Source organism: Ursus maritimus, unplaced genomic scaffold (genome assembly GCF_017311325.1).
Source record: "Ursus maritimus isolate PB19 unplaced genomic scaffold, ASM1731132v1 scaffold_3, whole genome shotgun sequence".
NCBI classification, from domain to species: domain Eukaryota; kingdom Metazoa; phylum Chordata; class Mammalia; order Carnivora; family Ursidae; genus Ursus; species Ursus maritimus.
The window spans coordinates 76568222-76712400 of NW_024425563.1; positions in this window are offsets into that span (position 1 = coordinate 76568222).

Here is a 144179-nt window from a genome sequence, read left to right on the forward strand (position 1 = left end):
TCATGGACCCAAGGATGCTGTTGAAGGTACCAGGATACTAAGACCATACTAATTAGCTGTTTCACTGTTTATTTAGTAGATTGCATACCCTCACATCACTATATATACAGATAAATAGTTTAGACATGACCATTTACACTGACATTCTTTTCACATGAGGTGAGGAAAATAAATGCAGATTTAACTCAGAATTTGAGCAAATAAATGGAAGTTAATTTCTGTCATTCATCTTTGCAGAATGTCTTCTGCAATACATAAATTTATTCATTTGAGGAATGTTGCTTAAGGAACCATGTCACTTCAAGAATATTTTAGGTCATTGCTGCTATTGAAACAGTGATATATAAAGGATGTATTTTGATTTATTATTTTCTTTTAAAAACATATGGCAGGTACTCTTCTATCATGCTTTTTACTTGCGAAGGAACAACTAGGAATAAGACAAGGTCGCCCCCCCCCCAATATGACTGTTACGTGCTGTTATAGAGACCAGGTAATGGAAAACTGATTAAAATGTTATCTGAATTATTTTAAAACAGAACTTGGCTAGGAACAATTAGTAATTGTAGCCATGTCTCCAAGTTGCAAGAGATGGTTATTTAATGATAACACGATTAAGAACAAATTAAACCATATTGCTATTGTACAAGTTAGTGTCTTATATTAGGTTCTTGAGGCATTTAAAGAGTTTGTACTACATAAAATTCTTTTCTAACTCTGTTTTTTCTATTTTTACTCTATCACTTTTCTTGGTTATTTACCAGTTTGAATGTTGATACATGAAAAACACAAGATTCGAATCACTTGATTTATTAAATACTTACATAGCAAAACAACATGCTCAGTAAAAGACAGTTTTTATATCTGTTTAGTATTTTTATCTTTTCACTTGGTCATCTGAACACCTAGCATATATTAGACATTCATGTTATTTATTGAATAAAATTATTTAGCTCATCAAATTAAGCTCTGTCAGTCTAATTTAATAAAACTGACTTCAGATTCCACTATTCTACTTCATTATTTTGCAGACCCCCACCTGGTTGTTGGTTCTATATTTGGATGGCAGGTTGCATATTATGTGGATTTCTTTCTTAAAGACTGTTCTTGAAATTCATTTCAATCTTATTTTATCTGTAAAAGAGTTAGGTCGGAGCGTCCACCCAACCCAGAAAAGTCAGCTCCAACATCTGTATGACTGCAGTTTCTCGCTTGATTTTTTTTTCAAACATTAAGTAGAAAGGAATTTAAGAAAATGGTATCTGTTTCATATATGTTTTTAAACCTTAACACAGCAAGTCAGCACACCACAACTACCCCAAAACCAACACAAGAAATAGCTAACCAGTCATCACATTCACACACACTGTCACACCAAATGAACAAACAAACACATAAGCAGACATAAGAAAACAAGCCAACTACAAAACCAGAGTCTGCCTCTCTAACATTCATCATTGCAAGGACATTTCAGGTTGGATGTGTATAGTAAAACACACTTTCACCAGGGAATGTGAGGGGGGCTGTTCCTGCCCCTCCCAGCCCCAGCCACAGCACTCCTGGGACCCAGCACTCTTGGGGGCGGGGGTGAGAACTCTGGCGCCTGTAGCCCATCTGAGGCCTTCTGGAAGAAAAATGATGTCACAGATGTTTCACTGTTTCTTCCTCATCATCTCTGTTTCCGTCTCTCTCTCTCTCTCTCTCTCTCTCTCTCTTTTTTTTTTTTACCTTTAAAGATTTTCTCCTCTCTCCAGTTTCTCTTCACTTTTTACAACTTCTGTCATCTGTCCAAAGCTCTCGTGTCCCTTAACTGGAGGTGCAATTTTTCTGACCAAATATGAACATTCATTCCCACTGACCTTTTGTATTTTCTCTCAATCTTTACTATGGATGGAGCTTCTTTTTTCTCAGGGTAGAAGTGAGGGTGTGAGGATCCTCGCCTGCATTTGCCCTCTCTGGGGATGTACTGAAGAATACTGGCTATTAATTAACGTTTTAGGATGTGCTTCATGCTCTTCAGAGGAAATACACTATCTAAATGCCAAAGAGTAATAGTATAGTTCTCCTCTCCTTTGCGTTCTGGATGCACCAGCTCTCACCCTCCTAAAGGCGGGGGAGAAAAGTCATATTCCTTATTACACCTACCGAAAGGATAAAAGGTCAGGAGTTAAAGCTTGTACAAGGAGGAATAGTTGTACTAATCTGAAAATGTTTCTCTGAAAAAAAAAGAGGGAACAATCCTCAGCATAACTATTGGATGAGAAAACCCACTCCTCTGGAATTCTATACAATATAAATAGGGAACAGAATTTCTCACCTGTGGTTCCTATGGTCCTTTCACTGGGGAACAACCTGCCATTTTGAGAGGCACAGGCATTGGGTTCACTTGTCTCAAAGACCACTTTCACCACACAGGAAGGTCCTGTTCTAGGTGAACTTCCTATGTGATGCTATTTTTGGCTTACACACAATTGCGTCTCTCATCCGTTTTTGTTGTTTTTTTTTTTTTTTCTTTTCATTTAAAATATGGGAAGACTGTTTCCTCTAGCAAGGAAATTTCAGGTTTGGTTCATTTATATTATCTTATGCTATTATTTTTAATATTAGAGTCAGAGAAATCAGAAAGAAACTGCCTTTTTTTCCCAAAGCCAAGAGATTGGAAAGTGAAAGAGTTAGGATTCTCCCACCTCTAGCCGTTAAGACAGAGCCCTCATTGTCACCGTGATGGAACATACACAGCCATGTAGAGTTTTGAATTCATCCAGATCTCTAAGATCTGGACCCGCGTGTGTCTCAGGTATCTGGGCTGTCCTGCACTAAAGGTATGGGAAATGAAACTATAATTCATTCTTGCCTCAGTGTAGTGTTATTAACTATATTTGTCTGTTTATTTTTTTCTTTTAATGTATAAGTTTCTACTTTGGACTGGTGTTTAAGATAATTCTTACAGTTTGGGAATTCTTATTTATGATTGGAAATTCTCTTCTCAGTTTCTGAACTGTCTGAATGATCAGGCATTTTTTTTTTTTTTTTATTCGACAGAGATAGAGACAGCCAGCGAGAGAGGGAACACAAGCAGGGGGAGTGGGAGAGGAAGAAGCAGGCTCATAGCGGAGGAGCCTGATGTGGGGCTCGATCCCATAACGCCGGGATCACGCCCTGAGCCGAAGGCAGATGCTTAACCGCTGTGCCACCCAGGCGCCCCTGATCAGGCATTTTTATTCAACCATTCTCATGGTAATTAAAACATGTATTATATTCAACTTAAATATGGAACACTAAGATGTATCCATGGATAGCATTTTAATCTTTCTCACTTCTTTTATTCTTATAATCATATTCATTTTTAAGTTAAAATTATAGAAGATAATAATGTGATTAAACACAAAGATTAATGTGAAAAACTTCAGAGGGAATAAGAGGAAGGAAACTAATATTTAATAAGTAATAAGGTATGGTGTATTTTGCCTAACTATGTATATCTGTGTGTGTGTGTGTGTGTGTGTGTGTGTGCATGTGCGTGCATGCGCATGTGGTTTCTTATTTTCCAATTAAACCCAAACATACCTCTATAAAGAAAGCATAAATGGTGGATCAAAGTGACCGAGTTGTTGAGGTTCATATCTGGAGTTGGAGAAGAGCTGTGATTCAGACGCAGAGCAGTCTAAAGCCAGTTTTGTAACACCAGGTACCCTTGTTACTGCCTCTCACCCTTATTGGAAATGTTACCAATGGCCATTATATTACTCTAATTAATTAACTCTGTTGTTAATTAATTATATCATTTGCCATTTTGCAGAGAGAGTATTATTTTCCTTCTTGAATGTCAGTATTTCATTATGTTTGAGATTTTCCTTTTTCCATTGTTAAAACCTATTCATATGACTTGATCTGTAGCCTTGGTTTAGTGGGTCTGTGTTCCTCTGAAATAATGTAGTGAAGTGTGTCATGGTGAAAGTTTAAGAGCAGAATAGTGATTTCTGCCTGAGTTTACCTCTTACTATATTATTTGATTTGTCTGGCATATGAATTTGTTTTTAAAAGATTTTATGTAGCTCTGAAATATTTAAAAGTATTTTATAATCTGAACCCCTGAATGTCTTACCTGGTATAAATGGGGTGGGGGGATGTTTTATCTGAAAAAGTCTAGAGAGTTTGATGGGGAAAAAAGGTATGGATTAAAAATTAGAATAAATATGAGAAGCTTCCTGACCAGTACAACTGCAAAGCACTAAGAAGTTTTAACATATTTCATGAATAATTAAGCTGTTGAGCCAGCTCTCCTAAGACCTAAATGTTTACTTTACCTCCTCTGTACCCCAAATCCATATTCCTTCAAAGTCCAAAGCCTTCTTCAACATTTCTGTAATTCCTGAAACATGTGTTGAAGTGGGGGAAATGGGACAAAGCAACTCATGTCTTTCTTGGTAGGCTGTGATTTTAAGCCAACTTTCCCTCAATTCTTGAAAAAGTTTTGCCATTTCTCTTTATTTTACTTGTATGGACATGTAAGCACACATATATATTCATATATGCTTTCCCTTCTATTACAGCCATATATATTAATATTTTATTAGACCGGGCACTCAATTTGAGGTTAAGTAATCCCCAGAGCTATCTACTACTGTTCATTGAGTTAGTCTCTTAAAACTCTATTAAATTTAGTTAGCAATCAGTGTCAAGTCAGTGCAGTTAATAATAATCCTGAGCATTCAACTAAGCTACTAAGGGAGAAAAATCTGAGTCAGGTGATTTGGAGGGCCACTATTCCTAGGTGTTGTTCACAATTATAAGCGGCAAATTTTTATTGAACTCTAAAAAAAGGATTTCCCAAGTCAGCCTTAGGTATAAAAGCATGTTTCCCTAGAAACCAGGGGGAAAAACATGCCTAGAAGTATGGATGGTTGAGACGGTCTTTTTGCGGCTGGGGGAATTGGGGCTTTTGTTGCACTCTGGCAATTCCAGGTCTAGATTTCATAACGCGTTCGTTCCTTCTCCCTCCCATGAGGATAGAAAGCCATTGGGATAGGTTGCTAACACAATTTCTATTTTTATCCCTCAAAAGACTGGAGTTATTGTCCTACAAATCTAAGCTTTGCTTTTTTAACATCACTGTGGATTTCAAGGTCTTTTGATTCTTCCTGCATATATTTCTTCCTTTGTGCCATGGAAAAATGAGATATGTTGACATTAAGCAACATTTCCAACCTTTTATTAAAAACGTGATACTGAAAAAAATACCTAAACTTCCTCCTTTAGGGATTTACTTGCATCTCTTTAAAGCTTTCTATATCTGTTTAATAAAGGAGATATAAATGCGATGAGTCTGAAAATTGTTAGCCTTTTAGAATGGTATTGTGTTGGGCAGTCACTCTGATCAGTAAAAAGAAATACTGTTGAGGGATAAAAAGCACAGTTTAATATCAGTTCCCCTACAAGGCCACTCATAAGCATTAATAGTTTATGGCTCAGGACAAAAAAAGAAACACCCTAAAAGAGAGGGAAAATGATTGAATCCTAGTGTTTATCTGGCTTAAAAAAACTGCTTCTTTCGTGTATATTGGTGGTTATGAACTTCAGAGTTTTTGCTGAAATACATGATTAAAATATCATAATTCCTCAGTTCAGTCCTCCTACTTGCTTGTTGGAAGGCCTTTTAAAGGAGGGCCATCTTTCTTCTTTTTATTTTTTCTTCCTCTCTCTGCTCTCAACACTTTCATCTTCACTGTTGGCTAGCCAGTAGAGAATCATAATCCATTTTTCCCTCTGACCCCGGTAATTTTATATGTAAAATCCAATTATGAGAAAAGGTGTCAAGTGCAGTCTTGAAGGAGAAAGAATTCAAACCTCAGGCAGCCAAATGGGTGAATGGGAACAATACTGAGCCTACTTTTATTCCTATGGTACTCTTTTTAGAGCTCACACTAAGGAATATTGCTAATCAGAAGTGTTAAAAAATTAAAAGATAATTGGAGAAGGAGTTCTGGGATTTCTGTGTATAAACTTGCTGTATAGCATCTATAAGTGAGTATTAGCTGTTACCTTATGTATAAGCCTCAGGTTTTTGGCATCAACTGACAGAGTCTTTGTCTCAAATACATCGTGCTTTGTCCTTAAGTTAAGTTGCAGGGTCTCAGCATGGTGAGACTCACCCATCAAGGCCCAGAATGTATTTTCCCATGCTCTCACCTTTCAGAGTATTTTTTAAAATTATTTTTAACAGTATCTCACAACTAAAAACAAATAATATTTCACAACTGTAACTGTCTTCCACTTCTCCACAGGATCATTTGTGTCTCCTCAAATGCTCTATCACACAGCCTACTTCTAATCTAAATAAAATGTATTTTTGAATAGGAACATACATTTAGCCAAATTAAAGAAAAATAACGAGGTTTTTTAAGGACATTATTTGCAAGGAGAACACTTTTCCCTATTTAATTTTGACCTTGAAACTTCTGATAATGGAAATAATAGAGGATTTATGAACTCTTTATGAAGTATAACAAGTATTTAAGGAAACTTATAATGATTTTTTTCTCTCTTTCCCATTCTTCATTAGGTTACCTAGTGGTAAATTTAATAATTGGTGAATGTTTATTTGCTGTGCTAAGCTCAGAAGTAATAAAAGCTTTCCTACTTTTAATTTTTGTTTATAATATTTAATATGTTTTTGTTTACTTTTACCCCTTTTATTTCATTAACAATTTTTAAAGAAACTAATAGCAGAGATAACCATTATTTCAGATTATGTTTAAGTTTGTATTTTTCTAAAGTCTATATTCTTCGTGAATAGAACGAACTATCAACATGGTTGGGAGACAAAATTAATTATTGTGATTAGGTGAAAGAACTCTTTACCTCTTGGTGGGAACAACAGATTTATCACTAAGGCACCTCATTTTATGTAAGTAATTAAACCATTTTATAGAAGGAATCAACTATATGTGAGAAGTTATACAAATCAACCCAAGTTATAGTCATATTTATTTGAAGAATGCTTTTACTTTTTTTCAAAAGCACTTTTCACATATACCCCATTTAGCACATATGGGCAATTATTTAGGTTAACAACAACAAAAAAAATCTTAATGATCATCAGTTACCATGTAAAAGCACAAAGACTTTCCTTATGTTTTGGGACACAAAAGAAGGAAGTAACACAACCTGCACTTTATTATTTTGTATCAGATGCAAAGCTTTTTCTAACTTTAAATCCAACTGAAAGCAGCTGCTGGAAAAATATCATTACACTGTACCTTAAGCTACAAAAACCAATTTAATGGTGACATTTTATTTTGTTCAGATGGTCTGCTCTTTTCTTCTGTTTAAACCAGTAAAGCCTATGGAAACTGTATCTGGATGAAATCACTCGAAGGTGAGGGCCCATGACCAAAAACATTCTTTGCAGATTACAGGGTTATAGTCAAACGGGATAGCAGCACTAACAAGATTGAAGGTCTCCCAAAGACAGGAAGTGATATTACATCATTCATATACATAACCACACTTTCCCTTTTTGAGAGAAGGATAGAAAGTTTATTATTCAAAAATATCAATACATAAAACACAGGCATTACTTTTAAAACACATGTGGTATGCCTTTCAGGTCAACCTATTTCTATTTTTTTTTTTTTTTTAAGATATAATCACTTCTGTGACATCACCAGGTCAAAAATTTTTCATAAAAATTCCTTGAATGTTGACCGTTTTATTTACTTTTCCTGCAATGAACTGTAAAAAAGGGAAAATTGCCCCTGCTTTTGTTACATACCAATATTATCATAAACAAAACCTGAAAAATATGCAAAACTTGACTAAGACTGACCTAGCTATTTCAAAGATAGGAGTATTTTACTGCAGAGAGATGGATTTAAAAAAAAAATAAAACAAAAACTACTCTTGATATGAATCCAATCCTCATAAATCTTTATTAGAAAAACCTTGGAACCAGATTGTTTAATCTAGCGCCAGACTCTGCCAAACACGAAGGTAAGAAATCTCTCTGCCTCCTTCACTAATTTTTACCTTTAAATTATTCTTAACCAATAACATGCTTTTGATCATTCATTCACTTATTTAAATAACGTATACCTTACCTCTGAGAAGGACTTAAAATAAAAGTTACAGATAGCAGAAAACCACTGACTTAAATTGTTGATTAAAAACAAAGAGAGGGAGCCATATAAGCTAACAGTATTACTGTGATATGAGCTTCATGGCATCTAAGAACCTAGCAAAGTGCCTTTGTACATGACCTTGAATGCTGTAAACTAAGCACCTGCTGTGGATTGTAGTTATAACCTTTACATAAGTGAGACAAGTCTTGCCACTTAGGAATGACTCCCAGGTGGTCCTGGCACAGCCTGGTCACATCTGCTAGGCCTTAGAAAGATGCAAGTGAAGGTTCTGCGTACTGGCGTTGTGCCACATGACCTTGCTGAAAGTTTTGTGCAAATAAGGACTGTAAAAACTCCTGAGACATGGAGAAAGAGAGTTTCAAATTAAAATATTGGGTACCTCCAATAAGTAACTTTCCCTCTGCTGCTCTAAATTACCTTGACTCTTAAATGAATTAATTGGACGAGATCATTTCCAAGGATTTACTCTTCTCTCCAGAATTCAAAACAACTATTTCACCTCACCAGTGGTAGCCTACATAGAGTCTATCATTTATTCATTCAGCAATTCAGCAGTTTCCCTTAGGTTTTGATGAACAGAACATAGTCTCTATCTGCCTTAGGCTCAGAGTTTTAGCAAGGGAGACAGGAATGTAAACAGATTGTTAGAATAAGAAATAAGAAAAAAATGCTATAAAGCACTGTTATTTCCAGGCACGTTGAAGGAAGTGCTTCAGCCTTCTGGTGCGGTCAAGAAAGTGTCTTGAATAAGAGTTTGGTAGATAATCACTGTCAAAGAAAGAGAAGGGGAGTCCTTTTCTGTTAGAGAAAATGGTCTGCAGGAAGGTAAAAGGTGAAAAAAGGTTGGTAAAGGAAAAGAAGGTCAGTGATGTTGGAATGCACGGAAAATGGAAAGGTGGCTTAAAAAGTAGATAGAGGCCAGAACATAGTAGTTCAGTGCCTAAGATCATGGACACTCCAGTGCCTGGAATTGATTTCTGACTTAGACATTTATGTAGTCTAAACTTTATTTAACACCTCTTAACCTCAGTGTCCACAAAGGCAATTAGATTCCTCCTTTATAGAATTATGCTAAGGAGTAAATTAAATAATGCAAACTATAATTGAAACTTCAACAAGACTCCAAAAAATGAAAAATGCAAAATTGCACATTGAGGTGCTGAATCACCATGTGCAGATTTTGAAGGAAATTTCTGAACACTGGTAGTCCTCTGAAACTGTTTACAGACTGAGAGTGAAGAGAGGGGAACAGGTTTATGAAGAAATTTTATTAAGAAGAGTAGTTGCCAACTGGTGGATATCCATTCTCACCGGAGAAAGAGGTAGAGTGGTGCCACCTCCATCACCTCAAGCCTAGAGCATTCCAGGGGTGAGGGTTCCAGCTGAGGACATCTGGATCACTCATCAAGGCACTCCAGTGAAAACAGGTTCTAGCATCTCCCAGGTTCAAAGTACCATCTAGCCCTCTAATCCAGGACTGACCTGAGCTGGCAGGTGGAAGATTTGTTGCTAAGTCTGGTTCATCTTAATTCTAAACTTTTGTGGCTTAAGTGATCAAAGAGCTATTTTTTATCTAAGAAAAGGCAGAAAATTCATAGAATGAGTTTTCTTCCATGGGTAAAGAAATGTAAACTCCTGAAAAATGTTTTTGAAAGATTCTGGGAGACAAAAATGAAGTTTTAGTTTGAATGTGTCACAGACTAACTTGCTCCACGTACTGGTTTAACATTAAAGCACCAAAAGGAGTGGTTGGTACATTGTGACTGATTAAGTTTTATAGTGTTAGAAGCTATGCCAGGCTATGAAGTATGTCCTGAATAAATTGAAAGCCATTATAAAGGGGAAAAAAATTGTCAGGTTTACATAGCAGAAGATAGTTTTGAGCTGAGGTTTGGACAAGTGTGTTGGAGAAGAGGAAGAAATTAGAGGAGGCTATTTAGGAAGCTACTTAATATCCTCCAAAAGAAAAGTCATGCTTGTCATGACATGACAAAAATGCTTGTCATGAAAGCAGTAGCCTAAGTAGGTGGGGTAGATTTGGTAGATATTTAGGGAGTAGAATGTAGGACCAAGCAACATGTACTGAGGTGAAAAATATAGGATGTCTTTCCTGGTGTTCTTGTTTGGGCAATAAGAACTAAATGAAGAAGAATCAAGTATTTTATCTGTACTATGTTGAATTTGGGATCTTTCTGAGCAGTCCAGTGAAACATGTACAGTTGGAAATAATTGTCCATGCTCAGGAGTCAAGGTTGTATTAGACATTTTTAAAAAATGAAAATCATATTTACTTATGTAACAATGACATGAAAAAGAACACCTATAAATAATACCTATGAAAAGGAGGGGAAAAATCAATAATAGATCTGCATAATATATCTGAAAGTGGCCTCATAAGTTAGCACGGTTTTCAATAATTTTTAGCTTAATTTAAATGAAATATTATGAATCGGACATATAAAACAGAAAAAAAAAATGGAACTGTTTAACTGGGGAGAGGGACATGAGGAGGTCCTTACCTGTATAGTCAACCTTCATCGATTTTGAAGATGCCTTCGTTCCTACAGAACACATAAGACTCCCAGGAAATATTTGAAAATTGCAGATCTTGGATTAATCTTCCCATATTTTATTTGTGTTTTACTGAAGCATAATTGATACACAAAAAATTGGACATAATTTGATTAGTTACAATTTGATTAGTTTGTAGGATGCATACACCCATGAAACTATCATTACAATCAAGGTAACAAGCATATTTATCATCTCCAAAAGCTTCCTCCTTTCTCCTTTTGTTTGTTGGTTTTGTGGTAAGAGCACTTAACATGAGATCTACCCTTTTAACAAATTGTTAAGTGTATGGTATTGAGTTGTTAATTATGGGCACTGTGTTTTACAGCAGATATCTAGAACTTATAAATCTTGCATAACTTAAACTTTATACCCTTTGAATGACAACCCTCCTCCATTTGCCATTCTCTCACCCCATAATCTTCCCATTTAATGTAAAAGGAAATGATATTAGGAAAATGTACATGATTTGTTTAAATGTACACCCAATCTAGATACATTTATTTATGATTATAGAAATCAACAGTGGTAGCATCAGAACTTATGGGTTACCCTTAAGCCTCTTTATCTCTCAGAGCCATACAGTAGCTTTTTTTTATATGAGACAACATCAGGTCTCTGTGCTTACTCCTTACATAATGCAGGTCCCTGGTAAGACTTAAGAAGAAAACTGTATAATCAGATAGACTTGAAACAACTTTTCCTGCTTCAGTCCTCTCTTTTTCTTTATTTTGTTAATAGGAATACATGCTCCTGCTTCAAAAATACAAAAGAGGTACGGGTTATATAGTAAAAGTCTTCCTCATACCTCTGTGCTCCAAAAGCAACTAAATGTGACTTTCTCATGTATTTTTTTTATTTAACATTCTCCATCTCTGATATCTGTTGTCTGTAGTCTAATCTCCATGCATCAATTACTTTATAAACTTTATAAAATGAAAAGCAGATCATGTCACTATTCCAGTTACAAACTTTTTATATATTCCTATGACAATTAGGGAAAAATGCAAATTTTTTACTGTAGATTTTAAGGTCCAAATGATGTATGCCTTGCCTATCTAAGTTATCTCTCTAATGTTATCACACTCCATGTAACCCTTGGTTCACTGCCTTTGTTCGTAAACCAACCAAACATGTCAAAGACTTCAGCCATTGCACTGGTTCTCCTTTCTTTCTAGAATGTTCTTTCCCTATCTTTTCATGGCAGGCTCTTCATCCTTCAGCAATGAGCTGAAACATCAACTCCTTAGAGGAGCCTTCTTTTCTGTCTTTCCTCCATTGTAACTTCAGTACACAACTTAGAAGAGAAAGATTTAAGTTCTCTTCTGTACTCTGCCCCTCACTTGCTGTGTAACTTCACGTCCATGACTTTTACAGACTTTTTTTTTTAAGTTGAAAAATAGGGATAGCATTTCTTTATTGTCAGGCTTGTTGTGAGAATTCAGTAAATAGAAACTGCTACGTGTGTTAATTTCTGCCTCTCCTTAGTACAAAAAAAAAAAGTTGAATTTCTCTTTTAGAGTTTAAAGATAAAAAAAAAAAAAAAGGAATGGAAAAAAAAAAAAAAAAACAAAGCTAGGAGTGCACCTGAATAGAAAAGTATATTGAAGGGAGATTAATGTTTCTAGATCACCAGCCATACCCAGGACTTACCATTAATTAATCCATTAACAATTTATTCATTAATGCTTACTATATATTGGGTACTGATCTTAGTCCCTGGCAGAATAATTGATAGAGGAAATAGGAGTATAATTATATTGTAATGCATGTTATTAATATAGTAAATGCAATGGGCAATGAGGCTATGCCCACCATATGGGCACTGTGTTTTACAGCAGTTCATGGGAACATGAAAGAAGAGAAGGCTTTATTTAGGTCAATTTGATTTGATTCTCAACTGAGCAGGTGTTTAACAAAGAATAAAGGAAAAGTCATCCTAAGCAGAAAATTATGGATGGAACTTCAACAAATTCTAACACTGAGGAGAATGTAAAGAGCAGGTTCAGAAGGTAAAGTTTTAAGGAACAAAGGTCAATGGAATCTAATGCTTCTGAAGCAAAATTGTTTAGAAATTTTTAAGTGGTTATAAGGATTTGAATATGAGCTGTCACTGGTAAGTTTTTCAAAAAGTATTGCCTTAAAGTGGTACAGACAGAATGTACTTTCAGTGTGTTGAGGAATGAATGGAGTTAGAACATGGAAAATAGAGTTAGACTACTGTTTCAAAAAGGTTGATGGCATTTAAAGGACAGATACTGAATGAAATTGTAAAAACTAGAATATTGAGGGAAAATTATTAAAATGGAGGAAACATCAATCTGTAAGAGGAGAGGAAAAGGTAGTATAGAGAGGACATTTGAAAATATGGGCAAGCAAAGTCAATAACCTAGGTGGAGGGGCTCTGAAACGCTTCTTTTCTGTCTGGAGAGAGATGAAGATGTCAGTTACAATTTGAGAGGTTGTGGGTTGAACATATGCTACACAGACTAGGAGGCAGACTCTTTCTCCACCAAGTTTTCACTACAGCCCACTTGTCCTTTTTACTTTGGGTCCATCCTGATTGTGAACTATAGGGTGGAGCAGGCATCCATATGTGGTAACGTGTTTCTGCTTTTAAGAGTCTTTATTATTACAGACCTACTCAAAGGCTCGAGGAACATGACTAATTAAAAATGCCAGACTGTAAGGAAGAATAAATGTGACTTAAAGGAAACCAGCCAGACAAAAGAACAGACCACAGCTATTCTAATTTCAAAAATAAGAGTCTCTAATGATCCTGTTGAGTTAATGTCAGTATCAGTGATCATGGAAAATTAGTTTCTCACATTCTTTCAGGGGTACTTTGGCTTCTTTACATAAAATTCCTTGGGAAGACTCCAGAAGTCACAGTTGCTATATGTAAAATTTTGTCATTTTTTTTCTTGCTTGATTAATATGAACCCCTGAATTATATGCTGCACTATAAAATATTACAGCAGCGGTATCCTAAAAATGTAATATAAACTGAAAATCAGGCCATACATCTTTTGTTAATTCCTCAGGCTGCTTTGGTAATAGGTATATTTTTGTGAGGGGGAAAAAACCCTTCAGTATGTAACATGTCAGTGCTTAATACCACATGAGAAAATGCTTTATAAATTGTAAGGTGCTAGTTATATATGAGGCATTATGTATTCATGGAGAGAGAGGAATGATTAAGATATATTAACTATCACCAATACTTGAAAAAAATAAAGTGACTTAAAAGATAACTCAGCATCAAAAGAAACATCCAAAAAACTGAATTTCGCAAAATATAAAAGAATTCCTGAGGCAGAATCTTCAGACCTCTAAATCCTGCTATTAAGACGATGGTCTTGCTGGCCAAGATGGTAAACTTAACAAATTGTGAGAGAATTGAACAACCCGGGATTAAACGAGAAAATAGAATCAAATAACAAAATGAATTGTAAATTTGTTATTTATAAACATGAGATGAATTCACTTCCTCTATGTGGTTTAATTTTCTTTCATTTGAACTGACTCTATCTTAATGGTATTCAAAGTAGCTAAACAGTAATAGTTATATATTCTAAAGTAGATTTAACCCTTCTCAGAAAGCCTCTGTTTATTTTGGTCAGAAAAGGCCTTAACATAATTTAAAGAAAGACAGAGAAGGCACATATCTCCATTATTTGTTCATGGCCTATGCTGATTATAATGCACAAAATATTATCTCTCCATGCATAAGTATCCTAAATTATGCATCTAAAGTTTGTCTTATTCAAAAGAAGTGAAGACAGCTGTAAAAAAGAGCTTTCCAAGTATTTGTACATCAAAAATACATATTCATGATGGAAAATTACCCACCAAAAATGTGCTCTTTGCACGGGGCAACATTATAATTTTGCAAAAGTTTAATCTTGTCGTCTTCTTACGCTGTTATTGTGTTACTCCTGGTGGGACACAGTGGGATGTTCAGTAGAGATCCTTGAAATTTTCTCTATTTGAATGTTTAAACATATTGAATGTAAGAATCACATTTTAAAGATATAAGTGACTGAAACATAAGGCAGCTCCAGACTGCTCACTAAGAACATTTATCAACATATTTAATCTGCAATTCATTTCACATCCCATGTATAGAGCACTGTGTGTATTAGATGGCATTTAGAATGAAGTACACTTGAAGCACATTATGCTTTCTCAAATAAGGAAAATGACATGTACTCTATGAATTTGGAGGTTATATTTAGGATGCTAAAATAATTTTATAAAAAAAACTATTTTAAAAGTGTAGGAATAAATAAACCTGCTTTCCAACTGTGTATCTTGGGGGTTCTCCTGACTGGAAGTTTAAGTCCATCTTTGTGTATGAGTGTAGACATTGCAATGAAGCTTATGTGATTCAGTTTTATATTTTGGTACACGGTGGTGTCAGTTGCAAGGAGTCACAAATAACACCTGAAACCAAGACGCTGAAGCCCTGGCTCTTCTATTTCCTACACAGACTTCCTTTTAGAGCCTTGACTTCCTTATTCTTGAATGAGGAAAAAAAATCCTGTCTGTCCTCAGAGCTTTGTGTGTCTTAACTTAAATAGCACACAATAAAGCTTCAGGTAAATTGTAAAATACTGATCAAATGGACAGCAGGTTATAATTCAAACTGCTGGTATCCAAGTCAACAAGTGTACTAGGAACATTGTAAAGTCTGTGAGACTTAAGTTATGAATAATTATTTACCTCAGTTTTACCGCATGATGAGATTTGAGAGGGTAAATGAGTTTATATTCTTTGCTTCATACCTAGATGGTAGAAAAACAGATACAGAATAGCCTGCAAATTGCATGACATTCTCCTCAAATTATTATTATTATTATTATTATTATTTCTCATTTTTATTTTTTCTCAGGATTGATTAGCAAATTATAACTCCCCATACTTCATAATATTTTTAGAAAAATTCCTGAAAACATAGTTTATGACACAAAGATAGTACCATATTACTAGTTCCTGAATCTGTCAAGTCAAAGAAGCAAAGCCAAACTTCTGTCCCAATTCTTTATTTGCCTTTCAATCTGCAGGATTAGAAAGTCTAGTGGAAGGGTACATCTGCGATTATAAGACGTGCCTTTAAATGAGCTTTAAAAATTCTCAGTCAAGAATTCTTAACATTTTGGAAATTAGAATTAGTATTGTTGAATCGAGTTGGTGAACTTTCTCTAATGCCTCTGAAAGCTTATGTGTTACAAATATTTACATTATATTAAGTAAATCATAATTAATTTGAAGAAAATTGCATTTCCCTAAGATTATTAAAGTGTTCTGAGGAAGTTGGAAAACTTGTATTGGATGCAAAAGTTGTTCAAAGTGTCAAGGAAATCTTCAAGAAATCCATAATCCAGACCAAGTATTTTTTTAAATTGATTTGCCTCACACCTTTCACTTGAATCATATCTACTTTCTTTCATCTCTACTAGAGTTGATGATATTTATTGTTCACCTGCTACAAAGGTTATTGAAGTTATTTTTTGTTTCTTTTTTTTTAAGCAACTTGAATTCTTTAGAGAGAACATTAAAACATTGCAGCTCATCATTACTATTTTTGTTATTCTAAAGAAATAAAGCATAAATAAAATATACTGGTAACCATCCTGTGGAGAATTTGCCCTGTATCAACAGATCCACTGTGAATCTTTCTTGTTTTTAATAGCTCGGTAGATAAACTTTTTCAGTACTTGAGACTGTTTAGAAATATGAATGTGTTTTTAACTGTAACTTAGTTCACATCTTGCATGACCTTTTCTTACTGATACCACAACAACTTTATGCAACATGACAATGAGTCACATGTTGGGATGTAATGAGTCCTTGGAGGATTTTTATACAGAGCAAGGACAAAATTATATATGTATATATAAAATTTAAAGTCAGGTACTGGGAGGGTGATGGTATAAGATATAAACTCAAAATAATTTAATAAAAGTGGGAGATCAGGTCACTATGTGAAATCTAGAGGATGAATGACCAGGTGGAGAGGTGGGAGCACTCCTGTAGCCACAAAGCTGACAGCCTAGAGGTTCTTTCTTCAAGGAAAGGCAAGGGAAAAGCAAGAATTCTAATCGTTCAGGTGGGCAATCACAGTATGTAATAATTGCTAAAATATTTTAGAAAAAGCAATCAAAATAAAAAAGTAAAATGTCATTATCATTTATTTGTTTCTATCATTTACATAGCAACAAAGGGCTTCCCTGACTAGTAACATTTTTCTTGGAATTAATGACATCAATAATGATAAATAATAAGTAAAGTTAAGTCAATTTTTTAAATATCCATTTCTTCTCTTTAAAGAAGAACACTAATAAAAGCTGCTGCACATGTTAAATGAGCAGTTAAGACATGTTCTTTTTACCAAAAGGCTACAGAAGGAAAATCATTCCCTTGGTATAAACATGAGGCATTTCTTTTCGTTTAACAAACTTAGAATCTTCCTGTGCTTATAACGCTTCTGTGTTGAGAAGATGAAAATTATTCATATAATTTACCATCTTTCAACATAGAATTTGACGTAACATCTACACAATTGAAAAAATAGGTAGTGAACACAAAGTGTTTCCTAAGGCTACACTACCAGTCATTGGAAGTACCAGGACAAAAGTCAACTACACTTAGCCACTGGTCTCATATCAAGATGGTACTCCTCATTTCGTTTACATACACTAGTGCCCCTTACCTGTGGTATCACTCTGCCTGGTTTCATTTACCCCAGACTCCTTGGTGTGAAAGCAGATGATCGTTTTTCTGATGAATTATCAGAAAGTCCTAGTAGCCTAACGCTTCATCTCGATGCTTATGACATTCACCTTACTTCATCCACTCATGTAGGCGCTTAGTCACTGTAAGAAAAAGGATGAGCATAGTACAATAAGGTAGTTTTTAAGAAAGAGAGATAACATTCACTTAACTTTTATTACACTATATTGTTACAATTGTTCTAGTTTATTATTATTGTTGTTAATCTCTTAATCATGCCTGTTATAAACTGGACTTTATCATAGGTGTATATGTATAGGAAAAGCATAGTGTATATAGGGTTCAGTACTGTCCACAGTTCTAGGCATCCATTGGGGGTTTTGGAACTTACCTCCCATGGATGGAGTGGGAGCTACTGTACATAAGTATGTATATATTTATCTATCTGATTGTTTCCTATAACAGTATAACATAAGTGGATTTTTTTTTTTTTGCCCAGTAATTGTGTTTTCCCCCAATGATTGCCTGGCTAATGTATTTGAGCAGAGGTTAAGAATTAGAAACATGTTTCCCCTTATTTAAAATCAGATATATTCGTATTCTCAGGTCAGAATACTTCAAATGGATATTGAGAGTTTTTTTAGCTTTCATTTAAAATGTATCTATTAGTTGATTAAATAGAAACACTTAAGATTGTGTCTTTAGCAGAAATGCCTCATTTAAACAAAAAATTTCAAACTCAGTTTTTAAGGATTTTATTACAAACATTTCAATTCAGATTTCCTATGTATTCAAATTATTTGAAACATTATGAAATGGGTACTATTTTTGTTTTTTCAGTTACTAAAAAAGAAAAAAGACAACTCTTCCTTCTCTAAGTATTATATCTCCCACTACTTTCTAATCCACTAACTAGTATCAGCAGCTTCCTTAGAGTTTGCTCTGCACTCAGATGTTGATTATCCATGATAGAGCAGAGGAGCTACATACTGAAATTTGACAAATAGTCATACATAGCTACGTAGAGATGTGGAATTCATTTGTATGTAATTAAACAAGAGTGTATTCTGTACTTGAGGAATAACTGACTCAGGAGATGCTGGAAATTTGCCACTTTTCTATTCTCCACCCTTCCTGACACTGCATTCTACACTAGAGATAGCATTATCATCACATTTGTTCAAGGTACTAGGTGTTCAGTGGCGAATCTCAGATTGAGGTTCATTTATCTTTGATACCAAAATTCATGTATATTTGGAAAAGACACACAAATAGTTATGTGTGGTATCTTGAGGTCTGGGTTTCACTGTCTTGGCTTTATCACTTACTAGTTGACATGAGTCAAGTCACTTTGGTTCCATTAACCTCAGATTTTTATCATCATAATGGGTATAAGATTTAAATTACAGAATTTTGTAATTGCTCAGGGATTAAATAAGTCTCTTTAATGTACAAATGGGGCTGTCTTTGTGCATCCCTACAAAGCACTGCAGTGATGTTATAGCTATTAAATGTAAATAGCGCCAAATACATTTTTATTATTTAAGTTGTATGAAAACAAAATTCAGACTTTTATTTTTAAATTGAAAATTTTATTTAATACAGTGATTTTTAAAAGGCTTTATTATACATAAGTATGCAGTTACATAAGTCAATATATCAGTGTTTATTCAACACCAGGTATTCATAAAATTTGAATCTTTTCACTAGGTTGATTAGATTAGATTCTTAGTTTACATGGTGGGGTTTTCATCGTTTGATATCTAGCCCATTCAGAGTTAAATGGTTACGAGATGATGGTACCTCCCTAGGCATTGGCTTCATCATACTATCTGACACATAAATGTTCAGAACTTTTGATGAATGACTCCTGTATTGATTTTGGACCCCAAGAGTTCTAAAACCTAGAGTTTTCTTTGGGCCTTTAAGTGGAATAATAGATTGTACCGTATTAAAGCTTCATTCATGTTCCAGCCCGCGAGTTGACTTGATTCAAAAAGCCTAGATGTCTGAGTATCTAATTTATTTTTATAGGCGTATCTTTATAAGCATGGGGATCAGATATAAGAAAGGGAGCTATTTTTTGCTTTTTAAATATTTTCTTTTCCCATAGGAGAATTAGTAAGTTGTGAAGTGCATAAAATAATTTTAGAATATCATCCAAAACATCCTTATATTTAGGCATCTTGTTCACAAGTGTTAAATCTACTTTAAGGCCTGAATTGTCAAGGATCACATAAATTGGGTAGCTGCCAAATTTCCATTTCAGTTTATGCTGTGTAGACAGAACATGTATCCATATGACCTGCATGAATCAGCCATTCAGCTGTCTCACAAGCTATTTTAGCTATTGCCTACTGCCAACTAGGTAAGAAAGAAAATTCATTATCATGAAAGTTAAGGTAATTTTTAGTTATTACATTGGTTAAATCTTTTTCTAGCTCTTCCTTCTTCCATATACAAAACAGAACAGATTTTTACTATTGAAATTTAGAAAAATACAGCTCCTAACTTTTAATAGTTGTTTATAGTGATTTATTTGAGGAAGTTCTTATAATTTAGTTCTAAACTTTACATAATAAACTTAAGGCTGATCTCTTCAATTATATGCAAATGACTGATGAAACATCACATTGTAAGGAGAAATTGCTCATATTGAAATTTCAGAGATTATCTCTCGGGGAGCGGGGCGGGGGAGGGGGGTTTGAAAGAACGGAGTTTGCTCACTGTTGCTGTCACTAACTCAAGATTGCTTGACTGAACTTAACATGTAATATATAACAGTATTTCTTATGCCTTGTAAGTTACTGTAGAGTTATAAAAATATTTTATTAATCAAGCATCTTTTGAACACTTAGCGGTATTTTTTGAACATTTAGCAGTATTAAATTATCATAATTCTCTCAAATATTTTTGTCCAGTGTATTTTGTTCAGTAAAATATTTTTGTAAAATATTTTAAAGAGTGATGCTATTAAAGCAAAGAAAATCATGCTATAACATAAATTTTGTACTCTCATTGAATAGAATGTATTCAAATTATTTAACTTATACAGAAAGGAAACAATTTTATATAAACTTTCTGTTTGAATTTTAAACATCTTCAGAAAGAAGTATTCATCACCACCCATCAAATTTATTTTAAAAATTAAGAATGAAAGTTTTGGTATTTCTAGCATACTCTTGCTGAAAAACTGCCTCCCATATTTTGATCAAATTCAACTTTCTGCTAAGAGGAATTAATATGGCACAACATTGTCCACTAAATTTATAATAAATATTCAGTGTGGTAAAATGAGAACTATTGACATACAAATGTGATACCAGATAAATTGTTAATTTTTATTTGAAGAGATCTTATTTTTAGAGCACTATAGTATCTATATTATAGTTTTAAAAATTATGCTAATCTTCAAGGTGCTACTTGTTAATATAATTAAAATAACTGGATTACACACGTAATAACCAGATTTATTAATTTCCACTACTGGGATCATATAAAATGAGGTACTTTGTTTGACAGTGGTAAAAAGATTTAAAATTAGAGTGCATTGTTTATATGGTTGAATATATATTTTCTGAGTTTTGATCTTGCCACCAGATGGCAGGAAAAATCAGAGTCAAGTAGTTCTGTTAAGCAGCATGAATAAGGATTTTTATTTTTTTCATTTTGGGTGTTTTTCTATTGTTGATGCTTTGCACAAAACCCAAGACATCATAAATATAATGTGGCTAAACAATACCTGCTAATTATTGGTAAAAATTTTCTTTTTTTTTTTCAGTATAATCATGCTATAAATAACTTCTAATATATTCATGCTCTCATTGATATCATGAAAAATTATAATTAAAGTTATTGTTTTAGGAACATTCAACTTGCTGTAATAATTAGAGCTGTCGATCCCTGAACTTCTCTGGGTAAAACAACTGGTCACTTTTCTTCTAATGTCATAGATCTTTACTTAAAAGAATGCCATGACAATGAACTGTATGGTCAGTGAATACTTAAACAAAAAACACTCACCTCAAAGTTAGTTCATTTCTGTTCAAGGCCAAGCAGGGACTTATCTGTGGCTGATTACTATGTTTTACTAATTCACAGTGTAAATATTTTAAAGTCTTAGTGTAATGCCACTTGACATCCTCTGTAAATAAAACCCCTCACTTAATTATAACACAGAATAAAGACAGAAAAATATTCCCCAAACAGCACTAAGATTCTACAGCCTTTGTATTTTATACATGTATGCTTTTTTCCTTTACTTTTTTCAGGAAAAGTTCAAAACCATTAACACTTTGAACATATGTAAAAGAATTGAGGCAAGCTTATAAAAATAAATCATATAATGGCTGCATGTATATTGTGGATGCATTTTTTTCATTGCTGTAATGTTTGCTTCAGTGCAGCTATTTTTTTTTTTTTGATACAGCAGTTTTCTTTTCCTTGATTTAAATTATACTACAATCTCAAGAACAGGCATTGTTTTCTTCCTCTTCTAAAAGAAAAAGTATAACTAGAATTAAATCATCTAATCAGGTCAAGTGTGATCATTGATGTGATCTTTTCACAACAACTTTCTTTGGCTTATTAGCAAATGTTCTTTCATGCAATTTTTTTTTTCAAAGAAAGGCAAACAGCTATTCTTGATTACAGATTACTCCTTACTGAGATCTTGTAAATACTGAAAGACTATTTAATACCAGGAGTGTTTCTTTCAGGTGGCTCCATTATATGCCATTTCCTGACTTGCACAGGAGAATGTAGCATTGCACTGTGTGAATTAGGACAAGGTCTACTTGTCATTCAAACTGTGAAATAAAGTCTTATCAACCATAATTTCCTCTGAAACTAGATTCAGAGGATCTCTTTCTGTGCTGCTTACTGTTTAATTTACAAAACAGCAGGTATTTGATGTGTATAAAGGTACAACTTTTATTTTCTCTCTAAATTCCTTTGTCTTTGCTAAAGATGAATCAAAAAATTGAGGAGTTATGGACTAGGTTAACATAAAAAAAAATTAGTCTATCACTGGTAAAATGCCTTGCCACAAATCCATGAGGATGTTACCCTGCGAACTTCCAATATTAACAAGAAGAGGAAAGACTCCGACAGTTTACAAAGATGTACTTCCGAAAAACAAACCCCTGTTTACTTGTACAAATGGTCACAGAGAGTGACAAGTGACCCAGAGCACCAAGTTCAGGCAGGTTGTGAAGGAAAAAGAAAAATGACACCGCTGGTCAGTGACAGATGAACTTTGCATCCATCATGCTGCTGCAGGGAAAACAGGTAGATGAATTGCTGCTGTCTGCCTGGGGCCTTTATCAGCAGCGCGCCAAGGAGAGATGCGGGTGGCAAAATACAGAGTTGTCAGTGAGTGTCCTACTACGTATTTTGGCTTTTAAAGACCTTTTAAATTTATTCTTAAACTTAACTAATTCTTCCTACTAAATAGTAGCATGACATCATATTTCATGCTGAGGGTCAATTACAAAGGGATCACTAGGTTTGGAAAAGAAGCAAAATAATGAGATAGAAAGCATCATGAAAATGACCTAGGCCACAAAAACACCAGATTTATATTATGACTTGTGCAACTACATATTATCTGAGTGTTTCAGGGAATAGTGTACAAATGCTTTCAAATGGCCACATCATACTAACAAAGTGTATGTTACCAATCTGGGTTGTTGGCATTATCAACACTTGAATTAATAAGATGCAATTCTCCATTATGGTTCCGTGACCTTATAGTGTTCATAAAACAAGTCTTACGGCAGATCATTCATCCAGAATAACATGGAAGTGGTCTCTGTCAGAAACTTAATTATTTTAGCTACTGTCTGTTTTCTTTGTATCTTGCCTTACAATAACAATCTTGAGTCTACATGGTAAGTGCTTGTTCTATCTTGCCAAATGTTGAACTTTTAAGCTTTATAGAATGAAAGAACAAAAGTATGATTCTTATATGAATCTTTTTATTTGTACTCAAGTCTGATTAGTAAAAAAAAAAAAGTTAAAGATAGATTTAAATAAGTAAAGAGAAAGATTAAAAAGACTTTTAAATAGAATTGAAAAATGACAGGTTAAATACTACTAAATTAAATTGATATTATGAGTATGAGAAGAGGAACAGAGATTACAAATTTCATTTATTTGGGGAAATTATCATGATATTAAATAAGGTTAAAAGGAAGACTTTCAATGTCTTCGTCAACCTAACTTGGGAGAAGGAAAATTAGAGGGATAATGCATTAAAAAATGAAAATATGTTCCTGTTTCCAGTAAGATGTTCATGAACATGAACTCAGGATACAACTGGGTCATCAGTGATTTTAAAGCAAGAGTTTTGCCAAGGCAAATTTACTGTGAAAAATTTGTTTTGAATTTTCAAATCATACGACTTCATAAAATAGTACTGGATTTCAGAGTTTGTTGAGACTCCCTGTACAAGATGATCTTAGCTCCTTCTGCATGAAATACCCACATATAAAGTAATTTCTGTCTATTGTCATGCTCTATAAAAATCACAACTCTCACCCTAAGAGTAATCTGAATCTTAGGTTAATGATTTAGTTTCACTTATTCAACAATAGTTTAGGGCTATAAACATCTGTAATAAATTTAAGAGTTATTTGTGATATCTGGGCAAATTTGTTCCAGAATGATTCAAAATTGACAACGGTAACTTTCATTACCCGTGGACCTGACTTGAAATATCACCCAAAGGGGGCATTTTGCTTCCCAAAAGGGAAGAAAAAGAAGTTTCTGCTTTGGTCTAAGAGAAATGTTATGTGTGTTGCAATTATATTTTTTTAACCCAGCAATTTTCCCTCTGAGGATTTATCTTAAGTATATACTCTAATCAATCAACAAAAAATATGTACCAGAGTATTCCTGAAAATATTGTTTGGAATATTGAAAAGCTACAAACAAAACAAATGCTTATCAAGAAAAAACTGTTAGAAAAAATTATAGTCTCATGTAATGGAATTCTAAGTTGAATTGTTAAAAAGGAATGTGATTGGATTTACAAAATAAAGCTCTCTAAGATAGGTTGTTATGTAAAAAAGAATCCATTTCTTAGCAGGCATGCAAATATGACCACATCACATATAAAGGAAAAAAGTTATACAAGAATCCCTTCAAAGTGCTCACTTCAGGGAAGTGAGAAAATATTTGCAGAAGAGACTGTTTTATACCCAGTTGTGTGTGTGTGTGTATTATATATATAAAATATATAATATTATTGTTAGAAATTATAAGCTGTATATATGTGTGTGTATATACATATTTACTATGAAGGTAAGCAAATATTAATTGCATTTTTATAACCGAACAATTATTCATATAACTAAATTATTCATATAACTAAATTATTCATATAACTAAAACTTATTACTAAAAAGTTTATTTGAGCATTATTTATTAATATGTTTATAAATAATTTATGTATAAACATGTAAAATTTTATAAATAATCACGCATAAATTATAATAAGATTATAATTACTATTTATAGAGTGGCTACGAAAGCTAAAAACCATGTGAGCTTTTCATGCAGCATCATTCTTTTTAAAGATTTATTTCGTTATTTTTGAGAGAGAGACAGAGACAGAGAGCACAAGTGGGAGGGGCAGAGGGAGAGGGAGAGAGAGAATCTCAAGCAGACCCTGTGCTGAGCATGCAGCCTGATGCTGGCCTCAATCTCATGATCCTGAGATCACAGACTGAGCCGAAACCAAGAGTTGGATACTTAACCAACTGCACCACCCACCCACCCCTTTACCGCATCATATTTAAATGGCATAAAACCTTAGGGTAAATTTTGTCATACCCATTTTGCAAAAGAGGAAATTGTAGCTTAGTTGAATAACTAGTCTGAGGTCTCCTGGCCATTAAATGGCTGAAAAGAGATTTGAACCCTTGTCTGACTCCAAAGCCTGAGTTTTGATTTATCATTATTCCTAATAACTCTTTAATGTGGTCATTAAAAGTGAATATTAAGATATTGTCTAAGAATGTAACATTAAAAATGTGAATAATTAGTTGAAAGGTATTCCATCTCTTCGGCCTCTCCATTAGAATGAAATAATTGTAATGTTAAAAATTATAAGCTAAATGATGATGAGCGAAGCACTTAAATCATTGTGAATAGGTGGACAGGTAGATACTCAGCTTTCTCACTTATAAAGTAGACATGATAATAGGTGTTCCATATGCTTCACAGTTCGTTGAAAAAAGATGAACTAGGGGTGCCTGTATAGCTCAGTCAGTTAAGTGTCCGACTTGATTTCTGCTCAGGTCATGATCTCACGGTTGTAAGATCAAGCCCTAAATTGGGCTCCATGCTCAGCGCAGAGTCTGCTTGTCCCTCTCCCTCTCCTCCTCCCCGTGCCTGCCGTTCTCTCTCTGTCTTTGAAATAAATAAATAAAATCTTTAAAAAAAAAAGATGAGCTAATATTTATGAAACTGTGTGGGAAAATGTCAAGTGCTATATAAAGTTTTACCTGATTCAGGAAATATAATATTAAGACTCATTTTTTTCCCCTGATGATTCTTAATATACATTTCACTGATTCAAAATATCTTAGTTGCATTTTTAGAATTGTTGAATAGGAAATAGCAACATAGACATTGTCTTTTAAATACAACGGAAGCCAGAATGGTTGAAAAAATTAATCACTGCTGTTTTCTCATGACATGTAAAATGAATCCCACAATGCATTAAAGGTTATGTTCCAGATTAAATTTCATGGTCAATCATTAAAATCCGTATCTTCTGTAAACTTTAGAATTCCTTGCCAGACTTTCACTTTTAAGTGCTTGGCACCTATAATTAAAACCAATTCTCCACCTACTGTATCCCTGAACCCGTAAGGCTGAACTGTCGAGAAAACCACACCCATGCTGACTGGTCTGTCTTTTAAATTGGTGGTCATGAACCTCAAGTAAATCCTTCATGCTGCCTACAAATCACATTAAGTTGCATGAGTCATTCACTTTCCTCCTCTCCTGGACACAGTTTTATCCCTTTTCTAAATTAAACTTTTGATAATTCCTCCCTCATCTTCACTGGCAGCTGATGACCTTGCATTTATTCACTGAGAAAACAGAAGCAAGGAAAGATGACTTCCAAAAGCTTTCACGCCCTATCTACCCACCCACCTGTGTTGTGTTACCTCTTCCAACTTCTTGGCTGTAACTAGAGATAAAATTGTCAGTTCTGCCAGCAAAGACCCAACTTTCCAGTTAGGTCTGATCACATCTACTCAAAGAAATCATTCCCTCCTCCCTCTACTCTTTCTTTCTTTTTTTTTTCTTTTTCTTTTTCTTCTTCTTCTTTTTTTTTTTTTTTTTTTTGTTGTTGTTGTTGTTGTTGTTTTTCTCTACTGGATTTTCTCTGTCAGAATATGGTGCACATTATACTGTTGTTTCTCTGTCTTTAAAGAGAAAGAAAAAAACAAAAGAAAACACTCATGACATACTTTCTTCCTGCAGCTACTGCTCTGTTTTTCTATTCCTGTATAGCAAAATTCTTTAAAGAGTGGTCAATGCTTGTTTTTCCATTTCCTTATCCTACTCTGTGTTTAACTTTATTATCACTACATACAGGTTTCCCTCCAGCCTGCACTGTGCTTTCATCCCAGCTCCCCTCCTGGGCAGGTGTGAGGGCCTGGCCATCCCTGCCACAGCTGCATGATGGCAGAAACCTCTTCCAGCCCAAGTTTTACTTGGTGTGCTAGATAATTTTGTTGTCAACTTGGTCAAGCTGGGCACTACATTACTCAGAATTCACTTCTCCATATAGTTTTGGTTAATGTACAGCCCTCCAAGTCTTTTTTTTTTTATTGTTTTATTCCAGTATGATTGACACAAATTATTACATTAGTTTCAGATGTACAATATAGTGATTCAGTTTCTCTGTACATTATGCTATGCTTGCCACAACGTAGCTACCATTTGTCACCTTACAGTGCTATTATAATATCATTAACTGTAGTCAGTTTCCTATGCTTTTATTCCCTGATTTATTCATTCCCTAACTGGAAGCCTCTCTCTCCCAGTCTCCTTCACCCAGTTTGCTCACCCCCCTCCCACTCCCACCTCTCTGGCAACTATCAGCTGTTCTCTGGATTTATAGATCAGATTCTGCTTTTTGTTTATTCATTTGTTTTGTTTTTTAGATTCCATGTATGAGTGAAGTCATGTGTAGTATTTGTCTTTCTCAGTCTGACTTATTTCACTTAGCATAATACCCTCTAGGTTCATCCATGTTGTCCCAAATGGCACAATCTCATCCTTTTTTGTGTTCTGCGGTGTGATATATGAGTATACTACATCTTCTTTATCCTTTCACCTACTGATGGAAACTTGGATTGCTTCTATATCTTGGCTGTTGTAAATAATGCTTCAATAAATATCGGAGTGCATGTATCTTTTCAAATTCATATTTTTGGTTTTTAAATACCCAGTGGTGGGATTACCAGATCATATGCTATTCTACTTTTAATTTTCTGAGGAACCCTTATACTGGTTTTCACAATATGTGGAGCCATTTACATTCCTACCAACAGAGCAGAAGGGTTCCTTTCTCTCCATGTCCTAAAATTTGTTATTTCTTGGGGTGCCTGGGTGGCTCAGTCGGTTAAGCGTCTGCCTTCAGCTCAGATCATGATATCAGGATCCTGGGATTGAATCCTGCATTGGGCTCCCTGCCGAGCAGGGAGCCTGCTTCTCCCTCTCCCTCTGCCCGCCCCCCCTTGTTTATGCTCTCTCTCTCTCTCTCAAATAAATAAATAAAATCTTTTTTAAAATACATTAAAATTTGTTATTTCTTGTTTTTTTAAATTTTAGCCATTCCCCCAAATTCTCCCATGCCTCTTTGTAGTCAAACCCTTTCTCCACTCTTAGTCCCTGGCAACCACTGATCTATTTTCTGTCCTAATGATTTCGTCTTTTCCAGAATATCCTAGAATCATAAAGGTTAATAGAATAATAATACAATAAATAGAATCATAAGGCATGTATGATTTTGATTCTAGTAACACATTTGAGATTCATTCATATTATTCTGTGTATCAATAATTTGTTCCTGTTGTGTTAAGTATTTTTTCCAATTTATGGGTATAGTTCTAGTTTTTCTTAATATATTTTCAAATTTTATTTAGGTACATATACACTTAAGACTGTTAAGTCTTCTTATTAGTTTTTATAATCATAAAATATTCCTCTCTGGTAATACTGCTTTTCTTGAAATTTCTGCCTGATATTGATCTATCGATTCCATCCCCTTTACGCTTAATGTTTGTGTGGTATGTATTTTCCAATCCTTTGCTTTAACCTGTCTTTTATATCAAAATATATAATTTAAAAACCCCAGACAGCACAGATATTAAGTATTCAGTTAGTGAATTTTGACAGTTTTGGCACTGGGGTATGCATGTGTAATAATTGTTCTTAAAAACATAGTAAACATTTCCATAGCCCTAGGAAATCCAGAAGTTCCACTCAGCCCTTTGTCCTGTTAATTTTCTCCACTTCATCACTCTGACAGAGGCATCTACTTTCTGACTTTTAATTACTATACAGTAGTTCTATCAGGTCTTGGGCCTTACATAAATGGAATCATACGATACATATTCTTTTATACCTGGTCTTTTCCTTTCATTGTGTTTTTGAGATTTTTACAGGCTGTATTTAGTCTGCGTTTATTTATTTATTTATTTATTCATTCATTTATTCAATTATGCAGTTCGTTCTTTATTTTTTGTTTAGCGACGTTCTATTTTATGAATACACTATAGTTACTTCTATTCATTCTCCTGTTGATAGTAATGGATTATTTCCAGTATAGGGCAATCATGAATAAGACTGCTGTGAACATTCTTACACAAACCTTTTGGAACACATATGCTTTCCTTACTCTTGCATAAATATCCAGGAATGAAATTGCTGAGTCATTGGGTAAATGGATGTTTATCTTCATAAGAAATGCCCAAACTCTTTTCTGAAGTGTATGTACCATTTTGCATCTTCATTAATATCGTGTTACTTTTGTTTGTTCCATGTCCTTACCACTATTTGATATGGTCAGCCTTTTAAATTATAGCCTTTTTTAGTGGATGTATAGCAGTATCTCATTATGGTTTTAATCTGCATTTCCCTGTGACTTACAATGTTAAATGCCACTTCAAATGTGCATTTCTTTTATGAACTGGTTCTTCACATCATTATCTTTAGTTAATCCCTTGGATTTTATATACATATAAAATATATAATATACAGTGTATATATAATAGATATATATGATAAGAATATATCATCTATGGTATAAATATGAGATAAGAATATTTTGTCAGATATTTGTATTTTAATATTTTCCTCCCATGGTGTGGCTTGCCTCTTCCCTTATTTTTATATGATATTCTTGATGAACAGAAATTTCTAATTTTCATCAAGTTCAGGTTATGAATTTTCTTTATTTTATGGTTGATGTATTTGTGTTCTATCTAAAAATATTTGTCTCAAATTTGCAACTATAGCTCGCTGTATTTTCATATTTTATGGTTGTAGCTTATATTTAGTTTTATGTTAGATCTTAAATTGATTGTTTTTTCTACTGGGCATTAAGGTCATGGTTCATTTTTTGTTTTTATTTTCATATAAATACCTACCTGTTCTAGCATGATTCATTAAGTAGACTTTCCCACTGAACTTTGCTAGTGCCTTGTTGACAATCAGTTGAATATACACATGTGAGCAGTATTCTAGGGCTCTCTTTTCTATTACATTGATACAGATGTAAATCCTAGTACCATTATCATACTGTCTTGATGAACACAAATTTAGGTAAGTCTTTAAATCAGATAGTTTAAGTACTTAAGTTCCTCTTTTTTTAGATTCTAGTTATCTCTGCTTTTCTATATAAATATTAAAATTAGCTTGTTGATTTCTTCAAAAAAATTTGCTGAAATTTTGATTGAGTTTGTGTTGAATCTGTAGCTCAATTTGATGAGAATGAATATTTTAACAATATTGATTCTCTCTGTTTATTTAGGTTTTCTTTAATCTTTTCAGTAGTAGTTGATATTTCAGTGAAGAAGCCTTGACAATTTTAGTTAATTGCTAAATATTTTTATGTCATTGATGTTATTGTGATATTTAAAGAAATTATTTTAAATAAAAACAATTTGAGTTGTTAGCTGTATAAAGAACTTGAATCTATAACTATGCTAACTTTATGTAGAAGTCTACTAGCTCCTTTTGGTAGCTTCCATAGAGTTTTCTACTTATACATCATGTTTTCTGTAAATGTTTTTATACTTCTTCTTTTCTATTTTTTATGCTTTTATTATTTCTTTTCTGCCATTTTCGTTAGCTAAAAGTTCAAGTATAATGTTGATGGTGAAAGATTGGTGATAATAATAGTTGATGATGATGATATTGAATAGATGTGGAATGGTTAGACATCTTTTTCTTGTTTTCCTAATTGTAGAGGATAAAGGTTTAATGCTTCACCACTATTTTGATATGAGTTATAGGATTCTCATAGAAGGTCTTTTTAAGATTAAGAAACATTGCTTCTCACCATAATATGTTCATAAAGTTTTCACCGATAGTGAGAATTGTATTTTATTAAGTTCTTCAGTCTCTATTAACACGATAATAAAATTTCCTTCTTTTATTCTATTAATGTGGGGAATCATGCTAATTTTTTTTTATGTTGAACAGTTTCGCATAGGACAGTTGGTCAGTTTGCATAGACCTTTTTTATATGTTGTTACATTAGAGTTGCTAATGGCTTTTTAAAGGATATTTTCTAGACTCACAAGATCTATCTAGAATCATTATTATTTCAGTCTGTCTTTGTGAGGTTTTATTATCAGGTATGCTGCTCTTCTGAAATGAATTTAACTATGGTCTGTCCTTTATTTTATGAAAGTATTTGTATAAGATAGCTATTATTTCTTCCTTCAATGTTTGAAAAATTCACTAGTATATCCATCTGGGTCTTAGGTTTTCTTTGTGGAAGGAATTTTATAATGGATTCAATTACTTTAGATAAGGCTATTGAGATTATTCCATTTCTTCTTTTGTCAGTTTTGATAAGTTATGCTTTATAAGAAATTCACCTATTTCATCTAAATTGTCAGATATGTTAGGATAATGATGTTCAGTAAATGACCTTATAATCTTTTTAATGTCTGAATGATTTATAACGATGCCTTTTCTTTCTGTCCTGTTATTCATAATATGTGTTTTTTCTCCCTTTTTCTTGACTAGTCTAGCTAGAGGTTTAACAGTTTCATTAACTTTATTAATTTATTAATTTTATTAACTTAAGACTTTGCTGATTTGTTATTTTTCACTTCACTGATTTTTCCTCTCATTTTTGTTATTTTCTCTCTTATAGTTAATTTGATTATAACTTATTCTTCTTTTTCTACATTCTTAAGCTTAGGAAAAGTGATTTCACCTTTCTTTATATCTATAAATATCATTTAAAGCTCTGCTTTAACTATATTCCACGTCTCTTGATATATCAATGTCTTGATTATCTGGATCAGGAGTTCAGAAAGTGTTTTGCTCAGCCATTCTGGGTCACGTTTTTCAAGTAGTCAGGTGATATCTGAAGTTAGCACAGTGGAATGCTGAAGCTACTGAAAAGTAGTCAGACCCTCCCCATTTCTTTTCTTTCTGTTCTCAGAGCCTCAGAAACCTTATGTGGTTTCTCCACCTGAGTTAGTTTAGAATTGCTTGTGGTATGATGACCTCAAGACAGTCTGCTTACTGGTAGCTCAGGACTCCAAAGGCAAGTGTCCCAAGAACACCAGGTTGAAGCTATACCACTCTTAATCACCTAGCCTTAAATGACATATGTTACTCCAGCATCCTCACGAGGCTGCCAAGATTCAAGGATGGGAGAATAGATGTGACCTTTGGATTACATGAGGGGTGGCAATTTTCATTTCTTCTTACATTTTAAGAAGAGAATGCCAGATGGGAGATACTGTAGCTATGTTGGAAAAATACAACCTGCTATATATCATCTTTGATCCATGGGTGTGTATTACTTTTTAACAAAATATATTTTTACTTATTTCTTTCCCTCCTCTGCTCCAAATGTAATTGTTAAGAATATTTGTTTACTTCTTTATTCCTTTACCAAGTAGGTTCTAGCACATGGTAGGTACTCATAAATATTTTAATATATAAGTAAATGCATTGATTCTGTCTCCTGTGTCATGAATTTACTAATTGCTTTTTCTAACCTGGAAATACTTATTTTTAAATTTTCAGTGTTTAAAGGTAAATACTCTTGTTTCAGTAATCCAGTATGAATTCCATTTGCTCTTTTTTTTTTTTTTTTGTATTTTATAATACTTAGAGCATTGTTAACATTGTCAGAAATCTTCACATGCACTGTCATCTTGACCCTGTTTTTTGGTGTTTATAGATTTAATTCCTTTTCTACTTTCCAACAGTTAGTAATTCCATGCAAGCTTTTTATAGCTTTAATCTAAATCTTCTTTGTGGGTGGCTAACCTTTGGCAGTCACTGTTTGAAAAGTCTCATCCGAAGTATCTATTTTCATGGCTCTGTTTGAATATCAGACATGATCCAGAAATTTTCATAGCACACATATTTGTTCTGTCAAAATAAAATAATTAGGACTGCTGCCTTGCTTATGCTCAGAAGAAACACTGTAAATAAAACCAGCACTGTAGTCAGTAATCTAAAATAACTAAATAGTTTTACTTCTTAAAATATACTCAAGAGTTAAGGCAGGCATGAGAGTAAGGTAAAATTTATTCAAGTGGGCACATGAGCTGTCACTTGCCGTAGGCCTTCTGTGCTCCCCTGCACTTTCTATATCCTTTTCACTGAGAATTGTCTGTGAGTTTAGAACAAAAGAGGGGGAAGGTAGAAGAAGAAGTTACATGTGCATTCTCCCTCTCTAATTTCTGATCTATGTTCCAAGGGCTACAGACAAGAAAGAGAAAAGTCATTTGTTATTGTCTTTCTTTTTAGTCTTTAAATCACAACAACCTGAGACAGGTACAGGTGGTTAACGTTCCTTATTCGAAGTTCATGCTCGATCCAGCAGAGAAGTCATTGAATGTAGAGATTATTTAACTCTCTGACTCTAATATAGTTTTATCACCTCTGTTAAAAATAAGCATTTTTCACCCTTTTTTCTAAAGCTTTTTAATAGGGACTACAGAAAGAAAATTACCAGTGAACCAGTGGGTTCGCTCATCCTGCCTTCTTTGTGTTCACCTTCTCATTGAAGCTCTTTTACACTGTCACCACTGTGTTATCCTGCTCAGGTCCCTCTTATACAACAGTTTCTGGGGAACACCCCCTTTTCCTTTAGTTTGTTCTATATAGTTGACACAATATTTATACTTTCATAATGTTGCTTTATTACATATTTAGAAAGAATAAACTATAGTAATAAAGAAACTCCAATAAAGACACTCCAATCTGTATTAAGCTGAAATAAAAAGGAAGCTTTAACAAAATCTTTTATTACAATATACAGAATATGGGTCTTCAAGGACTGAGAAACCTGAATTATTGGTCATTACCTTGCTGACATACTGTGATCTCTCAAACACTTGACTGTTTCTACGTGGTAGATGACATCTTATTACCTACTACACAAAAGCAGTATTCAGGGAATATATCCCCTGTCCTTATTCAGGTGGCAGGGGGGGAGTGGGAAATGTTCTTGCTATACAATTATCGGTTTGAAAAGCACATTTTTCCAGTGGTTTGCTGGCCATCTGTGTTGATATACATAATGAAGTAGCTCCCACTTCAAGTTAGTTCCGACATCTTGCTTAGAGAAAAGTTATTTGACCCATTACAGCTCCACGAACCAATGTAATTTTAACTATATGACAACCATAATTACTATGGCACACCCATTATAATTATAGGCCTCGTCTTCTATGGATGCCATCATAACACATTAGTATAATGCCTTGAAGTGTGGAAAAAGGCAATTGAATTGTTCAAACCTAACATACAGTGTTGCAGGGCTATCTTATTCTGACTATTTTTTATTTTGTTTTATACACACAGACACATACATAAAGTTACCTCTAGGGGCGCCTGGGTGGCACAGCGGTTAAGCGTCTGCCTTTGGCTCAGGGCGTGATCACGGCGTTATAGAATCGAGCCCCACATGAGGCTCCTCCACTATGAGCCTGCTTCTTCCTCTCCCACTCCCCCTGCTTGTGTTCCCTCTCTCGCTGGCTGTCTCTATCTCTGTCGAATAAATAAATAAAATCTTAAAAAAAAAATAAAGTTACCTCTAACACACTATAAACTTCTTGAGTACAGTGTTTATATCCACTTCACTTTGGTCTTCCTATTTTATGTCCACAGTAGACAGAAGTCAATACATATTTGTTTACTGCTGGAATAATAGCACTTAACCTCCTTTTGATTAACAAAGAATGCTCCATGGTCTATGGTCTTTGGAAGTCTCTGAAAATATATGATGCTTACATATTTTTTCCAGCCCTTTTCAGGATGGACTGCTTGATTCACAAAAACTTTCTTCCATTATTCATCTTTGTAGGCATCAACATTTATTTCCTTTAATTTCTTAAAATTAGCTTTATAAAAATCAGCTATGGTTAGTAGGGGAGCAGTTAATGCCCATTGGCCTGAGGAAACCCCAATAGTAGCCTGGAGTATAATTATAGAGAAATTAATTCTGAAAAGTAGCATCTGAGAACTCCTGATTATGGTAAATACTTTGGTAGATTCATATATTACAGTCCTTTGATATTCTATTTGCTTTTATTCTATCAATCTGATTACTTCACATTTCAAGATACTTTTGTATTGGCATTCCCTCTTTGAAAATACTATCTGGAATACTTTATTTTTGTGTATCATAATGTAACATCCAGTGTAAAGAAAAAAACTTTTCTTTAATGCTTTTCTTAAAGCAGCTTTCCTCTTTTATTAAGAAAAATCAGAGCTAGAAATAGAAAATTAATGCTATAAAAGCATCAGATTAATTTTGAAATTAAATTTATAAAATTTTTAAATGAAATATGTTCTACTAAAAAAAAGGAAAAATAGTATCCAATCTCAGGAGCATATTACATAAGTCTATCTTAATTACAATATCAGTTTAAGTAATAGACTGCAAACTTGAAAGAAACATGCAAAGGAGAATGGCCAAAGTAGGGAGTTACTTTGAATACTAGCAGTAAAATGTAATTACTAGCTCAAATGACACAAAATCCCACCTACCATTTCTGCTACTTGAGTTCATCCTATTACCCCTTTTTTATTGCAGCTGGTCTTCCAGGAAAGATACGCCACTAAAGCTTACTTTCCTTTGATTCACCATATATCACTCTTTGTTTGGTCCTTTGGGGAATCACCTCAACCGTCCAGAGAGCCTATTGTAAAACCTCTTGTGATCTTTTATTCTGAAGGATGGTAAATAAAAGCACATAGAACCGAGAAGCTGTTTTAGGTGACAGTCACAGGGATTCTGCTCTGTCTGTGTTTCTGTCATGGAATTGAATTACTGGTACTTAACCCAACATAAATGACAGTTTGAAACTGTTTGGGGAAGCCAGATGAAAAGACTTTTGGATAAATAAACAGTTTCTCTTTCCGAATAAGTAATTTTTCCATTGTTTCCACATACAAACAATTTAATATTTAGCCCCTCAAAGGAACATAGGATGAAGTGGATAAAGGAAACTATGGCTTAAGCTCAGTCACAGTATGAATGTATTAGTTTTTGCCCCATTTGCACAAGAGAAGCATTCTAAAACAATTTACACTCTGATTGATTACTAAAACACATATCTTGTCACTTCTGTGTTAAAACGTTGAATGGCTCCCTTCATTATTAAGCTTTGTCCAAACTTACTTACACATCATATAGGAATCTGGCTCCTTTGTCTACTTGGAAAGCTATTCACTGTTCAGTGTGCATTTACAACTATACCTCATCTTGTATAGTCTGCTCTGACTTCTGCAGGGAGAGGCCATCACTTTCTCCTCTGTGTCATTCTGCAAGTAGTTCTATCAGTTTACTTATTATGATGTATTACAAGTGTTTGCTTATGTGTATTTCTCTCCTCAACTGGAAGCCCTTTGAAGGCAGAGTACTCAGTCTTTGAATCTTTATATCAATGAATGCTGCTTAAATTGAATTTCACCACATTCCCTTCTGTTATTAATTATGGAAGCTGGTTCATCTATTATTCTATATTGTAGACTAAATTTTTAGGCTGGTTTTATTATCATTCTATCATCAAATTTAGGTAGCCTTGTCATTCAAGCTCTGCTTTTTAATTTTTTGTAACTTCTTTGGGACATACTCCATTTTCTTCTACCCATTAGCCTAAGTAAATAAGAAAAAAATGCTTTCTTCATTGAATTACATTCAAATTCAGTGTTTTCTGACTCTAAAATGAGCTTAAGCTTTATGAAAACTAGTTAGATTTTAAACTTGGCAAATATGACTTCTTAGTTCAAAGAAGAAAACCTTTAAAAGACAGGCTCGTAAGACTCCATGAACATCAAACAGGATATAAAACATCATTTGATGACTCAGGTGTCAGTGAATCATAATTATGGAAACTAGATTTCCTCTCAAGTGGTCATGGGCAGAAAAGGAAATTTTAAATACACTTAGTTTTCTTCCACACACAAACTTGAAATCATTAAAAAACATGTATTTTCCCAAAATGTCCTCTAATTAGGGCTGCCCTTCATGTAAAATATTTAGGGCAGCTAGATTGTTAAGAGAAATTATTTCTCTAAATAGCTCTGCCTTGTGCTATTAATGTTAAATTCCATTGTATCATTTGATTCTGGGATAATGATAGTGAATCGTATTTGAAATATTTAAGGCTTATATAGCTTTACACAGCATAGAGATCTTGAAAATATTATACAACTTAGTTGTTTGTTTCTTTGCCAAAACTAAATGTTGACTTTAACGCAGTAAAGCACACATGCATGCATGCACACACACGTACACACACACTCTCACCCTCTTCGGTGTATGTGTGGATATGGAAGAAAATATAAAAGTCTTTGAGACAAAGATTTGAACCTGCGTCATCCTCCAATACCCGGCCTTCCCAGCCAATCCGTTTCTCATGTATCCATCCCATGAACCCTATTTGTTTAATAAGTCATCAAATACAGGGCCAGATTACTTGTTACGTAGGAAAGGTTAGAATTCCTTATTTCTTACCTCAATCTGATTGAATAATTATGATCTACCTAATTTGAAAAACACATGCCTAAACTGATCACTTTTATATCTTTATAGGGACAAATGTAATTTGTAATCATTTAAAATTTTGTCCATTCTATAAAATTTTAGCTGTCTTTATTCTTAAACAATCACAGTTGTCTAGAAAAATTTACTGTCTGTTCTTTTAGCGTTTTATAGGAGTTTCATAGTCTTATACAAAATGTCTCCTTTTTTTTTTTCTTAAGATTTTATTTATTTATTTGACAGAGAGAGAGAGACAGCCAGAGAGAGAGGGAACACAGTCAGGGGGAGTGGGAGAGGAAGAAGCAGGCTTCGGGCGGAGGAGCCTGATGTGGGGCTCGATCCCAGGACTCTGGGATCACTCCCTGAGCCAAAGGCAGACGCTTTAGGACTGAGCCACCCAAGCGCCCCTACAAAATGTCTCCTTGTTTGAAAAGTATGTTATTTAGTCAACTATGTTGTTTGAATAATATATATGTCAGAATTTCCTTTTAATTATTTTAAAGTATAGAAGTATTCAGAAGTATTTATCTGAAAAGGTAGATTACTTCTAGAAGATATTAAGTTTAAATATCAAAAGCTAATACAATGAGTATAATGTTTTAAGCTTCTTTCTACTAATAGTCAAGAAGGAAGTAATGTTAGAGTTCATTAGGAGATATTTAGATTAATAAGAATCCTATGATTTCATAAGTTACATTTGGAGAGGAAACCCAGTAGAGTTGTGAAAATGTTCTTCTTTTAAATTGTACAAAGAACACACACACACACACACAAATGTGCTTTACAAAAAGGCAGGATAGCTGATTGAATGTTTAAGTGTGTCTTAATCTTATAACTACCTAATTAGTGCACTGTTAGGTTTATTTGCTCATTTCTTAGATGTAATAAAAATTCTATAATGTTGGTTGTGGTCCATTGACCAGATCAATCATAAAATACTTAGTGAAGGCCAATCATGAACCTGATACTTTTCTAGGAACTAAATATACAGTAGTAAACAAAACAAATCAAATGTTTCCTTGCAAAGAGCTTATATTTATTTGCGGAAACAAAGACATTGGACATAGATGGATGTAGATGGATGGATAGATAGACAGATAGACCTACAAATATTTAATCTGCTATGACAAAAAGTAAAGGTATAAGAAAGAAATTCAAGTAGGAAATCTCTGGGGAGGAATATAATTATTTTTTACAGTGTGGCTAAAGAACCATTCTTCAGCAAAGTGACCTCCATGAGGTAGGAGATGCAAGCTTACCTTCAGGGATTGTATTTATGCTGAAAGAATAGCAAATACAAAGGCCTCAAGCAGAAATGTGCTTGGAGTTTTCAAGAAACAGCCAAGAAATCAAGGTGGCTGTGGAAGAAGAGGGCTAAGAAGTGTGGTTGAGGACGTGTCAGAGTCCACACAGTGACAAATTCATCTCCAAGTCCAATACCTTTGAGTCTTTCCACAGTACTCATAGCACCGAGACCACAGACGTGGCTTCTTTCATGCTGGAGTTATTCGAAAGAGTTTTGTTTTTTACAAATATGTGTATTATGTTATAATGAATTGAAATGTTACAATGATTACTATAATCTGAAAGGCAGGTTTAATATTTTATTCGGCAGTATAATACCAGAATCTGTTAAAATAGTTTTCATTAGATGGTCAGTACACATCTTTTCTCAATGAATGAGTGAATAATTCAAATCCCTTCTTACGACGAGAGGTAGCATAAAATGGTTAAGAGCCCAGACTGGGATTTAGACTAACTGGGTTTGAATGCAATCTCTTTAGAGTTATATTTCTCTGCATACATAGAGATTACAATGAATATCCTAAGTTTATAACAGTATAGTTTTCATAGTTACCAAACTGGCATGCAAAACTGCTCCTGTACCGTTCTGCTCCTCCTTTTTATGTTGGTGGCATGAACTATAAATTTCTATATTGCATGGCCAATCATAGATTTATAATTGTTTTTATGCATTTGACTTTTAAATCATAGAAAAATAAAAAGTGGAGTTACAAATCAAAATTTCAGGGGTGCCTGGGTGGCTCAGTCGTTAAGCGTCTGCCTTTGACTCAGGGCGTGATCCCGGAGTCCTGGGATTGAGCCCCACATCAGACTCCTCCACTTGGAGCCTGCTTCTTCCTCTCCCACTCCGCCTGCTTGTGTTCCCTCTCTCGCTGGCTGTCTCTCTGTCAAATAAATAAATAAAATCTTTTAAAAAAAATCAAAATTTAAATAAACACTGCAATGTTTTTACCTATAAACTAATTTGAATTAAGTTATATTCCTCACGTCTAAGTTGATGCCTGGGAATAACTGATTGTTAATACCAGTATAGAGTGAAAAATTGAAAAACTATGCTATTTTTTAAATTAGTAACTTGTTTTTGTAAGCGACATTGTTTAAATGTAAGCAATAAAAATGTTTTCTAGGGTATTAAGTTAAATTACTATACACTTAAAATTTTTGAACAAATTTTTATGAGAATAAGTTTATAGTTGAAATAAAATGAAATTTGGTAGTGGAAACATAAACTAGTCATAGAATTTTTGATGGAAGGAAATAAATTTATAACCCATCTGTATCTCTTTATTTTTTTTAGGAACTTTCAAATGAATATTCCTGTCTTCTGTCATGTAAGTAAACATCTTATCCAATAATATTTATCAATTTAAAAATCCAAATGGTTTTCATCACCTTATGAATTCTAGACCAAACAGCATGATAGCTATCTATATTTACAATAAATTTATAGTTTGTAGTGAGTGTTACAATGAGTACAGAGCATCTGAAACAGGTCTGAACTGTTTATTTGCAATAAAGCAGAGCACTACTAAATCACAATGTAAGTAACATACTTTTTATTCATGGTGGGAGTGGAGTTTCTCTGAGCCAGAATTAAATATCTATATATAAAACAGCCAACTATAAAATAAATTTAGCACAGAGCCTAAATTTGAGAGTTCGTTAGCCAGTTACAGTAATCAAGCAAATTAGGGTTTTTCAAAGGATCGTGCCTTAAAAATTGCAGGTACCATGGGATCCTTAATGAAAAAGCCAGGAACTGAATTTTATTTCTCCTTGGAACAGAATCTTTCTTCTAATTAGTCTGTTATATTAGAGCTGTGGCTCAGTGTGGATTAAAAATAGGTGAACAGCCTCTGCATCATGTTCCCCTGTGAAAGTTTGTCTTTACTCTGAAGCCATTTTTCCAAATATTGTTTTAAATTATAGCTGTTCATTTTCAAAGAAAAGGAAAAAAACCTTGAGAACATTGCATTTTTCTGAATCTCAAGTTCCTATCATTTCTCCAATCTGGTATCTAACTGAAGGTTATTAGTCTAATTGAGATAGCTTCTGTCTTATTTTAAACCCAAAGTTCCATGTTTGACAGATTTTTTTTTTCAACTTCAAATCTTCACATTTACAGAGTAAATGCATGTGACTATAACTCCCTTTTGGAAATGCTGATTGGCAAAGGGTAATCACCAACAAAAAGAGCTCATAAATGTCCTGCCAATTAGAAAAGATACCAAAGATTTTTGTAACTCAGTACAAGCAAGTCTAGATTATATGGATGTACTTTTGAGGTCCTGTAGAATTAGGACCACATTATGCTTTAAAGAAATCCTGGGAGTTTAGTTAACCAAATGGAGACTACTGCTATAATTACTAAAGATTTGAGGTGTAAAATGTAGAATATGAAATTAAATTAGATAGCATTTATTGAGTATTAAATATGTGCTAGGTAATTTGGATGCTACATCCCTATCATAGAGGTGAGAAAAGTAAGCACAGTATATATTTACATTGTTTAATGATACCAAGCTTGTAAGTAGCAATTTTGATGTTTAAAAGCTACTAAAAAAAAAAAAAAAACCTCTCATTTGAGAACTTGAGAGACTATGCTTCAAATTATACTGCCTTCAATGACTAGAAAAGCCAGACACGTATACAAGCAAACTGGATCTCATCTTAAAATTTGAATAAGAAAATGACAAAAGAAGCCAAATATTTCATTCTTTATGTCTGCAAATATTTAGTTTTTAAAATTCCAACCTACAGAGAAGTTGGAAAATAATCAAAATTAGCACCTATATAGTATATCAAATAGATTTATCGGGTACTAACCATTTTGCCACATTAGCTTTCTGCCATTGCCGAGCAGCATTTTTCTCTGAATCATTTGAAAGTAATTGTAGACATTATGAAACATAGTCCTAATATATCTCAGCATGTATATTCTCAAAGGTAGGATATTTTCCTACTTAAATAGCAATTTTTTAAATCACACCCAAGAACTTTAATTTTTATTTCACAGTGTCAAAAAAAAATGTGAAACTTGTTAACAGACAAAAGAGATTACTGAGTTTCCTTTGGTATACTCAGTAGTACAAAATGGTAAATTTTCTATGGACTGATCTATTTTATGCCACCTATGCTTTATAAAATAGAATAGGTTAACTTACAGATTTTTGTCTGTACAGATGCATATGACTTCTGTCTACTGAAAAAGATAACCGTGACACCTATAGTTTATTGCCCTCATTTTTTATCTAATCCAGCAATGTGATCTTAATAATCTTTCATTAATTTGCCTCTAGAAACTTACCTCCTCATATAATCTGTGGTCTAAATTTAAGAGCTTACTGATTCCTTACTAATGGATGAGCTAGATAAAATCTTTGACATATATATTTATTTTATATTTGTGTCATGTTTTTAACTTCTTAAAAATTATACTTTAATAGTAATCTTATCTAACATAAGTCCTTACTCAAATTTCCCCCAAGTACTTTGAGAGTATTCTTTATAATTCTTTATTTGTTTGATTATTTTGATCCAGGGTTTGGTTAAGGATCCTGTATTATAATTATTTTACATGACCCTCTAGGTTCCTTTAATGTGAAAGAATAGTCCCTCCATTTCACCTTTTTCTTTTTTTTTATGATATTGAACTTTTTTTTCTTTTAAGTGTGGAGGATAATTATGTTCTAGAATGTTCCACCCAAAAGATTTGTCTGAATGTTTAGTCATGATTAAAATCAGGTTAAACAATTTTGACAAGAATACTGAGAATACTATAGGTGATACTGTGTATTTCCTATTATATGAGACTCACATAATGGCATTTGGCTTTTTTTTTTTTTTTGGAAGTTGCTAAGTTTAATCATGTGGTTAAAATGATTTCCAGGATTTCACTGGGTAGCCATGGTTGATGGTTAACTAGTAACTTGGTTAATGGGATTTCTCCATTGTAAAGTTACATTTTATCGCACATATTTATCAAGCTATCTGTGGGGTGTTATTTTGGAACTATGTAAAGATCCTATTCCCCAACAATACTTTAGCCAATGACTTAGCATGTTCTGATGATTCTTGCTTGGACCAGTTTTTACACTGGTATTTCCAGAACTGTTTTATTTTGAAACATCAGTGTGTATGGAGATAGAAATGGTTAAGGGAGCTCAGGATTGGAGTCAGTAGATAAGTGCCCAGATGTTCATATACATGTGCATATCTTTCAAGTTTCAAAGAATGGTGAACACTTGATTATAAGCCTATTTTTAAAAATATAAGTGGGTTAAAGTGCAGGGGCTAAGCCAAATATGATTATAAGGCTCAATAAAGTATCATTTGATAAAGCTATTGAGAGTTTATAATGAAGCAGTATGTGTGACCTTAAGCCTAATTTTCCCCATCTGCTATAATTGGAATAATAATAACCTACTTCATAAGACTGTTTTGAGAATTGAGATATTACGTGTAAAGCGTGGATCATATTTACTAGCATGTAACAATGATTTTTAAATGCTAGTTATTTTTACTGCATTACAGTGTCCTATCCATCACATGATGTCGTATGTTTAATTTTCTTAAATTACTAATATAAAAGAAAATAATCTTGGCTACTTTCAGATCTTTCTTCCCTACATACACTATTTCATTTGTTGGATTCATTTTCTACCATGTGTTCAGTTTCTTACCTTAAATCCTTTGTTCATTTTTTTTAAGTGGCTCACATAAAATCTTTAGAAAAGACTTTCATTCTTAAAAATTTCATTTAGAGACAATGTGGCAGTGGCAACATTACACATACAGTTATACATTCTGTGATGTCATAAATGTGGCAGGTATAAACAGTAAGTTCCTAAATGGAAGTCAGTAGTAGTGAGAAAGAAAAGAGTAGTGATTTCAGGGGCACCTGGGTGGCTCAGTTAGTTAAGCGTCCAACTCTTGCTTTCAGCTCAGGTCATGATGCCCATGCAGGTCTCCATGCTCAGCAGGGAATCTGCTTAAGATTCTCTCTCTTCTTCTCCTCCTACCCCCAACACACTCTCTCGCAAATAAATAAATCTTTAAAAAAAAAAAGTAGTGATTTCAGGAACATGTATAGAAAATTAAATAAAAGGGAATTATAAAAATATTTCATGTTAGTAAAACATGTTTTTCCTTTGGAGGTTAGAAAAGCAATTTTTTATTCTTTATATTTGTCTTAAAAACAGTGCTCGATAGTCAGAAATAGAAGTTTGCTTTGTGCACTGAAAATATAAGTGCAGTTGCATGTGTGTGCGCGCGCGTGTATGTGTGTGTGTTGGGAGAAAGCTGTATGACATCTTTATGCGGAACACTGTTTTTAAACTTAAACAAGCTTCCTTAAACTTTGAACCATTCCTATTTGGAGCACTATAGCCTGAGGAGGTGTCATTGCATAAAGTATCTCAACCATAGGGTTTGCTTCTGCTTATATTTTGAGTTAAAATGGAAGAAGTCATGGAAATAGTTTAGGAACTTTAAAAATCCTTCCTAGAGAAATAAAAAGGCTTGCTTTTAAAATAACTCATCCAGTCTAATCTTTACACCACTTACAGCACAACTACAAAGATTGCTCATCAGGAAAGGATGAAGGGAATATGCTGATGTTTCTTTGTAAATGATCTAGCTCTTGTTTTATTTGCCTCTTACTTTGAACCATTTCTATATCAAAGTCATGTCTAGTAATGAAAGAGCTTTGGGGGGATTTCTGACTGACAGGTACCATTACTAATAAATTGCCTCAGAATGTAAAAATGTGACCCCTCAGGTGGTTCAACCACATTGTTTGCAAACTGTGACTAAGTATCAAATTCCAGCTTTTCTGCTAAGCACTCACCATGGAACAATACAGTTGTACTCTTTAATGCTTTGGCCCTGATTGTGTAGGTCATAATTAGGGATTCAGCTGGGGATGAATGGAGAAGAATGTGGTTGTGCAATTGGCTGTAACCAATCTGACCCTGGTTGATCCTTACTCCTTGAAAACCTGTGACCTCCCATAGCCTCTTGCATGATCCATGCATGTGGTTAGCACTGCCTCCCCACCAACCTTTTTCATCAATAGGCTTTTCAAGCCATTACTTTGCTTTGTAGCCTTATCGAGGCATACGTTTTGAGTGATCATAAATAGCATCTAGGAGTTCAAAGTTTGCCCAGCACAGTAAGAAAAGTCACAATGGGTTTCTTAAGAAAGGCGGCGAGAAATGTTGTCGAACTTTATAGAAATCACGCATTTTAAAATAAGCACATATTTGAATTACGGAAGAACCGCAAGAGAATGCAGAAATGGGGAAAGAGATACAAGGTGCCTATTTTATAGAATCTATTGTATTACTAGGATTCAATTTCACAGATTTTACTGAATCCCTCAAGATCCCATTTACAGGTGGTCCATGACCTTTTGTTGAAAGAAAGAAGAAAACAAACCTGCGTCTAAAATGCTGTCTTAAGAAAGAAATCCAGCTCTTTCTTGTTTGCATAAGAGAAGAAAATTCAGAAAACTTCTCAACATCGATAGGAAAAAACTTATGATTTTTCAATGGAATTTTTACATATCCTTTAAAATGTAAAAAGTTTAATAAATTGGAGCCCATTCACTTTTCCCACCTGTTTTGTTGTTACAGTAGAATCAAGACTATATCATCATACACACATGTGAGTATTTTAAGAAATACTGTTAAAAAAAAAAAAAAGAAATACTGTTATGTTAGTAGTCTATTTTTTCAAATGAGTTTAATACAAAAGAACGACTTGGCTATACTTCGGAAGCACCATAATGGAAATAACAGAACAGAGTCAATTATTCATAGTAATTAGGGAGCAGAGGAGAACTAGCATTCTAGTATCCCTGAAAGATAAATTATTTGATAATAAGATATCTGATTATATCCCACTCAAGTAACAGTAACAGTGCTCCAGTAACAGTGCTTTCTGCTTTATCCCTTAAATATGTTTAGTTGTTAAAATAGAAGTGCATAAGCACAATCACCTTACACTATTATTTTAAAAATCCCAAGAAGGCTCCTACCATTGTTCCCCCTATTCCAGAGATCAAGTATCACATGGGGAAGAAGACTGTCTCTACACCTCTATTGATGTTTCTGAGATACAGTTAGCTTTTTCTCCTAAACACACTTACACACAGACACACAAATGCACATGCGTACAAACATTTGTTCATACGCTGACTTACTGCAAGTCCATAACCTTCTCTTAAATCTTAAGATTTGGGAGCTATGAAAAGTTATACCCCCTCAAGAAAAGCTAGGAGAAATTCCACCTAATAGTTGCCACTGTGTCAATATAAAGCTATTTTTTTAGGTGCAGATATCCTGGGAAAATGGTCAAATGGCTTTTAAGAGACCAAGTGTGAAGAAACAAATACTTTTGAATGCTTTAAAGCCATGGGGTTAAATGCTCCCCCAAGCAATTTGCCATTTCCGTGTTAATTCAGTTTGTAGAAACATATAATTAGAAACCCTAATACCTGCATTTTTCTTCCCTTTATGAGAAAAACATGTGCTAGTGTACAGAGCAATGGATACACTGGGAAGGGAACCTTTTGTAGGGTAGCTTTATATCTCCTGCTGAAAAGCCACAACTACTACATTTCCAGCAGAAAACGAAGCAAAATAACACTTTATTCCTTTATTGGAAACCAGCACCCCTCCTTAAAACTAAAATTGGTGCTTTCATGTAGCATTAGTTATTTTCTTCTTTACAGGTGTTGAACAAAGTAGCCTGGGGAGTATGCAATCTGGGCTGGGAATTAAATCCAGGTTGCTTGCTTAACAGTGTAATACATTACCATATAGGCACTGGTTGACATTAAAAGAATGCCTTTTATCTTGAAAATTATAAAAGAAAAATGCTCTCTGATGAATGACCACAATCACTGCTTATAAAGAAAAAATATGGTGTGTATAGTTATATGTATATACACAGACACACACATATATAATGTATAATATTCATGTATATTAGCGTATAAAAATATGACTCGTGTTTTCCTTTAAATAGCAAACAATTGATCATATGATATAAAAAAGATAACATTAGTTTTATTGTTGTTGATTCTTGTGAAAGGCTAAAGAAATATTTAACAGTTATAGTATTCATTTATTTTGGCTTTCCCAGTTGGGAAAATTGTCTTTAAAATCAATTTATTATATAATTAATGCTACTCCCTAATACGATCTGTATTATTCTTTCCAAACATAAAAAAAATGAAAAATTTTGAGAGAAAAGTATAATATTTATATTTCTTTAATAATATTAAAACTCCTGTATTTTACACCTCATAACCAAAGAAACTTGGGATCCAGTGCATGATTCTCTGAGAAATAAAATTCTTACATAATTATAGTAGTTTCTCTCTAAATTAATTTGTTTCAAAGATACCTGTTTCCACAAATTGTATTCCATTTTATAATTTTTCCCACCTAACTTATTTGGTCCAAGATGTCAGTGATTCAGAAAACATTTCCCTTCTTCTTCTCATTTGGAAACAGTTAAATCAAGCACACACACAAATAGATTTTTTTTCTTTTAATTCAAGAAAAATTTAAACAATAGGTGTTTTCTATCCATGGATAAGTAAATGAGCTTCAGGGAAGAGAACAATCTTCTGACCGTGAATTTCAAGTAAATGCTAAGTTGAATGTTAATAATGCCAAAATTACTATCCCCTCAAGTTTTGATTTAAAAATGTTTGGACCTACGGTGCTTGGGTGGCACAGTTGGTTACGTGTCCGACTCTTGGTTTCATCTCAGGTCGTGATCTCAGGATTGTGAGACCTAGCAGTTGTCAGGTTCTGGGCTCTGCAGGAAGTCTGCTTGAGATTCTCTCTCCCTCTCCCTCTGCCCCTCCCGCTCATGTGCTATCTCTCTGTCTTTCTCTAAAAATAAGTAAATAAATCTTGAATAAACATAAAAACATTTAGACAGTTGTAAAATGCCAAGGAAGTAACACGAAAAGGTCTGATGTGAAAGGAGGTATTGGGATTTGTGTAGTGTGGCGGGCCTAGTATGACAGAATGTAGAGGGATGCAGGAGTCAAACAGTTCATTGGACTGTCATGCAACTGTGATTTTAAAGTAAGGAACTGAGAAAGGAGGACAATGTGCTTGAAATGTGTGGTACCTCTGAAATTGAGAAAAAACACTTTTCTAAGAAGTGAGTAGTCAGAAATATCATATGCCACAGTGATATTAATCAGGACAAAAATGAGAAAAAGGTACCAGATTTATAAATGTTAAACGAAACAGCATAAAGCTCTTGTTATAGGTTCTGGGACATGGCAGGCACATAATGAATGGTAGCTATTATTACTTTCAGTAAGGAGGGATGGGATGAAAGCCATAAAAGACTGAATAGATAGGAAAGTGAGGAAGTAGCTGGATTAAACATGCTTAAGAGTTGAGAGACAGATTGAAAATAAATTTGCAGTCAACACGTCTTTTGGTTGTTTTGTTAGTTTGCTCCTTTTTACTTTCCAAAAAACTGACCTGGTCATTTGAAAAAGTAGATTGAATAAGACATGAGTCAGCTAGCACAGTGTCTGGCATACAGAAATGCAAAGAGGAAACAGTCGTTTTATTTACCACATGTCATGCCCAGTTTCGTAAGCTTTGCATGATTTATCTCACTTAATTATCACAAAACCTCATGGGCTAAGTGCCACTCTACCAGAGACGGCCTATCATTCCAGTATGGAGATTTACATATAAGGAAACGAAACTCCGTAAGGACTTTCTCAAAGTTACTCACGTAGAGGGTTTTGTCTGACTCCTCTCCACAATGCCACATTATGTGTCAGATGCACGCTATGCCCACAGTACCTATGAAGTAAAAAGGAAAGAAATTCGTGGAGAGTATGCTGGCAAAATTACAGAGTGATTTCAGAAAAATGCTAGAAGTTTTGATGCAAAAGAAACTCAATAAATGTTTATCGAGCAGCTGATACTTTTCACACACTTCATTTTTCTGTATATTATACATTTAATTGGAACTAGACAATTGAAATAACAAGATAAAAGTAGACTATCATTTGATGTTATAAGCATATAGGAATGCTGTGACTCTGTATCATTTTTAATTTCTGGCCTGGTGTTTTAGTATGCCTTTAAAAACTTTCATTACAAAGTGGAAATGTAAGTCAAGATTTTGAAATCTCAAACAATAGCCATCATATTTTTTGTGAGGTTTTCTTTTGCAAAAGACTATATATGTCATATTGTCATTTATGTAACAAACTGGACACAGAACATGAAATCCTACACCTTTTGTTACCTTATGTTGGACAATGATATAAAGGTGTCATCACAATCATCAACAAAGGCATGATTAAAAAATTAACACATGCTACTTATTTATTAACTACTAGTATCCTACTAAGAATTTTGACCTTATTTCTACCTGATGAAGTAAATAATGCCTTGAAAAGGAAACAGGATTAAAGTGTGGGTCCCAGATAACCTCTCTAAGGCAAGAAAATAAAATAAAGAATATACAGATAGAAAAGAGAGAAATAAAACTTTTATTGTTTTTTTATGATTTCTTCTTACCCATCAAACCTTCAACCAGGAATGCGTTCCAGCTACGTACACATCAGCCTTTGGAAGCTTGCTTAATGCAAGTCAGTTGTTGGTAGGTTAATTTCTTCATGTTTTGTTCTCCTGAAAACAATTTTTTTTCACCTGCTTCTTGAAGGAAAGTAGTTCTAGGTATAGAATTTTAAGTTAAACGGTTATTTTCTTTCAATACTGAAAATTGTTACAGTGCCTCCAACTTCCATTATTGCTGTTGAGATGCCAGTCTGCTGCCATTCCTATACAAGGGATACGTCTTTTCTCTCTTGCCATTTCTAGGTTTTGTTTTGTTTTGTTTTGTGGTCTTTGAGGTTCTATTACTATTTTATATGATTGTAATTACTAGTCTAGGACTATTATGCATTATATTGCTGTAGCTTGCTCATAATTTTTTCCATTAACCCTGTTTGTAATTTCTTACTCTCCCAGAATAAAAACTTGGATGTCTTTCATTTATAGATTTATATTTACAACTTCATAATTATATCTAAAAATTCATGATTATATTAATTTTTCTTTTCAAATATTGCCTTTTACCTATTTTTCTTTTTACTCTGGAATTTCAGTTAGACATACATCAGCCTTCTTCAGTTCATCTACTGTATCTCATACTAGGTTGCTGATATTTTAACTCCTCTCTGACTGCCTCATCAATATTTTCTTTAGCTTTATTTTCCAGTTCTCCCTTCCACTTGGATGTGCTGAATTTTTTCACTTTACTTTCTTCATCTCTAAAACTTTGATTACATTCTTTTTTAAATCTCCACAGACTTTATAAAGTCTCTGGATCCTCACTCAAATTTTCAAACTTACTTTTTTCCCCTGAAATGTATAAAATATGCTTGTTTAAATTTCTGTCTTTTACATCTAATACATGGTATCTCTGCAAGTATCCTTGTGCTAGTTTTCACTTGTGGTACATTTCTCCCCTTGGCTTTTATCCGTGTCTATGAGCTCTGAATTGAAGTTAAGATTCTTTAGTGTATGTTTTACATTTACCTCTGTCAGTTGCTTGGAGGATCCCCCCACTGAATAAATGGTGTAAAGTTGAGGAGAAAATCTACATGAAGACCAGATTATGGTGATAAATTCTCGAAGGAGATTTTTCCCCTTCACACAATACCAGGGATGTAAGGAAGTTTATTTGCTGTCCCTTTTGCTGTGGGTTTATTGCAGGTGCCATCTCTCAGGAACCTAGGTTTGTAGAGCAGTCTCCCACCACCTACTCTAAGCACACCCAAGGCTTTGTCTTACATCTTGTGTACCCTGAACAGCCCTCAAAATGGACATTCAAAATCCCCTGGATTTGGTGCATCATTGTAAGGTTAAAAAGTGGCTTTTAAGTGCACCTAGGTCCTAGGGTTCCACTTTTATTGTTTTTTGAGCCTCTATAGATTTTTATATTTATTTTACCATCAAAAGACATTTAAAAAAGATACTTGTTACATTTTATATAGCTTTCATTTGTTTTCATTGGGAGATCCATTTGCAGTTTTGTCTGCTAATTGCTGCCAATAAAAATTCTGTTTGTGCTATTTTCAAAACTCTGATTACATATGCCTTCTTTTATTATATGTGAATGTTGCTTTTCTATATATTAAAGGTGTAGGTTTTGTTTTTAAGTTTTTATTTGTTGTTTCAGTCACCTCTCAGCTTTCGTGTGATTCTGAGCCCTTTATTAGAACTGATGCAAAAAACAAATTGATGTTGATGTAACATATTCGTGAAGTCAGCTTCTAGAATTCTATAGAAAACTGGGATCCTATGAATTACACCACAGAAATAACATTCCAGTTTTACCTGAACTATTCGTTCAAGATTAGCAAATAATGCACAGAGTGCTGTGACCTGTCGATTCCATATGAAGATCTTTCTTAACATGAGAGTCTAGAAATTCCTAATTTCCCAAATTGCATGATGCATATAGGGGTAAGACTGAGTTAATCTCTCAGCACTTAATCAGTTAAAGATGTTTTAAACTGTAAGGAACAACAACAACAACAGCAAAAACCTGTAAGGAACGGAAAAAAAAAGGATCAATGCTGACTACACAATATAATGTCATTTGTTTATTTGAAAAAATGCCTAGAGGTAGATTTCATGTTTCATGGATCATCCAGCAAGTAAATAATACTATAAACAAAACTATTTTCTGATTCTTAGTATGTTGATTATTTGTCCTGATTATTCTTGTGTCTCAGCTACAGATGGTTTCCATAGTCCAAGGAATCCCATTTGCAAGGCAGAGACAAAGGGCAAGGAGTGATACCAGCCAGTTATTTTCTTCTGCCTATTTCTTTTCAGCAAATTGTCTTTCAAACAAGACCCCAGGAAAGTTATTTTTATGTTGCTTTATTCAGACATGGGACCCATGGCTATTTCTGGCTTCAAGAAAGACTAGAAGAATGAGAATCTTTTGGGAGTTGGCAAGGCGGAGGAAGTTGGGGATGGAAGGTGGGACACAAACTAATGGTATCTATCATAGTTCCATCAGTGACTGTTCAACATCCATACCCATTTTACACGGAAGATAATCACCTCCCTCACAAAGGAAACCACCCCAAAGACTCATCCCTTTATTGCATATGGCTCTTTTTCTACAATACCTAAGTGATAATGCATTACTCTCTGACAGGTTTGATGTGACTACTCATGATTTAGAGATTCTGAGTTAAAGCAGAAGGCATTTGCCTTTAACACACACAATAGACAATTGTGGAGAAGAAATGTGATAACTTAATTTTTTTTTCATTTTAAATGTGAACAATTGGGGTTGCCAGGCTGTCTCAGTCGGTAGAACATGGGACTCTTGACCTTCGGGTTGTGAGTTCGAGCCTGATGCTGGGCATAAGAGATTCCTTAAAAAAATTTATTAAATGTGAACAATTGGAAACACACATCAGTTGCTATTGAGATCATGTGTCTTACCCTGTTGTATAGTAAAGGCGAGAAATCCTATCCTGTCAGTGAAGTAAGCTTTCCGATTAGCCAATCACTCTGTCCTCATTTCTGTTCCAAAATCTTTAGATCTGTTACTGAGAGGGGAACTTTTCTTTTTGTTTTCCTTTCCATCCACATCTGAATTGAATGTTGAGGAAGATGTTTCTTCTGGTGCAGCCACTGTGTTAGTATCCTTCTTCCCCTTGATGATAGTTTGGTGGCCCAGAGATTTCCACAGATGTTTCCAAGCCAGATATATTATTTTATTAGTGGCATATTTCCCTCAAGTTTTAGTTCTAATCTATTTGCTTTTAATCAATTCCATGCTTCTGTAACTGTGGTCAGAATTAATTGTTTAAACTTAATCTTGAAACTACGAGTAGGCATAGCTTGCACTTGAGTTTCTACTAGAGGGTTTGTCCCCTTGAGGAAAGGTCCTGGGAAGAGTGTGAGGCACCTGCTTACTGTATCTCCCAGTAAGACCCATGTGCATGCATGCTGGCGCTTACAGGAGCTTCAAGTAGGCAAACAGATGTTGGCTTTTCTAACCCTGTCAAGCTCCAAATTACGAGGGTGAACTCTCAGGCCAGATTGCCAGCCACAGGCAGAGAGTCCCTGCCTTCGAAGAGTAAACACAGGCCAACATTCAGAATTTTAACTACTCAGTCCACCAGCAGCAGTTCAGCCTTTGCTAGCACGTTGTTTACATCCCAAAGTGGTTCAAGCAACAGTTTGAGAACAAGTTTCACCAAATCTTCACAAGAGTGTCCAGAAGTCAGGAGTATCTAAAAATCAGGTTGCTGGCTCTTCATCCTCTTACATAAAAAATACCACCTTTAGAGGCTCAGGCATCAACCCACTTTTATGGCTCTGTTTAAGATAAATATTGGCACTTACTGATGGTTAGAAACCTTAGATGATGCAATACCTCTGCATTAGAATGTCTTTCTACTTAACTGTTATCTTAACTGTGGAGTATGCTGAGTCAAGTAGCACCTCAGGGAGAAAAGGGAGAAAACAACAGAAAACTGGATAGCATTCTTACAGGCTGTGTTTGTGACTAGAAGGACCATTTTTTTATTTCTAGTAGTAAAGGGGTTAATACTCTAAACGTCACTGAAATTGACCCAGGAATTGGTTCCCAGCTGTTACGATGATAGCAATTCTTGAATACCACCAGCTTTTTTCAGTTAGGTCAATATATGAAAAGTATCAATAAAAAAAAAATCTTGTTCTCTCAGACGTGCAGGAGGATTCCTACCACAATGGCAAGTCTCAGTGTTACTTCAAGACAATCAGTGGCTGCACTTGCCTTATAAATGTAAAGTGTCTCAGCAACACTAATCTATTTAAGTGTTTTATTTATTTATAGTTTACTTTATGCAGGTAATGTTTGTGGCTGTTACTTTGGTACAAAATAATCGTGATAACCTGAGTTTAATATGTCTACATAGAGAATAGGATGAACAAAAGGGTTAAGAAATCACCTGTGTCTTTTTCATCTCACCTTGTATAGGCAGTGTCCAATTATATCAATTATTGAGTGCCCTTGAATGTATTTTAAGTATTTCCTTTCTTTCTTTCTCTTTCCATCTCTTTTGGTTTAAAAGGTTTTATATGCATACAATTATATCAGTTCTGTTTAAAGCATAAACATTCCTTCATCCTGATCCCATACAAGTTACTAATATTTTAAAAAAATATTGTTGTTGGCATCTGGCAACAGGAAAATAGGTGGAATACAGTTTCATTCAAGCGTGCCCAATTTTTTTTCTTTACCATGGTGACTACTTTCAAGTTTCAAAGCAGAAATACTTAGCTGAACAATACATCTTACGTTATACATAGGAAGGGTATCTCCAATCTGTATTCAGCAGGTACGTTTAGGAACTCTGTACAGTTTTATTAAATTTGACATATTAATGTTGCCAAGACTTTGGAGATTTGTGAATTGTTTTCTTACCAGCCTGGGCTAGACTACTCAGAGGCCAGGTGTGCACCGTTGAGTTACACAATTACATACTTGAAAATCAAAAGGGGGAAATGAAACCATAAAAGCTGCATAGACAGGAAAGCCAAATGCACTCTCAGGGCACATCATTACATACTTCAGACTAGCAAAATAGGCCTTCCTTCTGTAAACAGTGGATAGAGAAATCAGAGAGCACATCACATTGGCACGTGGGGAGAGACACAGAGAGATTAGATTCACTTCAGCAATTTTCTACCAGAGTGGAGCACTTCCAACATAACTGGAAAGTCAAAGCCAAAATAAGCTTTGATCCTATTTTATCTAATAAAGAAAACTTCTGCAGTGTGTTTTTTCTTCACTTGATTTGGTGTCTGACAGACGGAAAGTAGCTTTCTTTGCAGAGAACTTCACGACTGATCTTTCTAATCCCCACAATGTGAAACATAGAATCGGGGCCCTGAGTCTTACTTCTTTCTCCTCATTATATCTCCTTTTTGTAAAGTGTTCCTTGTAATTTGTTCCTTTGTAATTATAAAGGGTGATTTTGATTTTGGTACCTCAGATTGCTATCCGTGATCATAACAGTAAGAAGGTATTCCAGTTAACTTTCACACTTTTCTTTTCTTTTTTTTTTTTTTAATGATTTTTTATTATATTATGTTAGTCACCATACAGTACATCCCCGGTTTCCAATGTAAGGCTCGATGATTCATTAGTTGATATAACACCCAGTGCACCATGCAATACGTGCCCTCTTTACTACCCTTCACCGGTCTATCCCATTCCCGCACCCCCCTCCCCTCTGAAGTCCTCAGTTTGTTTCTCATAGTCCATAGTCTCTCATGTTTCATTCCCCCTTCTGATTACCCCCCCTTTCTTTATCCCTTTCTTCCCCTACTGATCATCCTAGTTCTTATGTTCCATAGATAAGAGAAATCATATGATAGTTGTCTTTCTCTGCTTGACTTATTTCACTTAGCATTATCTCCTCCAGTGCTGTCCATGTTGTAGCAAATGTTGAGAACTCGTTCTTTCTGATAGCTGAGTAATATTCCATTGTATATATGGACCACAACTTCTTAATCCAGTCATCTGTTGAAGGGCATCTCAGCTCCTTCCACAATTTAGCTATTGTGGACATTGCTGCTATGAACATTGGGGTGCATATGGCCCTTCTCTTCACTACGTCTGTATCTTTGGGGTAAACACCCAGTAGTGCAATGGCTGGATCATAGGGTAGCTCAATTTTTAACTTTTTAAGGGACCTCCACACTGTTTTCCAGAGTGGCTGTACCAACTTGCATTCCCACCAACAATGTAGGAGGGATCCCCTTTCTCCACATCCTCTCCAACAATTGTTGTTTCTTGCCTTGTCTATTTTTGCCATTCTAACTGGCGTAAGGTGGTATCTCAGTGTGGTTTTGATTTGAATTTCCTTGATGGCTAATGATTTTGAACATTTTTTCATGTGTCTGTTAGCCATTTGTATGTCTTCATTGGAAAAGTGTCTGTTCATATCTTCTGCCCATTTTTTGATTTGTTTATTTGTTTCTCGTGTATTGAGTTTGAGAAGTTCTTTGTAGATCTTGGATACCAGTCCTTTATCTGTAGTGTCATTTGCAAATATATTCTCCCATTCCGTGGGCTGCCTCTTAGTTTTTCTGACTGTTTCCTTGGCTGTGCAGAAACTTTTAATCTTGATGAAGTCCCATAAATTCATTTTATCTTTTGTTTCTCTTGCCTTTGGGGATGTGTCATGAAAAAGGTTGCTTTGGCCGATGTCGTAGAGGTTGCTGCCTATGTTCTCCTCTAGAATTTTGATGGATTCCTGTCTCACATCGAGGTCTTTCATCCATTTGGAGTTTATTTTTGTGTATGGTGTGAGAGAGTGGTCAAGTTTCATTCTTTTGCATGTAGCTGTCCAATTTTCCCAGCACCATTTATTGAAGAGACTGTCTTTTTCCCACCGGATGTTTTTTCCTGCTTTATCAAATATTAGTTGCCCAAAGAGCCGAGGGTCCATTTCTGGGCTCTCTATTCTGTTCCATTGGTCTATGTGTCTGTTTTTGTGCCAGTACCATGCTGTCTTTGTGATCACAGCTTTGTAGTACAGCTCGAAATCCGGCATTGTGATGCCCCCAGCTTTGTTTTTCCTTTTCAACAGTTCCTTGGAGATTCGGGGCCTTTTCTGTTTCCATACAAATTTAAGGACTATTTGTTCCAGTTCTTTGAAAAATGTCCTCGGTATTTTGATCGGGATAGCATTGAAAGTGTAGATTGCTCTGGGTAGCATGGACATTTTAACTATGTTAATTCTTCCAATCCATGAGCATGGAATATCTTTCCATCTTTTTATGTCTTCCTCAATGTCTTTCAAGAGTGATTTATAGTTTCTAGAATATAGGTCCTTTACGTCTCTGGTTAAGTTAATTCCAAGGTAACGTATGGTTTTTGGTGCTATTGTAAATGGGATGGATTCCCTAATTTCTCTTTCTTCGGTCTCGTTATTCGTGTATAGAAATGCAACTGATTTCTGAGCATTGATTTTGTATCCCGCCACGTTACTGAATTGCTCTATAACTTCTAATAGTTTGGGAGTGGCTTCTTTTGGGTTTTCCATATAGAGTATCATGTCATCTGCAAAGAGAGACATTTTGACTTCTTCTTTGCCAATTTGAATACCTTTGATCCCTTTTTGTCGTCTGATTGCTGTTGCAAGGACTTCTAGTACTATGTTGAATAATAGTGGCGAGAGTGGGCATCCTTGTCGAGTTCCTGATCTTAAGGGAAAGGCTTCCAGCTTTTCCCCATTGAGAATAATATTTGCAGTAGGCTTTTCATAGATGGCTTTTATGAGATTGAGAAATGTACCTTCTATTCCTACACTCTGAAGGGTTTTAATCAGGAAAGGATGCTGTATTTTGTCAAATGCTTTTTCGGCATCGATTGAGAGGATCATATGGTTCCTGAGTCTTTTCTTGTTGATATGATGTATCACGCTGATTGATTTGCGAATATTGAACCACGCTTGCATCCCAGGTATGAATCCCACTTGATCGTGATGGATAATCCTTTTAATGTACTGTTGGATTCTATTAGCAAGTATCTTGTTGAGGATTTTGGCGTCCATATTCATTAGGGAAATCGGTCTGTAATTCTCCTTTTTGAGGGGGTCTTTGCCTGGTTTGGGGATCAAGGTAATATTGGCCTCATAGAATGAGTTTGGTAGCTTTCCTTCTGTTTCTATTTTTTGAAATAGCTTTAGGAGAATAGGTATTATTTCTTCTTTGAATGTTTGGTAGAATTCCCCAGGAAAACCGTCCGGGCCTGGAGTTTTGTTATTTGGAAGGTTGTTTATCACTGACTCAATTTCTTCATAATTAATTGGCCTGTTTAAGGAATCAATTTCTTCCGGTTTCAATCTTGGTAGTTTATAGGTTTCCAGGAAGGATTCCATCTCTTCCAGATTGCTTAGTTTATTGGCATATAGCTGTTGATAAAAATTTCTAATAATCCTTCCAATTTCAATGGTGTTCGTCGTGACCTCTCCTTTTTCATTCATAATTTTAATAATCTGGGTCCTTTCTCTTTTCTTTTGGATAAGTCTTGCCAGTGGTCTGTCAATTTTATTGATTCTCTCAAAGAACCAGCTTCTAGTCCTGTTGATCTGCTCTACTGTACTTCTGGTTTCTGCTTGATTGATTTCAGCTCTAATTTTGGTCAACTGCTTCCTCGTGCGTGGATTAGGCCTGTCCCTCTGTTGCTGTTCCAGCTTCTTGAGGTGAGAATATAAAAACTGCATTTTAGATTTTTCTATTCTTTTGAGTGAGGCTTGGATGGCTATGTATTTCCCCCTTAGGACTGCCTTTGCAGTATCCCATAGGTTTTGGACTGTTGTATTTTCATTCTCATTGGTCTCCATAAATTGTTTAATTTGATTTTTGATTTCCTGGTTTATCGAGTCATTCCTGAGCAGGATGGTTCTTAGTCTCCAAGTGTTTGAGTTTCTTCCAAATTTTTCCTTGTGGTTGAGTTCCAATTTCAGAGCGTTGTGGTCTGAGAATATGCAGGGGATAATTTCAATCTTTTGGTATCGGTTGAGACCTGTTTTGTGTCCCAGAACATGGTCTATTCTTGAGAATGTTCCATGGGCATTAGAATAGAATGAGTATTCTTTGGTTCTGGGGTGTAGTGTTCTATATATATCTATGAGGTCCAACTCGTCGAGTATGGCATTCAAAGCCTTTGATTCTTTGCTTAGTTTTTGCCAGGGTGTTCTGTCTATTTCTGAGAGTGGAGTGTTGAGGTCCCCTACTATTAATGTATTTTTATTTATATGTCTCTTTATTCTGGTTAAGAGTTGGCTTGTGTATCTTGCTGCTCCCCTGTTGGGGGCATATATATTTATAATTGTCATATCCACTTGTTGAATACTTCCCTTAAGAATAATATAGTGCCCTTCTGCATCTCTAACTATAGTCTGTAGTTTAAAATCCAATTTATCTGATATGAGAATTGCTACCCCAGCTTTCTTTTGAGGTCCATTTGCGTGAAAGATGGTACTCCATCCCCTTACTCTCAGTCTGAATGCATCTTTGGGTTCGAAATGAGTCTCTTGTAGACAGCAAATGGATGGGTCATTTCTTTTTATCCAATCTGCAACCCTGTGGCGTTTTATGGGATGGTTCAAACCATTTACATTAAGACTGATTACTGAGAGATATGATTTTAATGTTGCCATGTTGCCAGTAAAGTCTTTGTTTGTATTGGCTGTGACTTTCTGTTCTGTATCACTCTTGGGGCCTTTTTACTTTTATAGAACCCCCCGTAATATCTCCTGTAGGGCTGGTTTCGTGGTTACAAAATTGGTTAGTGACTGGCGATTCTGAAATGTCTTTATTTCTCCATCAATTCTGAATGACAGCCTTGCTGGATAAAGGATCCTTGGCTGCATGTTTTTCTCTGAAAGAGCTTTAAATATGCTCCCCCAACCCTTTCTCTCATTCCAGGTCTGTGTAGACAGGTCTGACGTAATTCTGATGCTTTTGCCTTGGTACGTGAGAAATTTCTTTGCCCTGGCCGCTTTCAATACTGTATCCTTGCATCTAATATTTGCGAATTGCACTATGACGTGACGTGGCGTAGGTTTGTCGTGGTTGAGCTTGGGAGGGGTCCTCTCTGCCTCTTGGACACGAATGTTTGTTTCCCTTGCTAGATTAGGGAAGTTTTCAGCTACAATTTGTTCAAATATCTCTTCTAGACCTCTGTTTTTCTCCACCCCCTCGGGGATGCCGATGATTCTAACATTGGATCGTTTCATTGAGTCAGTAATCTCCCGTAACCTACATTCGTGGGCGTGGATTTTTTTAAGACCATCTTCTATTTTCATTTTTTCCTCTATTAACCCATCCTCCAATTCACTAACCCGTTCCTCTGCTTCTGCGACCCTGGCCGTCAGAGCCTCTAGTTTTGCCTGCATTTGGCTCATAGAATTTTTAATTTCTGTCAGATTCGCTCTCATTTCTGTCCTTAGGGATTCTATATTCTCAGTAACCTTTTCGTTAATAGTTTTTTCAATTCTACTCATCATTTTGACCATCGTTACTCTGAATTCCATTTCTGATAATTTGGTTACATCCATATCCATTATTTCTGTGGCAGAGGCCACAGAATCACTGTCTTTTCTTTGCTGGGGGGGGCTTCTCCTTCTTGTCATTCTGATGAAGAGAGGTTGCGGGGTTTCCAGAGCCCAAATTATTGACTGGGTCCCAGGCCGTGCCCCTTGTTTTATAGGGATCTTAGGGATGTGGGCTTCTTCTTTAAAGATTTTATTTATTTATTTATGTGGCAGCCAACCAGCGAGAGAGGGAACAGAAGCAGGGGAGTGGGAGAGGAAGAAGCAGGCTCCCAGCGGAGGAGCCCGATGAGGGACTCCTTTCCGGAACGCCGGGATCACGCCCTAAGCCGAAGGCAGGCGCTCAATGACTGCGCCACCCAGGCGCCCGGGTTGTGGGCTTCTTGATTTTTCAGCCTGCCTTCTGTGTTCTGGGGGAGGGGCCTGCCGCGCCGATACTCAGGCAACCCTGTTTGGGTAGAGTCTCCGTGTCCCCTGCGAGGGGGGATGGGGATGGGCACTCCCTGAGCCGGTATTTCCAGGCTTTTGTTCTCTGGCGGCTTTCCCTGGCGGTTTGCTGTGCCTCTTCTGAGAGTCAGAGCAGCAGCGGCCAAATTTCAGCCTCTGTCACGGAACAGAAGGATTGCGGCCCGTTCTCTACTAATGTTCTGGCCACTTTAACTCTGTTTCTGTTGGTGCTGCTCAACCCTGCAGCGTCCCGGGATGTGCGCCCCACACCCGGCGTCCCAGCCCTCACTTCCAGGGGCCGGCGGTCTCTGTCCTTTGTGTTTCTAATGCCGCCAGCCGCCAGCCGCCGCGCGCGCTCCCGGATCTCCCGGTCTCAGTCTGGATCCAGTGAGCGCACCAGGATTCCGGGGTTCCGCGAGATGCCTGGTGGCGCGCACACCCGGCTCACGGTCTCAGTCTGCTGTTTTGCGGGTGCCGTCCGCGAGCCCCGCCCGCTCTCCCGTGCAAGTGGCTACCGCTTCCCGGCACCCGAACGCGGCGGCTCCCTCCCCCTTCCGTTTATCTTCCGATATCTGTGCACAGTTTCATGGCTCCCCGCTTCGTACCTCAATACTCAGCGCTGGAGATGTTCATTTGTAGAGATCCAGATGCGTCTTCACACTTTTATTTTCTTAATCATAATAATGAAGCTTTGTCTCTATGTAAACCTTGAGAGAAGAGAACAAGTTGGGAAGTTTTCTTTGGATGATATAATGGCACTTCAGGGAAAGTCCTGGGCCTCTTATTGGAAGCTAAATATTCCTCAGATGCTGTATCCCTCTAGTAACCTCCTGGCTACTAGAAACTTCAGTATATTTCTCTTATTTGGGCCTCCATTCCTAGGGATTAGTATCGTTTCAGCCCACAGAGAAGAGATGAAAGAATATTCAGTTTTACTTCATATTTCCTATTGTTATAAAAAGTTGGATAAAGAATTGCTAAGAATTCTATGGTTTGGTCATCTGAAGATACAGGTCGGTGTATAAAACTAAAATATTGGAAATTAAACCAAAGAAATTGTCTAGAATCCATTCCATGATGACTTTAAGCATAATCGACAGTACACTCAAACAACCTTTGGCCTAAAAACATGAAAGAAAATGTGCTTAGAAACAGTACAGATTCAGGAGGAATTATCTTTTAATTCTTTTAGTCTTCAAAAGGCACACAACAATTTCCACCCCTTTTTAAAGAGAAGTATAGAAGCAGTAGGGTTATGGTTACTTAACTACCAACTTCCCTGAAAACATCTAAATCCAAGACAGCTTAAGAACCAGGTAAATGTTTTGGAAAAGCTCTTTAAGCTCAGGTTTCTTAGGTGAGCTAAGAACCCACCTGTCAACTAAGAGGCTTTTCCAGAGACATTGAAATTCAAATGTTTTGAGATCAGGAAAAGTCTGTTCATTGTTTTTTGTTGGTGATGGTGGTGGTGAGTTTTTGTTTTTTGGGTATTTTGTCCTGGTGTAGAGCAAAGGTATACCGTACCACAAGAAAATCCTTTGTTTTTAAGGTCATATTTCAACATAGGGAATAAATTGAGTTCTATCTTCTATCTGTATTTACCATGATTCATTTAATGAGGTTATTTCCATTGTGCACAGGTGGTATACTTATCTCACATGGTTTTTATGTAACAGCCTGAAATAGCGAGCCCTGAAGAGCAACATCTAATGGTATCATTAAAATGATTGTAAACATGCCTCTTATGGCAGATGTGAGCTCTTTTTCTGTGGATATACATTCAAATTGTTTGGTAAGATCAAACAAACAGAGTTTTAATATGTCAGATGTGTCTACATTCTAGCAGGTTCTGTTTTTAAAGAGCTCTGTTTCTTTAGAAGTCAAGACAGCTATAAAAGAGCCAGACTACAGATCAGATTCAAAGTCAAAACTCATTTTCTCTGATTAGAGCAGAATTCTCTGTATCTGTATCATTTGGTCAACAGTTTCCAATGTAAAGAGATTAAACAGAATAATATTGCAGGTACTAAAATAAAATGGTGGAGGCAAGTGTGTCTTTTAATTAACAGCAGTTAGGCTTTGGCTGAGACAAAATTAAATGTTTTCAGTCATTAAAAGTACTCTGTCCTTCTCCTAACCCTTTCACCTCTTCATGACCATCTTCTTCCTCCACTTTATTAGTTTACTCATGTGTTCTAATTTTCAGACCTTAAAATTAATTCCAGGAAAGCTGGTTAAGTTGGAAGTTCTCAAGCAAAAACTTAGCTTTTTTTTTTTCTAGCAGCAAAAGAATTAGATATCTCTGAGAAAGTTCCACTAATATGATTTTTTAATATTAGCAGAAACTTGTGGATTAAATATCTATATTTCGTATATACGGTATTTGTATGGAAGTGGAAAAATCACAAATAGACTGTGTTTCCCAATTAAAGCTAATAACCATCAAATACTTCATAGATGTATGAAGTACATCTGGTATTTTATACAAATTATCTCATTTAACCTCTCTAGGCCCAAAATCACAAGAGCTAATAAGTCAGGATTGTCTTAAAAAAAAAAAAAAAAAGAACCCACACTCTTAACCATTAGAATATACTGCCTGGTTTTTTTTCCCCCATTTGAGATGGTGTTAGCTACAGAAACTTCTATCTTATTATTTATTTATTTATTTACTTACTTACTTATTTGAGAGAGAGGCATGAGCAGGGGGAGGGGCTAAGGGAGAGGGAGAGAGAATCCCAAGCAGGTTCCACATCCAGCAGTGTGGAGCCCCATGTGGGGTTCGATCTCACAACCCTGAGATTATGACCTGAGCTGAAACCAAGAGTTAGATGCTTAACCCATTGAACCACCCAGACACCCCCAGAAAGTTCTATTTTAAGATAGGTAAATACAATGTTATTTTTCCACAATGGGATTGGGGTTGTCTCCTCTCTTGTGGCAGTGTGCAAAATTTCACTTTTTGTACAGAAAACATTCCATTTTCTCCCCTACATTTGCATGTACTCTTATACTTATTTTGAACCACAAGACTGGTTTGGAGAATAACATGTGAGAAGACATATCATGCAACTCATTTCTGAGCTAAAATTATGAAATTCTCAGGCATCACTCTTCAGCCTGTCTCTTCCTGTGTTGAGTACCTTGCAGTCATTGTATTGTGGACACAAAACATTGAAACCGTGTGGATTACTGTTTTGCTTCAAGGACAGCAGTACCCAAAGAATTGCTCAAATATGTATTGGATTCAGAATAAATCAGATATAAGCCTTTGCTTTATTGAACACAAATATAGGCATTGTTTGTTTCTATATAATCTAGTCTATGTATTTTGTCTGTCTTACCTAGCCGATGTTGATTATTGTAGAAATTGGTACCAAAAGTGAGATGATGTCTAAAAAAAGCCTAATTATCAGCCTAGTGATTCAGTGATGGATGAGCAGAGGGAGAACTAACAGAGTCTTTTGAAAGATGGAGATTCCTTTCGTATAATAGCAAAATATTGGAATAATGTGAGTAGCAGCTCATGTACCTAACAAACTTGTGACTTTGGTTTGAAAGCAGGATGTTAATAATGTATATGATTTGCTATTAACTCTATTTGCCAAGGCATAGTAAGAAATAAATGGACTCAGACTAGAATTGGCTACTTTGCAAGCAGAAGTAGAAGAGGTAGTGAGACTCTAATACAGAGCCTTTCAGTGCTGGTAAAACAATTACTTCATGATCCTAATAAGTGATGAGTGCAAAAGTCTTTATAGATACATGTCCGGTAACAAATGACCAACTGATTAAATTGCCTCAAAGCAAAAAACAAGTTAAGAATGTGTAACTCAATAATTTGGCAAAAAGACTCAAGACAAAGAACAGATTAAGAGTGTGGCTTTGCTCAGAAATTCAGACAGCTTCTGTGTAACCCTGTTACATACAGAGAATGAATAATGGAATGAAAGAGTAGAAATGTACAAGGGAGAGGGGCGCCTGGGTGGCTCAGTTGTTAAGCGTCTGCCTTCGGCTCAGGGCGTAATCCCGGAGTTCTGGGATCGAGCCCCACGTCAGGCTCTTCTGCTGGGAGCCTGCTTCTTCCTCTCCCACTCCCCCTGCTTGTGTTCACTTTCTCGCTGGCTGTCTCTCTCCCTGTCAAATAAATAAAATAAAATCTCAAAAAAAATGTACAAGGGAGAAAAGGGCAGGGTATACTCTAGGTACATGGAGAAGATTGGAATTAAAATCTACTGGGTATTTAGAAGTTCTACTGGTAAAGAAACTATGAGTTTAGACCCACCCCCCCAATAAAAAGACTTTTACTTGAAATGACTCAAAGTTCCCAAACTTTCTTTGAACAGGAAGCTGTCTGGGAAAGCTCCTCAGACTCCCAGTAGAGGATATTCCCCCCATTCCACTTCTGATGGGAATAAGTATAATGGGAAAGGCAAAACATCCTTAAAGATGAAATTAGGTGACACAGAAAACAGTGCACTCCCTGGAGGCTCCCAGAAAGAATCTAAACCTGGTGGAGGAACATTCTTCGTTCCCCAACCCCAGTTTAGGACCACTAACAATGCCTGCTCACAGGGGCCAAATATCTATGACTAGTGACTGCCGTGTGTCTTGTCCTTTCTAAATGCTTTCTATTTTGCTTCGATTCTGCCACTGTCATTATTATTATTATTATTATTATTATTATTCATTATCATTTATCATTGAATGTTCATGTATGTGTATGTACATTTGCAGAGAGGCTCCCTTAACTTGTCTTTTTAGTTTAAAGTTTCAAACAAAAGTAGTGATGTCTGAACCTGATAAAGAAAACTCTCACCTATCAGCCAGAGGTTTGGGTGTGCTGGAAGCAGAGACTGGATTGGACCTGTGAGTTATCTCTCTTGGAAAGCAGTTCCGTGTATTTCTTTCCAAATTAGTGGGAACAAATGATATGGTCTAACAGAGACAGTTCTTAAATAATACTCCCCACATATTCCATTATTCTTCTACATTTCCTTGCTCCAAGGTTAGGTGGAGCCAAGAACTAGTCTTCATCAGTGAAAGGTGAATAGAAGTGACACATGTATCTTTCAAGCTAGAATACTTTGGCTTTGATTTTCTAATCTCTTTCTTTCCCTAACTTGGCAAGAACAAAGACTTGTGTTGCGATAATAGTCACATGATTGAAGCAGCCTGGATCACTGTGTTGCTGCACAAAGTTACGAACCTAGAATTATTTTCTATGATTAGAATTCTGGAATACAGAGACCTAAAATAAAATTTAACACTTAATAACAAATCAAAAATAGTGTGAAACCTGCAGATGACAATTATCTTTCATTTCCCAATGTCACAGAAAAATGATCTCTGCCCTAACATCTTAGCAAAAATAAATGGAACAAGGAACCAGTGAGTTATTTAAAGGACTCATTAACTTTCATATGACCCTATTTGTAATTGAGACAGTTGTGTCCTATAAGTACCCTCCAAGAAATGATTAATGAAGTTTCCAAACATTCTAAATTGACTGACATAGAAGGGAATGAGCCTGTTCTTTAGCCAAACCTCTGTGAGGTCCAGGCAAAAAGGGGGACTTATTTTTTAAATAATTCATGATAATGTCTAATACTAAGATGTTTAAAATGCTACTGTTATTCCTAAAGTTTCAAGAGCTTGATAAACTAGGTCAATAAAGAGGTAAATTTACCAAAGTTTTCTCTCTAAATTGATCGAATTTAAAGCAGGTTTAGATATAAAATCTTTTAATCTCACTCATAGTAGTAACTGTTCAGGAATGCACTGATAAGCATGGGAAGAATTAACTTACAAGATATTTTCTCAGTGTTTTGTTCTATGTACTAGTTATAACCTTAACGATACCATAAAAGGTTAAATGGCTGTCTGTTGTGTTGATCACAGTGGAAGGCTCATTTGAATACATTATAATTAGGCCTCTTGTTAGGGTAAGTAATAGGTCCTAAGAACTAGAATTATCTGCATCAGTAATTAAATTCTCCCTTTCACTAGCATAGGTTTGCTGTAGCTGTAATGATAACGTAAAATGTTAAAAGGTAATTTAAAAAATATTAATATAGCAGTGTGTAATTGGAAGTGAACTATATTTTTCATATTTACTGTACTTGGAAGTTTTCTTCTAGGTAAAGATAACAATCCTTTCATTTTATCTTTATAACCAATAATCCCCTTTTGAATTTTCCATCTAGTAAAGTATAAAAATTGGTTATGCTGTGGGAATATTCAATTATATTTTATCTTACCTATTTAATATTTTCTAGCAGAGAAATACATTGACCTAACATGCTTGGATTGTTCATATTTTTTCAGTTTCTTAAGTATGTAACAACTTGAATTTTTTAAGTTCATTGTTCAAATTAATAATTTTCTATGTAGAACAAGGGTTTTTTTCAGTTTTACTGAGAAATAATTAACACACATCACTGTAAGGGTTTAAGGCATACAGAATGTTGGTTTGGTTTACATATATTGTAAAATGATTACCACAATCAGTTCAGCTAACATCCCTCTTCTCATATAGATATAAATTTAAATAAAAGCAAAAGGAAAGAAAAAGGAAAGGGAAAGGAATTTCTCCTTGTGATGAGAACTCTTAGGATTTCATCTGTTAACAAAACTTTCCTGTGTTAACTCTAGTCATCACGTTGCACATTATTCCCTAGTACTTATTTATCTTATAACTGGATGCTTGTACCTTTTGACCACTTTTCTCCAATTCCCTTTACTTCCAGTCTCCTCATCTGGTAACCATAAGTCTGTTCTCTTTCTGTGAATTTTTTTTTAATTCCATATATAAGCAAGATCGTACAGTATTTGTCTTCTCTCTTTGACTTATTTCACGTAGCATGATGCCTTCAGTGACCATCCATGTTGTTGCAAACGGTAGGATTTCCTCATATTTTATCACTGAATAATATTGTGTGTGTATACCACATCTTCTTCATCCATTTATTTAAAGTGATGTAATCTCGATTACTCAAGTACTATATAGACCTCATAAATGGCTTTTTATCTGCATCTGCCCAATTCTTATTTGTTTAGCAGGAACCTAAACAATTTTCCTAAAATATCAGTTAAATCTTGAACTTTCTTATATTGAGTTACCCCTAAGGCAAAATTCCCTGACCAACATTTAAGACCTTGCATAAATAACTTCAAAATATCCAATCAACTGTATTTGTAAATAAGATTCAAATTTTAACTTTTGCTTTTTAGAGATATCTTCTTACTCTTTTCTGTCAGAATTGGGCTTGAACAAGGAAAAGGGGGGCTATCGTACCCTGGACAGGGTCCATTTTGCAGCAGGGCAATGAGGCCTAAATGTAGGTTAGTAGAAGATCAAATACTGGAATTGTGTCAAGTAGGTGTGACCAGGAGAATAGGAGAGGATGGTAGACAGGAATTGAAAACTTTTAGTAATTTGTTGAACATGTAACTTTTTGTGTGTTTTGAGGTCTAAATGAATGTCAGAGGGAACTATCTGAATTAGACTGTTTAAAAGATATCCACACCCCTCCTTAAGGGGATCATGGTGACTAGAGGCAACACAAAAGCAGTCTACCTATTGCCCCCTATAAACAACCACTACCAAAGTCATTGTGTATTATTACCTGGATGAAGTAGGGGTTCCATGATGGAATATTCTTATGAAAATGGGCTTAAGTTCTGTACGTTAACATCATGACTGGCTTGAAGAAAATCAGAAAATGATTAAAATTGAGATTTTTTTTTCTCTCCATCCTGACCATATGACCAACTTCAACACTTAAATTAGAATCATCCTCTGTTTATTGAGAAGAGCTTAGCCCAATGTAAAGTTTAAGGAACAACATTTTGAAGTTAGAGAACTTTAGGGCACCTGGGTGGCTCAATTAAATGCCTTTGGCTCAGGTCATGATCCCAAGATCCTGGGATCAAGCCGCATGCCAGACTCTGCTCAGTGGGGAGCCTACTTCTCCCTCTCCCTCTGCCTGCTTCTCTGGCTGCATGTGCTCTCTCTCTGTCAAATAAATACATAAAATTAAAAAAAAAAAAGTTAGAAAACTTTACAAAATGAAATGAGAGCAATTATCCCATTTTATGCCCAGAATGTGATAGGAAAATAATGGCTCCCCAAAATGTCTGCATCCTAATCCTCAGAACCTGTGAATATGTTACCTTACTTGGCAAAAGAAATTTTGCTGATTTTATTAAGGTTAGAGGTCTTAAAATGGGAAGATCATCCTGGATCTAAGCCAGTCTAATTACCTGACTTCTTAAAAGCAGGGGACCTTTCCCGTAGTCAGAGAGAGATGGCCACAGGTGAAGGATTCATTTCCCTGTGACTCATTCTGAAATGTAGGGCTCTTTATACAAGAACCAGAGAGAGGCCTTTAGACACAGGAAAAGTCAAGGTAACAGATTCCCCCTAGGGCATCCAATAAGGAACTCAGCCCTGCTGACCCAAGGTATCAGGCTTCTGACCTATAGAACTGTAAGATAATAAATTTGTATTGTTTTCAGCTACTAAATTTTTGTTAATTCTTCATGGCAGCAGTAGAAAACTAATACCCGTGCCAAATCCATTCCATTCTCCTGAATTTGTTCATAATCTCCATCAGAGTGGTCTCACCCTTCTACTGCCCATCCAGGGCGCAATCATAAATTCAGAGCTTGGGTAAACCTTCCCCTTCTCTGAACAGCCCTCTCCTGTTACTCTAACTTCCACTCCTGAACCACAGTACCTGTAGCCTGCACCCCACAATGAAACCCGGCATCACTGTCTGAAGATTTTGTCCCTTTGACTTTTGCCGCCAGTCTAGGTTGTAAACATACCACACATATGATTTACCTTTTTGTGTGTCTACCAGAGCACCTGGAACAATGTTCATTTTGATTGCTGAAAAATCAGGTGGTACAAGAAAATAATTTTTTTCCAATCCTTTTGTTTAAATTTACTCTGTCGTTTTTATGATATTTTGTGATAAAGCAAATAATTGAAATACATTAGAAGATCAGTTCCATTTCTTTGGGAATATATGTTGGACTCAGTATTCTGAATTCACAAAAACTGGCCATGGAATTCCTCATATTGCCTTGTAGTTCATTAAAACAATTTTTCCAAAGGGTAATATGCTAAACTCACTCTCACTCTGAAACCCTCAATTTCATTTACATTCTTTAACATTTGAATCAAAATAACCACAAATTAGTTGCCAAACAAATCTAATTTATGATTTTAGCAATTGTGTGTGAGTCATAGGGCCAGTGTTTTTGCCCTACTTGTTACAAATTGTTTCTAATTGGAAAGTACTGTCAGCAGTAAAATATGAAGAGAAAAGCCACCAGTACTTTGAAGTTTATTGGATACAAATATTAGATGGGTTTTCCCATATTAATTTTGATGAGCATGGAGCTTAGTTGTTTTCTTTTCTTTTCTTTTTTTTTTTTCCCTGCTTCAGTTTTGTCACCTCATTCTAGTTATGAAATAAGCTGGTGATTTGGGGGATATTTTTCAAAACCAGACCACTTCCTCAAGTAGAAGCTTTGTTCTTGTAAATAGATACAATTGTATTCATATGTTTGGTAGATGAATCCAGTGGTGTGCGTGTTGAACAGAATCTCTCATAAGTAGTTTCCTCAATTCTGTGGAATTTCACTCTTGAATTTGATCAATGGTGACAATTCAGTCTGAAAAATAATTTTTCATGATGACAGTATTTTTTCCCATAAACACACTTCATCTTGCATGCATGTACTTAATTGTGTTAGACAAGTTTTGGAGATGTTCACCATAGAATTATAAATTAACTCCATGAGTTATAACAAAACTCTTAACTATTATAAAATTTAGAACTTAGCACAAATGCATGAAAACATGGTCATGGATTTTAATTGTCAGAATTCAGAAGAATGAAGAAATTAAACAAATATAGGTCTTTCCAATTTACATTTTAAGGGATTTTTTTGTTTCTAAGATTTTATTTGAGAGAGAGAGAGAGAGAGCTGGGGGAGGGGCAGTGGGAAAAGGAGAGAATCTCAAGCAGACTACATGCTGAACCCAGAGCAGGATGGGAGACTCGATCCCATGACCCTGATATCATGACCTGAGCCGAAACCAAGAGTCGGACGGATGCTCAACTGACTGAGCCATCCAGGTGCCCTTACATTTTGAGTTTTTAAGTAAGTATACTGTAAGTCAGATAAAAATGTATTTATGTCTAAATTAGCTGCATATGGATTTTTTAGTTTCTTTGTAAAATGAAACTTAAGATTGCTTTTTTTTTTTTTTTAAAGATTTTATTTATTTATTCGACAGAGATAGAGATAGCCAGCGAGAGAGGGAGCACAAGTAGGGGGAGTGGGAGAGGAAGAAGCAGGCTCATAGCGGAGGAGCCTGATGTGGGGCTTGATCCCATAACGCCGGGATCACGCCCTGAGCTGAAGGCAGACGCTTAACCACTGTGCCACCCAGGCGCCCCTAAGATTGCTTTTGAATATCAATAAAATTGGATTGTAATTATTATAAACAACTCCATTTACCCAGAAATATTAGAAAATTAGATTTTATTTGGCATTGTCTGTGATGAAGTATATCATCTGCTCTCATTGCTGTGTCAGACTGAAATTACCATCATTGGGAAGTTCTCAAAGAGAGAAATCCTCCTTTGACTGTGGAGGAGGGCTTTGGGGTGGGTGGTCAGATGAGCCTGAGGGGACTTGTATAAATTGTATTCCCTAAGGAATCATTACCTATTACTGGTAACACTCAGGTAAATGCCTTTTGATCAGGAGTAGCTGGAGGAGATTGGTCACTAAGAACACAAGGCTCCTACCAATGGGACAAGAGCATTTGTCAAGTCACAGCTGAAGTTGAATTAGTTCCCCACGTTGGATGGAAACTTTTCCTGCTGCCCTGAGATGTCTTCACATGTCAAAAAGTTCTGTCTGTAAGGATGAATAGCAGAGACCAGGGCTAAAAATACCACGCTGGGTTGGGAGGTGGATTAAGTGAAGGAGTGCCCCAAAGTGCTCTGTACAGCTCAGATAATGAGGAAGTTTTCATAAATGGAAGCTGTCATTGCATATGGTTAGTGGAAGGATGAGCACATTATCATCGTGAACAATAGAATGATTGTCATACTTAATGTCCTTAATAATGTTACTTTTCTCCTGAAATTGCCCATTTTAAAGTACCAGTCCACGTTCCAAACATTTACATCTCTCCCCAGGATTGCAGACAATGAGCCATAGTGCATATGGCTCCGTCGTGTGCAAATGCTGTGACAGAATGGTCAGTCCAGCTACATCTACCTCACAAACACAAGGAAAGCTCTCTGATTCCCCACATGCTGGCAGTCATGCACTCTAAAAACAATGGATCCCACCAAATATACATAGTATCACATGGCTACAGAAATACCTGTTACCAATTCTAGGTCAATGATGTTATTGGGAGCTTCCTTTTTTCAATTTTTACATGTAAGTCTAACACTCCTATATATATTTGAAATAGTTAATTGTGATTTTTTTCTGATAATGACAATTCTAAGATTATTTTAGCCTAATTATAAAGAAAAGCAGATAAACATAAAATAATAAAAATAAGCTAAATAAATGCCTATAAATCAGAGGCAATTTTAAACATTTTCTTCTATGTGTGTATTCACATGTACACACACACACACACACACACACGCACCATGTCCCATAGTCAGAACCATATTAAATGTTATTTTGTAATTTTCCTTTAACAACATATTAAGGGAAATACACATGTTGGCATTATACTATACACACACATATATATACTATGTATATATATATATAGAAACATACTACATGTACACACAACATTCATAATATATATGCATTAAATATGTATGTGGTTAATAGCTATGCATGTTAATAGATGCATAGTGTTCATATTGTTTTCCTTTTTCTTTTTTTGAGAGAGGAAGAAAGCATGTGTGTGTGGTGGGGGAGGGGCAGAAGGAGAAGGAGAGAGAGAATCTTAAGCAGGTTCCATGCCCATTGCAGAGCCTCACATGCGACTCGATCGCACATCCCTGAGATCATGACCTGAGCCAAAATCATGAGTTGGATGCTTAACCAACTGAGCCACCTAGGTGCCCCTATAGTATACATATTCTATAATTTACTTAAATATTCCTTTTTTGATAAATGTGTACTTTCCATTTCCATGGTTATTAGCAGTGCAGCAATGCACTTCCTTGTGTAAACATCTTTGTACACATTTTTATTCTGTATGTACACTACAATATGTGTACACATATAGTACACATTGCTATTTTTGGAAGAATTCCTTGAAATGGAGTGGTTGGGCAAAGACGGTGCACTTTAAGTTTTTGGGTACGTAATGCCTTTCACAAATCTGTTATTTATTTTTGTCACCAGTGACAATGTAGAGTCTTATAGTTTGTATGAGTTTCACTCTCTATTCCCACTTTTTCCTTCCTTCTGGCTACTGCTCATGAGATTCTCCTGAGATCCATTACTTTCCTGGCGAGTCACACCAGGCGTCTTGAGCATGCTTTCTTAATAACTCTTAGCTGACTCTTTCATCAACTTTGGGGACTCTCTTGCTGAACTACTTCATTCCTTAAGCCGATCTCATCTCATGCATATTTATGAAAATTACTTTTTAAAAGATAGTATGGAAAATAAAGATAAACACCACAACGTTAATGAATGTAATTTAAACTTTCTTTGCAAATAATAATGCTCATTTTTATTTGCTACATCGTAGGCTAAGTGCTGTATATGCATTACATGAACGATTAAATACTATTGTTAATATTTTTCTTTACAATAAAAAAAAGTGAAGCTCAGAAAATTTTAATTACTTTCCAAGGATCAATAGCCAATGAGTAGCATGTTTGGGCTTATATCCACAATTGTATGATTATAATTCTTCTCTCTTTCTCTCTGTCTTGTTTTTATTGTGATAAGAGCACTTGGTATCTATCCTCTTAACAAATTTTAAGTGTATAATAAGTTATTGTTGACTATATATGCAATGTTGTAAAGCAGATCTATAGGGCTTATTTATCTTACTTAATGGAAACTGTATGCCTATTGATTAATAACTCCCCATTTCCCCCTCCCATCAACCCCTGGTAACCATCATTCCAACGTTTGATTTTATGAGCAATTCTGTTCTCTTAACCACCATGATATACTGTCTGCATTTGGAGATTCAGAAACAAATTTAGGTCCTTGCCAGCCCTTCAAAGGCATGATTCTGAAAATTAATTTTACTGATAAATTACTTTGTAATGAAATATAAATTTAGATCAGAGTAAGTCTAAGTTGATCTTATATTATTTTTGAGCAAATAATCTGTTACTGAATTCCGTAATAAAAGGTTCTTGTTCATATTTTCTCCTTATAAAGATTGCAGACATTCTGTGAAAGATACCTAGTTTAGGATAATATTCACATAATTATGGTGAAGTCAGAATTTAGGCAAGCTTGTAAGAAACTCATTTCTGTACTTTTGTGACAGACTATTCTCTTTAGTGTGCATTGAATAACTGTTATGGCATAAGAAAGCACTGCAGATTCAGTGTCTTGAAACAGCCATCAACTTGGTAAGCTCAGGTTTATCTAAAGTCAGCTTTTCTAGCTTTTGCAGGTTGTCTGGGTGTATAAAACGTGATCTGGGCTCAGTTGGGGCAGCTTATCCAGGGCACTTCTGTTCCACCTATTTCTGTTATCCTTCTGAGACTAGTGGGTTAGCCCAGGCATGACCTTCTTATGGCAATGTCAGGAGCACCAGAGAGAAAATAAGAACACATAACATTTCCTACCCTTGCAATTGATGCATTGTTAACTCTGCCTCATTCTGTTGGCCAAAATACATCTCGTGACCTAACTCATAGCCGGAGGAAGAAAATAAATCAGTCCGCTTTTTGGGGTGAACTGCAAGTTACATGGAAAAAAAGCATGAGGATAAGAAGGGAGGAAGTATGGGGGGCACTAGATATAAACTGCCACCAAAACAATTGCATTTAATTTGAAAATGTATTCTAGTTCCAAACTGAAATATTAATCTATATTCGATCATGGGATAGAATGGCTTTCTGATTTCCTGAGGGAGGGAGGGAGGGAGGAGATGCTGCAGACTTTGGTTTTGGTCAGGTGTTTTCTTCCCATAAAATGATATTGCTCATGTTCTTCAAGAACCTCTTGTGTGTCTCTCTGGGTTCAGTTTTCAGCACTGAAACCTCTCTGTGAGTGACTCATTAAACTAGTCACCACTGTATCCACCCACTCAACCTCATGCCACAGCCTCCAAATCTGTGGCTGCTGTGTCACGTAAGCATGAAAACGGTAGAATCCAGAATTCTCAATAAAATCTTCATGTTTAAGAAGAACATTTGAGAGTAATTGTCTGTAAGAAAAATAACTTGATTGCTGGGGAACCCGATCCGAAGGTGACTATTACTCACTCAGAGTGAGTTAAGCGGAAATTGGAGGAGGGAATCATAGCCCAGGAGTATGACTGAAGATAGAAAGCCGGAAATGTCTAAAGCAGCTGAGGAGGTGAACATAGTTTGTCTAAAAAGATAAGGCAGCTGAACAGAGTGAGAAGACATGAGCCAAATTTACACACACAAATAGTGGAAATAATCTCTGAGTATCCAGTTTGGGAAGAAGTGAGGGAGTTAATAGTGCTGTGAGTGGCTTGTGATGAGAGAACAAAGTGATTCCTGAGAGAGATCTGTAATGCTTCCAAGGTGTCAAAGAAGAGTTCCCTGGCCTTAGGAGAGAGGTATTTTTTTGTTTTTTTTAAATACCAGTTTGCCAAGAATGTTCTGGTTTTGGTAAAGGTTCAAACATAAAAAATTTTTGTTTGCTTGCTTGCTTTGCTTTGAAGACTATTTTTAAAAATATTTTGGGGCAGGGGCGCCTGGGTGGCTGTGTCAGTTAAGCATCTGACTCTTGATTTCGGCTCAGGTCATGATCTCAGGGTCCTGGGATCAAGCCCTGCATCAGACTCTGTGCTCAGCATAGAGTCTGCTTGTACCTCTCTCTCTGCTCCTCTTCCCCACCTCTCTCTCTCAAATAAATAAATACAGTCTTTAAAACGTAACTGGGGCACCTGGCTGGCTTAGCAGGTGGAACGTGCAGCTTTTGATCTTGGGTTCATGAGTTCAAGCCCCTCATTGGGCATAGAGATTACTTAAAAAAAATGAATTAATAAAAAATAAAAACAACATAAGTGTAAAAATAAGTAAACAAAGCATAGTCAAAGGGACAATAATTGAAGTATTAAAGGGAAATGTGAAGTATTCCCAGAAAAGAGGCCCTTTGGCATGTAAATGGGAGGAAACAGTTTCTAATGGCATATAACTCTTTGCTTTGTGTTTCAGTCTGAGTAGAACCTGAAACAGTTTTAAGGAAATTATTAATATCTTTACATTCTTATAGCCAAAGTGTTCAAAATAATAAATATCTAAAGGCAAAGTGAAAAATCCAATCAACTGTCCACTCATGTTTCCAAATTCAAATATATGGAATGTTGTTTCTTAATTTCTGTGAGAAATACAGCTTGTTTTGATACAAATAATTCAATATCTATAATTAATGTTTGTATGTTTTAATATTTTATTTTCTTAAATGTTATAATTTTACACAATGATCTCAATAATTAAGACCTCAATAGCTCATCCAATTTGACATGAAAATGTAAACTTTTGATTCGTAGAAACACTTGGCACAGTTGTTAAGCGTCTGCCTTCGGCTCAGGGCATGATCCCAGCGTTCTGGGATCAAGCCCCACATCAGGCTTCTCCGCTAGGAGCCTGCTTCTTCCTCTCCCACTCCCCCTGCTTGTGTTCCCTCTCTCACTGGCTGTCTCTCTGTCAAATAAATAAATAAAATCTTTAAAAAAAAAATCAAAGTATTCTGCATCAGGGTAGAAACTAAAGATAATTACAAATTCTGGATATTATTAATGTAACTTTAAATTCCACTTGTTCTAAATGTCTCATCTGTCTGCCTCTCCCCTATTGCCTACTATAGATAAAAGTCTGAGACATGTTACATCTCGTCCAGTAGTAACCATTAACATGCTATCACATGGGTATATCTGATAATGTAACAAGTTGCTGAAGGAATAAGACAATGGAAGTAATACTGGAAAGAGGTTTTGTCAGCATTTATTATACAATCTGATGTATGTTTCTCCTGTGAAAATGGCAAAAGTGGAATCCTTAAGATAGATGTTTCTGGGCACATGTGAATGTCTGCATACATGCGTCTGTGTGCATATGTATGTGCATATATGCACATGTGTGTATAATGACATAAGTACATATAGCCTGTATACACATATATGTATATATGTTAAGTAAGTTACATATATGTTATCTATCCACACATCATTTATGCATGTATGTATATATGTATTATGTATCTGTCATCTGTACCCCTTTTCTATTTGGGTAGGTAGTGCCATCCATTGCTTTTGTTGTCATGGGAAGCCCTGGGGCCCTGGGAAGTTCTGCCTCTATCTAGGAGCATTCTGTATTAACTTGCGGTTTATGTAATCATCTTTTATCCCCCCTCATCTTTTGTTACTAAAGAAATGTCATATCTTACAACTTCATCTCTGTGAATTTCAGTTTCCCCCCCCATAGAATGGAAATAAAAATATATATTGTAAAAGTAAATTTGAAATGTAAATAAAATAATGTATATTAAAATGGGCCACTGTTCACAATTACAAAAGTGAAATGGGAGAATTGAGAAAATGAAGGAACTAGGTTGACCATGGCTGAAATAGGAGTTCAACAGAGCAACCAAGGTGGTTGGTATGTTTTACATTTTTTTAATTGTCTTTAAAGTCTAGCTATTTGAAGTTTGCTAGAAATTATAATTCATCTATAATTTCCATAGATGTTCCATATTTTATTTAAGGAGGTATCTGTTAAACTGTGCAATTATGGAGGGAAACCTGTGTACTAATAATATAAGGTATTGGCCTACGTGTATGCACATCCCTAAATCTCTAACGACGCTCTGGAGCTCCGGAGCACGTATACCACAGTGCGGAGATGAGGTATATGAATCGTAGTTTGCGTATGTTACTGCACTCATTTCTCAGACATTCTTACACACAACTTTCACCATTTCAGGCTCATACTCAAAACTTGCCAGATCTTTCTTTGCCTGCAGGGTAAATTACTTACTAGTTTCTTAGATTGTCATTGCGGGTTCTCAAGAGTCTGGCCACAACCCACCTTTCTGATGTTATCTCCCACTTCTGTCCAGTAAGATTCTGTGCTTCAGTCCAGCTGGCCTAGTCATGCCACCCACGATTCCACAGTCAGCATCTCACCTTTATTTTTGCAGGTTTTTTTCTTCCTACCTGGGATGACTTCCCAGCTTGTCCAAAGATTATACATCCCAATCCTTTAAATAACATGTCTACCCTCTATATGATGGTGTTTCAGAATCATCCTAGCCCATGATTATCCAGCTGTCATCTGAAAAACTAATACCTATATTACTAATTTTTGCTAGTAGAAAATTATTAATTTACTAATTAGTAATAAAATTTGATATTGCTTTCTGTTAGTAAAGGTATACTTACTTGACTAATATAATGATTGTTATAAAGAAGACTATTAGGTTGGTAAGCTATAAATTTTTATAAAGTAATATAATATTTGCTGAGTTATATTGTTACTCTCTTACCACACATGTATGTATTCACAACTTATAAAGAATGAAAAACAATGTTAGTTGACTAGTAAAACATCATATTATTACTTGAGGACTGTACTATTATGACTTCTTATAACCACAGTGCTACATTGTATCCTCTGAATAACAGGAACTCAGGAAAAAAAGCTTTTGCTTTTGAATGACTTACAGTTGGTACTGACCTATACCTGTAGAGCTTTTCTATACAAGTGTAACGTACCCTTTTTCAGTACTCCTACCTCTTATTCTTCCGTCTGGTTGCCATCATCTCTTACCTCCACTGAACTTACTGCTTTCACTTTTGCCTTTATACTGTAGTCCCCCACAGCAGCCAGAACAAGTATTTTAAATATCAATATGATAATTTAATTTCATTGCCAAACACTTCAGTGGCACTCTTGCATAGCTTAAAATAAAATTTTGACTTTGTACTTACGACCTTCATGTTGCCTCAGACTATCTCTGACCTCTCCTCCTGCTATTGATTCCACCTGAACGAAGCCGGCTTCCTCACTGCTCCTGGAACATGACAAGGAATGTTCCATGACAGATATCAGCATTTGTCTTCCCTCCCCCCCATCTCACATCCCCACATCCTTAGAGAAGCCTTCCCTGACCAGCCTAAAGGAAATAATCCCCATCCTTCAGTATCTACTCACACTGCTTTATTTGTCATTATGACAGTTACGACTACCTAACACTGTATTTCTTTGGTCATTTGTTTATTATCTGTTGCCACTTAAAAGAATGACATATTTTTGAGTGTAGAGTCTTTATTTTATTCACCTTTTTACTCACAGGATCTGGATTGCCATCTAGCATATACTATATGTTCAATTCATCTATTTTAAACAAATCAATTCACATTTTCAAATACCTAGGTTAGAAACACACACATGTCCTTTCTAGTTTGCAGAATGAGGGTGTTAAATATGGTATTTATATAAGACTGCCTGCTCTAAGCATCCAGAGATGAGGCTTTTCTTTTGTCCCAGGTCTGCAGCTTCTTTGTAAAGGCTCATGAACACTGTGCATCTCAGTGTCTCTTCATGAAACAGTGACAAATATTACTTGCCTTTGTTCTTATCACTTGGTGTCATGAAGCTGACGAACAAAGTACTTTAAATATCAAAAGTCATTTTCAACAGTACATTATTAATTTCTGGGCCTGACTAAAAATGATTCTTCTACTTGATTCCAAAGAAAGATAATAATATACATTTGGTAAAAATCCCCTAAAAATAAGTCTATATGGAACACAGGATATTAAAATGCATTCTTCCTAAAAAAAAGTTCCCAGACATACTAAACTTGTAAAATGTCTGGCTCTGAGCTGGTTTGAGGTTTTGCTTGGACTCCAAATATAGGTTTCTGTATTTTATGTGTCCATCTCTATAATTATTGATTTCCATTGGGATGTAGTCTTGGCCAAGTGAGTTTATTGTTTTCAGTGAGAACAACAATACTGTAATTCTAAATGTGATAAATTAACATTGTATTCTGATGATAACTTCAGTTTCAGGGCTGGATACATACTTGAAGGAAAAAATCTAAAGATACATCATTGAGATAAAATACAGTAACTATGTAGACACAAATACAGAGAGAAAAAGAAAATACACAAAAATACACACACACACACACACACACACACAGGCTATATAATAACTGAGGTAAGATCAATATAAAACAACAATAGCAAGAAAGTAAACAAAAATGAACATGTTACCTAAATTCTTAACAACTTCTAAAAAATACATAATTAACACATATTCTTAGTATCAAGTGCTTCTTTTATAATCATTTGGCCACATCTCTGAGAAAACATGGAAGTCAGTGTCTTGAGAAATAAAAAAATCTCCCAATATAAAATCCATGGATTTTTATTTAATAACAAGATTGTGAAAGTATTATGTAACTTCAGATGCTGCCAAAAACAAACAAACCAAAAAAGCCCATACAATTAATAAATCCAAATCCAAATTCTGACCTGCTGACGTGATATTTCAGTGTTCCAGAAAATAACTGCCTTGGTTGTAAAATGATTTTTGTCTTCCTAATCCTCCTCACAAAGAAAAATAAACATGCTTTGAATCACAATTCATCAACAAAAGACAATGGTTTAATTCCATAAGTAAGTTTAACATATAAGTCACCTTCTATTGGGTTGCAAAAAAAAAAAAAAAGTATTACATATAATGGAAAAATACTGGGTTCTAGTCAGAAACTCACTGTTTTGGTGAGCGAGATTCACTAAAAATACAATAAATGAACTTCCATTGTGTTCTTGAAGTTGTAAAGAAAAATGGACTTTTTGAGGTTTACACTATATTTAAAAAATATTTTGGATTGTTAGCTATACATAAGCTTAAATATTTTGTCATGTGTTTCATTTTTCATACCACCTATAGCATTACATTGTGCTCCCTTACTTACTGGAGTAAACCATAATGTCCGAGAGAGCATTAATTCTGCCTCAGTGATGTTTTTTATTTTCAGTACTTTCCATAGAGTATTTGTAAAATTACTACACACTTATTGAACATATTGCTACGAAGGTCCAACACTTTACAAACCCAAGATTTCTTAGAGATCCCTTTAAACAAACATGATTGTAGATTTGACTGAGGGAAATTGAATGGCTCCCAAAGAAGTAAGACCAATCTCTTTAGCCTAATCTCTTCTTTCATACTTGGATTTCAACCTACATTTGCAACCTGACTTCTCTCTTTGTAGGTAGGTCTACTCATTATTCCAGGTGTATCTCTTGCTTTCCCACCTATATGTTTCAGTTCCACTTCCGTCTGGAATGTTGTTTCTCTTCCACAGGCCCTATCAAAAAGCTTAGACTCTTGTGAAACCTTAATTCAAATCTAGTTTTCTCTCTCCGAAATAACTGGACTAGCTGGAGATAGCTAGACTAGATCACCATCTTTTTTGAACATCTGTAACAAATCTGTCTTTTGAATGTCCACAGAAATTTTTAGCAGAACTATTGTTTCACAGTTATATTATAAGAAGGTATGTTTGATTTATGCACATTACTCTTTAGATACATTTTAGAATTCTCAGAGACATAAACACACATTGTATAGATTGTTTTGGAGAGTTTACAGGTTTAGTTTAAGAAGACTTCTGTTTAAAAACAATTGTACATCACCGAAAATAAAACAACTAGCATTTACTGGCCTGTTTCTTTAGTTGGAAAATTTAATAATTAGACTAAATTATGGAGATAACCCCATAACTGATCATTTCACACATAACCTATACATTGATATATTACTAGAAAATGTCTTTTACTTACAGTCCACCCCTAGTTCCTAAAAGGATTTTCCTGCCAATTGCTTTATATATCCTGTGTTGACAGGGTCTGAACAGGGAGAAATGGAGAGCAGGGTTAGTAGATTAATGGACGTATTTCATAGTTATTGTCAAGACCTTGGACATACTGCTTAAGCTCTCAGGATCTCAATTTGCTCAAAAACAAAACTTGGAATGAGATGAGCCTACTTTATAAGTTTTGTGGGGGTTTTGTTGGGTTTTTTTGAATAGTAAATGATTTACATGTAAATTATTTAGAGTATCAGCCTGCTTAAGAACTGTAAGTTTCTGCCATCATTAAATGAGTGCACAATGAAAAATCCTACATAACCAAATAAATGATTTTTTATCATATTTATGGTTAGTTTTGGTTAACAGTTTACCTGTTGGTATGCCTGTTATCTTAAAATACCTAGAAAATGACATGTGGATATGCACTGAACAGAAAGGCCTTTTCTCAGTTGTTGTTTATGGATGAACTGAGTGAGTCTCTTGAGAGAGCCAAAGTAATTCTGCCTTGGAGTGCTCAGCTATTGAGGCAGAAAGAATATGTGCTCCCTGTTCTTGCTTGCTTGGGCTTGAAGCATGGTTGTACCCTCCAGAGTCGTACTGGGTGAAGTGAGAATTGGACATCAAGGATGCATTTTCCACTATGCTACTTTTTTTCAGAAGCTTAATTGATTAATAAAGAGGAGAAATCTACTGTATTAGTAAATATTGATCATGTCATCATAATTTACTTTATTAATATCACACTTTTGTACCACTTACTACTCTTGTAATTGTTTGTTTAGCATCTGTTTCTCCACTAGACTGTCAGATTAATAAGAGGGATGATATATTTTTGCTTTACTTAAAACTAGGTTCCATGGGCCTGCTTTAGGTCTGTGCATCTCTGAGGGTCTTAATAATTATATAATGAAGCCAATTTTCATTATTGGAGCACTGCAATGTACTACTCTGGCTATTTGTTAAATCTGATCATAGGGTACAGTGAAATCAATAACTAAGGGATATGTAGGTCTTTGATACATAATAAGAGCAAGAATCTTTTAATATTTTAAAATAAAAATTTGTCTGTGATGGCTTCAATGCAAGCTTTCAAAAGGCAGTGGAAAAGCCTTCATTTTTTTTTCCCACTAGTAACTATAATATTCAAATAAAGTAATTGAACAGTGGTATCCCTAATAGCTAGTTTAAATTAAATAACCATGTTTTATAACCGTGTTATAATTATTCAAATGTAAATTATCATATAATTTAAATATTGTAATTTTATCTTAACCAAGATAAAATATTTCAAATATGAGCTAAATTAATGATACCAATCACAGGTTCGTTATCTCTTCACAATTTCTCAGAATTACTTATCATACCCTTACAGAAGTATTATTTTATGATGCTTATATGGATCTCACTAACAGAGAAGTGTCTGGTTCTGGTTATTTAAAAAAAAATATGTGAAATATGTCATTCATTTACGAAAAACTTCAATGAAGTTGTTCCCAAAGGAAAAAATATGCAAAATGTGAATATGATCAATAACAAGGGGTAACTTGAAGTCACCTTTGAAGTGTAGTCCCCAGTATGGATAAGCCTATCAGTGATCAAATAACAGAGTAGGGGGCATAGTCAGCTGTAGTTTGAAAAGAAGAGTCTTTCCAAAAGTGAGGGACTGCTTTAGGGAATACTTTCTGGAGATTAAGAGATAAAAGTCTGAAGCCCAGATTCACCACTTAAGTTCTGGGACTTGGACCAAGTTACTTAAATTCTTTCCATCTCTTTTTCAAGTAGAAAACTGGCATAATTGGAATAAGTGCAGAGAGCACAAACCCAGAGTCCTCAAACTTGGACTATTCTGAACCATAAAGGCACCAAAAGAATAAATCTTTTTTCTGGTTCCAAACTCTAAATATGTATGGGATTCCCTTCCAAGCATGAGTGTTTCAAGAAACTGGGTAAAATAATCATCTCTAGCTCCTGGGCTGAAGGAGACTCTGGTATGTAGTACTCTTCCTTGGCATGTCATTCACTTTCCTGTGGTGTAGATTCCACCGAAGCACTCCTCAGTTCTCACTGCAGGGTTGAACTCACTCTTTCACCTCTACCTCTACTCCCAATTGTATTTATATAACTGTATTTTTTTTTATTTCCCTTTGTAGTGTCATAACCAGGAGGTAATGGTAACGCAGGATCCCATTGCCGGCTAGTAGGAGTAGAGTTAGTACATATCACAGCTGGGATGGAGAATGGTCACTCTGCTCGTTCCAAGGCATTTGTGTTAACTTTTTAACTGCCCTCATTCTTGTGGTCTAAAGAATGCAAACAATTCCACAATTCCACCTCATTTTTCCCCCCTTGTTCTGTGTTTTTTTTTTTTCCCCTCCCTCCTCAATGTCTCCCTGTGTCCTCAGGGCCTGCCTGACCTGAACCTTTTATTCAGAACTTACCTCTTTCAGTTCCAGAAGTTACTCTCGATTCTTTTTTCCTTCTCTTCTATATTAAATTTTGCCTCTCATCCATAACTATTACTCAAAAACAAAACAAAAAACAACAGCGTAGTAATGTTAATAGAAAATTGATTTTTGCTATTTGGAAAGATAATAAATATTTAGGGTCTTATGTCACATAATAAAATATATCTTGGGTGACAAAATGCTTCGTTTTTTAATGCCGTAAGAAATATACTTTTAAAATTTGGTGGCTAACATAATTAAATGTAAAAAAAGTCAAGTGATTAAAATACTAGAAATAAAGAATAATAAATGTATCTTAAATCCAAAATGGTGATGAATGGCTAAGTTTAAATGACAAGAAAATACTGTAAAGAAAGAATTAATGCTTGATAACACAAAATTAAAAGTTTGTATTTGAAAAAATTGTTTTAAGTATTTATCTGTTTAGCCAATGTTGTATGCAAACTATAAATTAAGAAAGTGTTTTCAGGGGAATATGACAAAGGAGTATGTTAACATATAAAATTTCCTAACTTAGAAACTTATACTTTTTAAAAATTATTGAGGACACTAAAAGGTTTTGTTTATATCTGTCAATATGTACCGTAATAGAAATTAAAACACATTGAAAAATATGTATCCATTACTTTATCTAAAATTGCAATAAACTAATCACATGTTAATACAAATACATACTATAATGAAAAAAAATTTCTAAAACAAATGAGTGAGAATGTAGCAGTGTTTTGTATTTTTGAACATTTCCTTAATATCTGGCTTTGTAGCTGGATTTTCATATCTGCATCTTTATTCAATCTGTGGTGATAGCACCCATCTGTAGCGTCTGGAAGACAACACTGTATGCTCATCAGAAAATGAGAGTAAAAGAGGCAGATTATATCTTCATGTTATTTTGAAAGTAGTTTTGACCTTGCAGAGCCCCTTAAAAGTTCCTGAGGGTCACATTCTGTAGATCTGTACAGTCTGTAGATCGCACTCTGAGAACCATTGTCCTCAACCAGTCAGGGCCTTACCAGGAGTTGGGATTAATATTCAGTGTCACAAAAGCGGCATGGTTGCTGTATAATTAAGCAGGACTAGACTGGGTATGAAAGTAACAGTCACAAAGTTCTCCAAACTATAAAGTTTAGTGATATAGCCATCCAAATTAGGTTAATTACATTAGTTAAATGGAAACATGCTTACATTATAAAATAGAATATAAAAAGATACAAAATTGTATGTTTTAATATCCATTAAAATATCTGCAGACACGTTTTAAAAATTACTGGAGCAGGAATAAATAATGCTGTTAAAACTTTTTTTTAAAAAAAGCATTGGGGAACTGGAAGAAATGCTCCTCAGAATTACCAGTGATTGCCTTTGGGACATGGATGTGTGTTTCCAAATGTCCAACAGTGCAAAGAGTGAGAATCCAGTCTCCATCTCCTGGGCTATTATGGAATTTTAGGCCCCTGAACTGTTTTCTCTCAGGGTTCCTGTTTCTCTCACTTAATGAATCAATTCTTTGTTGGTTAGAATTAGGTCCAGAGTAGTCATTTCCCAAATAATTCATTTCCTTTATCTTTGATGGATGGAATTTTCAATAAGGTGTGTCAGGAACTTGTCAGATGATGTGACTTTGCTGAAAGAGAATTTCAGCAGATGTCTATAACTGACTCTCCCATTGCTACTTTGTTTGGCTTCTGAGGCAGCTCGGTGATCTGTGTCAGGTCACATCATCCATTTCCTTCCTCCGGCTGTTGCTCAGTGGTATACTCCCACACTGCTGTTTAGTTTGTAACGTTCCCATTTTTTCGTCATCTATTTGATGTACAGCATGTTTCCCTACCTAGATTAATGAATGAGCATTTCTTTTGGGCAGGTGCCCTGCAGGGCTCTCTCTGCCTGCTCAGTCCCTCGGGGAGCCCACGCTCTGGGACTGGGTTTTCAGAGTGTGTCTCTGACACTTGGTAGGTTTCCATAGCAGGGTCTGCGGACACACTGATTGCTTCTGAAGAAACCCACATGAAGCAGATGGGTGCACATATATAAAGTTTGAATCAAGGAATTCATTTGATTTTTGACAGAAGTCTCATGAAGTTCTTAATTGTCATATTCTTAAAATGTGTTCAAGTACTACTGAGTTGGTTTGCTTGTCTCAGCCAACATTCTTTTATGCTATAATTTGTTTCAGTTAACCCATTTTCTTGTACTTGGACAATTTACGTTTGCTGTTTGAACTGCATTTTTATCTTTCTGGTCTCACATTTTTATGTGCATCCCTAGTATCCAAAAAATGTGTAAGTATATCACGATGAAAATGTAAAATTACCTATGAAAATAGTGTAGTTCCATGTAAGTATATAAATACTAATCATTTACAGAATTTTTTATAAATATAAAAAGGCATTCCGTATGCACTGGGCACATGAAACTTCAAGGGTGTGAATTTTTCTGAGAAGCTGTACCCGAAAGTGAGATTAGGAAGTATGATGAGGATGATCTCACAGCAATATATTTGCTCTTGGTCACCATCAAATTTGTTGTTATGCAATTCTGTCAAATAGCATCCTTTCTGATGTTTTTATAACAAATGCTCAAATAGGCCTACCAGTATTGTTGGTGGACCTATAAAAGCCTGGAATAATGATGAGAAAGTTAAGATTTGTTAAGCACTTATTACGTGGTTGGCATTGAGAATTATCTAATTCTTTCAACACCACTGTGACATAGGCACTATTATTATTATTATTATTATTATTATTATTATTATTACCCTTTCATGAATATGATAACAGAGTCTTGGAGGAATTAAATAACTTATTCAAGGCCATCCAGATCTTTAGTGGTGAAGGAAGGACATTTCTCTCAGAGATTCTCTTCAGACAGCCCATTCCTAATCATTAAATATATCATATAAAGCTACAGAAATATTACTATAAAACAAGAGAACAAACAAAGCAAAAAAGAAGAAGAAGAAGAAGAAGAAGAAGAAGAAGAAGAAGAAGAAGAAGAAGAAGAAGGGAAAGCCTAGAGCCAAGCTCACCTTCTTATACTCTCCTGTGAAGTTTTTGCATAGGAAGAGTGAAGTACACACACAGCCGCCTCCCCCAAGTCCTTCAGTCAATGTCTCAGGCCTAACCCTGAAGATGCATTTTTGACTCTGTCATTTGTATTCACATGAGTTAGCAATAGGAATTTTTCTTGGGATTCTCCTTGCTCAGTGCACTTTTCCAGAAGGCTTAGCCTCCTACTCTATGTCATGAGATTCATCATTATCAGGGCATTGTTAGTTAATGATTCTCCTATTTTATATGAATTCTTCTTCCTAATGATGCCTATTTATTCTTTTTCTTTGAATATAAACTATTGCTTCATATTTAAAAGACCTAATCCCTATGCTTAGTAAAAATAGGTGTATTTATTTACATACATGCCTAGCTCCTTTGCTCCAGTGGTAGAATTTCCCCTCACTGTGCCATAGCTGTTCATATTTTAAAATTTTTTCTGTTTTGTTATTTTTATTTGTCCCTGCCTATCATTTAGGAATGTTATAATCACTGGTTTCTACTTTACATCATGTCTCCCAATGCATAAGATATTCTTTCTTCCAAGTTGTGAAAGTTTGTTGAATCCGTTGACCTACACTCCTGCGAGACAAACTCTCTCAGCACTTCATGAGAGCATGCTCCTAATTAGCCATCCCTCCCCTGGATCATAATCTCCAATAGAACTCACAGCTCCTGGAGTTCTCCTTGGTGGCTACTTCAGAAATTGTGAAAAACAGCTTTTTTTTTTTTTCCCCAAGATCTAGTTCTTCTAAACTCTAAAGGCCCCTGCTTATATTTTAGGGTTTTTCTTTTCTTTTCTTTTCTTTTCTTTTCTTTTCTTTTCTTTTCTTTTCTTACTAGTTTCTGATATCCACAGGAACCAATTAACACTAATTAACACTAGCCTTTGAAAGTCAATCAGTTTTACACCACCCAAAAATTGGAGCACAAGATCTCTAAGAATTATACAAAATTAATTAAGCCCATCTTCTATGGAAAAAATAAATTGGCCAAATCTAGGAAGTTTTTTGTAGGAGATCTGAGGTCTTATATTTTCTTCCTGCCTCTGTGGCTTGACCGCCCCTGCCAAGAAAGGAAATTACGTTGTTTTTCTCTTTATAAAACTAACCCATTGCTCTCTGTGATGATTAAATACATTTCTTTCTAATTAACTTCCTGGTTAATTTCTTACACTGATTGTGAAAATTTTTCCTAAAGTTACATGTCTTTACCATCTTTGTTTCTGGTTATTAGCATATGCACTGAAATAGTATCACAAAAATCTCTTTTGCCTTTCCTGACATTATTACGTACAGTGATACCTCTTTTGTATCATTTTTTTCCTTCAGTCCTTTGATAGTGGCGTATTTGTTTACCTGGTGTCCTCATGTCTCAAAATTTACTGTCAATTACATTTGATGTGGGAAAGAATGAAGACAACCCAGTTCTAATTTTGTTTTGAACAATTTAATTTCTTTCCACTACTGCTGAATATATGACAACCAAACTAGAATATGCTGTTTTGCCTCATTCCTATTGTTTGCTTTCTGCCTTATCATAGTTTTAGAGCAAAAGCTAAGTATACTTGTATAGCTTAAAAGGACTGTTGAAAACTCTCTCTCACGGTAAAATTTGTACAAAGCATATGAAGTTGCAGAGCATTTCAAGTATTCAGGCTAAAAGACAAAATATAGAAAAAACATATATTAAACTTCTAATTCCTGATAACAAAAGTTTTAAAAAGATATTTATAGCTGTACATTTTTAGAATTCAGCGTTAGTTTTAGTCCGTGATCTCTGAAACTTTAAAGGGTTATTTAAACTTGTAGACTATTTTTAAAAAGATTTATTCATTTTTAGAGAGAGAGCACATGGATGGGGAGGGAGGCAGAGGGAGACAAGCAGGCTTCCCACTGAGCAGGAAGCCCACTGAGGGGCTTGATCCTAGGATCCCAAGATCTTGTCCTGAGCTGAAATAAAGAGTCCGATGCTTAACCTACCAAGCCATCCAGGTGCCCCTGAATAGTGACTTTTTTTTTTTAACTTTTAGAATAACATGCATACCTGGAATTTCAGAATGTATCCCTTTTCCAACATCATAAAAAACTTACATATTATTGTGCAGGCTTATCAAAAATAAATGTTTTATCATTTTAAAACTGTGTTTCATAATAAAATAATTCTATTATTTGTATATACTTAAATTGAGGATATTTCAAAAATCAAAATAAATAAAACAATTAGACTAAATGACTCAAATGAAATCCTCTTATAGCCATACTTTTAGCAGGTGCAAAACTTATATGAAAAACAAACAAAAAAAAAGCAGACTTTGAAAACTGCATATTTTTTTCATTAAAATGCATGTTCTAAAGGTCTTGATTTCACAATGATTTAGTTTTACTTTATGGAATTCAATTTACATTCGCTTAATAGGCTTCTACTAAATCACCAGTTATAATTAAAAAGCACATTTCAGAAACTTTGATGTTTAAAGATATATTTATGACTACCTTGTAGGGTCCAGGCCATTTTCTTGTAATACAGACTAGGTTAAAAATTAGGGCCCTGTTTATACTCTTGGAATTAGGGTAAACTCAAACAAAGAAGGTCTGCTTTTGAAATCAATTATAACATATATATTGGAAGAAGTAAAATTAGTTAGCATTGAGGTACAATAAATAAATAGCTATCTTACTGCTAAATTGTCTTTTTAAATGGCAAGTTAAACTCATTATATTGCATAGATTATAACATCAATACGAGCCAAGTTTTAAAACAAGTTTTAAAACACTGAAATAAATTTCAAAAGAAAAACATGATTTTAATATTTAAAAACCTATGTCATTTATTGTGCACAATGGGTAAAGAAGATCTGTAAAACATAATGCATGGATGGGAAAGGTTGCAAAGATTTGTATAGCATTGCTATTTCTTGTTAAAGCCATTTCTGGAGGCCTTAGCTATTTCCTTTCATTCTAGGATATTTCCATTTATTTCCTTTTATAGTACTCATTACACAGGCCATGAGTACTTCAGACCAACCAGGTTTTTCATTCACATTTTATTGACCAGGGAATATATAGTAAGAAATTACATTCTCAAGCACTTACAAATTGGTCTTTTATTCCTGGTCTTTTTGTTTAAAACATTTTAACTTGGACTTATATATTTTTTAGCTTTCTTCAATTTCCTTAGTTTCATCTAGACTTAGCAGACAGAAAATGTTCCAAGTGGAAACAATATAATGTGAAACCTTGATCAGATTTTTAAAAATACAGAAAACACCAAAAAAAAAAAAAAAAGAAAGAAAATGACATGATGAGACTGAGAAATTGTGGTGAGAATAATTTAAAAGGTAGTCATTGACTTGATAAATTAAGGCTTCTAGAAAGAAAAAAAAACATTTATGTAGTCTGGCTATCTAAATATTATAGAATCAATCTATATAAATATGGTATATATCTATACCTGACTATAGGTTAAATTTCTAGTTGATCAAATGAATGAAATCATCTTATCCTACAAAATGGGTGAGAAATTGAGCAGAGCCAAGGACTTCAAAAGCAGCTTTGTTTTTGTTATTCTGAAGTTGTGAAACACTGGAGACTTGTTTTCTGGTTAAAGCAGTTGTTTCTACTCTCATATTATAGACCTTCTAATTTAGGGAATTCCATTCTGTGTACTTAATTTCCCTGAGAATCTTAACTGGAAATAATCTGTGTTGTCCTAAGCCAGTCATGAAAGTCTGGTATGCAGATGCTATGTTTTATTCTAATGAAGTTACAGTGGTAGATAAATTGATTTCATGACTTGGTGGGAAGGATAAAATTTGCTATGATAAAAAGAACAATAAAACCATACTTCCATATCATTTTTGGTGAAATGACATGATTTTAGTGATTCTAAGTTATTGTTATCCCCTCCATTTCTCTAGCAGTATCAACTATGCATATTTGTTTCTTGTGGTGGCGCATACATAACATATTGACTCAGAAAATATGACATTTGTAAAGAATCATATCTAAAAGGGCCAGCATCAAATTCTTTCTTGGACAAAACTGGAAAAAAAAAAAATGATCTAACTGAAAGAGTAGTTTTCCCCCTCCTGCCCCAAAGGCAGAAAAATCCCAGCGGTATTGTTTTGTCTCTATCCATGTTTGGCAGTATAAAACCTATTGTGCAGATGATTTAACATTCATTTACTGTCTCTTAACTGTATGTTTTGTTGTTCTTGTTTTAGAAAAATCTGCTAAAAGACAGTGTATCAAAAATACTGGCAATTTAATGCAGATTTAGGAAAGGAATAGAAAAGGGAGGAAAGTGGAAATTGAATGGGTGGGATAATGGTACAGAGATACACACCTTCTTATAGTTAATAGTGAAACCTATTTTAAAATGCTATATCTCTCATATAAAAAAGGAAATAAAAAATGGTTTGTTTAATAAGAGAGTAAGTTCAGAGCCATCTTAACGCTTAAGGAACTACCATTAGCTGAGTTGAACACAAATCTTTGCTCTAAGTTTTCTTAGCTGTGTAGATCAAGAAAAGAGTAAGTAATGACTTCATACAGAGGGAAATACATTGCCATTGCTCTTTAGTATTTCCTTTTATGTCCAAGAACTCTCTGGATTTATTACGTCATTGTAAGTTTTGCTTTAAATTTTAAATGTTTATAATATCATTTTGATGAAATTTTATTTTCAGCTAGAACATGGTGACATTTTTATTTCTCTATTTTTTCAGAGCATTAAGCTTATAGCATATGACTTGAGAGTAAGCATTAGTGTGTTGAGATAACATATGTTCTCAATAGGTAACTGACACATAAAAGAAGAAAAATGTGATTTAATGAAGCAATTTCAGAATTTGTAACTTAACATATGGTTTGAGAAGAGGATAAAATCAATAAACAATGTGGACCTGCAAGCTCACAGACAGAACTACTTCTTAGGTTAGATTCCATATTTTATGACATTTTAATGTTGTGATCATTGAAGCTTTCTTATTCTCTCCCAAAAATATGCTATGGAAAAAAGCAGCATTTCAGAACTTGATGTCCATTCTATAAATAGCATATCAGGTCAGTTTCTCTTCTAATAGGACAAAGAAAATGAAACACTTTTCCCCCATATTTTATATTAATTCACTCATCTATGTTGAACTATGCTTTACCCATCTGAATTTTTATACCCACTATATAATATATGTTATGTAGGATCACAGAAATATATTAGGTATCTGGAAAATATATGAAGAAATAATTTATCTCATAGAGAAGAGGCTCTTATGTTAAAACTTGTTTCTAGATCATTTTCCTTTTTTATTTCAGGATTTTCTGAGAACTGGTACAATTGATGACCAAACCCCTAAAACACTTCTATTATATTACAAAAGAAAGAAGGATGTTATATGTGTATGTGTGTGTGTGTATGTGTAGTACACACATATTTGTTACAGATTAATTTGATACTTGTCCTTACCAATCCAAACTTTCTTACCCATTAGATTCCCATAAGTGACATATCAGTCTCCCTTACTTGATCTCAATAAATATTTGTGGATATAATGAATATAAATGAGTAATGTAGCCGTCTGATGCCAGCTTTTATTTTCTGATAGTCTCAGATGTTTTTCAGGATGCAATAGCATAGTGTTACAGAAACATATTATCCTCCCCATCCCCCGCCAAAACTATAGTCATGTTAAGTAACCATGTCCTTGAGACATCCACATTCATGTGGTCTTGGCCCTTAGAATGCTTCTAGCAGCTTCTAGCCTTATTATAGAAAGAGGTTTACTTTAAGTATGTAGTTGAATTTTTGAGTTCTATTTATAACTTCTAGAATAGGGAGGCAAAAGATATCCTGCTGGGTCATATTAAAGATCAGACACTCTCAATTTCTGATGTAGTATTTGAAAAAGGAACTGAAAATTTGGGGAGCAGTTTTTCAGAGGCCTTTCCAAGATGTGGTATTACTAGAGGAAGCCAAACAAGGCTCTTGGTCTGTGTAACGGGGAAGTGGGCATTATGTGTGGGAAGGATGGGAGAGTGTTTTGAAGGCCATCTAAATAATTAGGAATGTTGACTTGTCTTTATATAAGTGCTATGAATAAATGTTCACCTTATACATGCTTCTAATTCTGACTATCTAAAAAAATACTTTCTAATATGTTACTTTAAGGTATATATGTGTGTTTGTGAGAGAAAGTGGGGGGGGAGAGACAGAGAGGGAGATGGTGTGCACACATATGTTTGCACACATGCTTTCCTGAGTTCGTGTAACTTTGTCTTTACGCTCCTGATCTTCTGTCTTGAAAATAATCTGGCTTCCAAGGAGGATCCAACATATACACAACCCATCTGCACTCTCTTTTCAATCACTAACAATTCTTCAAGGACTCCAAGTGTCATGCTTGAGAAGTTGACTGCATTTCAAAGGTTCTTAAATTTTTTTGAAAACAATAAATGAGAGATAAAGACAACTGAGTAATGCAAGTTATAAAAATAAAATAACAACCATGGTAATTAAGGATTTAGGTGCTTGATGGCAGTTTTGCTCTGAATCATTCTTCGGTTACTAAGCAGCATTATTAACGATACTTTCTAAGAATTCCAAATTTAGACTTTAACATGGTAGAGCAGACACTGTATTTTTAAAAAAGATAAATGAAAAATAAAGGTGAATATATTAATTGTTATATGTTTAATATGGGAGAAATACGGAATGCAAAGACTCCAGTAACAATGTCTGGGCAAGTGTAACGGAGGTCATTAGCTTATGATTTTCATGGTGTACATGTCCAATCACAAAGAATATATTTTTTGCAGTTTTTAAAAAATGAAGTTACCAAACACATAAAACTTCCGTAGGATTAAATGTATATTTTAGATGTAGTGATTGCTTTCAGTGGAAAGTTACTGCTTTATGTATTTTTAAAAGGATCCTACTATCTCAGTCTCCACTCCCTGCAAAGTGCTTGTTCCGGCCCTATTATATATCAGGCACTATAAGAAGTTCTTGGAGAGTACATTTGGGCATAGTGAAGGAGATGATGCAGTATGAACAAGGACTGTGTGAATGAAAAGGGGAAATATGGGTTGTATGAGGAACGTTTTAGTGATCAATGCAGTAGGGATTGACATAGATCAACAGAAAGGTCAGGGAAATATATGGATGTGGAACATGAATAACAAAAATATGTCAAGGTTAATGTCTACGTTTCTGGCTTGTGCAACAAAACAGATGTAACGGTGAAATAGGGAACACTAGAGTTGGTCAGTTGGGGCAGATTCAGGGCAATAAGAATGTTATTTCCTATTAGGATATATTGATACACCCTGGAGATATCAGAACGGCAGACAGAGATACAAATGTGGAGCTCAAAGGAGCTGTCTGGACTGGAGATAGCATGTTAAGAAACCTCTGAACAGTTATTTATTCAAGTCATAGATACACATGAGAATGCCTGGAGATTGCAGTGAAAATAGAAAAGAGGACCTGGTACACATTCTATGAGAAAATATCAATAAAGTCCAATGCTCTTATGATCCTAGGTAAGGTCAGGTGTAGAAATACATTGTCAGGATTATTAATATGGGAACCATGGGTAAACAAAAAAATATTGCTCTTGTAGAGCCGGAAGAGGGACAGAGGGACGATTTCCTCTAGCTATAGTGTCCTTCCAGGTGACGTACGCTCTGCAGCCAATGTCTTCCTCCCTCTTTATCTCCTCTGTTCACTTACTCAGGAAAACCTTTTCTGACCTTACTGCCTGCTTCAACTCTGCACGTTATACGTATATAGAGCAATTTATCATTCTTCAATTTATTTGAGTGGGTTTTTTTTAAACTAATATAGGTTGCCTTTCTTAGAATTTAATCTTCATGAAAGCAGGAGCATGCATAGTTGTACAGTTCACTTGAATCCCTAGCACCCAACATATTTTGGGATATTGTAAGGGTTTAAGTATATTTGTTGAGAAAAAGAGGGGAGATAGGAAGGAAAGATGAAAATGGTAGAGGGAGGAAAAAAGGAAGAGTGGAAGCTATAAGGGAATAAATGAAGAAGAGGCCAGGGGAATGAATAGCCTTCCAGAAAAATATTAAGTAGATCATATAAGTCTGATATGGGAAAAAATTACCTCAAAATTTAAGTACAGAACACATGGATTAATTGAACAACTCTTAACTCTATAACTTGATGAATTATATAACATGATACACACACACACACACACACACACAGGGAACCACCACTTAGATTAATAGAGGGTTCCCTCATGCCATTTTCCAGACAATAGTCTCCCAGGTAAAACCACCATTCTTTATCACTATAGAAACTTTTTCCTTTTTTTTGAAATTCGTATAAAATGGAAACATACAACATGTACCTTTGGAGTCTGGCTTTTAACTCAGCATTATAACCATGAGATTCATTCTGATGTTTTTATGATTTGATGAAAGTAATCAAAATATACCTACAGAAATTTTAAATTATCATTTTTAAAGAAATGATTTCCTTAGCCAAGGAGGGAGACAGAAATCCCAGCTAATGCTGAATGAATTTGCATTTTGTAATCTATGTGGAAAAACGAATCTTAACTTGAAATACATGTCAACAAATATTTAGTATTTTCTCTCATGTATAATAGTCCCACAAAACTACCCCTCTTAAGTAAAAATTCTGTAAATTTTATTTACTTCTTTCATAATACTAAAATGTTAAGACTTTTTAGCAAAGCCATGTTAATGTGTTTTGTGGTGAAATTCAACTTGATCAGTATTTTTTGTTGACTTTTCAAAAAATAGATTTTATTTAGAGCTATCTTGGGTTCACAGAAAAATTAAGTGGGAAGTACAGAGTTCCCATATTTGTCCTGCTCTACAAACACTCAGTGTCTCCTACTGTCAGCAGCCATATGAGTTTTTCAATTACCATTATTGAGGTCTAATGTAAGTGTAAGTATAAATTTGATGAGTTTTTTTTAAAGTCAAGTCTAAGCCCAATGTGGGGCTCCAACTCAAAACCCTGAGATCAAGAGTTACATGCTCTACCAGCTGAGCCAGCCAAGCACCTCTAAATTTGATGAGTTTTGGCAGACATACCCAGTCATCACCCTACCACCACAATCATGCTTTGGAACATTTCCGTCATTCTCAAAGTTCCCTTATACCCCTTGGCAGTCAGTTTCCTCATTTCACCTCTGGCCACTGGCAAACCACTTATCTGCTTTAGGAATCTAAAGCTTTGCATTTTCTAGGATTTCCTAAGAATGATACCATAAAGAATCTGTTCTATTGTGGATGGCTTCTTTTACTTAGAAAATGCTTTTAAGAATCATTCTTGGTGTTGCAGGTCTGTCGTCTTTTCCTTTCTATTACTAACTAGTTTTCCATTGCATGGATATACTAAAATTTATTGATCTAATTGCCTGTTGATGGAAATTGGTTTTGTTTTTTACTTTTTGCCTATTAAGAATAAATCTACTAGGAGTTTTGAATACACAGCTTCGGGTAGTTGTATGTTTTCATTTCTTTTTGAATAAATTCCTAGCACTTAGACTATTAGGTTGTGTGGTAAAGTGATGTTTTAACTTTATGAGAAACTACTAACCTGTTTTCTAAAGTAGCTATATAATTTTGCATTCTTACAAATAAGTCATGAGAATTCTACATCCTCATTCATAGTTGGTGTTATCAGTATTTTTAATGGTGGCCACTAAGTAGAGTATGTAGTGGTATCTCATAGTATCACGGTTATCTATATATCTATGTCTGTGTCTGTATCTGTATATACATAATATGCTTTTCTGTAATGACTAATAATGCTGTGAGCTTCTTTTCTTGTGCTTATTTGCCATTTGTTTATAACTTGGTAAAATCTCTATGCACATATTGCCCATATTGCTTAGAGTTGTTTATCTTATTATTGAGTTGTGGTTCTTTATGTATTCTGGATACAAGTTCTTTTTCAGTTACACGTTTCGAAAATATTCCTCCCCAGTGTGTTCTTTGCCTTTTAGTTTTCTTAACAGTGTCCTTCAAAGAGCAGAGGTTTTTATTTTTCAGGTAGTCTAAATTAGCTACGGACATTTTTCTGCCTATTTATTAGTTTTTAATCGGTTCTTTCTCCTTCCTATGGTAGTCTACTTTCACACATGAGTAGATCAGCAGTCAGCCAAAAACTTGGAGACTCCTTTGCAGATATAACGAGGTCTGTCTCTTCCTCTGTGTAGATTTCCCGTCTCCAGGCCTCCGACCAGAAAAATCTAACTGCCTTGGCCTTTCAAAACTTGGTTCTCTTTATCAACTGAGTAAGAGTCTCGTTCTATGCCTGGGTCTTCTCCCTGTCTCCACACTGGAGTCTGTATACTGTTCCTAAGCAATACGTTGATGTAATTGCAGGGCTTACTTTGATAATTTCTTTTGTCTGAAAGACCACAGTCCTGCACTACCTGTTGTCCGGTGTCTTCAAACCATGATTCTATTTATTTTGTGTGTGTGTATGTGTTTCCTAATTGTTTAAGGCAGAAGGGTAAATCTGTCTCCTGTTATTCCACATTTTCTAGAAACATTAATCTTTAACTTCCATAATATTGGAAGTATTGTTAAAAAAAAATCCATATTGAGTGGATTGACAGATATTTCCATTTGAGAAAATGCAATGCCAAGAATATCCATATTCTAAAATATTCTAAGGAGCCTTTTGCTATTAATGAGTTCATAGATTGCTTCCTTCTTTAAATAATTTCAATGGGAAGATCCTTAATTTTCTATTTATATCCTGAGTGACTCCTCCTCTCATGATTCACGTTGTTAATTTTTTTAATGACATCTCCACTTGGATGTTCCCATAAGCACATCAGCTCCCTCCTCACCAGACAAGTGTTTCCTTAGAGAATCACTATTTGGCAGAGGATGAAGTAGTATTCAATAATCACTCTAGAGTATTTAGTTTGAGTAAGGCTGAATTAAATTACTTTTAAGTATTCTAGTGACCTACCTCACTTAAAGGCAATTTTATTCAGTCATAGGCAATTTAATCGATCTAACTTCATTAAATTTCCATATTGTCTGCCATAGAAGTCTTTCTAAAAATGAGAGTGGTTCTTATAATCCCCCTGCTTACAGACCTTCCAGTGTTTTTCATTACCTGGAGGAAGCCGAAAGTCTTACACATGGTATCCAATACCCATCATGATGTAACTAAAGTTTATAATTCCAGTTTTGTCTCACTCTACTTCTATTCCTCAAGAGTAGTATAATCTGGTGGTTAAGGTTATAGGCTCTAGAAGTCAGACGTTTTAATTTTTTAGCTATACATTCATGCAAAATTTACTAAAATACCCTAATCCTCAGTTTGTGTACTTACATAAATGAATTTAGGTAGTTACATCACATCTTTATGACAATTAAGTGAGAACGTACATTTCAAGGCATATAATACATGATGTCTGGCACTTGGTAAGTGCTCATTAAGTACTTGTTGTTTTTATTATCTATTAACAATTAGCTACTTAGAGTTTCAAAAAAACTTACTAAGCACAATCACGAGGCAATAATTTTGCTCATATAATTCCCACTGTGCATAGAGTTTTTGTTATTCTTGTTTCTTCTAAAATTCTTGGCATCATTCAAGGTCTGATTCAAAACCAAAAATTCTCTGTAATTTCTTGCTCGCTTTTGACAGGCAGAATTACTATTTTCTTCCTTTGCACGCTCATTACTGAATGCTCATTCCCTAGTTGTAAGAATTATATTAGTAACTAATTATTTATTACCATATTTACCAACTTACTAGATTGTGTGTTCATTTAGGAGATGCAGAAAATTTGCAATTGAGATAAGTCTATTGAGAATTATTAAATTGTGTGTATCTACACACATAATATATACATATATGTGTCCGAGAGTTTCTTTATGCCTATAATTGAATATATCTTATTTTCCCTGAAATATTTATGTAGTTGAAAAATAAAATTTGAAGGCCTATGCTCTTTCTGAGTTTCTAAAATTTTCATAATTTTCCATTCAATTTATTCAAACAGACAAGGTCCTTGTGCTCATGGCATTCACAATATAGATTTTAAATAACTTACATATTCCAAAGAAAAGAAAAAAGTTTCTGTAGTAGCAAAGAATAAATGACTCTGATTTGAGAGTTTGGGAAAGGCTTCCTTGAGGTGGTAAATCATAAGATGACATGTGAAGAAGAGTAGAAATTAATTTGTTTGGGAGTAAAAGGCAGGAGATGTGTCGTGAACAAAGATTCTAAGGTGTGAGGGACATAAAATTCTGGAGTTATATTTCTATGTTTAAATCCGTAAAGGGGAGATGAGCTGGAGTGTGTAGATAACATGATCAGAATTGTAATTTTAAAAATCACTTTAGTGGCAAGCATTGTGCAGACCACATTGAAGGGCAGCTAGAGTTAACAGGAGAAGAAGGATGATATTCCAGCCATCCAAGTTTGAGATGCTAATCAGAATGCATTACCTGCAGGACCTGCTGATGTAATGAATGTGGGATTAGGAAGAGGGAAGAATGACTCCTAGGTTTAAAGGAGCTAGATTCGAGAAATAGTGTAAGAGTTATTAGAATGTTGGCAACCTGATTTATACTTTTTGAGTCAGAAGAAATGATCTCTAAAGACTTGAAATTTAAGTGGTATTTTCTAAGAAAGCAAGAGGCCTAATTTTGCCTTGAAGTAGTTTTTGAAGATTGATAAAACAAAGGTATTGAAAGCAATATTGAAATCTCTGATATTGCATACTTAGGAATTGCTTAATAAATGGGCGCTGGATGAATATATTACAGTTAGAGACACGGTCTTGTTAACCACAGGGAGCATGGAGTATATGTGCTTCTCATATGGTTGATATTGCAGCAATTCATGTCTACGTGAAGTGAAATAGAGACTTGACCTATGAGATTATTCCAAAATAAGTTCCAAGGCCTGTTTTTTCAAGATCCTTTTATTCTTTTGAAACTGCTTCACTTCTCTGTTTTAATTTACATATGGAGATATAACCATTGCAAAGGTTAAGAAATTTTGACTCTCATAAGAATTCTAATTTCCCTTTTACATTACAAAATATTGTATAAAAGATGTCTTAAAAACAAATGTGACTAGTTTTTATGCATCATTCAACTGTCAGTAAAAAATTGAAATCTTTACTCCAAATATGTATATGTGTGTGTATATACATATGTATTATGTGTGTGTGTGTATATATAATATACTCCATATGTATGAATGATTGTGATACATTTTCATCAGAAATCCTGAAACAATTATAAATTTATTAATATTCTAGTTGACCTGACACAAATCTTCCTAATATATGTTCTGTGTATCCTTCTAAATCCATCTAGATAAATCCATGTTGAATTTAATGTAATTCTTTGGTTTGCAAACTGAATGTTCCAGTTAGCATATATCCTTGCTAGAGTTAATAAATGTCAATCACAAATGTTATTCTCAGTCAAGGAATGAAGATCTCACTGGAGTATTAATACATTTTAACATATTTTTAAGTATTTAGAAAAATGTCACTTTCTCAAATTTTTAAATTATACTCATATAAATGTTCAATTAAATAGTCACTTAAATGATTTACTTTAAAAATCTCATGTCTAGGAATTATAGATATATCAAATTATTTCTTTTTCTTTGTAAGATTTAAATAATCTGAAAATAAATATCATTATCTCATCATGGTAATTTTTGAAAATATGTTTCCTGGACAGAATTTAAATCTGTTGAACTTTCTTTCTAAAGTGATTTTTGAAGGGGGTGCCTGGCTGGCTCAGTTGGTGGAGCATGCAACTTTTGATTTTGGGTGCAGAGATTACTTAAAAATAAAATCTAAAATAAATAAAGAGATAGATAAAATGATTTTTTTTAGTCCTCCCTGCTTTTTATTTCTCTCACAGAAATGACTTCAAATATCCTAAGCGACTATTTGAGTCCTAGAATTATTTCTTTCCCCAATATAAGGCATGTGGTAAAGTGATTCTTCTATGGAAGTTGAAACTTTTTTCAGGAATACTAGCATTAATAAGCTCTTTAAAGATGCTGTCAGTGAAAATGGTCATGTTAAGGTTTTTAAACTGCTGTATAAATTGAGAAAATAAAACACTCTTCACACCTACTTCACAACATTCTTCTCTTTGTTGTACGTATCAAAGAAAGACCAAAACTTAAGCAAAGTCTCAGAATGTTTTGCCATGTTAGCTGTAAGAGTGGACCCAAATGCTCCAATCAAAATAACCACCCTTATAATCTTCAATTCCATACCTCATGTGCTCAGAGCCACAACTATGGGGAAAAGTTTTTCAAACATTCTTTAAGTCGCCATACCCTTTCCACAGTTCTTGCCAGAGTTCTACACAGTAGGAACTATGAAAACGCATGCCAAACCCTCACGTTCCTCATATAGCCTCTAACAGCTGCAGACCCTTAAGCTTCAAGTGCAGCTGCCTTAAGTAGAACTATTGAAAGGACCCACAAAGGCAGATACACAGATTACATATGTTCAATAACTTAGAGCAATAATAAGAATATGTGGTTATATTAAGGCCATTAGACAGGAGGGAAATTGCACCAGTGCTCTCTAATTGACCTTGCAGGGAGAGTGAGCTCCCTGATTGTCCCTCCATCAGTAGCCAAATCATCTACTTTTGTTAGGATTATATATTCTTTCAACACACAAACCCACACCAAATAAGAGTGCAATGACATTGGTTCAGTTTGTTCCTGCCCTCTGATTTGTAATTTTCCAAGGGAGTACCATGTGAACAGTTAATTCCTGAAAAGTCTAAAGCAATCCCTGGTGCCAGATTGCTGCTAGGGACCCAATATATGTGCTATATATGCCAACATGGAAAATGGAACCTACCACAGACATCTGAGTCATACCATATAAAAACAAAGAGCAAATTCATCTGATAAAAGTAACTTAAAACATATTTTTCTTTTAATTTTTAAAAACTAGCTTCGACCCTGCAGTTTTCTTTTTCTTAAATATTAAAATAAATTCAGTTAATACTTTACCTTTTTTTTCCTTTTCTTTTTAAGAATGTTAGAAAACTGGACATTTTTTCATTGCTTTTACATGTTTTCAGCTTCTAACTAACTTTATTTAGTTGAATAACCACTGTCAGGAAGGTCCATGTGACTATAGAAACTGGCACTTAAAGATCTTTTATTGTGGATTTAGGCAAGTGAATTCCCATCTCTGCCATTTAGTGCTGTTACATTCATTTATGCCCAATCTCTGTGCTGAAACTTCCCATTTCTTCAAACATCCATCATTAGAGGCAAAGGAATAATTCTGGAGTTAGAAATAAGTGAAGTCTAAGAGTAACTTAAATGTGAGGTGAGGCTAAAATGTGTTTAAACTGTTGGGTATCATAGTTTCCATGTATAAGATATAAAGAATATTAGCATTTTAACGATCAGTTCTTATTACCTGTTCTAATGCAAAAGAGGCACAATGTTAAAGTTTGGGCAGAGAACATAATTCTAAATAATTATTTATAGTTTAACTTTCTCATCCACCTAAATTATAGTTAAAATGAACAGATTCGTGTCACTATAGCTTTCTTAATGGATGTCTTTTACTCTGTCTTTACTTAATCACTTACCCACCATTGGGATACGTAGAGCATTTTCCACTGTTTCCATATGTATGTCAAACATTGTGATGAACATCTTTGTAAATAAAGCATTTGTTAGCTCTTTGGTGAGATTCAGTATTCCTCAATAGTAGGTTCATCATTTGACTTCTGTTTGAAATGTTCTCTCAGAGATCTCACTCCTTCCCGAAATTCCTTGACGGGAAACATCACTTGCTAGGCAGTTTTGTGTGCTTTTTTGTTGTTGTTTCTCCCTTGGAAGTGCTTTGGGGCTACATGTAGATCAGGGTGAACATGTGCCAACCCTCCTTTCCCACACTAAATGTAGTGAGAAGCATGACCTCAACCGCTCAACCCCCAGCTGCACAGGTATTTAAGGATCTAGGGAGATTCTTTATCAAGGGGATTCCAAGGATCAAGAATGTCAGCTTGCTTCATCTAGATCTCAACATGATGATCCCTCCCTCCAAAGCCTTTTTATATTTTTTAAAAGATTTTATTTATTTATTTGTCAGAGAGGGAGAAAGAGAGCATAATCCTGGGACCCTGGGATCATGACCTAAACCAAAGGCAGATGCTTAACTGACTGAGCCACCCAGGCGTACGGCCTTTTTATATTAAATTGAATTTGAATCCATTCCTCAGTGAACTTTAATCTTGAGTTAATTATGACTCTGTGTTCCTCAGCCTCACTCATCTGTGACCTAGGTTATGGTTTTGAAACACTGCCAGCTGAGTGTGGCTTGGTAGGGCACACAATGGAGTACTGCCCAACTAGCATTTGGGGAGATAAGATGAAAGCTACCTGTCTTCTTTGAGTATGATTTCTTTGTTTTCTCTTGAAATGCCTGTTTTAAGGGAAAATATAGATGTGGGCATGGGTCTGTGTATTTTTTGTGTTTGTGCACACGTGTCAACAAAAATGTGCTAGGTAAAATAAAGCATAGTTTCAGTATTTTTCTTAATAGCCGTGTCGGGATTTAATCACATTTGGTATAAAAATAATGCATTGAATTAGTTATCAATGCTAACTATGTGCCAGTCACCTTCAATTTCTTTAGGTTAACCCACATATCAGTGCTGGAAAGTGGCATGATTTTATCCTCTTTTGTAAGTGGGTTTAACTGACTTCAGAAGTGTTAAGTTACTTGTCCTAAGTCACCTGGTGAGCCAGAATTAAAACTCAGGAAGTCTGCATAGCCTTCCTGGTTTCTAACCACAACACTGATCCAACTCTGTAGCAAAGATAGCTTTATGTCTAGAGAAATATTGGCATAACATAGGTAACAAATGTGCTACTTTTGGAAAAACTGTATTTCGGTTAGGCTTTCCTAACCTAAGCTAGATTTAGAAGGTAAAGAAGAAAACTGTGATGGTAAATAATTTTTTTTTTATTTTAATGTGGGCAGACTATTTTACAAGACTGCAAGACACACTACTTAGTACGTGTGTGTGTGTACACATATATAAACGTAACATTTATCATCCTTTCATAGGCCTACTTGGGGATGTTTCTGTCTAATGCATTCTCCTAGTAGAACCCCTAGTTTGTGTGCCTGTATAGATGACAAGGCCTTCTTGGCATTCTGGTTCCTCCTCCTTAGGCACATTTCTCCCACAGGCTCATAGAACACTGTCCTACTGTATGTAGATAAAATGGTGGTTGTGAAATGCAGTTCATGTTTTCATTCTTGCTTTGACTGAACATCTGCTCACCCAAGACCAGCTTTTTTTAGTTCCATCTACTCATTACTATGGTTACCATGGTATATACTCTATTTTAGGCCTGTATCTATTGGCGTGTGGCCATTCTCTTTGGGAAGAGAAAAGAAAAAGTTTTCCAGAGCCAAACTGGCCTTCTATTCAGTAAATATGGTAATTTCTGCCTATGCTAAGTTTCCTTCCCTCCCCTTTCCTTTTATGTTTGGTGTTCTTCTGTTTGGGAAGGATCTTTCCATCCAACTTTTTTGTGTGGATTTAACTACACATTTTCTACTTAATTACTCCCTCTGTTTTGAAAAGTTTCCCCTTAATTGCACTCATATAGGGTTTGTTTCTATAGTTATTGTGATATTTAAATGTGACAGTTGCTTGCTTATATTCTTCTAAATATGGTATCTAAGAAGAAAAAGCTCTGATATTTCTTGAAGAAGATCATGTTGTTAGTAGATTTTATCCAGATCATAGATGTGTATTGTCCAATAGTATAGATAGCCAATAGCCTTATGTGTCGATTGAGTTATTGAATTGTATACTCTGAGTTGAGGTTTGCAGATTTTGAAGACATAGTAGAAAAAAGAATATAAAATATCTTAATAATTTTTATTGATTACATGAAATAATATTTTGTTATAATAAGTAAAATGAAATCTATTATTAAATTAATTTCACTTTTTTATAACTTTTTAAAAATGTGACTGCTAGGAAATTTAAATTAAGTACATGGTTCACCTTGTATTTTAAATAGATATTGCTGCTTCAGAGCACTTCTGAAAGTTGAGATGTCAGTAAGCAAAAAATAATAATTAGTATATTCATTATGTGGGGTCATATTTGCATTCTTCATGTCGGCCATAATAATTTCTTTGCTTAAATGTATGTCTCCATGGTTCATGAATGCCTGTCATTTAAAGGTAATGTATTTGAATTACCTAAGAAATGTGAATCACATAATCTTTACCTTCCAGCAAAGACTAAACAGTGTGTGTGTGTGTGTGTGTATGTGTGTGTTGAGAGAGAGATTATATATAATATATACAAATAACCTGTTTTGTATATATTATATGTATATATGCATATATATATGTACTTTTTCAGTTGAGCTCTTAAATTGTTATCCTTCACAACCTTAACCTGTATTTGCCAATGTAAAAACTTTTTTTTAGCAGGGAGTAAACCTTCATAGTCAAAATATACAAGCAAGAGATCTAAGAAATAAAGGCATAAAACTCATGCAATCTTTTTATGAGAGGGGAGTGGCACATCATCATATTAAAGCAATTAAAATTATGTATAAATGTACATATATCTATTTTATAAGCCTATTACCCTAGATTCTATATGCACTCAATATTAGTAACAAGTTTATAGTGCAGGAAAGAAAGAATTACTAGGGAATCCTAGGAATTTAGAGAATGTCTTCTCCACATCTTACATAAGTATGGAATAGACCTAAAATATTCCAAATAATTGATGGTTCTAAGGGTGGGTAACACATTTTTAAAAAAATAATGACCAAAAAAAATTCAAAGTATCATAAACTTTGTTATTTTAAACGATTTATTTATTTATTTATTTTTTTTTTTTTGAAAGAGAGAGAGATAGAAAAAGTGAGGGAGGGGCAGAGGGAGAGGAAGAAGCAGGCTTTCTTCCTGGGGCCTGATCCCAGGACCCTGAGATCATGACCTGAGCCAAAGGCAGATACTTAACCAACTGAGCCACCTAGGTGTACCCTTAAACCATTTATTCTAATTTAACTCTTTATCTAATTTAATTTTAATTGTATTATTTTATTATAAACTATAGTTATATATTTTAGTTTTTTGGAAAATTTTCTTACCCATAAAACATCATTTCAGGTGAAAAATATATTAAATTTTCTCTTTTAAAATACTTCCAGAACTAGAACAAACAGTCCTAAAATTCCTGTGGAACCACAAAAGACCTCAAATAGCCAAAGCAATCTTGAAAAAGAAAAACAAAACCGGGGGCATCGCAATTCCAGATTTCAAGTTAAATTATAAAGCTGTAGTAATTAAAACAGTATGGTACTGGCGTAAAAATAGACACATAGATCAATAGAATAGGACAGAAAACCCAGAAATAAACTGATAATTATATGGTCAATTAATCTTTGACAAAGGAGGAATGAACATACAATGGGGAAAAGACAGTCTCTTTAACAAATGATGTTGGGAAAACTGGACAGCCACATGCAAAAGAATGAAACTTGTTCACTTTCTTTCACCATACACAAAAATAAACTCAAAATGGGTTAAAGACCTAAGTGTGAGGCCTGAAACCATATAAATCCTTGAAGAGGACAGAGGCAGTAATCTTTCTGACATTGGCTATAGCAGCATTTTTCTAAATATGTCTCCTGAGGCAAGGGAAATAAAAGCAAAAATAAGCTATTGGTATTATATTAAAATAAAAAGTTTCTGTACGGTGAAGGAGGCAACCAACAAAACTAAAAGGCAATCTACTGAATAGGAGACTATATTTGCAAATGACATATCTGTGAAAAGGCTAGTATCCAAAATATATAAAGAGCAAATCAACTCAATACCCAAAAAACAAATAATCCAATTAAAAATGGGCAGAGTACATGAATAGACATTTCTCCAAAAAAGACATACAGATGATCAACAGACACATGAAAAGATGCTCAACATGACTCATCATCAGGGAATGCAAATCAAAACCACAATGTGGTGTCACCTCATACCTGTTAAAATGACTAAAATCGAAAACACAAGAAACAGCAAATGTTGGTGAGAATATGGGGAGAAAGGAACCCTCTTGCACTGTTGATGAGAATGCAAATTGGTGCAGCCATTGTGAAAAACAGTATGGGGGGGGATGTATGCACCCTAAGTTTATTGCAGCATTAGTTACAATAGCCAAACTATGGAGGCAACCCAAGTGGCCATTGATAGGTGAGTGGATACAGGAGTTATGGTATATATACATATACAATGGAATATTATTCAGCCACAAAAAAGAATGCAGTCTTGCCATTTGCAACAACATGGGTGGAGCTAGAGAGTATAATGCTGAGCAAAATAAATCATTCAGAAACACAAATACCATATGAGTTCACTCATGTATGGAATTTAAGAAACAAAGCTAACAAGCAAAGGAAAAAGAAGAGAGAGACAAACCAAGAAAGACCCTTAACTATCGAGAACAAACTGATGGTTACCAGAGAGGAGGTGGGTGGAAAGTTGGGGGGGAATAGGGGTAGAAATTAAAGAGTGACTTATCATGATGAAAAAAAAAGAATACATTTATGAAATAAAATTTAGAGAATGATAAATGTATAAATAGCAAACAAATTTGCATTTCCAAAATGTTATTCTTCAAGAAAAATTTAGCCAGGCATTTGGAATCATTTAGAGAAGAATTAAAGTAGCAGTGATTTAAGTTTAGTCGTTGATTGCTGCCTTTTAGTTAATTAACTTTCAAGAAACTATTGCTTTTGGCATTAGTCAAATAAGACAGGCATGGATATTTACTGGGTTTTTTTTTTTTTTCAGTACACTTGGTGGACTTTAGGTTTAGACCCAAATCTGTTAAATAGAGGAGATGATGCAGTCCAGAATCTGAAAATTACATCTTTTCAGTACATTAAGTTTAAATTTCTGGAAATGGAACACAATGTAATATGGGAAATTTGAAAGTTATTTCACTTTAAGGTTTAAAAATAACTTCCTTGATGCCCCAAGGCTTTGAGTTCACTTAAATTATAACAGATACTTAGTCTCTGTATATGTAAGCATATGTTTTAGATAAAAGTCACAAACTGAAAACAAAAGAGAAAAGCGTCAGTGCTCCTAGGCATTAGACTTTGAAAATTTCCTCTGCCTAAAGCATTTCAAATTAGCACACTGACCAAACTATTTTCTAACTTTTTGGCGTGGAGCTATGATTTCTTCATCTCGATTTTTCTTTGGAAGGTGATTATATCATGGCAAGCAGGAAGAGTTTGAAATTTTGAAATAGTAATGAGCATTCTTTTGTAACTTTCTATTAATTAGAGGCAACTGACTTCATTGTTTTATTTAGTTTTAAAAATTTATTCTGTGGGGGCACCTGGGTGGCACAGCGGTTAAGCATCTGCCTTCGGCTCAGGGCGTGATCCTGGCGTTGTGGGATCGAGCCCCACATCAGGCTCCTCCACTATGAGCCTGCTTCTTCCTCTCCCACTCCCCCTGCTTGTGTTCCCTCTCTCGCTGGCTGTCTCTCTGTCACATAAATAAATAAAATCTTTTAAAAAAAATTTATTCTGTGAGTGCTGAGAATTTTGGTAAAGAGGCAAAAGAGGAGTATAGGGAGTATGGAGTCAGTGTTGTGGAAAATGTGAAACAGCATCATTTTAAAGTTGTTGAATATTGGCCAGTAGAAAGTTGTGTCCTTATGTTGCGTTTTTACAATCTGATGCAGGTGTGAACACCAGATTAGTGATAATCAAGGAAGGTTGTAAACTTGTTTGTGATGAAGATCTTGATAGTAGCTTCCACTGAAAATTTTGGAGGATTGTAATTTTATAAGGTATTTCTTAAATTGGCACTCACATGGAATAAGTAGGAACTGTTGTTGTCTTTCTGATTTTATATAAGAAATGCTAAGAAATGCTCCATCAAAGCTAAATTTTTGTCTCAAAAATAGCATTACTGACAGTAACCAAAGGACCCATGAATTGATTCTCTAATCAAGGCCTGAATCAGTGTTCAAAACAGCAGTCTTAGATTGAACCATGATTTTTTTAAAAAGTGAGATTGTATTATTTCTTTATTATCTTAAATAATAAAGTGATTGATAACTATATTATGTTAAGTCATTGCATTGATAACATGCCTGCAGTGAGTAGAAACATTTAAAAGTAAACTATTTGGGTGTATCAAACTTAATAAAGTTACTCAATCTTTAAATATACTCAAGAAATGTAAATATTTATTCTGGAGTAAGAGCTAATATGTAGTAATCGTTTTATGTATTTTTTCTTTTACGGTTTCTTTTTATGAAACATGGATCTCTTTATCGGTATCTCACAGTACATCTACACCTGTTTCATTAATAGAGCATATCAAAATAGACATATATTTCAACTTATCAGTGCCTTAGATTGTCACAGTCATGTGTTAAGGTTATGTTCTTTTAATTATACTGAATTGCTGCTGAGAAACCAAGGATTAGTTTCTTTTTATTGACAATTTTAGTTGATCTCTTTCTAATTTTAGCTTTTAGTTTGAATGGTGGCTCCCAGTTTGGCCCAGGATCTAATGTGCTTAGTTTAGGTAGCAATAAGACTTGAACTTGTCTTGGGATGCCTGGGTGGCTCAGTTGGTTGGGCGGCTGCCTTCATCTCAGGTCATGATCTCAGGGTCCTGGGATTGAGTCCAGCATCGGGCTCCTTGCTGTGCATTGAGCCTGCTTCTCCCTCTGCCCGCTGCTCCCCCTGCTTGTGCTCTCTCTCTCTTCTTCTGACAAATAAATAAATAAAATATTTTTTTAAAAAAAGAAAAAAGGCTTGAACTTGTCTAGACATTTATGTAACTACAGACTACTGTCTAGGACAACCTAGCCTAGAATGAAGTGCATCCCTTGATCTAATATGGTTATTATGAAAAAGCAAAAGGAGGTCGATTACATTGCCCTGAATAAGAATTCACAATTATTTAGAATCACAGTGATCACATTCTAATGTGCAGCAAATATAATGTCATTTTTTTCCCGGAAATGTGTCATGAAGACTTAGAATTTGGGGTTTATTTGTAATATCCTGATAAAACATCTGCTGTGAGCCACTAGTAAGCCTCATAAGGTCACACCAAGACTCATAGTAGCATATTGCACAATTCAATGACCTATGTAGTGTTTGGATCCTTTGTGGGAACTCTTTCTGATGGAGTAAAGGAGTAATGAGTAATGGTAAAAACAAGTTGCTCAATGAAAAAAGAACACAACTAAATCCTGCATATGATAATTTTGTGACTAAACTGAAAAGATAATGCTAGAAGTCAGAATTTTCATTTATTTATTTTTTTTGCTTTTCTAAGTTCATTCATGCAGATGATATTGTTCCCAATGTGCCAGAACATTTCGTTAATAACAAGGAAATACCTTGTTGCCAGTGGAGTTGAACAGGCTCTCGTCCACATTCCTATTTTATTTCAGCAGATTGAACTTCCCTTCCTTCCATTTCTCCTTTTTCTGCCACTAAAGGAGCATGCATGCACGCACACAGACTTCATTCTCTCTTATTACTTGCCAGCTGTAAGGCTAAAATGCCAAGCTCTAAGATGTGTGTGTGTGTGTGTGTGTGTGTGTTTTCAAACAGCAGCAGCAGCAACATCTGGTTCTATGCAACTTTAATCTTGGCTGGTTTCCTTCTTTCCTTCTTGGCCTTCCAGGCACCTGTGGACGTCCTGCACATACACAATGACATCAAACTGTAGTTGGAAATCTGATTCTCTTGGTATAATGAACAATGATTAGTTAGAAGCATATAAAACCACAAACTGTGAGTAATAAAGAACAAGTTCCATGCGTTGTAGATATGGGGCAATGAAAACCTAACTTAAAAATTAAGTGAATTTAAAACAGTTAATGAAAAATAGAGTCACCTGAATCTTTTATTTTCAAACTTTATTATAAAATTGTGGGCTGGATTAAAAGCAGAAATGCCCCTTTTGTCTAAAGGGGAAGGCTCTTGTCATAAAATATTAAGCCTTGATTTTAAGCTAAAAGAACGTTGGAGGAAAGCCAAAAAGCTCTTCCAAATACCCCTGGCAAATTTCTTAATCATTTTAGATACTTCTGGGTTTTTCTGATACCTCAAGGTTCCTGATGTCTTTTTGAACTCCTAATGGAATGACTGCAAAGTGGGATTTGAAGATTACTCAGAAAAGTAATCAACAGTTACAGAAAGAAAACCATGTCTGTCACAGGTATTGACTGCTTGAAACTCCATTCTACATAGGTCACGGCATTCAAATATAAAACCTGAGATAGAGTCTTTGATCTGCAAAACCTAACAGTGTATGATTCTGGTCTTTCTTTTCATGGCATGGACGCATCAATTTATGTTTTAAATGCCTTGGTTAACTACCTTCAGATATGAGTATCAAAGAGATAGGTATAGGACAAAATCCATCCCCATACTTTTGACTCTCTTTGATTTAATAAAATCCAAACCATTCTTATGTCAGAGTATAAAGGAGGGAACTTTATAGTTGTTAACATGAGTTCACGGAAGATTTGGGTAGAAAACTGTGTCTAATATAACCAGTCATTTAAGTGTGCAAAAAATAAATCTAATGCCCTATGTATCATAGGGGGAAAGTGGTAGGAAATAAGTAGTATGATCAGTGACAGATGACTATTTTGGGTGGTAAAGGAAAAATAAATTCGGTAATATCCTTTCAGTGATAAAACACATGATAGGGTACGTAGCTCTTTCCATTCACCTGCTCACAAACTCTGTCACTGTCTTCAGAATGTGCGCTTACGATGTTCACCTAAACTGATTGTCTTCATTGGAAACCAGATTAGTAGATCTTATTACTTTAATGCATACAATGTTTTGTTGTATATTGTCTTCATTAGTTTTTTAAATTGCTTCAAAGTTTTGGTATTAGTTTCCCTAATTGTTCAGTAGTTTAGTTCAGTTTAAAAATCATTTATCTCACCCATACTCTTGATTTTTTGACATATTTTAGAGATTACTGTCATTCTCTTTATGAATTATGCTGTAAACATATTTAAGAATATGACTTAATTCACATTATTATAATATATTTTTGAGACTCATGTTGAATTCCCAATTAAGTGTATTTTTAATAGACCAACCACAAAAGTGAGCAGTAGAATGTATATTAAGGGCAGAAAATATTTATTTCTGCTCAGTATTAACCAGTGACATCATAAAATAAATTGAGTATAACTGGCTTTGTGTTACTTTTAATTGAATTACTTCTTACAAGAACTTGTGTTTTCTGTATCAAACCTTTATTCTTATCCATTAGGTAAGTATGTGGGGCATCTGCTATTAGTCATTATGTTTGGCCCCAGATCCCTATAATTGAATAAATCATATATTGGGGTCCATCAATTAAACCAGCAAGTACAAGCCTTAAATTTACCAGAAATATAATATCATAAAATTCTTGTAGGTTAAGATGGAATTAATTTAAAGGCCACAAAGGTCCCATGTAAAGGCACAAAGAGAAGTATAAACATGTACTATAAAATAACACCAGTTTCGGAATTCTTCACTGTATTCTCTCTTCTTTTTCACTAAAGCATGTTATATACTGTTGATTTTAATAATTGTTGTTTAGAGAAATATAGGGAAACAGTTTATTTTATAGGGGTTTGGTAGAAAAACCACAGCCCTCATCTTATTTCAGATCCTCCTTGTTTTTCACTGGGATTATTACAGTAGTCACCTGCTCTGATTTCGGTCCGTCTTCCAGGTTTCTGGGAATGTGTTCTTTCTAAAATCCCGCAATGTTCATGTTTCTCCTCTGATTAAAATCTTCCTAAAATCTTTTGCCACGACAACCTCTCAAACCTCATCTTTTGCCTACTTGTTTCATTAAAACGTATGTTTAGAAACACACAACTGCACCTAATTCTTTGAGCATTCAGTGTTTTACTGTCTCCATGACTTGACTATACTGTCAGTTCTGTGTGGAATGTCCTTATTGTTTTATCTAACCTCGCTTTGCTACATCCCCACATGCCTGGCACAATCCAATAAAAAATCCCAGGTTAAAATGATTTCCTTCAGGAAATCTGTGAATCTCAGTTAGTTATTCACCCCATATTACCTCTGTATCTTCAGTTTAGTTACATTTTTGCACATTTTTGCACTTCTTTCCATAATGAATTTACATTTGTCCCTCATTTGAGATTTTGTGATGCTTCAGAGCTGGAACCACATGTTATTTACACACGCATTTCCTGTGTCTAGCAGAGTGCGTAGGCGCTTAGCAAATATTTATTGAATGAACAAAGGAAAGAAATGAGTGAGTCAAAATGAATAGAAGTCAGTACAATAAAGAATATATTTCTTCTCTATAAACTTGCCAACGGTTGTTGAAATAGATCAGGTATAGTCAATTCATGTGCATGAGGGTCTATCTCATCAGAAGAGAAACCTTCAGATACTATGTGGTAGTGAGCAATGTCGTGTTTATCACATGTAAAAGCTTCGTATCCTGAAACTTACCATCGATTTCCTCTCTCGCCCTCTTGCCCCCCTTTGCTTTCTCTTTTCTCCCTTTCTTCTAAGAACTAAGCATTTATTATATGCCAGAAACTTCTCTAGGACATGGTGTTAAAGGGGTCATTAATGTTTATTTATGGTTACCAAACTCTCTTGCGACAGTGCAAATGAGTTTTTGAAGTGTAAAGATGGGGACACTAAAATATTTTTTTTCCCACATAGACTGCCATAAAAAATAACTGGCCTCTATTATTTCCAAAGCTTGTTCGCTTGACGCATTTCTGGTTCTCTGAGTAATGTTCCTAAAGATTATACTGGTTCTTTTATTTCTTTATAATTTACAAAAATACTTATTTGTGAAAAGGGAATTAGATGAAATCTAATAAAAACAGACTACAGAAAAGAATGGAGTCACCCACACATTGAAGATTTAATTCATAAAACTCAAAACTGTAATCTATCAACCATCATCCCAACAAATTAGAAAGTGCTATAAATTATCTTTACGTTATGTTTATTTTGTTGTAAATGTAAGCAAATATTATGTTGTTTCCATTAATCCAGTTTTGTGAATTTTATCACAAGCTAGAAGACCTTGCAAAAAGGAAATCAACCTTGAGGGTTATCCATTCATCAAACGGACCCCGTACCAAGCTGCTTTTCTATATTGAAGTTTGCTCCATTTGCATGCTTTTAGGCTTGAAATCTGTGATTAACTGCTACATCTTTACATTAGCTAGTGATGGTGAAAGTGATGGAACTGGGTCTAGTTCAAAACCAATGCTGCTTTGAAAAGATAAACTCATATTCATAAAATGGCAGTTATATAAATGGTGATTTTACATATTTTAAAAAGATCTCTTACATAGAATTATTCTAATAGATCTTACAGGATTCAAGAATATTTTTACTTACCCTCACATTTTCTCTGTTAGCAATTATGCATGCTCTTTGATACTACCTTGACTATCTGTGAAGGAGTCTAGTATAATTCTTGGCATACACTGAGGGCTCAGTACTGCCCCACTTCCTTTGCTTTTCTTTCTCCCTCAATCCTTTTCTCTTTCCTTCCCTCCCTCTGTGCATCAGGACTGCTACCTTTAAGTGATGTCTTGCCTGCTTATTCCAGCCAAAACTGACCACTTGCTTCCTAACTGCCATTGAGCACACCTAATGGCTTAGAATTAAGTTATATTATGAATTTTATTTTGAAAAATAGTGTGGAATTCTCTCATATATAAATGTGCACCTACCTGGAAATAACGTATATGTGTCGAGGGCAGAGATCAACTCCTAAGCAGATTTTACACATTTCAGACTGGCTCTCACCTTTAAAATGGGTCTATAATACTGTGCCTGTAGCAGCTCTAAAACTTTTTTTAAAACAAAGATTAAGATCTTATATACATTTTTTTTTCAAAATGGAATAACAAAGAATCAAATAATACACATGAAAATATTTCATAGACACATATCATTCATATACCCCATTTTCACAAGGAAGTTTTACGAAATAGAAATGGATTACTCTCTATTTTTCTACTAACAAACAAAAACTAACAAGTCTTTGCTATTTATCTATTAGCCAGAAACCATAGAGTGACTATGGTTTGCCTATGGGTTTTACTTATATATCCCAAGCTGAAATAAGTCAAAAGGAAATAATTCAAGAATATATGTGTGGTTCATAAAACACTTAAATTTAGTTTATAATATTTTCCCTTAATTATAGAAGTGGACAATTTAGAATTTGGCTGAAAACCTTTATTTGACCATTACCGCTATGAACGGTCTTGCAAAGGCATCCACCACCTTTCCTCTGAATGACTGAAAGCTGTCTGAATAAACCCCTTGCTTGCACAGCCGCTTTCCACAGTCCCTGTTCTGTCAAGTCAGTGTCCTTTTAGAATACTCTCAACCGTATCACTCCTCCGTTCCACACTTTCCAGTTACTTACAAGGCTCCCCGTGGCCTGTTGAGTCCTTGGAAGCTCGAAAGGCTCTTTGTGCTGTTTCTCTCCTACCTCTGATTTCATCCCTCACCACGCCCCTCCTTCAGGCTGCTGGACCCTGCTGTTCCTGAAATACTTCCACCTGTATACTTGGCGTCTCTGCTGCCCCAGACTCTCCTCACACATATTTCGTGGCTAGCTTTTTCCCTTAATTCAGAACTCGGCAAACGTATCCTTATTAGAGAGGTTCTCCATGGCCTTCCATTCTAAAACAGCGCCTCTTGCCACTTTCTGTCCTTTGCCCCACTTTGATAATTTGTGTTTTTTCATATCATATTATAATTTACTACTTCCTTTATTTATTGTCTATCGCCTCTCCCTAGAATATAAGCTTCATAAGGGCAAGAACTTTGTGAGGTGCCTGGGTGGCTTCCAGTGGGCAGTCTGCTGGAGATTCTCTCACCCCTTCCCTCAGCCCCTCCCCCTGCTCAAACACTCTTTCTCTAAAATAAATAAATAAATCTTTAAAAAAGAAAAAAAAAGGGACTTTGCTTGTCCATGATCTCAACTCCAAAGTTTAGAACTGACATATATATACTAATATATATTAATGTATATACACATTCTCCTTAGTTATAGTCTATAGGCCATTTATAAAAAAAAGATAAATATAAATTGCATATGAAGCATTTATTATATTAACTGTGCTATTCCTTTTCATACTCTTTATTATGTAGTGAATGTCTTTTTTTCTTTCCATTCAAATATAAGCTCTTTGAAGGAAGGGGTTGATTACATCTGCTTAATTTTAGTCATTGCTACAATACTGAGTACATGCCTTATATATTTTATCAAGCAATAAATGTGTATTGAATGTAAAAAGAACCTTATTTTTGACATTACCTTTGCCATTGATAATTATAATGTAGTCAGGGATATTGTGAATATTTTTACCATTTTCATTGATATTGCAGTCTATTTAGCCAGCCATATTTGATATGTACTCTATTTTTCATAAGAATAGATAATGATTTTAAGACCATACACTTTATGATAAATTTCACTCTTTGAAAGTTTGTGAGTTCGAGCCCCACACTGGGTGTAGAGAGTACTTAAAAATAAAATCTTTTAAAAAATGAAGAAGAAGAAGAAGAAGTAAAAAAGCTCAGGAATAATTTTTCAAATTTCCCATTAGATATTTTTTAAAATGACATATTTTGTTATCTGGAATTCCAATTTGGTAAAATATGATTACCAATATATAAATAATCATCATTTTGCTATTTATCTATTAGCCAAAAACAACATTTGCTTTGTTTCAACCATATGTTCTTTTCTTTTTGCTTTATGACAATCTTGTTTTTGTTCATTCATTGGACCTGGCAGATAACTCTAAGGGTTTGAATTCCGAAGCCAATTCAGCATTAACTTTATATCCATGACCAATGTCAAATCTGAACTCTATCTAAGAACTGTTGAGTAATCCCACGTTAATCTTCTCTCTGTACCAGCTCCGGCTAGCACTAATGAACAAAGTTTGATTGGAAACCCCAGAGAGTACTATCGTCCTATAGAGTTTGCTTTTGTAAGAAACCACCCTATGGATTTATCCCACCCACCTAAGTCAGGCTGCTGTGGCTCAACAATATTTGAAAAGTCTTCATATACCCTATAATTAAAGAAATCCTTGACTCATGGTGCCAGGAATGTAAGTGGGTTCCACGGTTATGCTGGTAAATACTAGTTCTCCAAATCATTTTTATTTCTTTACATGTTTTGACATTGTGTTGATTTATCATTTTTCAAAATAGTTAGGAAAGGTAATACATAATTAAAAACTTTTTAAAAATATTTTTTAAATCTCACTTAAAAGCCGAAATGCACTACTCTCTTGAAGAGAATAAACAGACATGCATTATTTTAAAGTCATATTTAAAATAAAAATATTTTTATTGTGCAGATGTTGTGCTATAACAAAGAAAAATTCGTAGGATATTACTTTTTGTCTGTTATAATACCAAAGAAATTAAATGTTGAATTAAAAAGTAAAATCCTTAGTCTGTGTTGTATAAACTCTGAATGATGGTAATCAACCATGATGCGTGACTAAGGCACACATCTGTCCATATGATTTATGACAGAATATAATCAGAGAATAAGCTCTCCATTTTTTAAAGAACTATAGTTCATTGTAAGAAGCAGTCATGTTTACATAGAAGCATGGAAATATATTTCATTTATACTATTTCTGTGGGGCTCTTTCCACTTTTCTCTCCAAATTTACTCTTTTTTACACATTGCATGCTACAAGTACCCCCTTGTGAACTTCCACTCAGGAAATGACATGATTTCTTCTCATCAGAGAAATGTTTTCTTTTTAAGAAGTGAATAGTACTTATATTCTGTTTTAGCTGAAGGTGGCCTGTGATACTTCGCATGCTTGGTTATGTAATGATTAATACCAAAAAAACACGTAGATTAAAAGCCTTGCTAAAATGAATATTAGTAAACTTTAGCTTCCATACCACAGTAAATTGTATCTTCAGAGGAGGGACCCGAGCTCTCTTGAGCATTTGATATCTTTGATTGGCATAAACATTACAGTATAAAGAAAAAGCCACAATTAGTTTAGTGTCAATCTATTGGTAACTAGTCTTCAGAGATCATTTAAAAAAGAATCTTATCTTCGTTGTTACTTGTTAAGCACTTGTTATGCATTTAATTACATTCAGTAATTGATGACATTCACTTAAAGATTTGTTTAATCTTTACTACAGACTGACAAGCAGTATATTATTATTATTATTATTATTATTATTATTATTATTATTATATTATTATTATTTCCTTCACATTACAAGTTAGGGGACAGACAAGTGAAATGGTGAAGTCAAGTTTCCAGTCTAGGCGGTGCGACTCTGTCGTGCTTATAATTGCTGTGCTCCTTGCCTGTTAGGAATGGAGCCTCTCTGCTCAAATGTAGTCTCCTTCAGAAAGCCCCTAGTGAGTTTAAAGGTGACCAGTGTGATTTCTCATTGCTTTAAGTCTTCAAAGACTTTGTTTTGTACCTTTCTTAAATTATGCATATTTTCCTTGAATACAATCAAAATGATGATGATGTGAAATAATAATCTTTTATCGAGGGTTTACTTTTGAGAAGTATTTGTTCTGCAAGTCTTGACTCACTTCTTGTCACACCACAATGAAGAAGGAACTATTACTATGCACATTCTACATATGATTAAACCAAAATCGCACTACTAATTATTTACAGTGATGATCTAAACCCAGTCTGATCCCAGATAATGTGTCTTAAAAGTTATTGTCTTATCATTATTGCTGGATTGTACAGTGGAGAAAGATGGTGCTTTACTTAGGCTCTAAAGCACTTTTATGAAGTAGTATCCCAACATTTTAATTGTACTGATAATTATCTCCCATCCTGTGTCAGAAAACGTGTAAATATAACTTAGAGGAAAAAACTTAGAAAAAACATATAACAAAGAGTACTTTGATTCATTAATAAATATTTGTAAAATTAAATATGTAACCCTAATATAACCAAAATATGAAAGTAAAGTGGAGCTGAGATTGGAATGATCAAATTACAGCTGGCCTTATAAACTATCTGTTCTCTTCCTTAGATTGCATCCAAACCTCTTGGTTGTATTTAAGCAGACTAAAATTTAGGAAAATGTAATTGTAATCAAATTGTTATTATCAAATAAAACCCTCGTTCCTAAAGTCAACAATGAAGAATAAAATTCAGCTAAATACATATTTGACTAATATTAGGTAATTCACCATGATTAATGGCCGTTGTGTATTTAGTATACTTGTGGTACAGACCTTTCCATATGTCTTATCATTTAATCTTCACAATAATCCCAAATGGCAATCGTAATCATACTCTTTTTGCAGGAGAAGAAAGGGAGGCACAGAGAGATTAAGTAACCTGCACTGGGGAGCACAGAACATAAATTGTAAAAGTCCATGTGATTTCAAATCTCTACTTTCTTACTAAATTACAATACTTCACCCTTCATAACACAATTAAATAACTGTACATAGTTTATCTTTTTACTGTGAACTATAAATGCTCTATGCCCAGGTCTTAATTTATACAAGTAACTGGGTGACCAAAGTGGAGGTCAGTGCCATTAAATGAAAAAATTAATATTATAGTTCCCCTAGAATGAGAGGCATAGCACACCATGCAGTGCCATGTAAGGAGCACCAGGTTTTGGTCAGGAAGTAGAAGCAGGAGCAAGGCGAGAATCTTAGGACAGAGCCTATAATGGGGTTTCTTCAGGAAAAGCAGTGTCAGGCAGAGAGGCAGTTTAGGATTGGCTAGTTTGTAAAACCCAGCAGGCTTTGTGCTATAGGGGTAGTCCCAAGTGGTCTGGTACCTGGCCCTGGTTTCATTTAGAGCAAGGAAAATATTGGCTTTATCTGTGAGTTAGAAGGTAAGTGGAAGCACAGCCTTGGATCTACAGTTATTGCATGTGAAAAATGTATTCCAGATAAATTCTATGCTATAAGGCCCCCAAGAGACGTCAAACCATTATAAGATACAGAAAATTAAATATATACATTTAATATAAATATATATGTATATTATATATAAGTAAATATATAATAAACATATAATATATATTATGTAAGTGTATATGTTACATATATTATATAGAAATAAATATATAATACAGTAACTATGACCATAACTAATGTACTTCTAAATTGTGTAATAGCCTTCCCTTTCATGAAGAAAATTATTTAATAAAGATTCCTATACTGTTCATTTTTGCAAATAGAACTGTATTTCCCTTTTAATTTTTATAAATAATTCTATATGACCAAGCACATACATTTAACAAATATAAGTAGTTGATGGTAGCAATATGAAATTTACAATTTTGCTAGCAATAAGAAACAATTTCTTTCATTTGTTTAATATACTTTTAGAAATTCTCATGGGGCACAGTTGGTTAAGTGTCTGCGTTTGGCTCAGGTCATTATTCCAGGGTCCTAGGATAGAGCCACATGTGGGGCTCCCTGGTCAGCTGGGAGCCTACTTCTCTCTCTCTCTCTGCCCCACCCCTGCTTGTGCTCTCTCTCTTGCACGCTCTCTCTGTCTCTCAAATAAATAAATAAAATCTTTAAAAGAAAGAAAGAAAGAAAGGAAAGGAAAGGAAGGAAGGAAGGAAGGAAGGAAGGAAGGAAGGAAGGAAGGGAGAAATTCTGCTTAGGTTGGGACACCTGGGTGGCACAGTTGGTTAGGCATCTGACTCTTGGTTTTGGCTCAGGTAGTGATCTCAGGGTCGTGAGATCCAGATCCCCAGAGGGCTCCATGCTCAGTGCGGAGTCTGCTTGTCTTTCTCCCTCCTTTTCCCTCTGCCCACCCCCACACACTCTCTCTCTCTAAAATAAATAAATCTTAAAAAAAAAAAAAAAGGAAAGAAAAGAAAAATTATGCTTAGGAGGAATTCCTGCTAAAACTTAGCAACTTTTTTAGTGTACTAGAAGAAACATACCATTTTTACTGTATACAGAGAGAGTAAGCACAAAATCTATAGATAGGGGACAAAAATGGTAATACATCATAACACCCAAAGACAACAAATCATTTTCTTATGGGAGCAAGAAAATTTAAATGTAAATCCCCTATTAAGTATCATTAGGATTAAAGGTAAAATACTCATTATCAAGTGCTCTTGACATGTGATCTGGGTATAGGTGATTCCAGAATCATAATAGTGCAGGCTCAGGAAACAAGAAAGAGAACAGAGGTGGGTATGACATCACACATGGCAACAGGGAAGTGGTTGAACTGAAGTCCTTGCTGCTAACGGGGCTCTTGATTTCGGTTGACCTACTAGAGAGCTTTACTACCTTCATGTCTTATAAACATGCCTTCATGCAGTATAAACAGCATTCTAAGATTTCTCAAAGAAACATATCATGATATGAACATATCTGATTTCTTTTGTGATACAGTTATAGGTATTGCTATTACCACTGTGGTTTGTTACATTCAGTTGAAAGTTAGTAAAATACTTTTTTTCTAATCCATGTCCATTGATCACCTGAATTTTACACCATATTCTTGGTGTTCTGTGAAGACTGGGTATGAAGCTTTGGGATTCTTAGGATTTTCTTTTCATGAAGTTAAGGAAATGTTTACATCAGTGTCTGTCTTTGACATCATCTGCTTCTTTACTTGCTGCCCCCTTTCAGCTCGTTGCTCTTTTAATTACTGTACCTCAGAAAAAACAATTACATTTGTATTTTTTTTACAAAAATTGTCAAGCAATATGGTCTGGTACCTGGCCCTGGTTTCATCAGGGCTTGGCATGAGTAAGCTAAGCATTCTGTGGCCTATCTACCTTTCCAGCTTTCCTTCTCTCACTAAATGTAACTGGTTAAAAAATTGGTGCTAAAAGGCCACCGGAGCCTAAGAACTATGTCTTAGTATCAGGATCAATAATCTTTTCAAATCAGTTGTGTCACTGAATATCCATGTTCATGGAGTTTTCTCTTCCTCGACTTTCTTACCTATAAAGTGAATTAAAAATACCTAACTCCCTGAAATGTTGTCAGAATTAACATTGTATAAAGTGCTTAAATAGGCTTTGAATTATAATAAGTGCCCAATAATAGCAGTTACTGCTATCTTGGACTCTGGGATTTGGTGGCTGATGCATGGTAAATTGCTATACTAATCAGCATCTTTGTGGTAGATAAGGAAACTCAAAATCCCTTCTAATGAGGGTTAATGTTTTATTCAGCTTTGCTTATTTGCATTATCTGGCAAGTATATAAGATTCGTGATGATCTTTTATGTAAGTATAGTTAAGCGATACATTCCCAAGACAATACTACATGTACAGTGATGATCTCTAAGTGGTTAGAACTCAAGCAAGTTGGTTTAGTTAATATCTGGGTGGTGGTATAGTATCCTAACATGCAATTCACATACAGGTGTGATACAGGTGGCTATATAAAAAATGTTATTGAGCAATGCAGTGGTACGTGAAAGTCATTTTATGCCACTGACCCATTTGTTCTATTCTACATATGTTATTGGGCATAAAAATAACTCATTTATTTACACAATAAATTATAAAGATAGAGCTTTTAATGATTTCTTTATTTAAACTAAGTTTCTAAATTGTGATGACATCATTTTTTTTAACAGTTGGTGACTATTAATTTGGTGTTAACATTTAATAGCTAAAGAAAGCATGGGACTAAGTGTGGAAAAGCCATGTTTCTATTTTTTAAATGCTACCAATATGTAAAAACATACCAATTTCATACTAAGTGCCTAAGAATTATGTATCATTCATTTAATGGATGAGGAAAAGGAGACTCAGATCTGATCCAAAACCATTTGATGAACAATTAATTTTGCTTATTTCATCATTCATACTTTGTTTCTTTTACTGTGTAAAGATGTAGCTGATATCTCTAGACCAGTTGTTAGATAACGAATATATATTTTCAAATGATATTTATTTCAAAACTTATTTAGAAAAGGTATTTTAAAGACAATATTGCAGTTTCAGGACTTCCTGAAGTAGTTACATTTTCATGGAGTTTGTCCTAAGAAATGCTGTCCACGAGAGAACAGTTATTTCAGTTAAATAATTTATTGGCAACTCAGCGACCATAGTAACTGATGAAATATGTTGAGACAAGGAGTAGTCAAGTATAGTGAATGTGAAATGTACTGCGAATTTTAGAATAGGTAGAGCATATGCCAGGAAAAATGAAGAGTAATGCCTATAAAATAATGATTATATTTGTTATTAATATTTTTAAGCTTTAAAAATAGTGATATTTAGAGAAAGAGCAGTTGTGTCAAAATAGGTATTAAAAGTAAAAGACCGACACTATGCTGTGACAAATTTCTATGCCAAAAAAAAAAAAAAATACATCAGCCTATTACCTTTAACACCTAGAAAGGATGAGATGTCACTGAATACATAATTTCGTGGGTAACTATCATATAGCCCATATTTAATTTTCTATACACAGCACACTTATCTCTAGAAAATCAGAGTAAATCTTTGGAAGTTAAATGAAATGGAAGAAGTAAAAGTGCATGCTTAGCTTTACTGTTCTCACAGTAACCATCAGTGACCCAGTTTTGTTTTGTCTTTTTCCCCTCCAAGGAAAGAATCTATACATTATTTCCACAAGTTTTGTATAAAAGTCCCTCAAGGCTACATGCAACTAATGCTTCTTTGGGACAAATGTAGCCTGAGGGATGGAAAGAGTTTTTTAGGGTCCAAAAGCTGAATCTCACATTAATATGGAGAAGTGTCCTATTAGGATAATGGGTACCCGCGAATAGGAGAACTTCCTAATGTGTGATTTTTTTTTTTTCTGGTATCATGAGCTTTGTGCTGGGCGTACTGGTTTACTTGGAGCCCGCTACTTGTGAAAGCTTCACCTTTTCCATTTTTAGAAAATGTGAGGCAGCAAAAAGGTTTTTGACAAACTGCAGATCCTGCAAAGTTTAATCAGCTTGATTGTGGGCACCCCACCGCTCTCCTTGTCTCTTATTTTATTTGACCACTAGCAGTTTTGGAAAAAAATTTCTTCTATTAGATTATCATTTTAAAAGAAAGTAAAGGAATGTGATTTGGGAAGATTAAAAATCTGCTTTATAAAAAATCATCAGCAAGTCCTAGGAAAGAAGACTCACGGGAGCTCTGAAATGGTAATTCATGCTCTCTCTCTGTTTCTCAATGTTTTCAAGTAGCGTACTTTTAATATAGAGACGTGGAACACCGCTTTTATCTTTAATAACAGATGTGAGACAGCAGCAGTGTACTCTCTAGGATGCAAAAGCAAAGGGGTTTTTGGTATGTGAGTGAGTAGATTTTTAGTTTGTGCACCTGCATTCTGTATGTTGTGAAGTAGGTCCTTTTCTCAGCCCCAGGATTTTAAATTATTGTTATTGGAGAATATTGGCTAATTTGCTTCCAAATAGTTCTTCATATCAGTGCTTATTTTGCTTTTAATGTGGTTACAATGATACTGAAATTTAAAAATGGTACGTACAACTTAAGGCGGTGGTCCTTCTAACTAAAACAGTTCTATCTCAATTTCTCTCAAACGAAAATGAAAGACAAGTATGAGAAAATGGTAAAAAGCATGGTTAGTTTGAAAAAGGGAACACTTTTTAAAATAAATAACAAAAGACAAAAGAAAATGAAGTTAGAGGAAAAGGACCCAAACTTTAAAAAGTGAAAAGGAAAAAAAAAAGTAGTACTACAAAAATACTAAGAGGAAGTAATCTCTACAGTTTTAACCAATGCATATATTAATTTTAATGCATATATATTTAAGTTGGGTAAATTTATAATGAAAAGTAATAGCATCAAAACATCTTATATCAAGATTTAGTATCAGAGTAAAGTATTTGAATGTAATTCAAAAAATAAGTTTTTGTATAAAATTTTTGAAGGAATTCTTAACCATAAACCTGAAACACTTGCTAAATTTAGATATTTATAACAAAAATATGTAATTGATTTATTTTATCAGTATCGCATGGCTGTTTTTTGTATTATTGTATCACATTAAGAACAAAATGGAGAGAAACGTTAGCTAGAGATTGCTTACATAATTGTTTAGGAAGGCAATGAACTACTACAAGACAGGTTGTAACTGAAAATTTAGATAATTTCTCATTATTTGTTTATATCCTATGATTTTATTACTTAATAACTATAGCTGATATTTCAAAAAACAGAGTTCAACCTTGTATTATTCTTGTGCCAATCACCAAAGAATAGAGAGTGCACAGACTTTCATATCTTGGGGTCTTTTCTCCGTGGCACTTGTGTCTGTAGTGGTAATGTCATCAATAAAACCAAGATCTTCAAAAGTGAAAAATAGTTGAAGGAGAATAGTTCGTGTTCTCTCCTGCCTGAAGGTTTATATTTGCATATTCTACCTGTGCAGTGAGCTGACAAATTTACCAATTACATTTATATATCTTTAAATTTCAACTTGATATGATGCTTTGGAATCTTTTGCAATATTATTCTGATAAGGTTTCCATTTGGAAATGAATGGCTTACTGACCCAATCCTCCTAGCTAGAACAGTTAGTAGAAAATTATTTACCACAGAGAACTTCTCCAGATAATAATCTTTTCAGTAAGTTATTTACTTATGCCTCATGTTTCTACGGTACTGTGAAAGACTTATTATGAGATTGAAACAAATCAAACTACTTTCCATTAGTGTTGCATTGTTCTTTTTATATCCAGAGAAAACCAGATTTTAGTCAGGAAAATGGCTTTCTGACTAAATCTCGCGTGCCATTTCCCTGGAATTCCTCCCGCTATACTAAGACAGACAGGGCATAAAATTAGTCCTTTCTACAGCAGTCATTGCTTGGCTGAGCAAAAGTGACTATCGTCTCTGACATGCTGTTTTCTCTGCACCTCTGGCTTTGTGCACTTTTGATTGTATTGTTTAATCAGTGAGGCTGCACTAAGTTGTGCCTGTGGTAACAGATGGTCTCAACATCTCAGTGTCTTTATAATAATAAAGTTTATATATTGCAGACGTTGTATGCCCATCTGGGACAGTTAAGGCTCTGCTCCATCATTCTAAAATGAAGAAGCAGATCTATCTGAGACCTGCTAATCTCAGAGCACAAGGAAAAGAGCAAGGGAAGAACCATGAGCTGGATTCTGAAGCTTCTGCTCAGATGCAGCATGTTTATTTGCAGTCACATGTCATTGTCCAAAGCAAGTCATATGATTATGTAAAAAGTCAGTCATGCTGGAAGTCTAATCCTCCTTCAGGGACTGGCCCAATAGGGAGCAGCAACACTCATCTTGACAACAGTACCATCTATCCGAAGTCTGGTCACAAATATTCACTTCCCTCTGTTATGTAAAACCCCATCGCATCACAGTGTCAGACTTAAAATCTAGAACCAGATGAAAATCTTCATCTAAAGATCTAGGAACTAAAAAAAACATTTATCTACTTTATCCACCTACCCAACACCCCCCCCACACACACACACTTCTAATACACGATAGTGGAACAACAAGATACTTTTAATCAGAAAGGAGAAGAAGTGAAATACAAAGCAGTCACCATGTCGATCATAGCAAATCTGAAATGATGGTGGGCATGATCCTTTCCTGGTTCTGGGGAATGTTCCCTGATTGCTCCCCAGTTCTAAAGTCGGCCAGTAATTGCCTAACCTGTTATTCTCTATCATTCTTTCTGTCCTCTGGCAGATCTTTTACATGACTCTTCCTCCCTGGCATTATCTGAAGAGGGCATTGTAGAATATGCCCCCTGGCAGCCCAAGCAGCTTTCTTAGCCTGATCTTGCTGCCAGTAGAAACTGGGGAATCCTAAAGTTTACTTTAAATCTTGAACAGTCACATTCTCTTTTATTCCAGGCTGATAACTCATTTGGCAGCACAACTTTCTCAAAACATAGTAGGCTTTTTATTTATATTATCTTATTTTATTCACAACCATGCACCAATAGCCTCATCCATGATTTTTTTTCTCTGAACTCAGGTACCTTGAGTTTATTTGGCTTCTAAAATACTTGTACCCTTTTTTATTCTATTTTCTCAGTCATTTCATCCAAAGGAAAGTATTTACTGGCTGCTACCTTAATCAGTACAGAGGCACCCTTGATTTGCTCTTTGCTAAGATGCTGAGTTGCAATTAGCTTTTGTAACTCAAAGCTTTCCACAATTTTCTCTCTTACTAATTGGAGATAAGAAACAGTTTCATCTTTCAATGCTTCAAGGCCTGTAATTTCCAGATTCTCTCTGTTCCTGTTGACTCTGTTTATAAACTGGCCAGTAGCAAGTAAGGTCTGAGCATAACTTGAAGCCACAGCTTATTTAGAGCATTATTTGCTTCCCAAGTGACAGAATTTTGCAGTTTTACTGAATGTTTCTCCATTGTGTTACATGGGTTGCCATCTTTCCAACACCCAATAAAAAATTTCTTACTACCTACTGCTTGACGTCAGGGCTGATATGTAATTTATTATCATGGTAATACGTTACTTCTAAGCACCACATTTCATATCAGTTAGCATAGGTTAAGTTTATGCTCAGGCAATTAATGGCTCTAAAGTAAGAATAAAATTTTTTCTTTATCGCTCACATGGTAATTATTTCATGTGATGGTTTCAGTTCTGCTTCATTTTTTTGTACCCAGACTTAAGAATTTTAGTGTATATCCCCAGGAAGAAAGGGGATGACCCAGCCACGTTGTGGCCCCTACAGCTTCCGCTTAGAAGTAGACCATGTCACTTTTACTCACACTTTATTTTCCAAAGCAAGTTACATTGATCACTCTTAAGTCAAAGGAGTGGGAAGTATAATCTTCCTGATATGGAAGGACATAGTAGGTCAGGGATGTAAATATTTTGACAATAAGGTAATATTACACATGTGTCTTAGAAGAGACATAACTTGAAAGTACATAGAATTTGGACTTATACGACTAAGGCCTGCTATTTATTGAGTATACTAACATGCCAGTTGCTTGACATTTTTAGATAGTTGTTGTTGTTTTTCTAATGGAGCTAATAATGCTGATGCTGCTTCTAAATATTTGCTATGTTGATATTACTAAGATTAGTATAATATAGATATCTGTCTCACTCATCGTATTAGATACTCAGTGGGGAAAAAATAGAGGGCCTTGTAACATACAGTTTACAAGGTACCTAAATATGTTTATGATTTTTGTTTTCCTAATGTTTCTAAGAAATCAAGCCATAGATTTATATGAATCTCTGTCTTAATTAGAATTTTACCTCTTTATCTATTTATAAAACTAGATATAGTCATTGTGTGAAGCCTGAGGGGTTTTTATAGGCAGAAGACTCTCAAAATATCTTAGGACATGGGCCAGGTCTAGAATGAACTTAGAAGCTATGGGACACACACTTGAAGGGTAGAAAATTTGGATATTATATTTGTAAAAAAAGATGTCTCTTCACTCATAAGCATTTATCTGTGAACATTGCATACACTGCGAGACCTATCAAAAGCCTACTCAGCAAGCACAGCTTTACCTGTTAAGCGTAAAAGAGAATATGGTGCCATTCCACTTAAGAGGAAAGAAAAAAAATAACAGTTTCTTAGGTAATTTAAGGATGAATGCCTATTGTTAAAATGTTTGCGACAACAGAAAAGGACAATACAGAATAAATTTAATTTATTCTCAAGTTACTGAATTGCACAATAAATACCTTGAGACTTGTAGACTTAGTTTCATTATTCCTATAATTACTGCTGTTTTACTCTCAAAATTGGATTCTTTTGATTTTGAGGGCAATAGAATTTCAAGAAAAAAATAACTGTTTAAAAGTATATCACAGCTGATATTCTCAAAAAACAATGATAAATAACAGTGCATGACTTAGAGTCAAATGGCCACTGTAGTAAAAAAAAGATCTGATATTTTATTCGCAATGTTTTGAAAAGAAAAATGCTAAATCTACATAGCAAATAACTTTAGAATAAGAGCTGTTGCAAACATCAGGAAGCTTCAAAAATATTTGTACCAATAATGTTTATAACTATGATTGAGAAATAGTAGATTCAAGGTCTTCTAACAAATCACAGATATTCAGGATAAGAAATTCTACATATTTAGAATAGGTGATCACATATATTGAGAAGGAGGCATTCCAAAAATTCTGTTAGTACTAAGCTCTTGAGTGATTCAAGCTTAGAGTCTAAGTAAAATGTAACAAAGTATGTACAAATCAGTTAAAGATTCTTCAAGGTGTGTATATGTGTGTTGCATGTTTGTATGTGTTAAACACGTGTGCATATGCATGTGTGTTGTGCATACGTTATACATAATAGCAGATGTTTTATAAATTTCATATGAATGTAAATAACGTGTATCTGTTACGAGATATATATATAAAGGAAAATTTATAAGAGCATTATTAACATGTGTACATTCAAGCATTTAAGCTATAGGTGATTAGTTCTGTAATAGTTCATAAAATTTTTGTTTATTTTTGAAGGGGAAATTGTCTTCCATTTTTGTAATTATAATTATAATTTTTATTGTGATTTTTAAAATTGTAATTTCTAAAAGCCTTTAGAAATTACCCTTTACCATTGGAGTTCTCTTCATGACCTTTTAATGCCCTAAAATTGTCCTAAGAAGTTTGTCCAGGCTAATTTAAAGTCTGCTAAAAAAGACACTGGAAGTTTATTTAAGGCAACAATTGTCCTGAAGGGTCTTAAAGTAAGGACAACTGCAATAATTTTCTACTTGTATATACTTTCTAATCTCACTGAAACATAGAAATGATGTTTTTAGTTTCCTGTCTCTATTCTAAATTTGGGACAATCAATGACAGTTTAGGGTTTAGAAATTACCTGCTTATAGCATAGATACCATGCAAATATTTTAATTAAATTATATTTATTTTCAGCCTACGTCAGAACCAGTCTAAGACTGAATGATACAGGCCTGTTTTAGGTCTTTTGAAACCCTAGGTGTCAATATTTGTTTTGGTGGCCTTGCCTCACAGCATTTCAAACACATTAAATCTACTTTTGTCCTACATTAAACATTTTTGTTTATTTATATTAAAAATTTGAAAGGACTTTATAAATTTGCCCTTTCGTTATTATCTTCTGGGATTTTTTCAATAATTATTATGTATCTTGAGAGATAACTGCAGAGTAATTAAGAGTAATTAAGAGTAAAAAATCTTAATTATAAGAAGATTCAATTTAACAATTAATAAGGTTGAGAGGTTAAGTTTAACAGGCATTTAGTTTCATATCTCTTAATATCTGATTTGCATCTTTTTTCATATTCTAGAAGCCATTTAATTTTTTACAACCTGAATATTTTTCCAAGACCTTGAAAAGTGTATGTTTGATCCCTGAGCAATTTTCTCTAGTGCCTAAAGAAATTCAGCCCCAGATATATGTACTCTAAATCTTGACTGTATGTCTTTAATCCTTTGTTTCCAGACTTGGAGCCTGGAACACCCCCGTAGTCCGATTTGGATTCTTACCTCTAAGCTTCCTAAGCATTCAGTACTTGGGACCATCATCATATTCATCACACTCCAGATATTAATTTAGTTGTCAGATTCTCAGTAACGTAAAAGAAGGAGATGAGAACACATTCATTCATTTTCTCAAATATATAGTCAGTCAAATACATACATCCACGTAAAATATATATTCATTATATATATTTTATGCTACTCTCTGCCAGGCTTTGTTCTATTCACTAAGGATATAATGGCAAATAAAAATCAAGTCCCCACTCACTAGAGGTTGTATTTTAGCTGCACACCTAATTTAATTTTTCACCTAAACATTGCCTAACATATTGGATATAGCTAATAAGTATTTTTAAATGCATAAATAAATAAATAAATAGTATAATTAAGCATAAGAATGAAGTTATTTAAATTTACACACTGTAGTACAATTTAAGTATTCAGGACAGCACATATCTTCAAGTTATTTGAAATATAATACATCTAATGCAAATCAGAATCAATTGGAATTCTGCATTGTAAATGAAATTAAACCTCAGTTGATTAGTTTTTAATTATTCATATGTTTTTCCCAAATGGCCTCATCTTCCCATCTTCTCGCAAGAGACAAAGAGAAGGAGAGATGGAGGGAGGAAAAGAGGAGGATTGAGGAAGAGAGAGCAAGAGAGAATGAGATTAAATTTGGAATGCACTTCTCTAGAAATATTAATGACAATTTTAAGTCTTTCCAATAAATTTGCTATGTTATTTTTAAAGAAAATGACCAATGTAGGTTTCAGTTGAGCTAACTCCTAGTAAATCATTGTTTAATGAAAACAAGTGGAGCAGAAAGTAGAATGTTGCATTTGTTCTTAGTACATCCCTGTAGGAACTGGCAGACATCAGATTTGTCAAAGTCACAACTCCTTTAGAGTTTCCAGGAGAACACCAGGATCAAAGAAAATAAATAGATAAGATAAAGACTTACATTTTATTTGCAGTAGGAGTTTCCCATTTGAGATTCACTTGTTACTATCATTTTAGAACAAGTTAAAAGTATGCTGGTTAGGAATCTTTACCTGACACTAATGGAACCTCCTTTGACAGATTTTTTTGTTGAAAAATTATATGGTGTGAATTGAAAAAAAGACCTGTCAGGTTGGATCAGATATTTTGTATCTGCAGGTGCCTGCTTAGCTCATATAATGTTCCCAGCGATAGGTGGAAAAACTCATCTGTGCCAGAAGATTCTCTACATTATCAAAGAAGATGCATATTTTCACTCTGTCAAACAAGTATATTTTAATCATAGTTGTAACTATTGAGTTAACCACTATTCCAAGTATTAATTTTTTTCTGATGTGATGGTTCCATTTGATCAATTGCATATAGTGATAAATGAAGTAGTAAAACTTCCATTGTGTAAAAAAGCTGTTTTAAATAAATTATCCACAGCATTTTTTCCCCAGTATTTTGATTCGACCGATGTTTTATTGTTAGAGAACTGGGTTCATGTCACAGATTTTATCAATGTTTGTAGTATATTTTCCTATCAGTTCAAATTTGTTTATAGTTATAACCATATTATAGTTTGCTTCTCCACCTCCCTCTTATCATTTCTTTCTCACTCATTACTCACTGATTTTATTGCTATTTCTGGAACAATCTATGTACAATCTTGCCTCAGGACCTTTGTGTTTATTACTTCTTTGCTCTTGAATATGCCTTCCTGACTTATCCACCTGGTTTCTTTCTTCAGACTTCAGGTAAAATGTCACAAACTCAGAGAGGACTTACCTGACCATCCCAAGCAAATTAATACTCAACCACCTTTGATCCTCTTATTTTATAGCACCTACTATCGCCTGACATTATATTATGAATTTGTATATTATTTGGTTTATGGTTTATATATAATTTAAGTAACTCAAGGCCAGGCCCATCAATTAGTAGTTAATGCTGCCTAATATAGTGCCTGGCACATAGTGAATAATAAATATTTAATGAATTAATAATAAACATTTACATGGATTATGAACAATTAGACCAGTTAAAGTTTATGAAGCTGTTCGTGAAATAGAACATTCGTATGAGGATAAAAGAAAATTCAAATGTATAAAAAATGGAAGCCCTTATATTTGGAATAAAACTTCCCTTTCTTTAGGCTTCCAACAACAGAAGTCAGAAGGAGATCAGAATGCTGATATATTCTGATCTGCCCCCCTGCAGGCCTTTAGGTTTTCATGTGCAGGAGATTCAACCAAATGATAGGAGTGAGGCCATCACCAGAAAGGCATAAGAGATGGCCAGTGTGCTCAGAGTAAGTTGACCTCTTACTGGCCATAGGATGCCTTCTGCGTAAGTCAAAAGGAAGCCCTTACGTGGTGTACCTTCTTCCTTTACAGGCCACCACTGTTGCGGGTCATGGGAGGAGGTCCCTGTTGTAGCCTAAAGATGTCCATCAGGGGTCAAGAATTCACACATCCTCTGCGGGGTCAGAGAGCACTATCATCAAGCGTCAGATGTTATCCTGAAGCCCTGAACACCCCTGAGAAGACCTCACAACCATCCCCCTGTCCCCATTGACACTGGCAGCCTCATCACTATGGGCTGTCTTGGGAAAATCAGGATTTGATTTCTCATGCCTGCTCTCTCATTTTATGTTTGTGGGTAATTGGAACCCAGAACTTCCAAGGCATTCCTGATTCCCAAGTCTCTAATCTTCATCAGGATTCCTCTCTGCCTCCTGATGCCCTTTCACCATGTTCTCTTGAACTCACCAACAAAGTCCCTTTATCTTCAACCACTTTTATGTAATTTCCCCTTATCTTCTATCTAAATGAAGCCTGGTTCTTTGATGACCCTGCTTCTCAGACCAGCAAGAGATGGCTCTTTCCCTACCACACCACTTAAATCACTGAGATTGGAGGTGAGGTGACATTCTCTTGTTCTTCAGCGTCACTTCCAAAATAGTCTCCTTCCTCTTCCCTAAAAGCTCCTCCCTGTGATCTCATGGCATTAGCAGATACCAGCTGCTACTCCTCCTTATAGAAGTCTTTTACCAACCTCTGGTCACTTCCTCTCTCCTGTTAAGATTTTAGTTTTAGCTTGATGTCTCTCTCTCCAACACCTTTCCTGTTATACAGTATGGTAATTTCAATACCCATGTAGACTTCTAAAACACTTGTCTCTCAGTTTCTTGATTCCTGTCTCTCAGTTACTTGATTCCTCTCCCACAAAGATCTTGTTTTCCACCCTATCACTGTCTTGAAATAATTTCACTATCATGTGATACATGTGTCCAGGGAATATTTAACATGGTACTGACATTGGAGTTTCAGTGTTTGCATATATACTTGGGGTAATTGATTATCTGTTTATTTACGTACACACCTAACATAAATTCTTTGCTTAAATCAACCCTTAAAGTTTTCCCTAATCCTATTGGATTGTAAGGGATCCAACAAAAGTATGCTGTATAAATGCATATAGGATAATATAGTCTATGTTTCTCAAAAATATAGTAATCTAGAAATATTCTCTATTTCTCACAAAGTGTGCAGTTAAAAAACGCTTTTGGATATAGCTGTGAGAGAAATACTACTTCAGAATGTAGTTTCTATAACTTAAATAAAATTAAAATTGTTTAATAAGTTTAGTACTTAGCCAATGAATCTCTATTGCATACTTCTGTTTTGAAGAATTTGTGTATTTTCTCAGTTGAGATATTTTTTTGAATTGTCTGTAGTTTGTTTTCTAAATTATTTTCATTATTCAAATGTGAAATAGTGTAGGGTAAATGACAAAACATCTGTTTTAGTAAAATAAAATTATTCAAAGGGTGTTTTTATTTCCTATTTTGAAAGATTTAATTATTTAAAATTTCTACTTACTTTTCATATATGGTCTAATTTCTTTATTTGGTGAGGAAAAAAGCTTTTGTTAAAGCAAAATCCAGTTACTTGCTAACAGTGCCATGAAATTACTGCTTAGCTGGGTTGTCAGTGTGAGCCTTTCATCATCAGTAGTGAAAAATGTTAATGACATCATAGCATTATGGACAAATCAATAGAGTGTGTTTGAGTTTCAGCTAATTCTCAAATAAATCAGTTATTCTTAGCCGAGTCAGAGCCTAAATAATGAATAATTGCAAAGTACCTCAAACCCAATTAGTGATTACAAATCGTAATTTGGTTAAAGGAGGCAGAGTGAAATGTTTGTCAAATTCAGTGTCTACCTCCCATAATGCCTTTTTCCTTCCTACATTACATTTTCTGATGCAACCTTTAGAAGACATTTATACTGACGTTTAATTTAGTGGAGCACCTTGTAATTTGTTTGCTAATTGTTTGATTTATATTGGAATTCTAAGAATGAATTTGTTTATTTTTATAGGGTACTTAAAGTATCCAGAAACTTAAAATAACCAATTGGACTGAACAGATGTACCTCAGGAATTAAAATTTTTCCAGAAGGAGGTAAGAGATCTTAAAAAATGCACGTATTTGCATGTTAATGAGTTTTGGTGAAAATTTAGATATACTAATGTATTTCTTTGATGTGTAATTTAGAGGATAACTTTTTAAAATTAAGGGCACTTTCTGTTTTTACTTAAATAATCTTTTATTCCATGGAATGACTTGGATATATGAGATTGCTGTAACATTTCAAAAAGAAAATGGTTTGTAGGGAAGTCACATTGTCACTTCAAAATGTCAAGATCTGGATCGCTACTTTTTTTTTTTTTTTAATCTTTATATGTAGGACTTAGACTGGGCTTGCCATGTTCCCCAAGAGCCACAGAGCAAAGATAGCTGACGTGTGGGCCGATTGCCATCTAAAAAGATCCTTTGGCTAGCCTGCTCCTTCTACATTTCCTGGACCACATATGGTTACTATCAACTAGAATCCATTCAAAGGCTTGAGTGCCAAGCACAGAGGGAGGAGTCATTTTTTAATGTGTTACACTATCTTAATTTTGACCTAAGATGTGAGACTGAAATATTACACTTAAGGTAAAATACACTTAGAAATCTGAATGTACACATATTACTTTTTTTTTAACCCTCTCTAACTATAAGTGTTCCTCGAGTTTCATTTCATTTTAAGCACCCAGAAAATTTAGCAGCATTAGGTTTACCATCCCACTGCGTTATGTATATATTGCTACCGGCGAGAACTGCTATTAGAAGAAATGAATAGAGAAATTAAAACGTATACTTTAAGATCTAGGACTAGTGCATGAGAATGGTAAGGAAAAAAAACCTGAATCTAAATACTATTTCCCTTATAGGTGTTTGAGTTGAATAAAATTCATTTATTAATTTTATTTTATTTCGCTAAAACTAAGGAAGTTCCAATTTTATTAGGTCCCTATTAGATGATTATTTCTATTTAATGTGAACAAATGCCTTTTTCCTCAGTTTTTCATAATTAGGATCAAGAAAAGTAAGATTCTTAAGAATTTTAAGGAAATTAAAATTGCTATATGGAAGCATCACTTACATATGCAAAACATTTATCACATAAGGTAAAAATTTAGTGATATGAGATGAACATTGAAGCTGTTAAAGTTAATATCGAGTCGTTATGGATTTTAAATTTTTTATGGCGCATCTCATATCTTTCTTTTTAAATTTAAATTCAATTAGCCAACATATAATACATCATTAGTTTTTGATGTAGTGTTCAGTGATTCATTAGTTGTGTAACACCCAGTGCTCATCAGATCACGTGCCCTCCTTAATGCCCATCACCCAGTTACCCCATCCCTCCACCCTGCTCCCTTCTGCAATCCTCAGTTTCCCAGAGTTTAGACTCTCATGGTTTGTCTGCCTCTCTGACTTCTTCCCATTCAGTTTTCCCTCCCTTCCCTATGGTCCTTTGCACTATACCTTATATTCCACATATGAGTGAAACTATATGATAATTGTCTTTCTCTTATTGACTTATTTCACTTAGCATAATCCCCTCCAGTTCCATCCATGTTGATGCAAATGGTAGGTATTCATCCTTTCTGATGGCTGAGTAATATTCCATTATATATATGAACCACATCTTCTTTATCCATTCATCTGTTGAAGGACATCTCAGCTCCTTCCACAGTTTGGCTGTTGTAGACATTGCTGCTGTGAACACTGGGGTGCATGTGCCCCTTCTTTTCACTACATCTGTATCTTTGGGGTAAATACCCAGTAGTGCAATTGCTGTGTCTTAGGGTAGCTCTGTGTTTAACTTCTTGAGGAACCTCCATACTGTTTTCCATAGTGTCTACACCAGTTTGAATTCCCATCAACAGTGTAAGAGGTTTCACTTTCTCCACATCCTCACCAACATTTGTTGTTCCGTCTTGTTAATTTTAGCCATTCTGACTGGTGTAAAGTGGTATCTCATTGTGGTTTTGATTTGTATTTCCCTGATGACAAGTGAGCACATCTCATATCTTTAGTACTGGTAGGTGAATAAAGACTCTAAAATATGACTTTTGTATTGCCAGTTCTCTATATGTATATATACATATATACGTACATATAAATATATCTATACATATGTATAAATATTCATTATTGGGCTAGATTAATTTTTAGCCTTCCACAGTACCAGTTTCCTGGATGCTAATTTTCATTAGTGCATCCTGTTCACAAATATTAAACATTACTTTCTTTTTCAGCAAATAAGAACCTTCTAATTTTCCAGTTACAATTGCCTCATAGGGCACCAAAGAAGGAGGAAAAATTCACAAAATGCATTTCTTGGATACTAATTAAAATCTGCTCCACATTTATGGAGGCCTAAGTCATACATAGTGTATACTTGAAGATCAAGCCAGTTTTTCAAAATTAATTTATAAACACATCAACAGTCCAAATGGATGAGTCTTAAATTATTGAATACAATTAACAATGTACACATAAGATACTAATTAGTAGTTAACTAATCAATTTTTTATTCAAGTCAAAGTAGCAAATTCAACTAAAATCTGATGAAATTTACTTCCAAATATTGCATCTTATGGAACTATTTACAAAATTAAACTTTGATTCTAGGCTTTGAGCAATATAAATGTAAACTGGGGTTTGATAAATATCGGTGTGTTGGAAAATGTGATCTGGTCATCCCAAATCAGAGGACTTGAGACTTTTTTTTTTTTTAATTACTGTCCATTTCATTCTATCCCTTAGTTTCTCCCCCTTTTTTTTTAAACAGAAGTAACCTGAATGAGAATTATTGGCATGTCAAATGTATAATGAAATATTTAATGTAAATGATTATTTAAAAAGAGTAGGTAAATGGTGTATTTTGCTTGTCCTGCTAATTCTATTGTTTAATGGCTTACCTGCTGAGAGAATGCCAATGTAGCAAGATTCAAGACATTTTTTTCTTTCCTGAATCTGAAAATTGTCCTGCAATTATCGATTATTCCCTTGACACGGCTCCATATATGTATGATTCTAAATAAATTATTGATCAAAAAATACAGATACTTTTCTAGTAAGTGCATGACAAAGATTTCAAGCATTTGAAAAAAAAAATAGAAGGCAACTGAAGGAAACTGTAGTTAAGAAAACGCTGTATTAATTTGGAAGAGAAGAAAATGAGATAATATTCCACATTAACTAAAAAGGAGAATTGAAAATGTGTGAATGTAAAGGAAGAAAACAATGTAAATCAGAATGCTAAAAATATCAAGAGTATTATATATAATTTGTTATTCCACTTGAGATTCATTCTATATGACTATTGAGTAACTTGGATATCTTTTTAGAGAAGTTGTCTCATACAGTAGAATAAAATGACACTCCAGACTCATATCGTTCTGGAATTTTAAGCTGAATCACTTTGTGACCTCGAGAAAATTACTTTGCCTTATTTAATTTTCTCATTTATACATTGGGGCTAGCAATACCTACTTTGACTTGCTTATAATTTTTACAAATTTGAAATATTTTATTTTTTTAAATTACTTTTTGATGTGTACAATATAGTGTTCTCTTTCTTTGAATACTTTTCAATCTACTTTTTATTTATTTTATTTTTCAAAAGTGTTCTGCTTTTTTCTGGTTAAGTATAACTCTTATTTTTCTACTCTAGATTATAAACTTTTCAAGATTAAAAATATTTTTTTATTTATGCCTGCCTCTACCTGCCAGTTTAAGAGATAGATATTGTTTATTTAGTGAGTGACTGAAAGAATAAGAACTTTTTTATATAGACATGTTGCTGCTGAATTGAATTAAGCTGAAACCACTTAAAACATTTAAATACTCTTAAAAAGTCACTATTTAAGAGAGAGACTTTTTTCAAATGAAAAATCCTTTTGTCTCAATATACCCACCTATTAATTTAGCTTGTTTAATTTTATTTCTAAATACGGTCTCTTAGCTTATAACATAATAATATTTTACTCTGCTTTAGCCACTTCTAAGATTTTTCAAGGAATTAGAATATATTTTCTTTATCATAGAATTTCCTAGCTATTTTTCAAAGAAAGAGAGAAAAGGTATGCTCAGTTATGTAAGAAAATCATTCTGGAACCGAGCTCCCATTCAGTAATAGTAACCAGATACCATGGTGATCTGCTTAACAAGCAAGCCCTCATCTCCTCACCTTGGCTCAGATGTTAGTGATCACAGGGTCAGAAAGAGTGCTTAGAGGTGTGGCCTCACTCCTGAGAAAAATCTAACACTTGCCTAACCTCCTCTTCATCTAGCGAGGGCCGGGTCGCAGCAGCCATGAGTAGGAGGGAAGTGTTACCTACCTCTGAAAAATTTCATTATTTGTATGTTTGTACAAATTCTATATCCGATTCAGATGGAATCATTTATTATTCTAGCTAATAATTCCTTCTTTATACTGTTCTTTTTCTTCTTCTTCTTCTATCTTTGATAATTTGTGCTAAATGTTTTTAAGTCCACAGAATTTCTGAGCCAGAAGGGTTTTAAGAGATCATTTCATTGTTTACATAAGGAAACTAAGACCAAGATAAATCTAATAGAAGTTATAGACACCAGGAACCCAAGCTCCAAACTTTAATTTTAGAGTTCTTTCTTTTATTTGTAATATCTTGCTCTCAAGATACTCTTTTTGCTGGACTTTCTTTCTTACTCTTTTAAGGATTATCTGTTGACAGTTTCCATTATTTATCAGCATTCTCTTCAACTGAAATTGATAACTTAGACAAAATAAAGAGGCGACATCCTCTTTTTCCACAAAGACAAGCCTGTCAGTAGGTAAACATAATTGAACAAGAAGGATTGGGTAATAAGAGAAACACATACATAGTACACTACCTCAGGGAACAACCCTGGTTAGGGAATGACATTTTATGGCTGGCTAGATATATGTTGATATATATTATATATATATGAAAGACGAAACAGTGCATAGAACTTTTGTCTTTGTTAAACTCAGTGAAATGTGTAGCTTCTTTGGGTGAAACCTCTGTGTATTTACTTTTCCTTTCTAACTTTATTGAGGGCTAAATTAGGTAATATAAACTCCAACTGTTTTAAAGGGCTCAATTCTATGAGTTTTGACAGCGTTACATACCCATGAAACCACCACCAGAAGCAAGATAGAGAATATTTCTGTTACCCTGATAAGATTCTTTATGACCCTTTACTTTCTTCATACTCTGCATTAGTTTGCATTTTATACAAATGGAATCATGGAAGTATGTATTTTCGTGTATTTTTTTCACTTAGCATAATGATATAGACATTTATGTATGTACTTTTTTGTATCAGTTGTTCGTTTATTTTTATTGCTGAGTAGTATTCCATTGAGGATATACTACATTTGTTTCTTCATTCACTTATTGATGGATGGTTGTTTCTTTTGACTTTTGTGGATTAATTCTCTATGAGCATTTGTGTACAAGTCGTTTTGTGGACATGTGTTTTCATTTCTCTTGGAAAAACATGTACAATTGGAATATTAGGGTCTCTGGTAGGTATATGCTTAACTTTTTAAGAAATGACAAAGTTTTCCCAAGTGGTTGCACCATTTGACATTCACCTGAGCAGTGTGTGAGAATTCCTCTTGCTCTGCATCAGAGGTCTTCCACCTATAGCTCTTGAGCCAAATCAGCTTTATTTGTAAATAAAGTTGTATTGGAACACAGCCACACTCATTTGTAGTGAATGAAGTGCTTCATGCTACAAAAGCAGAATTAAGTAATTGTGACAGAAACCAATAGGGACCTTGAAGCTTAAAATATGTACTTTCTGGCCCTTTAAACAATGTTTGCTGATCCCTGCTCTGCATCCTTGCAAAATTCCTGTTGCCAGTCTTTCTTAATTTTAGCCATTTTAATGTATATGTGATGGTATTTCAGTGAGATTTAATTCTCATTCCCCTGATGACTACTGATATTGAGCATCTTTTAATTTGCGTATTTGCCATCCATATATCTTCTTCTTGTAATTATCCATTGAAATATTTTGCTCTATTTTTTTAACTGGCTTTTTCTCTTACTATTTTTCAGTTGTAAGAACACTTTATATATTCTGGATACAAATCCTTTGACAGATAGATATGTTTTATGAATATTTTCTCCCATTCAATGGCTTTCATTTTCATATTCTTAAGTTTCTTTTGAACAGCAAAAATTTTTAATACTGATGAAATGCCATATATCATTTTTTTATCATTTGTACTATTGGGTACTAAGAAACCTTTGCTTGCCCCAGTTTCAGGTTTTTTTTGCCACTGTTTCTCCATATTTTCTTCTAAGGGTTTTATTGTTTTAGTTTTTGAAGCAAGGAATATGATCTATTTTGAGTCACTTTTTGCACATAATGTGAGATATGTTGAGATTAATCTTTTTCCCCCCCATGCCAGTGTCTAGTTGTTCTAACATCCTTTGTTGAAAGGTCATTTCTTTCCATTACCTTACCTTAGGAACTTTGTCCAAGATTAATGGCCTACCTCTGAGCTAATTGTTTCCATTGGACTATAACTACTTTTGCCAATGATACACCATCTTGATTTTTGTAGATTTACAGTTTTGAAATCAGAGACTTGCATAAGATGACCAATTCAGCTGTATTTTCAAATTTCTTTGGTATTTTAGGTTGTTTGCTCTCCCATATAACTCCTCTACCCACTCCCTCACACATACAGAAAGCCTCTTAAAATTTTATTGGAATTTTTCTGACTCTGTAAATCAATTTATGTTTCCTTAGATATCTTCTTATTACTGATATTTAATTCAATTCTACTGTGTTCAGAGAATGTACTCTGATATCAATCATTTAAAATCTACTGCAAATTATTTTAAGACCCACCATATGTGCTTCATTGTGTTCTTTAGATCCACTATGTGTTTACTGATTTATTTTTGTCTAGTTGTTCTAATAAAATCCCTTCCTATGGTTATGTGTTTTAATTTTTTTCCCTTTAATTCTGTCAGTTATTGTTTCTTATACTTTGTGGTACTTTTGTAAATTCTTAGGCATTTATGCTTTGTATGTCTTCCTACTGAATTGACCCTCTTATCATTAGGTACCATTTCTTTTTATCTTTGATAATGCTGTTGCCTTAATGTCTATTTTAGCTGATGTTAAAATAGTCACTGCAGCATTTTTATGCTTAATATTTGTATCTATTCATTTTCAAGTCATCTCTTAATGCTGCAGTTAAGCATTTAATGCATTCTGATTTCTGTTCTTTGTAATGTGTATTCTCCCAAGAAAGGAAAAACTTTTAGGATTCTACATTTATCGCTTGTATTCTGAAATAGTGTTATGTTATGCCTTTTAAAATTTGTTTTATTTTGTCATCATTGCAGTATGCACTAGGAAGACCCTTTTAATCTGAAGACTTATGCCCTTTCAGTTATGGGAAATAGTCTTGATATATGGATATAGATATAGAAATATCTACATCTAAATTTAGATGGATAGATGTAGATATACCTCTATATATGAAATGTATGTCAAGATTTATATAGCTATACATATATGTGATACATATTATATATACATATTTGATATATCATATATACTTATATGATAATTACATCACATATACATAATGATATATCATATTCATATGTATTTCTATATATGTATATGTGATATATATTATAATTTTTTCTCCAATATTTCTCCATATATATCACATATAATATATAATATCACATATACATATAGAAATTTATATATATTTTACATATATGAGTTTTCTGTCTTCCCATTATGTTAGTCCTAAAAATCTGATATTTGGCTGCTTTAATTGATCCATTAATTTTCCTTTACTTCTATTCTTCCATTTCATGTTTTTGCTGTTTTGTTTTGTGGAAATTTTCCTTGACATTTTTTCCAACCCTTGTACTCAAGTTCTTGTTTCAATTATGATAGTTGTAATTTCTAAGAGCACTTTCTGGTTCTCAGTTTAATTTTCTTCTAGTCTTGTTTGTTTGTTTTTCATGTCTCTTGATTTTTTTTTAATTCAAGCTTAATTAACATACAGTGTTGTATTAGTTTTAAGTATATAATACACTGATTCAAAAATTCTATATATTACTCAGTGCTCATCACCATAAGTGTACTCTTGGTCCCCTTCACCTGTTCTACCCATCTCCTGACTCACCTCCCCTCTGGCAACCACCAGTTCGTGCTCTATATGTGAGTCTATTTTTTGTTTTTCCCTTTTTTTCTTGTTTATTTATTTCTTAAATTCCACATATGAGTGAAATCATGTGTTATTTGTCTTTCTCTGACTGATTTATTTTTAAACATTTAGCCTTCTGCCCTCTAGAACCATCCATGTTATTACAAATAGCAAGATCTCACTCTTTTTTATGGCTAAGTAATATTGCATTGCATATGTATATACCACATCTTCCTTACCCATTCCTCTATGGATGGATACTTGGATTGCTTCCATATTTTGACTGTTGTAAATAATGCTGCAGTAAACATAAGGGTGCACATATCTTTTTAAACTCGTGTTTTCATTTTTTTGGTAAATACCCAGTAGTAGAAATACTGGTTCATATGGTAAATCCATTTTTAATTTTTTGAGGAATCTTTATATTGTTTTCCACAATGGTCATACCAATTTACATTCCCACAATAGTGCACAAGGGTTCCTTTTTCTTCACATCTTCGCCAACACTTGCTATTTGTGTTTTTTATTTTAGCCAGTCTGAAAGGTGTGAAGTGATATTTCATTGTTGTTTTGATTTGTATTTCCTTGATGATTAGTGATGTTGAGCATTTTTTCATGTGTCTGTTGGCTGTCTGCATGTCTTCTTTGGAAAAATGTCTGTATATGTCCTCTGCCCATTTTTTTTTTTTTTTTAAGATTTAATTTATCTATTTTAGAGAGAGAGTGTGTGTTTGCACACGGGGCAAAGGAGAGGGAGAGAGAAACCCAAGCAGACTCCAC